This window comes from Cyclopterus lumpus, chromosome 6 (assembly GCF_009769545.1).
Source record: "Cyclopterus lumpus isolate fCycLum1 chromosome 6, fCycLum1.pri, whole genome shotgun sequence".
NCBI classification, from domain to species: Eukaryota; Metazoa; Chordata; class Actinopteri; order Perciformes; family Cyclopteridae; genus Cyclopterus; species Cyclopterus lumpus.
This window is the reverse complement of record NC_046971.1, coordinates 16,741,200-16,868,785: the sequence shown is the minus strand read 5'-3', so window position 1 is coordinate 16,868,785 and position 127,586 is coordinate 16,741,200. Positions and strand designations below refer to the sequence as shown.

The following is a 127,586-nucleotide window of genomic DNA, read 5'->3' as shown; positions in this document are numbered from 1 at the left end:
CAGAACGAGAAGTAACGAGTTTAATTTCACCTGGTGCTCTCTGTTGGAGTGGGGAATTGGGAACAAGAGGCTGATTGAAGCTGGTCTTATAGTCCTAGTATTTATTAAAAAAACTCAAATACATTTTATCAGCCAACATTAATCCAAAAACGAAAAAGAATATCAGAACAGCGTGCATTTATAACGGGGTGTAATAGGATATATGGGATGTTTTTTTTTGCACCTAAAAGTGTGCCACAGGCATTATTACACGCTCCACCTCTCTCTCGCTCGCTCTCTCTCTCTCTCGCGCGCGCGCAAGGACACACATCCACACCCACACCCACGCACACGCACACACACATACACACACACACACACACACGCACACAATGCGGCTTGCAGGTGTAAGCCACGTGCCTGCGCTCGGTGACAAAGGCTCTGCGCTCCTATTGGTTAATGGCTCGCGTATGATGTGAGCCCCGTCGGTGAAGTGACAAAATCCAACAAGTGATAAATGACATTAATTACGCTCTGCTTTATAACCTCCAACGTCACCGGGATTCAAAAAGACAAATCAATGGCACAGAATACCCCGCTGCTCTATTATTACACGGTTGAAATGATGTTTCTGATGTCCTTCAGTGTCAAGCAGAGGCCAGAGCACAAAGTAAAAATAACGGCATGTCTCTTGTCCTCTAAGATGGATATGCAATTTTCTCTTCAGCCATTTAGGGAGAGTAGGGGTGAAAATAGATTTATTCATGTCAACTTGTCATTTTCACTATGACAATACATAAGGGCGATGTTAATTTTGGCTTAATCCAATGGTGAATAATCAATCACATGCAGCTGATTTATGCATGCGATTTTCTTCGCAAAGCCATGATGTATGCATACACCACGGAAACGCCAAATGCGCACATCCCTAGATTATAATAGGGCTAAACTGGGCAAGAGTGGGGTGTCGAGGGGTCATCTGTTGCTCTGCATGCAGTCATCAGAGTGCTCTGTGGACCTTTAAGCATTGTGTATGAACGCGAGGCCATCCAGTCGCGTGGGGCGTCGCGCACTGCTGAACTAGTTTTGGTGCACAAACTTCGTTGTTTTTATGTTTTGACGCCGTCGGCAACAAACGTTTTCCAGTGTATGTTCCACAACATGAATACTTTTAATGGTTGCCAATATTTACACTATAACAGTCTAACTGCCACTAATAACACAACAATTTTTTTCTTTCACTTTCTCGTGATTAATTTAGAAATGAAATGCTAAGCCTTACCATTTAGCAAAATAACAACAACTATATTACAAAACATTCATTTATTTCAGCTCCACTAAAGATGTGAGATACCAGAATATATTCTAACTGTTTTGTTTGTCCTTCAGTTGTTCCAATGTTAGTTGAGTCTAATGAAAAAACCTTGATATATATAGGGTGTAACATTTATTTTCAAAAATCAGGAGTTTCAAGTGTAGTTTATTTTGCACAACACATCTGAGTATCACATTTACAGCTGTGATGACTTGCACCGCTGTCTAGGTGAGGGCTGAAGTGGATGTGCTTTGCACTTTTCACTCAGTAGGAGATTCATTTGACTCATTTTAAGTCTCAAGAGCTGAACTCTTTATCATAAGTTATGACATTTATCTCATTATAGACATCAGGACAGCAGAACTCGCAAACTAAAAACACATCTTTTTCGACTATACCTTGAATAGGGAAGGTAGAGCCGTAGTAGCACTCTAGTAACACTTAAATGTCCCTTACCGATAGCACTTTGTAGTTTAGCACTTTAGTAGCACTTAAATGGCACTTACGGATAGTACTCTGTAGTTTAACGTTATTGAAGAAATTGTACTTGCTTGATTCTTGTTGTTCTGAGTTTGGACTCATGGTTTAATGCACTTATTGTAAGTCGCTTTGGATAAAAGCGTCAGCTAAATGACATGTAATGTAATGTAATTATGACGCATATCTTAAGTTGACTTGAAACTAAGAATATAGATATAAGAATATGTCATAGACAACCCACCAATCACAGCTCAGAGCCACATCTGCCAGCAAAGCAACAGGTGCATCAGGAACTTTTTCTGATGCATTACTTAAAAAAACAATCACACTTGCCCATGTCTCTGATGCTTTATTTATACACAATAATTAATTATTTAATTGGAGAATCAATAAACGCATACACTCCAGATCAAATTTGCGGATAAAACAACTTGATTCCTCTAAGTTCATTTAATTTGACCATAGAGAATCAATAAACGCATACACTCCAGAACCAATTAGCAGATAAAACAACTTGATTCCTCTAAGTTTACCATGGCAGTGAACACAAATAAAATTTCTCGATGAAACCATCAATTTATTTTCTCACAGAAAGTAATGCAAATAATATAAACAACACATAAAGCAATAGTTTGAGCCACATCTGGATGCTAATACGATAAATACGGTTCAGACAGAAGAGGGATGACCGTACAGAGCAATGATGTAGATGAAAGGAGAGATGGTGCACGACCTTGAGCAATGCTTACAGAGGTGTTAATGTTTAAGCAGAGGCACAGACACGTTTATACTCAGTCAAATCTGCTGACCCCGTGGCTATTGATTTAGTAAGGTCCTGGGTGGGTAGTAAGGCAAGGGACACACACGCACTTTGCACTAATCACTGTTAATGCTCCGTTTTTGCCCTGATAGAAGTTATGGTCAGATACTGCAGGTCACATTGACTCTGAGCCATTATAATAACAGCCTTTTAGATACTTAAAGAGTTTTGGGTGTTGTGGATGTTGCCTAAGCTTTTCTTTTCTCAGTTGGAGATGTAAGGAGTTTTCCATTGCACTGAATATCTGCTAAAGATGTTCGACAGTTAGAATCAGAGTCATGCACCGAGTCGTAATGTTCATCACTGTGTTGAAGGACTGGATATGTGGATCAATATAAGTCTTTTCTCTTGGGCAAAATGGGCCTATCACGCATGTTTCATTTAATAATTACTCTCAATTCAAACACATATCAGGGTCACTCCAGTGTGTGTCACTCTCCACATCAAAAGTCTGACTAAATAGGAGCCTTGCCCATAGCCGCCAAGTCATTCTTACTTTTTGACAAAAAAGTCAGTCATTCGACTCGTGTTTTTCTTTTCTGAAAAAAAACGTTCTCTTTTCAAATGAACGTTTGAATGCGTTCAGCTCAGCACTTTTAACTGACACCTCTATATGTGTGTGAATAGGCCCTAAACTTCAGACGACCCAGCAGAGGAGGAACCGAGCTCAGGCCTGAAGGGTGGAGGGATGGAGTAGCTGGGGATGTGTGGTAGGGTGGAGGTGGCGGGGGCTGTGATTTGCATGGGCCATTGTGCAGCACAAGTTTGGGTGCTTTTTTTTTGGCCTGGGCCCTTTTGGCCATTTACTTCCACTCTGGCTGGCTGTGGCGGGCTGTGAATAGTCTCTGCTTGGAGGAGACACAAAGGCGCTTTTGTGCTGCGGCCGCACCATATTCATCATGTAATGCCTGTAAGACAAATCTGATTGGACGTCTCTGTCACTTTGATGTGGGTCCAGTGTGCGAGTGGCCCTGAGATTGCTAACTTCACTCTCTATTGCCTATTCTGCATCATTGATATGGGGGTGCAGGCAAAGGGGAGAGAGGAGAGGTGGCTTGGGGGGGAAAGGAGGGGGGAAAGGGAGTGCAGGCAGGGGGTAGTCCTCATTATTTGCAAGAGCAAATTCATAATAAATTTCTCCATTCTACAAAACCGGGTCGAGATGATTGACACTACTTTACGCCAGGCCAAACAAAAGCCCTGATTTGAGCAGAATACCAAATGAATGGGGCGAGCGTGGACCCAATTCAAACAATTTTAATCTCTCCCTTACTTCTTCTCTCCTCCTCTCTCTCCGTTTCCCTCACACTTACCCTCTTTTTTCCAACTCCAACTCTTCTGCCTCTTTTGTCCAGAGCATTCTCATTTTACAGGGTAATTCTACTCCAACGGATGTACTAATTGTGCTGGGTTAAACTGGATGCGAGTGGACTCCTGTGATACAGAGCTTATTCTTGCCTAATGACTGTAATGATGGTTCAAAAACACTGCAGCCTGCAGCCTGGAGTGGGCTGCTTGTCCTTGAGAGGGAGATGGTTTTCTTTACTTGTGTGGGCTTACTAAGGAAGAACAGAGCTGGAGCTGATGCCTGAAGTTAGGTGTAGGAAAGAGGATGGTGGACAAAATAATGCGGACCATGAACTGGAGCTTCTACCAAAACTGAATGATTTTAAGTGCAGGATAGATCTACATTATAAATTAATGAGAACCAAGTTAGTGATGGAGACAATGGTTAAAAGAATGCCAGATTAGTATATGTTTTAGTGTGCTAGTGAGTGTAATGATAATCTATCATTTAGAGCAGTGGTTCTCAACCTTTTTTCAGTGATGTACCCCCTGTGAAATATTTTTTTCAGCCGAGTACCCCCTGACCAGTGCAAAGCATTTTGGGTTGAAAAAAATATGTAATACGCAGCATTTTTGCCATAAGTGTCATATTTCATATATAATATATACAATTCAGTTTGTGAACTTACACTTATATTTTATTGAATATTTATTAAAAAACTATTTTCCAAGCTTTTTTAATGGATGCTCATTTTAAATATATTTAAAACAAATCTCACGTACCCCCTAGAGGGCCTTCACGTACCCCCAGGGGTACACGTACCCACATTTGAGAACCACTGATTTAGAGTATGTACTTATGATTTAAACATTAATAGTGTCTATTATTAGAGGTCTCTTAGCAAAGAAAGAATATATGTATACCTCTGTGATGTCACTCACAGGTTTCTGAGGGGATATTTTTCAGCCTGAGGTTCAGTTTCACTTTCTCTTATGAGCCATAAAATCTAGGACACCTGTCACATAGCCCCAAAACAAGCACATTTTTACACATTTTTTTATTATAAATGCAAATCTGGGAGACCCTTCAAAAGCAATGTACAAATGAGGTACAATCCAAATCAAGTACATTTACTCAAGTACCTATGTACACTTTTGGGAAATGTATACTTTATTTGAGTTCTTCAGTTCTATGCTACTTCATAATGCAATGCAATTCAGAGGAACATATTGTACTATGTAGGCTACTCCACTTTATTTGACAGCTAGTTACTTTTCAAATCAAAATGTTGCAAACAAAATCGTATAAATCAGTTTATAAAATACAATGTAGTTCTAGATATACATATAAATATACAGTTATAGATGTAAATAATCTAGTAAAGTTATAACATTCTCAGGGGCCCTTCTGGAAAACAAGTATTTTGTACTAAAGGGAAATTTGGATGCAGGACTTTTACTTGTAATTGAATATTTCTATAGCCACTGCTTACTAACTTGGAACAGTGATAATTAATGACACCAGAACATTAAAAACATTAAGCATTCATCTTGATGCCATCCACGTTTTTTCTTGCATCTTGTGGCCATTATAGGAACTTTATCTTCAGACACTTTTACATTGGCCTCAGAACTCAGCATGAGTCAAACTTTACAACGAGAGACCTGTCTTTAATCTATAATAATCAGTCAGCTAAGTACCTTCTACTAGAAAAGTCATGATCAGTATGACTATCTTTATGTGTGCTGCTCCACAGACCTCCTGACACCTCGTTAAAACCTCACCCATACTGTCCTGCTCTGGCCTCACTTGGTATGCGTGTGTGTGTGTGTGGTGTGTGTGTGGTGTGTGTGTGTGTGTGTGTGTGTGTGAGGACATGATATGTAAAGTCATCAAAGAAAAAAAAGGTAACTCCCTTTAACTGTCTTTCTAAAAACATGTTATGTGTTGGCTTGTTGTCTGTGTGTGTGTGTGTGTGTGTTTAAAGTGTTCCTCCATGCGCAGGTGCATTCCTTCACTCAGCAATATGTTGTAATGTCTTCAAGTGTGTGTGCGTGGGTGTTTACAAATAGTATGTTTGTCTTCACTTTAACCTTGAAAACCAAGTTTCTTTTACTTGAATAAAGAAGTCCCCCCCACCCCCACACACACACACACACAGACACACACGCACACACACACACACACACACACACACACACACACACACACACATACACACACACACACACACACACACACACACACACACACACACACACACACACACACACACACAGTCATGTCCTAAGGTCCTCAGCAGGTTGCAGCCTGCCCCTGAAGAACCTGTTCACAGTGACACACCACGGCTTCATCAGCCTCTGACACGCATTGCCCTCAGCATCGGATCCCATTCATTCTTCCATTGTTCAATGCAGGCAGACAGTAGGACACTTCGATATTTTCTTTTATAAGTCTTGTGAATATCTCTGCATGACACAATAGAAGGACCTTCTTTATTGCATCAAAGCTTAGTGTACACTTGATTTTGGTCATGAAAGGTTTGTGTGTAAGTACTCTGAATGGAAACATCAGAGCACAGGCAGGATTAGGATACAACAAAAATCAAGTTAAGGTGGTTCAGTAATGTTAAACCACAGTTATGTTTTGTCCATTTGTCTGCTTTTACAGCCTTGATGTTGGCCACATATTCGTAGACCTGGTTCCTGGTTACTTTACAGATTCATTTTTCAAATACAAACAATGTGATCAACTTACAAACTATACCTTTTTATCTATTGAATTACTCAACAATAACGTGTTAAAACTAGTTCCACCTTGACCAGCTACAGCAGTAACGTAATATACCAGAAGTAACCATCCAATATTATAATATAGAGTATAATGTTGCGGCATAATGACTAACTTTATTTTGACACTAATTACATTTAGCTGATAATAGTCCAGTACTTTTCCTTCACTAAATGTAAAATGTGGTATTGCTTAACTTATTCTTCTCTTCTTATTGAACCTCTGCTCTTTTCAGCATTTTAAAGAAACAAAGAGGGAGATCGGCTCACTGCACTCCTAAATGACGCATGATTACGTAAAACTGATTTGCATTAGAGCAACTGAAGAGAAAATATATATTTTTTGTGACAAATTAGATGATGGCATTGATGTTATCTGCAGCTCTCTCTTTCTCTCTCTCTCTCGCTCTGTCTCTCTCAAACACACACACACACACACACACACACACACACACACACACACACATACACAAATCCATAGTCCCAGGTCCCCCGGCACCCCACAACCTATTATCAGCAGAGATGCCCTGGTTTACCGATGCAGAGTCCTGCCCCCTCCCTAAAACAAGGTAAAGGGAGGATTAGTGAGCACCATTTAGGGGTTCCTTTCAGGCCCCCATTTCATTTCATTAGCTTGTGACCTCTCCAGTTAATTATTTTGATCTGGCCAAAAGCTCGGCCTGCTTTTAATGATCCTGACTGACTCACCGCCCCCGTCAGAACGCACAATACTTAACACACCCATTGAGGGCAAGGAATAGGAGTGAAAAGGAAAGAGGAGAGAAAGGAGAGAGAGATTGAAAGTGGCATTTACCAGTCACCGGCGGAGGCTGTATGGAAGGGAACCTGGTGATGGCAGGGTGGCGTAACGCCCTCAGACTTTTTGTCAGAATATACTATTGTTCCTCATTGATGGAGTGGCTCTCCTTTTTGAAGGGCAAAGTCGTTGCAGAGCTTTAAGCTGATTTCAGTGGAAAAAAAGGAGGGGATAAAGGAAAGGGAATCCACTGCACCTCCTTGTTAAAAATAACAGTGATGGAAAAAAAACTGCTCTTTAGAAATCATTCATCTGAAGTGTCACGGCACTGAGGAATTGTTCAGTTGCTACAGGGCCATTCAGAGGTTAGGGGTACAGTTCTGTGAGGAGAAGTGTTGCGTTCCATCCAGAGAGCATACACACAACATATAATAGAAGACATGCATCTGTGTAGACTTTCTGGTTAATCTATATTATGAGAGTGAAACCTCACTGTATGGTACAATTGCATTTTCTATTAATGTAGCAGGTTTTTATGAATCACATTGCTCCTCTCCTCTCTCCTCTCCTCTGCTGTGCCGCACTAATTGCCTGTATTTGTTAATCATGTGGGTGTTTGCGAAGGGTTAGCTTCTGTTTTCCCCCATGGCCACGCAGCTCCATACTGAATGCAAACACCATAAAATATCAGCAGCTTGCGCAATTTAATGCCCTATAAGCACGCCACCCAATACATTTCTCAAACACGAAAGGTGGAGCAAGTGGATGGTTGGGTTATTCTGATATTCTGTCCTCCCCCCCTTCTTTCCGATCTCTCTAAGTCTGTTTTTGAGCCTTGTATTTGCTGGCAGCGCTGATGGCCAGTTTACTCTGTCTGGCTATGCATGTAAAGAGTGTCCCCTCTTTGTTCCAGCCTTGGCCGGCAGCCAAGCTCCACCTTCAAAACTTAAGCCCCACACACACACACACACACACACACACACACACACACACACACACACACACGCACGCACACACACGTACCCCACTCACCCCTTTTTTATTCTCTCAAAAACTCCCTCCCTGTACCCTGTGTTGCCCTCAAATTTGCAAATAACAAAAAAGGAGGATAGCACTGCGGAGACAAGCATCACTTTAAAAAGCAGGTGTCCAGAACTTTTCAGTGCTTGTCGATTTCAAATGGAGACCCTTTAACCTCCATCCTTTTCTAGCTGGTGGCTGAGGTAGCCAGTCAGAAGCCTAATCAGTCGTGTCTGACAATACAGGGAGGTTGAGGGCTGTCAGTTCTTCTTTCAGACGGGGCTCCAATGAAGCCGTGGCAGGGGAACCCCTGATTGATTAGTGCCTCTTTATTGAAGTGTGTGTGTGTGTGAGCGAGAGAGATTGTGTCTATAGGGGCCCAGCCAGGAAGCTTTATTTAAATCCAGCCTGAGAGAGTACTATAATTATGACTTTTTCTTTCTGCTGGTCGGTTAAAGCTGACAGAGAGGGTTCTTATGGCTCACTTCACCCTCTCAGCCTCCTAAAGAGAGATTATTACTGGCCCCAAGAGCTCGGACCAGTCAGGCTCATCAGAGTAGCTTTAAAGACCTGAGCGAAGGGCCGGGTCCAGAGTAGGACTCGAAAAAAGACACACAAAAAAAGGGTGAAGGACTGAGCTGAAGACAAGTCACTGTGTAATCCCATTTCAGCCTTATTCACTGATGCCAGTATGTCAAATAAATAAATAAATAAATGAAACCAGACAAAGCTCTAACAGAGAGCAGTGTGCCAGTTCACCGCTATCGCTGGCATTTACATGCGTTACCCCCCCAACAAACAAACAAACACAAACGGAAGCCGACTGGGGGTCAGCTGAATTAGTCAAATGTGGATGATCTTGTGTGGCCTTGCTGGTAGGAGGTCTTCCTTTTCTCCCTCTCTCACTCCGTGTCTCTTTTTACCAGGTCATCTATTATCAGTATGTGTCTGCAGCGCTGGCTGCTCCTCAGCCTGTTTCTATTGTTCAATGACGCCTCCTATCTGCTGACCATTTGGAAATGTGTGTGTGCTCACCTGCACTGTAGGTGGGCTGCCTCATGATGTATGCATGTTCCCTCACTTTATTTCATCTTAATCCAAAATATGGAAGATCACCGCTTCGCTCTCTTTGGTGGCACTTTTGGATCTATCTTCCCAGAGATATGAACAGCGTCATAGGGTCATAGGCTCAATCACCTCTGTATTATCTCATTCGGTTATAGATGGCGACTTAACATACATTTATTTAAATGAAGAATCTTTGAGGCTATTACTTTAAGTACAAATAACAATGACGCAATGTAAATAACAGAGTGTCCTTGAGCAAGACACTGAACCCTGAGTTGCTCCCCGGGCGTTTCACTGCAGCCCACTGCTCCTCAATAACTAAGGATGGGTCAAATGCACAGAAGAATTTCCCCACTGTGTGATCAATAAAGTGTACATTATCATTATTATTATTATTATTATTATTATTGAATTAATGTACAATGAATTAATGTACTTAGAATGTTAAAATACTGCATTACAAGTAATGTCCCTCCGAGGGTTCTATTAGTGTACTATATATTCCATTGGACATACTTTATATACTAAGGGTTAATTTAATCTAATAATGCATTTCATTTTATATGGTCATTATATATTTGTATGTAAAGACTTAATTCACAAAGTAAGCACTAAGTACAAAGTAGCTGTCAAATACATGTTGCAATGTAAAAAATACAATATCTGTCTCTTAATGATGTAAGAACTAAATATGGAAACACTCAACTACAAGTCTCAACATTGTACTGTTGATTTGATTTGTTACATTTTACACTGGACAAGGACATTGCAGTTCAGTGAGAGAGAGTGTCTGTTCACATTGTATTTGGACCATTACAACATGCACCTCTGGATGTGGTGAGACTTTAGGTTTAGTGACAGTCGTCACATTTTTACTTGTGCGGACTTATGACACGCACACGCACACGCACACACACACACACACACACACACACACACACACACACACACACACACACACACACACACACACACACACACTTGCATACCAAACCTTCAGGTTATCCTGGAGTCCTTGAATCACATTGCGATGCCGCGGTCCTGTGGTATCGACACAACGCATCACAATTACTGTCACTCCTCAAATTTAACCAATTTATTGTCCGCACCTAAGGAGGTTCACCTCTGAGAGGAGTTTGTTCTCGTGGCGCTGTGCTTTAAACTGTGCAAAAAGAATATCATTGTTATTGATCTAAAGAAACTGTCAACCTGCTTTTGGCTTTGAACATTGTTCAAAGAACATTCTCCTGTTTTAGACATTGAGTGGAATGTCAGAGGCATTTCTAGGGGAATTACAAAGAAAGAAAGAAAGAAAGAAAGACACAATATGAAAGCAGTGACTCACCACATTCATTGAATTCAATTATCCACCTCATAATAAGCATTAACAACCCATCTCTCTTTGAATTTCACTTGGTTTTCGTTTAGTTTTGATGGCGTGTGGCAGCAGGTCTGCTCTGCTCACCATTAATTCTTTAGATAACAGTTCTTTAGATAACGACCCCATTCTCTCTTTCCTCTTCATGTCCTGTCCAGGTTCACCGCCTCTTCGAGGATCCACAGGCATCAACACACCTACACCTGTTTAAGCATTAACCACGTCAAAGTGAATAAATGCACAGTTCCTTACATATCCTCCCTCTATGTCAAACACACACACACACACACACACACACACACACACACACACACACACACACACACACACACATACACGTACTCACACCTGTGTTAAGCATGTCTTTTAGTTAGAGGGAGAAAATTCCGACATAAGCTCATTTATCAGTGGGGGAAGGCGAGCGATTAGATATTGGTGATAAAGATTTTGAGTCAACATCCTGGCAGGTGTTCAACGCTTTTTACTGCACACGAGTGACTCCATTCCTGGGTCTTTATGAGCAATAAAGGATGAGACTCCAAGCTGGGGATTTACCACCCTGCAGACGGGCAGAGAACACACTGTAACTCGAAGGTATCCCACGAAATAATGTTTTATGTTATCCACGTAATCATCAACAAGGAAGTATAAAGACCACAAGACCAGGAGACCGCTGTTAGTTCCCCGGCACTTCCGTATTCATTATTATAACCCAAATTACAAAGTTTCTACGGAAACTAATTACTTTAGTAAGTATTTTACGATTTATTCTTAAACTTAACTAAATGGGTTTGTTGCCTAAACCTAACTAAGTATTTCACAATATTTTACTCAACCTAACCAAGTAGTTTTTTTTGTTTCCTGTGAAGAAGGAAGACACGAGTTGCTGGCTTTTGTAGGAACGCTGAACAAATGAGGAGTAACTTTTCATAAGATATCAAGGTATCTTTTCTTGACACAGTGAAAAGACATATGGGCTAAACCTAAAGTTGTAAAATGTAAAAGATCATTTAGAAAATACCTACAGCACAATTTATTTCTAGATCCCACCTTCACTTAAATGTCTTACCTCCTTATTCCCTTGTTGGCCTACCTACTGGTATTTCACTGTTACCCCATATGTATAAGACATTTACTTTATAACACCAGAATTATGAGAGCATTTGTTAAGAAAGCCACCTTTTAATGTCTGCAATATATTTGAGAACAATCTTTACAAATAATAACTAATCAAGTCTATTTGTAGGCTGGTTAGCTCACAACACTTTTGGAGGCATCCGTGCTGAGAGAGTTTGACAGCCCAGAGGAGCCCAGAAGCACACACTGTTTGTCATGCTGTGACAAGTTCCAACTCATAAACTATAGATCACCCAGCTACGATGACATGACAAACGCAATGATTTAAACCACTGAATGTTAAGATGGGACATTGCCCTGTTCTGATTGCTGCATCCGGACATTTAATGAGAAAGGTGCACTACTCCAGGGGTTGATGTGAAGGTGTGTCTGTTTGACCCAAAGGCATCCAGAGTCCCTGCAGCGATAAGTAATCTCCTTGTAGACAAAGGAATGTGTGATGTGCTTTCACCTCTACTGGGGGGTCCACATTCACTCACCTCAGAGACAGCAGCGAAGACCTTCAGCAGCAGCAGTAGCATGTATGAACCCCGAGTCATTACGAGCCACCGACTGAAACCAGCTACTCCATCAGACTTTGACAGGGATGAATCCACAGGCTGTGGAAATTAACTAAGTTAGCCATTTAAACTGTATGGCATGCAGGGGAAAATCTGGTCCATTTGTTCCCTGATCAATCAAAGTCCATTCTTGGCCTTCTTTTTGGTTTGGGATCAGAGAATTAGGTTGGATTGTCTTCCTAGTGATCCATTCCTGTGATAGTTTCATCACAATAGACAACAGAAGAATGCCAGTTGGTTTTCATGCAGGGATTCTTTACTGTATTGGACAAATACAGATGGATGGACAGGACTGGGAGCTATTGTTCCACGGTGAGGAGGTTGTCCTGCATCTGCTGCCTACTGGGACCAGTTACTCCACTCATAGTCCAAAAAAAAGTCAATTTATCCAGCCATTGTTGTATATTATGATACACTGGTGTGATAACAGATGCACATGTTGTTATGTGTCCTCAAAAGTATTAGAATTATATTATTTAAATTCTTGTCATATCTCATATTTGACCTTATATACTAATTGTTATTTTTAGATAATATTTATGTGGGAAAGTAAGGACGTTTGATTTTTTTGAATTTACAATATCATCACTCCTATGGGGTAAACATGCCAAAGGTGAGATAAAAGACAATTCCACTTATTCTTGACCTTTTCTCAATCTCTTCAATTACTTCTTCTCTAACTGTAAAAGGACCCGAAACACGCATGGACACACGTACATACCCTGTCTTGGTTTGCTTGTAAAGAAGAAAGATGCACCTTTAATAGCCTCTTGCAAGATAGCAGAAGGAAAGGAGAGTAAACAGAAATATGATAAAGCAAAGAGGAACCAATAGCTGGTGGTCTGGTGTGCTGCCACAGTTTGCTTAATGTTAAACCAATAAGATAATACTGGTACCATGCAGTCTGGAGTCGCTCCACGCAGAGATAGAGCTTGGACTGGGGACTGTTTGGCGTGTGGTCTCGGTCCCTGTATCAGTGGCTCTGATTTTCAGTTAGATAGTGGGGCCAAAACGTGTGTGTGCTAAGTAAAAAGATAGTGTTTACAGCACCCACTTATTGGCAGGTGTAACTTTAAAGCAGAGTGTGTAGCCCTGTGAACTTTGCCCCTCACACTGCGAGTGTTGGTCAAATAACCTTTAAACGGAACATGTTAATAAAGGGTATAGGTGTTTAAAGCTTTAAGAGAAGCAGAGAAAGATAAGATGCCTGTTCCACATAAAAGAAGCTGCATTTGACCTAAACACCCACTACCCTGTTTCCTCACAGCTCTCCACCCCACAGCTCAGGCCCCTTGGCGTGTGCCCCATTAACCCTGCACATGTGTGAGCTCCAGAGCTGCTCCTGTGCGACTGAGTGAACGGGCACTTGTTAATTTGTGACCCATGTGGAAGGGAAGGGATAATAGTCGGGCTTTGGTGGGGACATTTGGCTTAAGGCACAGCAGAAAGTTGTCCAAGCAGTGGGCCCTCACAAATGTGACACACACCCACCGGCTCAGGGCTTTGGGGTCTGAACAAAGGAGAACAGTAGAAAGACAAGTGGGCAAGAAGTAGGTGAGATTTGTACTCTTGGTCGATCTCAATGCTCTTGCAATGTTGAATGTGATTTTTGGCTCATGTTTGATTTAGTAAGCGCGTTTGCATGCATAATAAAGAAAAGTGCAAGCCCAAATTTTGCACTTTGTGTGTGTTTGTCATACACTGCACCAGTTGAGGTACACAATGAAAAGAAGACTGTGTAACCTGCGGCCCCGGAGGCTTCAATGCAAACACACACACAAACACATTGTTGTTTTTCCTCAAACATCTCGGGATTTTGTGTTGCTGTGCTGGCAAATGAAGTACCAATACAATTTTGCATTTGGAAGATGGAACACAGGTCTTTGTTTATTCCTTGCTTCATTCAATTACCCCCTGTTTGGTTTGTTTAACATTTCATACTCATGATCTCATTTTTGTTTGGTTGCTCTTCAGATCTGTAAATTAATGCCTCAGCTGAGCACAGAAGCTGCATGTGGTGTAGAATTCATTAAGCCTCCTTGTCCCCTGCGTGTGTGTGTGTGCACATCACAGGACGACGGCATCCCCGGAAAGAAAGTGTGAGTGTGTGTGTGTACATGTGATGCTACGGTGAAAGGCACCATCTGTTCCATGTGACAGTAATGAAGTGAGGGGCATTGTGGTACAAAGCCTCAGACCCATTCATCACAGCTGTAGGCGGGCCAAGCATATTCCCCCTGTCTTATAGGGATACCTCTACACACACACACACACACACACACACTGCAACCCCACACATACTGTGCTATTGCCTAAATGTGTGCGAATGCAAACAATTATAGAACAGTTATTCTTAGGGACAAGTGTTGACTCTATGAAATACCGATGCTTTATCAGTGACATTTGCATGTTGTATGTCATATCTGACTGGAGGAAGAACGGTACTGCCAGGTTATGTGGGGTCATTTCAAATGTGCAGTTACAACCTCCGGCTGTCCTCGAGAGATATATAAATCATCTGGATCAAAACAAGCAATTGAAAAATCTCGCCAGAAAAACAAGAAGGCCTTTTTGTTTGACCAGAGGAGGTGTTTTTTGTTTACATGTTGTTACGCCTGTTATGTTTGACTTCACTTCTGTTTTATCGGAGCGGCTCTTTGCCACTGTAATTACACAGTCAGTCATTTTAGATAGTTCTGCATACATTTGAACATCAATTGAAATAGAAATTAGGCAATCATAATCTTTACATCATGGTGACACATGTCCACCTGCTCACTTATTTTGCCTGGTCAGACTCGTTCTCAGGACCGTGTTATGGGCCATTTTCAAAAAAGACATTTTGACGAAAGCACAGATGTACATTTTAAAAAGAATAATGGCTGAATACCGTTTGGCTGCTTCATTTTTAGGGTCATGCATCCATAATCATGTTTACATCATGTGCAAAAGGAAGCATGGCTGGGACGAAGAGATAGAAAGTGGACAGACTAAAGTGGCACACACTACAGAGGAACTTGGTGCCAGGAGATATTGTCTCGATAATGGATGAAACTCTTGGATCATGTGTAGTAAATACATGACCAGACTCCAGTGGAACGGTCAGGCGAGTCCGGTTTGTAACAAACGCTCCCTTCAGAACACACCACTGCATCACTAAACTGGCCATCTTTGTGTACGCGTCAAAAAATTCACTGGTTCTTGTTAATCTATAAAACTCTCCTTGGTTTATCTCCGCCCTACCTGTGTCAGCTGCTGCACATCTCATCCCCAGCTTACAACACTCGCTCTGCTAAGCGTATTTCGTTGGATGTCCCTAGAAATTTCTCTGCACTTGGTTTGTCTTCATTTAATGTTGCTGCAGCTACAACCTGGAATGAACTACAGAAATCCTTGCAACTACAGTCCTACGTCTCCAAGTCGGCCTTTAAAGCCAAGATCACGGACTTGCTGAAAGACGAATGCAGCTGTTTCTCAGGCTGTTAGCATGTTGGTTTCTCCGCTCCTTGGCACTTTTTAACCACGTTTATTTATTTATTTTCCTCTCCTTTCCCTCAAGAGGTTTCGCCTCTTGTCAGGCCACAGTTGTAAATAAGAATTTGTTCTTAATCTGTTTCGCCTGGCTAAATAAAGGTTAACAAAAATAAATAAATAGAGTTTGTGTGAAAACCAAAACCAACACACAAGACAGACCCATAAACAAACTCTGTGGATAAAAGACTTTGTATGAAGTTTATCTACATTTGCACATGATGTAAACATGATCATGGATGCATCTTGAATATGTTATGTTTCATTGTAAATAATGTTTGGTAATTGTTTTGCAGCCAGCATAAGCAATTAGCGGCTGGAAATGTAAGAGCCATATTAGACTTAATAAGATGTGTTTAGTGAATTTTGAAATGCTCCTTTAGTTATGCTACTGACTACATCATTGCCAATATCCCTCAGTTGAGCTTAATCAGTCAAATGTCGTGGCGATCTTTTCTCGGTACGAGAATCCATATCACCACTACTGTTACAGTCTGTGTATCTGCAATAAGCTTGACACAAAATGAGTCTTTAGAGACAGTAGATTCAACTGTGCTCAACTTGGCACAACGGTCAAAGTACTGCCTTGCTTCGCAGACTAATTAAAACAAGTAATTAGTTTGCATATCATACCAATGTATGCTATACCTATTACATTTCCCACTGACAAACGGACTCAGCCACTGTTGAGGTGACCGTGCTTTCAAGCAGTGATCAGTTGCTGCTGCCCAGCATTGTTGGTGTTCCAGATTTGGACTCTGCAGGAGATAAATCTGTTGCTGTGGCAACTGGCTGAATCTGAGTCCACCCATAGTTTCCCCAAATAATACAGGTTGCTGCTGACCACCTACTGTATCATCATCTTATCACAAATACATATTAACGGGTTGTGGCTTAAATAAGATTGAAGGGATGGTTAACAATATGATTGGAGACCTTCTACATTTGATTTATATAAAGATAACCAGACAATAAGGGGGATATTAAATATGCTATATAGCATCAAATTATTACACCTTTAAAGAGAAATACAATAACTGGAAATGATATCCCGCTAAATCGGGATCTGATTGTTTTCAACACTAACCCCATCTGTCCATTCAGAAAACTATTCTACCTCCTCTTACTATGCAGGACTCTCTGTCAACCCCACACCAACGTCTGATCTATTAGATAAACCAAGGCAGACCTCATCTCTGTGCAAATGATTAGAATCTTTGTTCAAACATTGACATCAGCTGGAAACGCTTTATTCCCTACTGTGTTTAACCAGACAGGGCTTTCCTATTGCCACCAGCACTAATATTGACCCTTACGACCTAATCCCTCAATGTTGTGCCTTGTCTCAAAACTATGAATGCAGACATTAAACAGCCCATTTATCATATTTTCAGGGACTGACTGGAGGTGACTTCTATAACCTGCCCTCTATAACCTGCCCTCCCTCCTTTCTCTGCCCGCTGATTGTTTTGGCAGTGCACAGTTCAATGCCAGTACGCACTTTCAGTTTTGTTGTTTAGTTTTAGACCCCCCCCTTCCACCAAAACTACCACCACCCCTGCATGCTCGGCATCTCCCTAACGCACATACAATGAGGTTCATTCTCTCCACTTGTTGCCCTCTCCCTGCATGAGTTGGTTGTGTGTCCTCCATCTTTACACTATATAAACACAAGCTTTGTACATAACTGCCCTCCGTGACCCCAGAAACAAACACACACACACACACACACACACAAACACACACACACACACACACAAACACACACGCACACACACACACACGCATGCACACACACACACACACACACACACACACACACACACACACACACACACACGTGCATGTTTATATGACCACACATGATTGTGCTTCTATTAGTATTTGAAAGTACACTTTATGTTTGTTTGTTTGCGTGTTTGTTTGTGTGTTTGTGTGTGTGTTTGTAATTGTGATGTCTGACGTTTCCTGTTTGACTCTTTCTCTCCAAACTCCTCCCATACTTTTGAACCTCCTCTGCTCAAGCGACTTTCCCTGCTTCCTTTCCTCGCTGTGCGTGAAAAAGTCGAAACCTCCATGACTTTCTGACCATCTCAAACTACACTTTTAGGACATTTATTAGGGGATTCTTGCCCTAGTACCATTCATCTGTTTGCTGATCATTACAAATTGGAGCAGAGTAGAACATTCGCAGCTTTAACAGAGTGACTGCTGATGGTATAAACTCCCTCTTCATGATTGGAAAGCATTGTTGTCACTCTCAGTTTTACAAATTGCTCCTTACATCTTTTAATGGTTCACCTCTTCTTGGTCTGTTGTGTGCAAGTTTAATTCTCCTCTCTCTTCATCGCCGTCCTTCAGTCCCGACCCGCCCTCTCTCCTCCCCGCCTCCTCCTCCTTCTTATTTACTGGGTCGCTGGTGTGCCTCATGCGCTGTATAGGGCCCCACTTTGCATTTCCCTGCCTATCAGAGAGCTTGTGTGTGTGTGTTTATGTATAGGAACCCCCCTTCTCCTGCTAGCTGAAAGCGTAGAGACAGCGTCCCTCTCCTTCAGCCCAGAGGCTAAGTCTACTATCATGCTAATGCCCATGTCCTGAGACTAATAGGTCCTTTTACACTGGAGGTTTTCATTCCCCTTGCCTCACTAAAGGGTTTAGTGCCAAGGCCCTTTCTCTCCTTCCTAAACTTTTAAACAGGATAAATATTTCTGTGATTCCTCTGCCTGGACGATGGGTTTGGAGACCGTTCTTTGTGTAATTGGCTCCAATGCCCTTGTTACGCTTTCTGTAAATACACCACGCAAGATGCAAGAACGCACAATTAAAAAGGCTGGGTTCTGTGTGTATATATGAATTATGTGTGTGAAACTGTGTGTGTGTTTGTGTGTGTGTGTGTGTGTGTGTGTGTGTGTGTGTGTGTGTGTGTGTGTCTATATTTTGGAGCATGTAGGTGTGGCTGTGTTTATGTTGGAATGATTTAGATGAAACTCTTGGTTTCTCCTCGCTGCTCCCTATAGATTTAGATGTGGCAGTAAATCAAAAGCTTCTTCATTTATGACCTCCGGGCAATTATCTTCATAGCCGCTAATGTAAATAAAAAATGTTTTTTCATTCATGTCATGAAGGCCTTATTTACTCTTAAGACCTTATCTCCATGAAATTCTCTCAAAAGTTTTAACCAAGATTGCATAGTTTCTAATGATATCAAATCAGATAAATTGTGTATGAAATTATAACAAACCACATGTAGATTTTTCCATTTGATGGGCGCTTCAATGACATCACCTTGAAAAATGGCAGTTGGATCAAACAATTGCTGTATTAACAACTCTTCCTTGATTCAGAGACGATTGCCTTTACTCTGTTTTGTTTTTTCTTATCTCCATGTACAGTAAACAAACAGGCAAGGCGTTGGCAGTAGACAATCAAAATGTCATCCTATACCGCTCCATCCCTCCAAATGTGAAGCTCCAAACACACACACAACACTGGAGCTGTATAGGCTGGCCCTGCCAGTGTTTATATTTACATCAAGCACGAAGAAGGAGTCAGATACCTGTGCGTTGCTGTTGTGACACTCCGGCGATCGCCATTCCAGACTGGACACTAAATAAGATTTCAGCAATGACTTTGCATTTCCAATTTATTGTTGCGTAACAACCTAAGGAGAACTGGGGGAGACAGTTCTTTTTAACTTGGTCAAATATTTTTCTCGTCATGCATCGTCTCACATTTCTGCAATTGACATTTAATCAAATGTATTCACAGTGTGAGTTATGAGTTTTATATGTCACAGTTATGGAAAAGGCCTGAACTTGAAAGAACATATCATGATTGTTGGGAGGCATGATTTATGAACTCGACCCCTGGCAATATGCTCACTTGCAGTTATATAATGTATGAGAGGGAAATTCATAAACTAATATGACTCTCTATCTCTCTCTCTCTTTATATACAAGGGTATGTGTTTTTTAATATATATATATATACATACTGATGAATAATATTGGTTACTGTAGACACAGACAAAAACACGTCACCTATCAGAAGTCAGTTGGCGGTTAAGGGCTTTCTCTTGCTATAACTTGGCGTGGGATGTGACAGGCAGGTCTGCTCACGTCTCAGCACACAGCAGAGAATGAAAGTAACCTGGAGCGAGGAGGGATTTGACTCTGTAAGCCTGTGTGTCAGTGGCAGCAGGAAGTTGAGGGAAAAACATGAAGCATGAACAATATTTTTACTGTCGAGTAGAATAAGTTCCGAAGTTAAAACTTTCAGTCTGCTTATGTTTGCTGGGTGGAGTAAAATGCCACGTCGTGTCCACCAGGTCTGACCTGGCTCACGGGGCCTCAGACCATGTCCCACTCCACTTACTTGCACTGTCAGATTCTGTATGTTTACAAGCCTGTCGTACCTTTCTTTGTGTGGATCTGTCTGCCCTCATGAATCAAGACACCTCCCAGGTCTCATCCTTCTATTCTCTGATGGAGGAATGTATGCCCTGCAATCCCGATAGCAAGAGGACAAGCCAATGCATTCTGACAGCTCTGTCAAGCACAAGAAATGGCTGCTGGCTGTCCCTGATGCTGCTGGGTACCGCCAGCCGTACACACATGTATTCATGCACATACCTATGTAAGTGCAAGCACACAAAGCATAAATATCATTTTAATCGAGCTTTTCTTTCCTGCAAAGCTATGAACACTCATTTTAATAACTGATTCCTTTCCTTTCCTTTTCTCTGTCTTTCTCTTTCCTCACATATGGAAACAAGTCAGTGGGCAGATTAAGACAGTTTCATACCAAGCCAAAAGAAGAAGATAGCCGAAAGCATGCGTCATTGTTTCAAAATGATACTGTCAGTTTACACTCACCAATTGCAATATGTGCACAATATTGTGTGCATGTATTTCCTTTAGTAAGTGCCCTTTAATGTATTGTCCATGAGAAGATGCCATGTCTGATAAGAGGTAAGGAGTTGCTCTCTCTCCCTCTACCTACACACACACACACACACACAGATGATGCAATATTCAATTCAATTCAATTCAGTTTATTTTGTATAGCCCAATATCACAAATTACAAATTTGCCTCAGAGGGCTTTACAATCTGTACACATACGACATCCCTGTCCCAATATTACTGTAACTACATAATAGGAAAAGAAAACCCCAAGTTCTCATTTGACACATGTTTATTTGTGGTTGCTATCAGCTGTTCTGATGATGATTTGACTTTTTAGTAGAGGATGAAGGCAGCCTGAGCTTGAAAAGTAGTCTAAGAAAGGTGAGAGGAGAGAGGAAAAACAAGAAGGCAGTTGTGGAGGAAATGATGGGACCCTTCAGGCAGTTGTTCCTCGTTTTTCCCACCAAACATCTCTCAAGGTGAAATATGCATCAGTGTGGAAATGACAGATAACAGTGTCGTCTTCTTTACAACTCTGACCTTTGAACTTTCTCTCGCTTGCTGGCTTCCGGCCACGTATGAACTTTAATTTTTGAAAATGAAAAATCAATGCTTGAAACAACAAACAATATTGCTTTCATTTCTCATGCTTTAAATTAGCATATATGCAATGCTGAAAATGATATATTTTCCCCTATATTACTATTGAGGGAAAATATTGAAAGAAACAATATGGATATTTTACAATACGTATTTACTTTTTGTCATATTATATTAATTAAAATAAATGTAGAAAAATTACTAAATTAGCTGAGATCATTTTCAAAATATTCCTCAATCAACACATGCAGAAAAGTGCAGTTCAAGAAAAGTCTTGAAAAACCACATTTTGATTGATGTCATTACGTTATCTTTATTGGCCTTTAAAATATGATTGCAATATAAATTAATAAAAGGATAATAAACAAAAAAATGGAGGCCTACTTTCCCAAATTACAAAAAAATACGTGCGGAGAGGTAAAACAACGAACTTACATTAAATAGAAAGAGATTGTAAAATACTTATTCTTAACCAAAACTAATTGTTTATACAACTGCTGACTGCAGTTACATGTGACTGACTGAGATTATTAGTTGTGAGCACTAATCCTTATGTTTAAGGCAGCCTCTGTGAGCCATGACATGCTGTGATTGACAGGTAACCTGCAGGGGAGAGGTCCAGGTATGCACACGGCTCTTCCATCCATCTCCACATGTGTGAACACCTGATAGCTAGTGACAGGCAAACTGCACAGTCTGAACTTTGTCCTGTGTGTGTGCGTGTGTGTCTTTTTGTTTGTGTGTGTGTACTGCAAATGTTTCAGCAGCAAAGACCTGTCTTTCTTCAGTCCTCTTTACTTTTGCTGACCTCAGTGTTGGAGCCACTGGAAGTGTCATTCCTTGTGTTTTGGCTAATGATTTCTCATCATGAGGAGAATCGCTGTGGGCCTGGTATTACTGACACCCGGTTACAAGCCGTTAGCTGCCAATCTCCAAAACACACACACACACACACACGCACACACACACACACACACACACACACACAAACACACACACACACACACAGTTTTACAGAGGGCGCAAGAACAAAAATGATGTGTATGTATAATTTACCGTTTGCCTCCCCGTGTTGACAGGGTATTTTTCGCGGCAGATGGGTGTCTCTAAGTCTGTTTATGTTAAACACATGTGCATGTGCACACAATACCACACACTACTGTCACCGTTAACAGCTTTAAGTGTGTGGTTACAGGTACTGAAGGAACGGGAGACGGTTATAAAGTAGAACAACCGGAAAAGAGGATGGAAGATGACAGGTATAAAGACAGGTCAAGCCTCGCTCTTTGTGTGTGTGTAAAATGAGAAAGACGTGATGAGATCTAATGCAAATGTATAAGAGAACAGAATGCCCTGTTTTACCCTGCGTCACCTGCAGACGCAAGGAAGAAACGCCAGACCAAACTCTTGTTTACTTTCTGCTTCTGAACTTGGTGTATTTGAGATTACTGTAAACAGTAGCATATGTGTTACCTATGTGCAGACATAGCTAGATGAGATCGGATATGTGGCTGATTTTGATTTCCGTGCTTTTATGCTCAACAATTACTTTATCTGACAACTGGGGTCAGAATATCTGAGGTGTAAAAGTTTGGTGTGTTCAAGAACTGAATTATGCTCTGACGGTGATGATCGCAATGGAATGACAGATAGCAGTCATTTATTATTGTGCACATAGATCAGAGAGCTGTGAGAGTGAGCTCAGTAAAGTTTGTTTAAGATGAATGGTATTTTGGACTTCCTCCCTGAGGGATGAATCGCACAGCTTTCTATTTTAGAGTGTTTTTAAACCCCATGAGAAAATGAGGTTTTAATAGGTTTTTGCCTGCCTTGCATTCTGCAAGGTTGGTTTCTCCGAACAAGTAAAGTAAAGGAGTTTGAAAAACATTTACTCTTTGAAATATTGCTCAGTATATAGTATGAGTAATAGCAGGTATACTGGCTGTTTATGCAGAGCCATTAATACCCTATAATGAAGACAAGATCCACTGTAAAAAAAAAACTCAAAACAATACAATCGTGACATTGGAAAACATCATCTGAAAAAAATATTAAAATTAAAGATTCATTTATGGGAGTCAAGAGAGCATATGAAAAGAAGTTTCACAATGAAAAGTCAAGTTTGTATTATTACCACACAGCTAGGCCGGTGGAATTAATCTCATTACAGATGAAATGGGCTGTGCACCACATACAACATCAGTGCAAAAATAAGGAACTAGGCACAAAAAGAAAAAATACATACAGTACACAACTCCACAAACAATCACATTTAATTCATTTGTTGTATTACACAACAGCACAGCCTTGTGGAGGAAGCTCCGGTTAAGGCGTTCTGACCTGCCACCTATTGTCACCTGTACATTCTGCCGGAGGAAAAAGATGGCGAGCTGGTGTGGAGGGTCAGCCGTGAGATGGTGCGTTGTGTGTATATGGATTCTAGTGTGGGGAGTGTGTAGCCTTTGAAGCTTGTGTCCATTTTCTATTTTGTGTTCTTAGGTCTGTTTCCATAACAGATAACTAATAATCACAGAAATCTCTGGATTACGACTATTTGACCAATAGACCGTGCCTGACTGAAGTTTCGGTTGCTTTCAGGTTACTACTGATGTGTGAGCCAAGAAACGTGATGTTTGTTATTGTAATTGGTTGACTTTCGATGATGATATACCATCAGTCAATGATCCTTTCAGTTGCCTATTTTCCCTTCAGTACCAGGTCATTTACCTGCACCAGTTGACTGACTACCTCCAGCCGGTCAGTGTCTACATTTTATTTTGTGATCAGTCCAACAATTGTGGTGTTGAGTCCTGATGGAAATCATTAGTAAAGAGGGAGAAGAGCAACAGGGGTAGAACGCGTCTTGTTGACATGACGATGCTTTTGGTAAGGTGTTGGGAAGTGATTGTTATGAAGTGGTTAAGTTATTGAATCAGCTCCTGTCCTTCAACAAATCCAGGATCCTGAGGCACAGTGAGGTGTTTGTGTTCATGTCCCGGATTTTTCTGAGCAGCTTGAGAGGGTTGGTCGTATTAAAATCACAGGTTTTGGCGATATGCAAATATTCCCAGCAGACAGTGGGGCATGCCAAAGTACGAAATGCACAGACGGCTGATTTCCAGTTTGCTGCTTCAGTTTGCTGCGTCTTGACGTTAATTCGTAACACCGCTGCTTTTCTTACTACGGCAAGTGTCCTCAGGTGTACCCGCCCTGCTCTTTGGTCACATATGGTTTTCAGCCTGAGATTTGAGATGTTTGTAATCTCTAATAAAATCGCCAGATGTGTGAAGCATTTAAAATGGTACAATGTAGACAATGTTTCCACACAGTGCTAAATCTAGACACTACCTCAGCTATATTTTCAACATGTAAGGCAACACATTATGCAGGGATTATCTCAAGCTTTTAAGATTACAGTACTAGATCCCTGAGGTTTTCATTAATTTGAAATGTGATGTATGGTAAAAGTGCTGGAACTGGAAAAGCTGTACATTGCCTCCGCATGGGAAAGGAGACTTTGACTTTACAAAAGAAGCAATTATGATGCTAGCATTATTGCGTTGGTTATATGTTATACAGTATATGTAAATATATGCTGATTGTTCATCATCCAGCAATGCTGTAAGAGAAAATAAGTAAACATGTTTTCTGTGACAGATATTTCATGGGTTTCCCCTGCATTCTATGAGCACTATAAACCTTCTTATCTCATGTTTCCGTTGACCCTTGTACTGCAACATTATTAAGGCACATACCACAACGGCTAACCTCCATACACACAGTTGTTACCTTTTCACATTGTGTGGGCCATTGTGTCAGCGTAGTTTCCCCCGAATGGTGACTAGGATTCCTGGCCAACTTCAGTTAGTTTGAAACAGATGAAATAAATAAATAATAGCCACTCCTTAGACACACAGACTTTTCTAAGGGGTAGGCAAATGAGATGGCGTGAAGAACACACACCTTTTCATTACTGTGTAGGTGCTCCTCGGCGGTTTGGTCGGTAAATAGATTTGAGCCACTTTGATCCCGTCGTTAAGGAGGATGAATAAGAAAGAAACAGACTGTGACAGATGACTACACACATTAAGAGATGCGTTACATGCTCTTGAACCCGGACATGACCCAAGAAGAATACCATTAGCACAGGTGATATAACAGTGATTCATCATTGACATAATTAAACAGATCACTTGTGTGCTCCTCTCATGCAGTGGTATGCTATTAAGATGACATATCAGGACATGGAGTGAACATGAGGCACATTAGTGTGTCTATTTCCTCTGTCTCCATCTCTCTCACTTGCTCTCTGCGGTTGATGGAGGTGATGTGAAAGTAGACAGATGGGGTTGGCAGCAGGACAACAGGCTGTTGTCCTCTGTGTCTGTTAGTGGGCTCTCTTTCCTTGCTCCCATGTATCCCATGTGCTCTGTTTCCTCCATCGCCTCATGTAGTCCTGTTCTGTCTTTAAGCCTTTCTCTTACCAACATTGCTCACCCTACGTACTCCCCCCCCCACACATTTTTCCCCATTCTATTATCAACATGTTTCCCCGTAATTCTCTCTGTCCCTCCATCTTACCTCTGTCCCCCTGTCTCCATTCTTTTATCCAGAGCCATTATGGTCCCATGCGAACGGAGGCCTTCATTAAATGTCAATTATACACCAGAGACCACACAGTGGAAGGAGAGGACACAATGATTTCTGACCCCAAAGGTCAACATGCTTATGAGCATTCAGCTTTTGTTTAAAACCAGTCTGTCTACTTTGAGGTCTTAGCAGACCCAAATCTATCCAATAAGTAGGAACAAAAAGTGTAATCTTATGCTGTTTGTAAAATACTTAATTCCATTAATATGAAGCTGATAAAAATAGAAACAAAAGTGTCTGGTGTCTTTTTTTGGTGCTAACTCCCCCCAAAGAGATCACAGCGGCTCCATATGTGCACGAGCATGGGAATATTTTGATCACACATCTGTGCAGTCCCTAGCGTGTTGCTGTGCGTGGCTCTCATACCGCAAAAAGGACCAGGCCAGATGGTGAGTGTTGGTAAGGGGGGGCGCCACATGTTGTGAGTCTCCATTCAGACAAGCTGTGCAGTATGGACATGCCCCCAGCTCTAAATAAACCTGTGGCAGCACCTAGGGTGGAGCCTATAGCAGAGACAGCGGTAGATAGGAGGGTGAGACGAAGGATAAAGGGAGTGAGGGGATTTTGCCAGGGAACGCATAAGAAGAGCACTGTTTGTCGTTTTGGCTGCATACTGTGCACTGTCCCATATTTTGTCCTGAGCTCCATGTCGGCCTTTGTATGCTTTTTGCACACTGTACATAGCGGTGCGGCTCTACATTACTGGACTTCTACACCAATGTCTCCATCTTCTGACCCTGTGTGAACCACATTTTCTGTTGTGCATCAAACTACATGAGATTATTTGCACAATACTTTATGTGTGTGTGAGACAAAGACATGGGGGGGAAAAGATGGTGTGCATTTGCAGAAACAGACTGTGAGACAATAAATGTGAAGGGAGCGATAGATAGAGAGCCATCTGGCAATTTTTAGCTATGAAAGGAGGGTATTCAGAAGGATTCAGTGCGACCCCATATGAGTGCAGGGTATTTCTGAAGGAGTATAAATCCCAGACTGAAATTCTCTTAATTTCTGCCAGAGCAGGCTGTATATAGATAAGAGCACCTCTATCACAGGGAAGAAACTTCCTGGGGTACATGCAAACCCACCGGCACAGCAGTTTTATCTTTTTCCCTCCTTTCCAGGGATGTACTCCCAGATTACTAATGCATCTCCCTGACAGCAAGGGCTGAAAATAGGTAAGCGCTGACCCATTTAATCAGACTTGTGCTGACCCCTAACAAAGGTGAGAGCAAGCGTTTGGTCAGGAGCTACAGGAACGACTCAGATCATGTGCGCCCTGCGGTCTTTCAACTGAGGGGAGGTGAAAATTACAGGTAACGACTGAATGGGGCAGGTTGACTTCGGGATAATCTAATGTTTCAACACAGAGGTCATGGTATCCCTTTTGCAACACTATCTCACCCTCCCTGCTCGTTTGAAGGTAGGACACTCGACTTCAGATCACAGATTGTTTGTCCAGCTAACTGGTTTAGCACTTTCTGAAAGGTGGAAAGCAGTGACAGAGGGCAGATTCTCGTGGGAGACTGATGGTTAAGTTCAGCTAGCTCGCTGACCCACGTCCTCCCTCTCTATCTTTCTCTCCGTGCTTCTGTGTGCCCCTTTGTGGCCCCTGGTCACCACCTCTGGTCCTCTGGCCCCTGACATCCACCCCCAGTGTGCTCCTGTCCACCCACTGCATCCCCTCAAAGAGCCCCGGGGTCAAAGCAGCAGCAGTGAAGGTGAAAATGCATCTCATCCTCGGCCCGTTTGTTCAAGGCTGCCATTATACTGGGTGGGATCAAGCAACCAAGTTCAGCTCCAAGATAAACTGAACCCCCTCCCTCACTCTCTCCTCCCTCTGTATCCCTAGGGAGATTCACAGCCAGGCGGAGTGTCTTCTCTCTCTTTCATTGCACCCCATCTCTGGCAGAGGACCTGCTCCCTGTTTATTCTCTTTTCAATACCCCCTCCTTTGTATCCTCCTTCTTTTTGCACTTTCGTTATCACGCCTGCGCTTGACTCTTTCTCATAACCCTTACCCATTTTTTAGTTCTCCATCCTCCACTTTCTCTCCTCTTTCTCCCGACTTTTATTTTGGCATGCCTCTTTTTTCCCCATCTCATGTTTTCTCTATCTCTTCTCTGATCTTCTTTCCTCCTTCCGTCTTTCTTTCAGTGTGGCCTAGACACCCCGTAGTCTGGAAACATGCCCATCCCGGCCCTGCCCCTGAGGCCTACCGCACGGCCCCGTGGGTAATGGGCATTGTGTATTCCCACTGATCCCTGACGGGGCCATATTGTGCCTCGGCGGGATGTCAGGAGCACAAAGCCAACCGGCCTGCCACATTGTCTCACACTCCAAATGAAGAAGTTCCTCCTCTGGCTCCCAACACAGCCTTGAAATGTCAGAAGAGAGGGAGGAGGTGTAGGGAGGAGGTGGTGGTGGTGGTGTGAGGGTTGTGTGATGCTCATTAATGCACCAACACTCCACTCATTTGGATCCAAATCTCACAGCAACTCCAAGAGACACACACACACTTGTGGGTGCTTACTCTCATTCTTAGAAGGCTTTCATACATGGAGATGAGCGCGCACACACTCACACACACACACACAGACACACACACACACACACACATGCACACACACAGACACACACACACACACAGACACACACACACATGTTGGGCTTGGATTTCGGCTGTGAAAAGAAGTGTAGATTTAAAGTTACGAGCTTTGTAAATTGTCCGGTTTCCACCAGCTACAGCTAAAGCAACATTAATTTCAGAGCCAGACGTTACTTGGAACGGGTTAATACGATACAGCATTTCTTTGAACTTGAACAGAAGTTCACTGGCTGGCAATCTATCTGCTCTGTCTTGTCACACTTACACACCGTGACATTCAAGGGTATGATTCAGATGGTGCCGATGTGCAGCTAGATAAATAAAGATAAGGGGCTTCACAGGCGGGTCTTTACCTTCACAACTATCACAAAGCTGGAGTGATTGGGAAGAGACGTGATGTTCAGACCTCCCTGTCAGCCCATGTCTGTCTAATAGAAGTCAATATTAACTGTCTGGAGATAAACTTCAACACGGCCCCAGCCTCTAATTTCCTGTTTTTTTTTTTGTCTGTCGGTTTGACCTTGCATTTATTGATTTCAAATAGCTTATTGCTTTACTTCTATCACTAAGTGTGACAGAAATATTACTTCACTTACATAGACTTACATGGACTTTATGGTGAACAATATTGCTTTTGATCACTAAAATGCTGGCGATGTGCTTCTCTTTCAGGTTATCAAATAGTTTTAGTACCTTAACCAGGAGTGATACATCACAAAACTTCCATATGAGTAGTTCTTGAAGTGCACAGAAGAGTCATGTGGACTTGGGTTAGGTTATTCATAAGAAGGATGCTCATTTCCACGGTATCAACATCTTTTAAAGGGTCAGTTCACCCCCAAAATATAATAATAGTCTTTATCTGCTCTATGGAGTTTTAGTTTTATCAGAAATGTCAGAGGTGAACCCAGATGACAAAAACCAACAAACAATGTTCATGACTTGATTCTACAAAAGGGTAAAGTATGTGATTTCTGTAAGAGGCAAATGTATTTCTCTGCCATTTAAATGTCATGCGTTATTAGAGGATGATAATTAACCTGTGAATGGAGTTTCATTTGGTTCACAGCAAAGCAGCCGTTTAATCAAATGATCCCAGCCTGTTGACATTGTACTCTGCTCTGCACAGGAATGTTGATCTCACTCAAACATACTTTCACCTATTGCTGCCATTACATTCCAACAATTACATTTGTGATTTAACAAGGATGGTATTTGTGTAACACTTATCAATGTGTACATACGCTCCCTGAGTAAGTTTACCAAAGCCTTACAGAACTCCCAGTAGTAGTTGAATGATCCAGAGGTACATGTGTGTTTTTATTTACGTTGTACTTCCTCAACAAACCCGCTTCCAGCAGAGTGTTTCCAGAAGCTTAATGAAGTGGTGTTTGCGGGTGAGAGAGTGTAAATGTGTGTATTTGCCTGCCAGCTGGAGCAGCCTGGTCAACAGGACGTCTGAGGCCACTGCCTGCAGGTTGAGCAAACTGCCCCTTGTGAAGCCAGTGTGTGAGCTGTTGACTCTGAGCACAGTTAGATTGGCTGTGGCTCTAATACCAACATGGCCGGGGCTCCAGGGGCTTGGCTTGGGGTTGAACCCTGCTCTGCCCAGTTGTTCAGGCGCCCTGGAGAGAGCCCGTCTGCATGTCTGAGCTGAAGAGCACTAATCCTAACAGCACCAGCCATGCCAGGGTCCACTCTCAAAAATGCCCATATTGTGAAATGATGGTGACATTTTCAGTCTTTTCTTCCTTCTGTTCTCTGCTCATTTCTTAGATTTCATCTGGTTCTTCAATCATCTAAATGCCACCTCTGTCTCCTTTCTATTCAGAGCCTGTCCTCTGTGAAAGTTGTTACTTATTGGTTGGAAATAAAAGGTCCCTTTAGATCAAATACACAGATGGTATTGAGGCATACATCCTTTTATAACTTGAATCATATATACTTTGTAGTTTTCAACATCATTTATATTGGTATTGCTAATGTTGTACACACCAAAGTGTTTACGGAGAACTGGAAGGATGATGATCAGATCTATCTTTTTGGGATGTAAAGCCTGAAATGTCAGTAGAAATCCCCATTGCCCTGCTTGAAATTACATTTTTACACATCTAATTTGCAAATGCCAAATTATTTAGAAAGAAACATATTGCCGCCTGGGTTATATTTTCTATTAATGTTGTGATTGAACGTTGTAAATGAATGAATCTGCTAATTCTCAAAATGTTGATGCCGAACATGTTTGATGAGAACCATGGACTGTATATAAGAAGTGGACAGAGTCACTGTGAAGTCACACATTGGTTTCATCAGAAATCAATTTGTAAGAAAGAAAGAAGTTTAAGGTACTTCTGCATTGGTTGCCACCTGATGATAACGCAGGGCATCTGTTTTCCAATCAATGAAATAAAGCAAATAAAGCAAATAAAGCTAATGAAGCACGATAAAACTTGTTCCATGTGTCAGTACTCACAGCACTTGCTTAAGGTTCAGAATAAATGTGGTCTTGGTTGACTACTGCAAAAGTTAATAGTGACTTGGACCATGAGACATGATGTGTCTATATTTCTTTCAAGATTTCTTTTTGCAGTTCTGTCTTTTATTGAATAGATGACAGTAGTGAGACTGGCAGTAAACAAGGGAACAAAAGAGAATGACATGCAACAAGGTCGCTTGCTGAAATTGAACGGGGGACGTCGCAGTATCTGCTAAGCTACTGCGACGCCTTTGGCTTTGAAACAAAACCACATACTTTCCCTAACCTAACCGTAACCAAAATGCCATGTAACCACATGCAGGAGTCAGAGAGCAAATGCTGGCCTTCTTTGTCAAAGTCTGCATATTGTCCACACCCAACCACCTTTTTACAACTACACAATACAAAAATGTAGCAAAAACCAAACTAGAAAAATCTTTTCCAAGGTACATGATTCAGGCAGCAATGACCTTTTCCTTCAAAACGTGACAAAGTCATCATTCCACCGCACAACTGACATTGCACTTGAAGAAGTGTGAGAGCTTGAATCTGTCGTCTTGTGAGTGTCATATGAGTGGTATGCATTTATTTTTGTGGGATATTTCACAATGTGCTGTGAGAATCTACTCCTCGCTAGAGTCACTGACCGTTGGTACCCACCCTCTTCTCTTGTAGTCGTGCAGTCTGTACATGTACACCACTTTAGTCAAATTCACTCAATCTCTCTGCTTTACATATAACTGTCCCTCCACTCTCTGTCTCTCTCGCCTTCTGTCTCTCACTCCCTCTCTCACCCTTCTCCTTTCTTTGACTTATCTTTCCATTCTGCAGTAATGAGTGTGCTGTAGCTGCAGGCCTGTCCGTGCTCTGTGTTAATCCTTCCTTTCAGCTGGAGGGCCATTTAGAGCACAAGCACCCAAAGCCTGTTCCAGAATTTAATTAAACATTCTTGGTGTCGCTGTGTTACCTTGCACTCGCTCTCTTTCTCTCTTTCAGACATGCACACGCCCGCATATACACACACATAACTCCACCTAAAAAAAAATTCCAGACGATCCCCACTCTACAACTTCTATGTGTTTGTGATATGGGTCTTTCCAATGTCAGTGTGTACTCTTTACCCCCCAGGGTCCAACTGGTGGAATTAATGCACAATAGATTGACCCTCTAATTTGGCAGTGGTTGTGCCTCATACCTGTCTGCATGGTGGATCCATGCATTCATCTATCACACTCATTGATATGACTGATTACTTGTTATAACATACAAAATATCAATACAACATCAAGTAACTGACAAATGTAATGGGCAACAGCAGTCAGTTCAGGTCCTCAGAATATATGAGAGTCATTCCGTTGCTTGCTTAAATCTGACACCTTACAGGTGCAATTGAAAGGGAAGTATTGAAAAATAACGGTGTTATTCTTCAACTTAGCAATTAGAGAAGGGCATTTTAGAATGTATTTGACTGCGAGAAATTTGCTCCATGCATCTCTGCAACCTCATATGGCTGGTAAAGTCAGAGCTCCAGAAATCAAAATCAGCCAATCAAATCACCGCAATCCAATGGCTCATGCAGTGAGCACTACAAACACCCAATGCGTGCACACACTTTTGAGACGACCCCAAAACATCTTTCTCCAGTGATGGAAATTGCTCCGCGTGACGTTTTGGTTGTTGCCGTTCATCTTTGGCTGTATGTGTTGTTTGTGGCTTGGCTGTGGCTTCTCTGTCTTTCTGCAAGTCTGGTACAAGTCTGGCAGGTTGTCATGGCTTAATGACCAAACTCTCTGAGCTCTAAACCTAATCAGGAGGTAGCAGAAGGCTTTTCATTTCTGTCCCATACATATACTTACAGGGAGGCATACATGTCTGTATGCAGGCTCTCTGCACACATAAACACACACCATGAAAGCATCCACCAGGGCACCATGAAACAGTTGGACAGGTGTAAAACATTCCGTGGCCAGTTATGCTTATCAGCCAATCGGGACAGAGAATCGGTGAAGATAAATAATTTCTCGGCAATCAGATGTTGAGGAGGTCCAGAATAAACAGCGCTAGTTCCCCCTCACTGTGAGTGAGTGTGTGTTATCTTCCCTGGACTAACAGAGGCCCTCATTCATACTCAGGTCTTTATAACTGGCCAAAGAAAGACTAATTTGGGTGGAGGTTTTTTTTTTGGCGGAGGGGGCAGTATGGGGGAGCTGTATTGTTTGCCTAATCCGCAGTGACTGGGAAGTTGTACGCTGTGCAAATAGCGCATATTTGAGCAGCTCCGCTCCAAAGTAAAGCCCCTTCTGCCCCAAACGTTGAGATAAGCATTGGGCTTGGTTTTATTCAGGGAGCAATGTCTTAACGGTCAATTCTTTTGGCTCTCACTTATGCCATTTTGTTTACCATCAGAGCTGCATAACACGGGATATACTGGCATCAGACATTATGTGGGACAATTGTAGAATCAGTGCCTGTATCTGCACAGAAAGGTGGAGAGAGTTATACCAATGTTCTTTCATTAGAAATACATTTGCAGACAGTAGAGAGTGACAGAAGAGATACATTTAGAATGATGGAAAGACTCACATTTTGCAGAGATGAATCCCTTTTCAGTTCCTGTAATCATGTCTTCCCCTCTCTTCTTTGTGCCATTTCCTCTTGCCTCTTCTCCTCCTTCTCTTTACACAATACCTGAGCTTCATGTTTGAGAGAAGCTTTTAGATGAAAGTTTAGAAGAAGCACTCAATTCATTTAGTGTCCCCAAAGGTTTCCTGTGTGGTAAGATGTGGGGTGCTTTGATTTATAACTAAGATGTGGAGAAGCAAGTCATCCATCCACTGTTGCATTACAACTAACTGGCTTCGCAGGAGATATTATGAGGGTCACCTCATAATATAATGTGCAGACTTTTCTCCAGTCATTTATTTACATTTACGTCTGCAGTACACCTTTGAGCCACATGGTAAAACCTGAATGTTTGTATGGTTCTGATAATCATAACATATTGGATCTATTTTTAAAGGCTTGAGTACATTCTGTTTGTTGTACTGATGAAAGGAAATGAAAATAATGAGATAGCTTGTTAACTCCCCTAAATATATATTAATTGATCTTATTTATGAATTATTTAACATGTTTATAATTTCAATAACAAATGCACAAAAAAAAGTTGTGATATGTCCTAAAAATGGGTGGTTTGCCTATTTGAGATGATACATTGTGATGCATAAATGGCAGGGAAATTAGTTGTTCATTATTGGTCTTTGTATGCTTTATAGATAAGGCCTATTGTGAATTGGGTCACAATAGTTTTTCATTTTTTAAAAGTGGGTTCTCTGAAAAAAGAAGTTTGAGAAACATGGAGCTAAACAAATATGCAAATATGTCAAATAATCAACCAACCAGTCAATTAGGTGGGGAGCGTGTCACACGTTAGTTACCGGTGAGACAGGAATTACTTACCAGAAAGGACTCTTTGAAGCAAAGATCCATGATGATTACTTGTCAGATGCCAAAACAAATATAGCATCATACTCTGAACTTGGATTTTACTATGCTGGAAAGTTATCTTGGCTGCGATCACTTTATCGTTCATTGTGACCATCACAAAGTAATTACAGCGCGTTAGTATCATTCTGCATGATGCAACCTTAGTCTTTCAGTCAGTCAATCTGCTGGTTGGATAACATCCAGGTCTATTAGTCTCCCCCTGGGCAGAGGGGGAAAGGTGAGACACCACTGCGGCGTGGTAATGATGCAATTTTATTTTTTATGACGATGGGCCATGCGAGAGTGGTTTATCTCTCTTACAGTAAACTGTGTGTATGAGTGCCCGTCATGTGTTTGTGTGTGACAGTTAGTTGGCATGGTCGGGCCTCAGCGACATGTTTCACCTTATTTGACGTGGAGCAGACTCGTACCACCGCCCCGGGCTGAATACGGAGTGTTTTCACGATGCGTCAGTGTATATTTAAACGATCTGACGGACTCCTTTCTTAGAAACTTCAAGTTTCTTTTCGCATGGCCCAAGGCTGACTTTACTATCTTGCCCACTATTTGACTTTCACATCAGTCGAACTATTACATTACCGGAGCGCTGGTTTGCAAACAGTGCAGACGTTCTGTCTTGGAGCGCATAAGTCAAACAGAGTGCACGGGAAGGTATGGACCCAACAGCTAAATCCACTGTTTATTCTATAGCTTTTTAAGGCTCAATAAATTCAGACAGCTGCAGCAGTTAGTGCCATTGTGTTACCTTTTGAATTATTGTGATAGATCTCTGTATCAGAACTTTAAAGGCCGTGTGTAGTCCAGGCCTTTCCTAATCTCCTGTCATCTGCATAGAACTGCATAAAACTACCGCTCACAATGGCTGCGTAGATCAACACCAACAAGGCTAACTTGTCCAACAAAGTGCTGCTTTATTTCATCTACCCTTTAAAACACACAAGCTATAATCTATGGGGGGAGTGTTTGGATTTGAGGTCTGAATCTCTCAAAAGCAGTGCTCCCCTTTCTTCTCTTTTTGCTGTATTGAGGAATTCCCTTATCTTGCCCCACCAGTGGCGTAGCACAGAAAAGAGCAGGCCGCTCTATTGTCAGCCCCTTAGAGTTCCAGTCTTGTTTGATAGTTTTTTCTGCGGGTCACTTGACACCCCCTCCTTCTTTTTTTCAACACCCTCCTTATGCCCCCACATTGTTTGCCTCTTCTATTATTCCCCTAACCAGATTCAGTGTGGGGATGGGGTGGGTGGCGGGGGGGATATTGAGAGGTGGATGAAGGGAGGATAGGGAAGTTTGTCATCGGTTTTGAAACAGTGAAAGGCCTCAGTCTGCTAGCAGCCAGCCAGGGTGAACCAAAAAGCCATGAAACCATATGGAGACAATCAAATTACTTTTTTTCTCTTCTCTTCGCCTTTCTTTCATTTTCTTAAAGAAATTATCGCGGACCTTTGCATTTGCCACCCCAAGGCAGGGAGGGCATAAGTGGAAGATGTGACCAAATTCCACCGCTCCTAATAAGTTAATGAAATAATCAAATCATCGCTTGTCAATCAGGGGAAATGCCTTGCTCTATAGGCGAAGACCCTTAGGGGGTCACATATCCCAGACCGGCATGGAAGAACATGCCCTTTTTAGAAAATGGGTGTGCAGCACAATATAATAAATACATTTATTTGACATAATATATTTATATTTATACATACATTAGATATGGATAAATATATAGTACATGTAGAAACACATGGCTCTCTACTTCTTAAGTGAAGCACTTAGTTGCACTGACACAGGCAAGTGAAAACTGTATTTTCAGTTACGACTGATGACAGAAAAAAAATATTTTACAATATAATTAGTTTGCCATGGTAACACGCTTCCCCATTTAAATGGCAAGGTAAGTGGAGAATAGCCAGGGGGTGGTTCATGGGACGGAGGGACATGCACGTGTTTTGGGGTAAGAACTCACGCCAGAGTCAATGCCTGGGTGGCCAATTAGCAAAAAACGGAAGAAAAGACCCTGTGCTATCAACCAATGACGGCTGGGGGAGCCAGAGAAAGGGGACGTTTTTTTGTCTGTTTTCCTCTCCCTTTCCTCCCACCCTCTGTTCTTCTTTTACTCTCTAACTCTGTCTGTCAACTTGGTGTCCACAGCAAAACTCCAACAGAATACGCAATGAGGATTACTAGACTGGAAGCAGTGGGATTCCTAGAGTTGTGTGCGTCTGTGTGCGGTGATGTATGTATGCGTGGCCATGTGTATGTGTGTGTCTCACTTGTTTGTGGAACAAAAATGTCCTAGTGTGTCCCTAGACAGACATTTGGCTGTGTCCCATTGGCCATAGAGGATTACAAACCCTCTCTTTGCCTCTTCACACTGGCCCACAGTGCTCCACTCCCCCTGGCTAATGACCCAGTGAGACACATTCATTCCTTCAAACAGAACACAGCTCTGGGCTCATCTCTGATATCTCCTAAACAAAACATTTGAACACCAGAGGGTGATTACCAAAAAATCACACCGTTGACTTTTTGTGCTCTTCCTTCTACGTTGCTTATGGTGAACATTGACAAGTTCAAGCTGCAGAAAGTGCACACGGTTTTGTTAGCTTTGCTGAGCTACGACCATTTATTCTGAGCTATCCTATATGGGATTTCTAAAACATCACAGGCATGAGACTTTTTCTGTTTTCTCAAAAGTTATTGGCTGGCAGACTAATGCTGATGCTGAAGGCCCGTACACAGACCACCGAGCTCCAGTTGTTGTACAGCACCTTGCTTCAAGAGATCAACAAGGTGGTGTTTAACTCCAGGCCTGCTCATTAATGACCTGAGAGGAGATGGAGTGTAAGAGAGACCTGTGGGAGCCTGTCTCCCTCTCTCCTTTGCCTCAGCCTTATGGTCTCGCTCAGCCCCTCCAGATATTCCACTGAGCTGATCCTCCCTGACGCCACGCCGAGCCCTGAGCATGTTACTCCCCTTTCAGCAATACGGCCTTTTTATATCATCCGGGTTATAGAGAGTGGAGCGTTGCCAATATGCTCACATAATACTATAAAGACATATCTGCTTATATTTACAGCAAATGCACACACAACGAGTGCGTCTGTGCTTTTGCGCCACAAGCAGCTCGTTTTAATGACTCCAGGGCTCGCTGTTGAATTTGAGAATAACTAATGAGTGTGTGCCGGTGGGTGTGCGCGTATTTCTGTGCAAGCATGCATTTTTGTGTGTGTGTCTGCGTGTTGAGGAGCGCAGGCCTGGAGTGGGGTGCTGCTACTGTGTTTGGGTCTTTGTGGCTCTCTGTGAAGCGGGGTCGACCTTGTGGGGCTCTCCTCTGGGGCCCAGACAATGCCAGTGCAGGATTATCCACCCCGGGACAAAGTGTGTGATTACCATGAGAAAACAGCCAGCTCCAGCCTCATAGCCAAGGACTGCCAGGCCTGCTGGAGAGGTGGGCCGCCACTCATTAGCTGCAGGGAAATGCTGAATGCAGGCGCACACTCACCGCCTTACACGCACACACAGGGAAACACACGCACATAGTGACACACATGCTCATACTGATACACATGTGCACATATTCACAAATGTAATTTTGCGCAGGTATACATACATACGCACACAATTATGAAGTTTTGATCATTTATGCAAATTTAAGCCCGTTCTCAAATGGGAATTTTGACTTATTTGTTATTTGTATGATGAATGCGAAGAAATGCAGCCAGTTTAGACTAAAGCAGCACTTTCGATGCAAAGCTCAATATGCAAAAACAAAAATACAGACAACATTATGTAGCGTAAAAAGTGTGAGCCAGAAATCAACCAAATAGATGCATTTTCCTTGTTTTAATAGTATGAAGAACTATGTCCCTTATCAATATTAGGATAATTTGTGGTTATGGCCAAAATGTGTATGCCAATTAGGGCTGTTGTCCAAATGAATGATTCAGAGTAAATTGTAATTAAAAACAAACAACATGATGCATGATGTTGCAAGATATCGTCAGTGTTGCTATATTTATGTTTGTATTTGCATAATGTGCATCATCACTTTGATGACTCAAGTATGCTGTGCGGTGTTCTCCACAATGCACTCACAGGGATTGGTATCCCATCCTGCTGCGATGACCTCAAAGAGAGCCACAGGTCCATTGAGGAGTTTGCATCTTAAGCCCCTGATCAGTGGATTTCCCACCTCTTCACTGAAGAGTCTACCCTGGATTAAAGGGATGAGCTGATACCCCTCTATCTCCTCATCCATCCCTCTGTTTCCTCGGTGGAGGATGAGAAGAAGATGTCTTTTGTTGGCGGGAGGTAAACCCACTTGAGTAGAGCTGAAGAGGGTCTTCGATGGAGGAGGTTTGGGGGAGGAGAGGAGCAGACGGTAGAGGGAGGATGGGAAACATGATTATTGATGAAGACGATGTTTCTAAAAGAAGCCTACCAGGAGGCATCTCAATCCATTGGCACTAGAAGACAAGCAGACACACACACACTGTGAGAGAGGGAGAGATTATGAATGGGTTGTCTTAACTGGGTGGCACCTCTCGGTCACAGGGGAGGTCAAGAGTTCGGGCCGTTGCTACTTCGACCCCGTCAGATACAGCATTTTTTTTAGTGAAAGCACTTTTTTTTATATTTCTTTGTGTTTTACAACTCTGTGCTATTTTACGATCTCTTTGTTTCCCCATTGTTGGGAGGGGTAGAAGTAGCAGTGGGCAGGACGGATTGAGCTGGTGGGGAAATGTATTACCGCAGATATTTGTGTTACTTCTCCTGCTTTGCTTGACGTTTTCTTTTTATTTCTTTCACTATTATCAGATCTAGTCTTTTTTCTCTCTCATATACTTATGGGGCACTTCTCCTCTACACCTCTTTCAATGCATCTCCTCTCCCTTCCTGTTTTTCTTTCCCTCTCCAGGGTGGGAGACAGGTCACAGCTGAGGGGACGGCGAGCCTGTCACGTGTTGCTTTGTATGGCCTTCACCAAAACATACCGACACAAGTAACCCGGGCAACTGCCTTTCCTTCTAACAGCCCGACTGTAGTTTGGAGGAAATGGCAGCTTTCCTCCTCCGGACAGTATTCTCCAGCAACTCCCCGAAAGGTCACTTTGACTTTTAATTTCTCTCCTCTGGGTATGATTCATGATCTCTCTTATATGGGCCGGTTGATGTTTATATTTGACTTCTTGGAGAGCTAAAATAAATTCAGTTCTGATTGGCTATTTATCTAGATGACTGCCAAAACACGATTCGCTGAAGCAGGAGTTAGTGAATGTCACGAGAGAGAAATGAATATATATATATATATATATATATATATATATATATATATATATATATATATATATATAAATATGTGACTCTCCTTCCCGAGCCCTCACGTGAGAAGAGGCTCTGCCTGTTCCTGCTCTCCTTACCAGGGGGAACAGGGTGGCAAGTTGTCTGATTAATTGACTTAAAGAGAAGATAGATCATGTTTTTTGGAAGACCTAGAAAAAAGTTTGGGCCTGTCCTCTGTATCCCACAGAACATCTTATTCAGCATTAAATGTGTTATCAGTGAAACATTACACCACTAAAGCCTGCCCCACTTCTTCCCACCTTCCTTTGCAGCCTCCGCATTGAACTGAGCCATGTCTGTTGAAACCCTTTCTTGCTCAGTGCATTCCCATCTCTGTGTGTCTTTTCTATTTATAGCTACTAGTTAAAGGGCAATGTGGGTATTTTTCAACTTGGGTCATATTTCAAACACTGTCATCACTTTGGTTTCGGAAAACGCATGTTTGTGGTCAGTTTGGTTCGGTAAAAGAGATATCCACACACTTAAATATATGTAGTGAACAAAGTGCAGTGTAGAAACAAACAAATCACATCCCAACCACTGGATGCAGAACATAAATCATTTCCCCCTCAATCATATATATATATGTACACTATATATATATATATATATATATATATATATATATATATATATATATATATATATATATATATATATATATATATATAGCAAATGTGGGTTATGTACATGTATATATACACATGTATGTATGTATATATATATATATGTATATATATATATATATATATATATATATATATATATATATATATACATACATATTTCCTCTGAGGTAAAACCTATTAAAGACACAACTTAGAAAATAGGTTGTCAGATTCCTTAAAGTTTTAGCACCACGGTCACAGACATTCGGGAAATTCTTTTATATATTGCTCTTCTTTGCAGTATGGTGTCCCAAGGGTATAGCTTTCACTTGAGTGCGAATGCGTGTGTGTGTGTGTGTGTGTGTGTGTGTGTGTGTGTTTCATCTGTGAGATCATCTGTGATACTCACAGATGGCCTGGGGTCCCTTTGCTGACATGACTCTCATTTATAACCATCAGGGTTGGATGCTGCACCCTTGCCCTTCTACCGAGCTCATTCTCCTTCTCTCTCTCTCTCTCTCTCGCTCTCTCTCTCTGTTTGACACACACATACACACATATACACACAAAAACTATGGACTAGTGCACTCTACCTAGCAACGCTCGGTCCTGAATGGCATCACACTACTCCCTAGTCCAACTCTATGGTCAGCGGAATCAATGGATGCCTGATGTTTGAGGATCTGGCTGCTGTCCACAAGGGGGACTGTTTGTCTGCTGATCTATCATCACAATCCTCACAGCATTATATCATCTTCCCTTCATTCAGATGTCTAGATTCAGCTGAAAATTAAGAAGCCGTGTGAATAATAATCTTTTTTTCTTTTGGCAATAGATGTATAAAATTAGACCAAATGTAATAACGTTTTGGAAACTCACACTTCTCGCTATTCAACAGTTGCTATGATTTTTTTTTATTTCAAGGGAACTCAACAAGCTGTTACACACAACCCCCCCTTGCCTTCCTATCAATCCACAGCAACCAGTGCTCATTGAAGAAAAGGATCAGCTCCTTCTGGTGTGTTCCCTCGGCCCGCTTAGCATAGGTCCCCACCCTGGGGCCTTCGGGCATGGCTCTGTGCCCTGACACCGGAGTCTGGGGGAATGCACACCCTGCTGAATGCTTTCTAATGGCTCAGAATGGTCTTTAATGAGCTTGAAGACGCAGTGCTCCGTATGGTGTTGTTCACCTGGGAAAATCACAATCTGTGCACCCGAGGACTGACACAGGCCGACGTATACACACACACACACACACACACACACACACACTGAACATTCAACTGGCTTTTTGCAGCCTCAGCGCACTATTGTCCTTTAAGTGAATAGAGCTGGAACGTGGTCAGTCACGGTTCCATTATGGTGCTGTGTGTTTGTGGACTGATGTCTGCTTATGTGTGTGTATGTGTGTTGTTGTTTTGTTTGTGCTACTATGTCTACTGTTGTGCCTGTCTTCTCTAGTCATGCAGGTTTTCTATATTACACCCCTTCTGTATAATGTATTAAAAGAAAAAATATCGAATTGATTTATTTACTAATATCGCTTATAGTATACATATGATGTATAAAACACATTGGCCCCCACTTTTCTTCATGCTGATGCGAGACACTAATTAACAATAGCGGTGCCACATATAACCCCATTCGTTCCCTCTCTCCACCCCTCCAGCCCCCTCTAATTCCACCAGTCTACTATCTGCCTCACAGGTCTCTGGGGTCTCATAAAGTAGCACACAGAATTTGGACAATCCAACATGTGCTTTGTTTCCCCGACCACAGCTTTCTCTTCATTTATAATTTCCTATATCTTCTAACCTTTTCTGTATATAATCTTTTCCAGTTTTCCTGGCTTGCTTCAGTTGTTCTCTGTATAACTTTTTTTTCTTCAACTACTTTACTGTATTCCTTTGTATGAGTATCGGTTAGAAATCATGGATGCTTGGTTAGTTTTTTACTTGTCTTCTTTTGACTTCTACATCCCCTTCTTACATTAATCTTGTATGCGCCACTCTGTTTTTCTGTCTGCTGCTGTTCAGTCTCTCTCAATCTCACTGTCTGTCTTTCTCCTGTCACCTCTGTTCGTGGCCACGCAGCTGCAGGCCTTTCTACATCCATGACCAGCAGTGAGAGGTGCTCTATCAGCAGAGGGTGTGAACGTGACCAAGCGGGGACTTCCCTCTCTTCCTTGGGCCACAAAGGCAGGATGGTCTGCAACAGAATATCAGCACCAACAGAAAGGCACCCGCTTTTGTTTGACTTCATGGATGCTGCCCATTCACTTATTCGCTCCCCTCCTCAATCTTAGCTCTTTTTATTTTTGGTTTCAGTCTTCTTCTCACACAAGCAGTGCTATTCAAGGTTTCTTTCTTTCTTTCTTTCTTTCTTTCTTTCAGTGCTCCAGTCGTATTACAGTTGAGTGCACATATCACACACAAGTCAAAGGTGTCTTTGATGTAAATCTCCTACTTTATCCATCTTCTTTTAATAGTTCCTTGCAGATGTGCACTCAGCCCCTCTCCACACCTGAGTTGTACTGTTCCACTTCACAGAGCACCAGTGGTCAGGTCAGTAGAGCACAGTAAGTCTCTTGTGGGCCCCTGAGTCAGGAGTTCGGGGCCCCTACTGCCCCCCAGAGGGAGTGCCGTGGACGCAAGGGGAGGGCCTGGGCGGCCCTGTTTGACAGCTCAACACACAGGGTCTGCTGGTGACCAGGGGGCCATGGAGGGGGACAAACTATACTACTTTAGATCCACCACACCCCGGTTCCATCCCCCAAGCCTCTGGGCTGTTGTTCCCTCGGAGAAGAGGGTGTGTTTGCTGGAGAGACCAGGCGAGGAGAGGCAGGGCCCAGGACAAAAGACGGTCCTCCGGCCAGCACTGTTCTGCTTGGTAGCGGCCATATTCTTCTCCCCTCTTTTTTTCCTTTTCTTTTCTTTGGGTTAGCTGCCATTGTGAGGACGTGATGGAGACTGGGGGGCAGATATGATGGATGGAACTGGGGGGCGTAGACAAGTTGGGGGGGCTGAAGGGATGGAGAGGCCCAGTGTCGTGCTCCCTGTCTGAGAGGAACGTGCGTGGCATGGGGTGGCCCTGGGTGGTAGGCGGACTCTGGCTGGGGGGGGGGGGGTTACGGTTTCTCTGTTGTGTGTTTCATTTTGAAAGAGGGACTATGGAAATGGGGGGAGGATGCAAGCCTTGGTGAGAAGGAGTGTGTCGGGGTCCATGAAGAATCTATGGCTTAGGAAATACAAGTGAAGAAGGATGTTACTGCGGGTGGGGAATTGTTGGAGTTGAGGCTACATACAAATACTTACTTTTTAGAAATGTGGTGGATCCAGCTTCTCTGATCAAAAGTCATCCACAAGCAGATCGGTTTTCAAGTTAATAAATAATGGCCACAATTCCAAAAATGTTGTAAATGATGCACTTAATTATCAAATATTTTCATGATATATATTTTAATACAAATTAACATACATCTGCAAGTTGAAAATACAGTCAATCATTGGTATTTTAATAGAAATAGAGTAGAGACTAGTGTGTTGTACTGCTGACTGCCTTTATATGTGTGTGTGTGTGTGTGTGTGTGTGTGTGTGTGTGTGTGAGTGCGTGCGTGCGTGCGTGCGTGCGTGCGTGCGTGCGTGCGCATGCGTGCGTGTGTGTGTGTGTGTTTGCGTGTCTGTGTGTGTGTGTGTGTGTGTGTTTGTGTTTTTCCCATAGTGTATGTGTGCATTCTTGGGTGCTGCTGAAATATGTGGAGCTCAGTTCTCTGGGGGTGAAAAGACAGATGAGGGTACAGAGTTAGGATGAGAACACAATATTTCATCGTGGACACTACAGAACCAGGCCTGGATAAATTGTTTAAAATAATCATCATATGGCTATCCATTGAACCACAACATATAATACCACACACGGTATATGATATTATCATCAATTTGGAAGCTTCACTCGACTCCTCTGGGCTCTTGTTCCTTGCGTGATCTACAGAACATCTTCCTCTTTATTTCATCACACCATAAGGATGGAATACTAGTTTTCCCAAGGGAGCACCCTCCTCCTATGACCACCTTACTGCACCTTGCACTGTGGAATGTCCTCTCAGCAAATCAATGTCAGTCTGCTTCTCCACTCACTTCCATCTCCCACTGTCCACCTTGCAATGTGGAATGCTGTAATCCATAGATAATCCTGAACTGTTTATAACCACAGGAACACCTTTCAATAATTTGCATAAAATCTAAACCCCATTCAACTGCCTTGACACCATTCAAATTCCAAATTTCTTGTCATTTGACCGGTAACTGCAAAAATACATTTAATATCAAAGACCTGTTTTTATCAACAGCAGAATCCACTGTTGAGGATCCTTCATCTTGTGAACTAATTATTTGTTTTCAAAGCTTGTTTTAAACGCTTCAGATTGCTGTCTAGGTTCCTGAATGGGGCTTTAAGACATTACGTATGAGGTTGTTGCCTTTAAGATAAAAGCAACCTCATACCACTCCCACTGTACCCTGTCAGATTAGCTGGAGGTCTTTGTTGACACATACAGACCACCTGCTGCATGACAAAATGCCCTTACGCCACACTTTCACTCTCCTCTCATCAGGAAAGATAGCAAACCTCCTCCCGGTGCACCACAGACCGGAAACAAACGGAAAGGAAACCAGGACAGACGCCAATCTTCCGCCCATCAGATACCAATCAGGGCCTGGCAACCTGCTGGCATCCCTCTGGAGGACTGAGATCAGTATCTGGCAACATGCTGGTTGTCCAGTAGCCGGCAGCCTGGTGGCTGTCACCCAGTGCCCAGAAAAAGACATCCTCTTAGGGCTGGGACAAAGGTGGTCGGTCCTCAGGGATTAACCATTAGCATGCTAGTCAGTGTGTTTAACTCTGGCCTGAATGGAAAGGACAAGAGCCAGCACCCTGGTCTATTCTTAAGCAGGGAAGTGTTACTGTTTTTCAGCTGCTAATGCTGGTCTGACTTATGCATATACGTATACGCACACATGCATATCAGAGGAATGTGTGTATCTACCAGTATGTTTACTGAGGTAATGACAGCAAAGGGTTTTTTCAATTTTTTCATTAACCTTTCCTTGACTTCCCACCAACAATGTGCTCAGCTGGCCTTTTTGAATTCATGTGTTGGTCCTTAGTTGGTTACCAGACTGTGATATCCGCTGATTTCGTAAAAAAATTACATATTGTTTGTTGTTATATTTGCAGAATCGGTGTGATTTTATGGCATGAATCACATAGAATGGCCAGATGAAGGCATCTGTCCCATTATGGGATTCATGCCACAAGGTATAGGAAGTTTCAACCAGGTGGTAGCTGAAATTATTGCTCATGTATTCATTCTGTGAAATTAGCCAACTTGTCAATGGTGATTTAGCTATCTGTGTTTTGGGGTGACCATAGTCTTTCCTTTTCTCTTTCTGTGTGTGTTGCCTAATGATGCGTTAAGACGCCTGTATTGAAATGTGTATTTGTGAACCTCTGTGATTGTCCTCAATGATTGTTTCTATGTGTGTCCGTGATTGTGTGAAATGCTCCTTTTTTTCGTGCTGGTGTGTCTGTGATTATGTGCTCAGACTTGCTGGCTGGTGGCTGATAATGACACAAGAGGCAGTGTGTTTGTGGATCTCTTAGCGGAGGAGATTCCCACCGTGCTCAGCGTGTCTGGGCTCTGTGTGTTTTTGAGGTTGCACGCGTGACTCCGCCAGCTGTTCTATTCTCCTGTCGGCCCCCTCAACCCTACCCGGCCCTCGTCCCTCACCGACCCCTCCTTCCCTCGGAGGCCTGCTCTTCATCTGATAAGGGCCACGCTGGCCAAACCCTCGGCAGAGCTCCTCAGAGCTTCTGCATGCTAACAATACACCCTCCTTTCCCCCATGCTCACACCATTTACATGTGAAAACACTGGGTCTTATCTCCAGTTCACTGGAGCTATGGCACACCGGCCAAGAGAGTGTGCATGTTCCCATGTGTGTGAGCTAAAGTGCATGAGTGTAAGCAGGTGAACACTTCTGTGGCTATATTTTTATATACATCCCTTTATGTTGCTTCCTTCTTCCAGTAGAGAAACATTATCGGAAAAAAATACATGAGCATATTTAATATACAGTAACCGTAAGATTCTCATTCAGCAATCAGAACTGTGTTGAAAGAAGTACGGTCTTTATTGTCAGTGGGATATAATCCAGCTTTATCACACTTGCACTGTATCTAATAGCTGAAGGCCAGTAATGCCAAATGAAAGACCCCCAAGAGAGGAAATGTAGTCTATCTTGTCTGTCACCTTGGAATATTGCCATGATGTCTGTTAACAATAGTCCCCCTCTACAAGAACACAGACATCACCACTTTCCTCACTACTCACATAACAGCCAATTCAACTATTCCTCCTTTTCCTTATTGTCCTTGCTTTCTCCCTTCAGCATCATTGTCCACTGAGTGTCCACTGACTTGAGAGTATTGGGGCTTTGTCTCGTGTCATGTGGGGGTCCTAACTCAAGGGACAGCGTCATCTGGTCCAGCAACACACTATTTTACAGCAGATAAATTAGAAATATTCTTCCATCTGCCAATTTACCAGCTGTCAGGCAAAAATAGACACGACAGACAGCCAAAGAGAAGTGTGCATGCTTTTAATTAAACTCTGTGTAGTTAAGGACTCGGGCTAAGCAAACATGGGCCTCCGCCATCAGAGTTTACGATAAGGTGAGCGGGGCGATGAGAGAAAAGCTCCTAACCCCGGGAGAGGAAGAAGGGGTGAAGGGAGTGAAAATGTGAGCACATAACAGATGAGGGGGCAGGTAGGAGGATGGGTGTGTGCTGTCAGAGATGGTATTGCATGTTATCTGATATGTCCAAATGGGATGCGGATATTGGAGTGAGAGGGGCAAGATGAGAGGCCGGGTACAATGAAAATAGGGGGTGACTTGTGAGATAGTATTCATAATATTCATGTATTCAGTGAACTAGTTATCATAAGAGATGTAGATAGTTGCCATGAATCTAAGATGTATGAAAATCTTGAACATTGTTCAAAGCTTGATAATTTTGACCAAACAAAGGTTTGAGAGAACGTACATTTGACTTTTTAGATTACACCAAAGCAGGACAGAAATGAAGAACTTTGGATTTGAAAATTGGACGATTCTGAGCTAGGTTTTGTCCATCGTGGTGACACGGGGACCTCTAGTGGAGGGAATATAGAGCTGCAGGACTTCTTTTCAGCTCAAGCAAGAGCACATTTCTCTCTCCTATGTTTTCATTCAAACCAGCAGCTGCAATCACTTTTTGGTATGTGGTAAACTGCATTTTAACGGTTGTAAGCTTTAACAATATTTAAACTGTTAAAAAGTACTGGGATGGTTATATTATAGGGCACAGAACCAATAAAGTCATAATGCAAGACTTCATTTTTGACAACCCAGACATGGTGACCACGGATATGCAGTTATGTGTATTTGCACGTCATGGCCGTTTGAGCCAGGGAAAAGCAGACTACAAACTGGCCTATTGTGATTACATGACACCATTGTCAATACACACCTGTGTTGTGTATTGTAGGCTGCAAAAATACAGACATAACCCAACATGTTCAAACAGTAAAAGACGTTGGACGACGTAGACAAAGTGAAGAAAGAAGGACGACATAAGATTTTGCATTAGATTCACATTAATATGTGCATCAAATACAACAACTACTACTAAGTAGCGTCTTTTAAGTGTCTTTGAGTGTCTAGAAAAGTGCTATATAAATTCAAAGTATTATTATTATTATTACTACAACTACTACAACAGAGGTTCTCAGTTTAGAGGACTAATTGCCAATTTAAGGAGCCAGCAGATGATTGAGGGCCACTCAGGAAAAGTCTAATATATTTTTGTCTTTTTTGTATGACTATAATATGATACAAATTATTTCATTTTTAATTACATATTATATCATGACTTGTTTTATAATATTTACTATAATATATATAAAAAAAAATATTTATCTATTATTACTTTACAAAACAATTCAAACCTGTGCAATATTAATACACTTTTCAAAATAGTTTAGTATTTAATTTATTCTATATATATATATATATATGCTATTACATTTATATGTCTTTGACCTTTTTTGCATTTTATAACATCGTTACGGCATACTACACATAGTATAATTCCTTTCTGCCATACTATTTATTTTATTGTTCTATACTATGCCATTGATATTTACATTTGTTATAGCATACTTTGTTAAGACATAACCTATGGCATATTCTTTCTTGTTTTGACATGTTTTATACACTATACGTACTGAAACCAGAATCAAAGCAGGCAATATTTTTCTTTCCAAACAATGACTTCCTCCAGCCTCTTCTGCTCGTCTTGAAGGATCGAGAGAGACGGAGGAGGCGGAGCTGCTTCTGATGAACCTCCCTGTGGTTCTTCAGCTGCTCCTCCAAAAATGTCAGGACGACAGAGACGCAAGAAAAAACACACGACCATGTGATCCAGACTTTTTGATTCAGATACAAGTTTTCAGTTTTGTCAGACATCGCTTGTTGGCACTACACCCCAACAGGTGACTGCAGGTAGCAGAGACAGTATGTAACATGACAAAGTGGAGCGATGAGGGAATTAAATGTACGTAATAATGTACCGAGAGGCCCGGGTACAGTGACACATTGTGTCATTACAAACTCACTTCATCGTGCTCCATCACTGTTGTAGCTTTCCAACAATGCTGCTCCTTCAGAAGCTTTTTAATCGAGCATGAACTACTGTGCGTATTTTTAGAATCATTGTCTTCTGTGATTGGTTTCTTTCTTTCGTAAGAGATCTGAACGCTTGTATTTCCTCCACATTGTTGAGTCAGATGGCATTCCTGCTACTAAATCTGTATTATTTGGGGATCTGTGAGTACAGACCGGCGGAAAAGCTTCAGACTTTGCAATAAACATATGAAATTGTTTGGAAAAAATGTAATACTAGCTCTCCAGGGAGACTAAAACACAGACGTTTCAGAATTTTATATTATTTTCAATATACAGAATATAAGGAATAAAAATAAAAAACATGATGGGCAATTAAGTATGTAGAAAGCCAACTCAATATCAAATCAGAAAAAAAGGGAATTTGATCTTCAACATTCCCTAAAACAAAACCAAGATACAAACAACAGAACAGACAGACTGGCAAACATTGGGTCCTGAGAAATGCTTTCCAGTTCTACAGCAAATAATATGAATTATTTTTTTACTCAATACAACGTTGTACATTTTATTATAATAAAGGCACAAACAGTTGTTGACACAATCATTCCCTTGTAGTGTAATATCCTTGGGCTAAGGTTAAAAATGATTATCTTTGGTTTTATTGTTTTCTTGTGCATTATTACTTCTGGCTGTGGAGCAACACAAAGATCCAAAGCACAACTACATTACACACGTCTCACTTTATACTCTACTTTTAAATAGATTTCTTTACTTGCCCTAACTCCTATTTACAGTGTTGAACACTTTGAAATGAATGAGAAAAAAGGTTAAAAGACAAATATCAAATATATAAACACAGATCCTTCAGATATGGATTTGATGGTCATTGTCTAATACTACTGAAGATGATTTTACAAAATGACCGTTATGAGTTATATACATAAAACTAAATCTCAAACAAAATGTGAACAATCTGATCTAAGAGATGATATTCTTACATGGCTGTTGTCTTTAGAGGTTCTCTTTGTGCCCAAAAACAAATCACATACAAAGTGACCAAACTGGCCCACAATAAGGCATCAAGAAAATAACTTGCATAACTTACATTTCTTTTTTGTGTCTCCATACACACTTGATTGGTTTTTAAACAGAAATGTAATAGTTAGTACTAGAAAAGAGGGGGTTTTCTGCTCAGAGGAATGATGTTGGTCTTGGTATATCTTTTCTACTCCACTACATAATTTGAATACATTTGAATGGTCCTTTTCACATTTTTTGCTTGAATTTATATATAATTTCAAGAAATCTCAATGGTCCTTTTCACATTTTAGCTTGAATTTAACCAAATGAAAACAAGACATACAGTATTGTTGAAAATATTTACTAAAGAATACTCCACTGCTTGACTAGAAATATTTCTTGCATTTAAAAAAGAAAAAAAAAAAGTTACAACATGTTATTGTTTTACTATAACAAGTCAACTGTCGCCATATTATCAAGTCACTGTTCACATCAACACTGAAAAAAAACAGATTAAAATGGTTGAGTACCCGCTATTGAGCTGCTCTTGTTTAAACAGCTGCATGTTTTCTTTGAAACTATTAGAAATTACACAACCCTACTGTATCGTCTTCATTTGGACTTACTCTTACAAGTGAATCAACTAGAGTAAGAATAAGGCTTCAACATGTCATTGCTACATTTTCTATGTACAGCACATCATCAAATTTAGCCGTGCTCCTCAACAGTACAGAATTTATCTATAATTTAGATATTTATTATTGAACACAACAAAAATCCATTATAAATCCCACTGTGGAAAACACTGTCGGTGTGAAATGTGAAGTACCGAATGGATGCTTAACTGATTTAGATGTAGTGCCTCCATGCGCCCAGCAGGCGGAGCCAACATACAAGATCAGTCTAGTAGGAGGAGCTGGTCTCAGTCCAGTGCATCAGGAAGCCCATGTGTGGGCAGCGAGTAAGGACACCTTTAGGATACAGTTGCTTAATCCTTGTTGATTCCTCAGCAGGTCTGGCTGGGGGCTACCCTGGCCTTGTGGCCTTGTGGCCCTGCAGCCTGGTCCTTCAGTCCTGCAGGCTCTGATTTCTAGCTAGTTCTACCAAGAGAGGCTACAGCTGGTCCGACTCCTCTCTGGAGCTCAAACTCAGCTGCGTGCCTAAGGCTACAGTTCTGGGTGTGGAGGGTGCAGAGGGATGTGCTCTGGGGTAGCTCAAAGGGTTTTGTGGGCCCTCATATTGAGGCAGCTCGCCCTCTGATGGAAGCTCCCCATCTGAGAGGTATGGAGGAGGAGGAAGATCAAACCAGGGAGGCCGACTAGGGGAAGAAACAGGAGAAAAATGTCACGTCAAAAGACTGTACAATTAATACTTTTGACCAGCATCTAGCTAAGATTCTGGATGAAACACCCATTTCTTAATTTATTTTATTAGAATGTTATTCTCTACATTAATGTTCACTACATTTCTGTGTTTGAGTAATTTATCAACATTTTAAATAGCAACAATCCTCTATATAATCATTTATAATGGGTAAATGAGCAATCAGCTGCGTAAAGGGTTAATGTATTGAGAATCCCATAAAAGCCCCACTGAGACAGATGCTGACAGATATTTCAGAGAGCATCCTTTACAACTGTATTGTGTATATGACAATTACACAAGTGTATCTAGTAAATCCAATTAGTTGTATTATATTGTATTAAAGTTATACACTTACTTAGAAAATGCTTTGCATGTAATGCCACTAACACTGCTTTAATGCTTTAATGCTATATTAGTTGTGGCTTAAAGTGAAAAGCTAGCTTTATGGATACAGTCAAAGATTATAAACTTTCATACAGCTGTTAGAATCATCTTTTATTTCACCTGACATCCAGAACAGCTTGTGAGTATGATGGAGGTGAGTCCATGGAGAGTCCAGGGGGATAAAGGGTCCCAGACAGCAGCTGCAGTGTTTGAGGAGTTGAGCTGTACTGGCCCCCTGCGGTGGGCGAGCCGGGGGAAAGACCAGGACCTCCAGGATGGACGTGGCCCCGGTCCAAAATGACCAGACGGGAGAGCAGCAGTGGCTGGTGGTGGTGATGATGATGCGAGCTTCCTCTTACGCCTCTGGGCAGCAGGACGCTCCGCTTCCTCTGGTGGTGGAGTACCAGGGCCAGCAACGCCACCACCAGGACAAAGATGACTGCGCTGCCAATGACAGCATAGGTGATGCTGGGGTAGTAGCGCAGACGATAGTCCAGCGTCACAAAGTCCTGACCCGGAGCTTCTGTGGGAGAAAGGGAAGCGGATTAAGAGCAAATTGAGGATGCATGATGTAGGAGGATGGGGGAAGAGGGAAGATGAGAGGTGCCAGGAGAGACAAAGAGAGGAATGGAGGCAATAAGGATGGAGAGGGAAACAATTTGAGGGACTAGGTGGTTGAGGATACAGGAGGATGAGTGGTGGAGTTGAAAAGCTTAAGGAATGGAGAAGGGAGTGAGGAAGACTGGCATGAATATAAAGCAGTGAATTCAGGTTCATTCTGAAATGTGTTCTGTGTGATTCAATAGAGGCCTCTTCTGTAGATGAGAGTGCTACATAATAAGCACAACAGCAGTCGGACTCTCTCAGAGAGCTTTCAGAGACCAAGGGAACAAACGGCGGTTCTGTGCGGATCGAGGCTCGTGTTGAACCCACAGTTCACACGTAGGGACCTCACTCTTTATCTTGAAGAAAGAGAAAGAAAAGAGAGGCTGAATAATTCTTTGTGAGGACAAAACTGCCTCGAGCCATTTTGGATAAAACACGACATGAGTTGCTCAGCATTGAAGATGAGCGAAGGCATCAGGCGCCGTCACACATTAGCGTGTTTGTCGGAGGGGGAATGGGGAATCTGCAAGCTACCGAGGAAACCGGGCAACTTTATGTCCGCGATGAGAGCCGTGGCCAGAGGCAAGAAACGCAGAGCAGTCTACCCGCTGCCTGGAATGAGGAAAGGGAGTACTACAATGCCATTGAGCACTGCAGCTTATTATTATTTCAGATGGGTTGAGGGAATAGCACTTAAACATTTCCGCTGACTGATATTACAGAGTGAGAATTTAAATCAGAAACTCGGGGTGAGGCTCATGTAAATGGCATTTACGCTGCTGACCGGCAGACAGTACTGTTGAACTAAGGGCGAGTGGACGGAATCCTATTCATTACGGAGCTGCAGGAAGGCTGTGCAAATGAGGAATGAGCGACATAAAAGGATTTTACAGTTGCTGTTCCAGTTCAAATTACACTGTTGCCTCAAGGCTATGTAAACATCAAACCGCCAAGTGCCTCCTAAAAAGTTCAAACCACCCTTTGGGGCACTTTATATGCTCTGTCTTCCAGGTTTCTGTGTTGCTGCTTCACAGACTGTGAGCATTAATGCTTAATATACAAGTCTTACATCTCTGTTCATCATGCAGACTGGTGAGGATATTGCGCAGAAGGCTTGCCAGGAAATGACCACTGCAAGTTATCTCAAGGTTGAATCAATAGTCAGGAAATGCTGCCATCTGTAAGGATGAAATCCCCTGAAACTGCAACAAGGCAAACCCACTTGGAGCTTTTTTGAAGTGCTCCAGGTTTATACAGACTTACAGGCGCTTGGAGGATATTGCATTTAGCACAAGGTGCTACAAGGTGAGATTGTCCCCACATGTACAAGCTAGAGCTACAAGGAGAAGTACATGAAACGTTCAAAGCTACAAAAAAAGTCAAGCAATATGACACCTGTAATGGTGGGTCATAGGTCTGGGTCACAAAGCCATACTGACTAAAGGGAACTCGACTGACCGATTCCAAGTAGATTATGTAAGATCTCGTTATATGTACTGGAATTCAAATCATGCATTGATAAAGGTCACAATGTGCACGATGTGGAAATACGCTGGGACGATGTGGAAATACGCTGGGAAATGACCTCTGTACAGTATATATGAAGCTACAACCAGCAGCCAGATGGCTGAGCTTAGCATACAGACTGTAAACAAAACACATGGAAACATATAGGCTGCGTTTGTTTAATCTGTACAAAAATACCTCAAAAGAACTGGTTACGTTTTCAGCTTCATCTGAGTTACGTACCAGACTATTTCTTTGCCGGGCCTTTCCAAGAAATAGTCAGGCATACTGTATATACCCTGTTAGTTTTTTTTTTACACTTGCGCATGGCACCGTGGCACGAGCATCCGCAGATGGCAGGCCAGCTATGAACAAGGTCGTAGCTGTGGTCGTAGCAGCATTCTCCCAAAGACCAGAGACTGTACAACCTAAATGTACTGTGAAGAAGCCAGAAGACGAGTGTTACCGGCAAAGCGCCCTTTACCAACCTCCAGAATGCTTAGAAGGAATTGGGATCAACTAAACTCATTTCTCATATGCATGGACTACTTTAATTGCCTTCTATACAAGCACTAAAAGGAAAGAATATTTGTCAGAGCTGTTTCTGGACAAAGCAGCGAGCCATCATTAGAGGATGAGTTTTTCTAAAACTTCCAGACACCATGCTGCATGTTTCCTCTGTCTAGCTAATCTTGAAGGCCTGAAGGTCTGAGTCTTCAGCAGTGTGTGTGTATGTGTGTGTGTGTGTGTGTGTGTGTGTGTGTGTTTGTGTGCACAAATGCTGTTGAATTCCCATCAACAACCAGCCTGGCATACAGCCTATGTATGTACCAGTCAGGGGTCCCATGCCTTAATTAAATCTAATCTAATTCAGAAGCTCCACCCGCCCGCTGCCCCAACCAAGCCCAATAAAACAAGCCCCCTCGACCTCTCCCTTGTGATTTAAAATTGGCTACTCGTTCGCGCTACCAATTAATTATGAACTGGACACTCAGCAGAGAAAGGCCAAAACAAAGACAATTTATTTCCATAATTACTTTGTAAAAAAAGCACAAATAAAGAGATCACATCGCTGCCACCCTATGCTGCCTGTCAGGTTTCGGTGCAGTCCTCTGGGAGCAGAGAGAAACACACACAAAGGGAACTCATAATGCTGCAACATTAACAATGGCAGCCTATTCGGAACATTAGCAATATAGCGTGAAAGGCTGTTTCAAATCACACAGGAGATGAAAAGACTGAAAGAGACTGGAGCGAGCTTCTTTTCTGTGAGAAGACGGAGGTCTTGTGTGTGTGTGTGTGCGTGTCTGTGCGTGTGTGTGTCCCGGTGTGAGTGTGATTGAGCTCCACGTTCTGTGTTTCAGACCATTTTGAGCTGTTAGTTGCAGTTACGGGACAAAGAAAGGTGTGATCACCACATTCAAAGATACGTGAGGGTGGTCTCACAATAGCAATGCTAATTCTGATTCAAAAGAAAAAATCTGTCACACACACACACCGTTACCTTACTGACACATGCACACTTTGTGTCCTTTGATGGCAGAAATGTAATTTCTCTGAAGTATGGATTCACACATCAAAGCAGATATGTTGTTTTTAAGGTATATCAAAAAGAAAAAATGGAAACCCCACACACTCTCACCTGTGATTCAATATTTGTATTTAATAAACATGTGTATACTTTCCCTTTTTTAAGATGAAAATTAATAACCATTTGACTGACATTATGTTTAAAACAGGTAGATTTGAATCAATGAACTTTGCATTGTACTGGCTCTCAAACCTGTGCTGTGCTCACACTGCTTGTACTCATACTGCCTGGTCCTGCTAGCATCTCTGACAGTGTTGCTTTGTACCTCATTCATTTGATGGAGGTGTCATGATCAAAGTGAAACATCAAAGTTCAATGAAGGCTTTCCTGCCTTGTCTTGTCAAATCTGACATGAAAGGCTGAGGTAAGCTACATTTGTGCTGTCGATTAATAGCAAAGCTGCTTGTATACTGTTGAACACATGTAGAGGAGTTCATTCTAAAGTGAAGGAAGTCAGCTGCCCCCCTCTTAGTCCACTAATATTTATCAGGTTGATTAGTCATTTTGAAAGCTTTTTTCATACTGAATTACTTATTTCCAGAAAGTTTAGGAGCAGAACTCTAGTTTCCAAGATTTTAAATGGTACTTTGGTGTGGTTCTTTATGGGTGATCTTTGTACAGATCTGTCAATTAGATTGATTAATCGATTAGTTGATAAAATAGTGTCTTAGTCAACAAAGAATGTATTTTGTCCAGGACAATCCTAGATGGGAGCTGTCCTTTTAGCTTATTCAATTTCATACAAGTCTTGTATGAAGAACAGGCAATACACATTCTTAAGACCTTACTGTCAGGATACAAGTTGATGTACATCAGGGACTTCCCAGCCGGGGTTCTTGGTAACCAATAGGGTCGTTTTGCAGTTGTCATGGGGTAGCTAGCGGGCAAGCTAGTGGTTAGCTAAACCTAATGGATAACTGGTTGCTACATAGCTAAAGGTAAGTTAGCTATGGCATAGTAAGATTCGGTATGGGTAAAGTAAAAAAAAAAAGTAGGCCTTCTGTGACATGGGGTAAATGCCAAGGCAATAAGTCAAAAATCACGGTCCATGATACATATGTATGGTTGATCCGCAACCTCGATAAGCTATAACTCGAGACATTATAGACAAATTATGCTAAATAATCCTCACTTAAAAAGCTGAAACCAGCCAACTGTGAAAACATCCTTAAATGTAGCATCCTGCTAAATTGGCAACTGGAACATATTGTCAATTTAGCAAAGTCAATTTATTTCAGTCAAATGTGTCTGTATGCTAAATTGCTTAATTCTGTTTGGAGGTTTACGATGCTCTTTTGATGACATGGATTCTTCAGATGGCACATGCTGTTATAGCTGCATGAATTTTCTAAATCAACATTAGTCTGGTAATATCTGTAATTTAGTTAATTGTTGGAACAGCAACAATAATGATTTTATTTCACATGGCAATGCTGATTTTTTTTAACGTGTGGTTATGGCATTAATGGTAGAATAAAGGTCTGTTTGTCGGGACAGTTAGTAGGACTATACTGAAGGCCTTTCCTTGACTCTGGTTTACAACCGCATGAAGGCAGCGGGTATCCATTCCATCTGCAGTCTGGAAATGGAGAGATATTATCACTATCAGGCCACAATTACTCACGGCAGTTTTGCTGGTTACATTTTGTGCAACCAGCATCAGAGTGTTGTAATATAACCACAGAACCCCCTTGTGCTTATGTGCACATCAAACGTGCCATTTCGATTCATTATTCTAGTTTCTTGGCACTTGGCAGGGAGCACTGCTGGGCTCATGAAAATAGAGCCTGCAGTGTCCTCTTGTGAGCAACGAGCAGCAACTAACCACCAACTTGTGAAGAAAGAGATAGAAAACAAACACTGTGCAGAGAAAGTAGAGTGACAGCTGCTGATTCTGAGGCCATCTGAAACGTGATGCATCGATCATAACATCTTGAATTAAACAGCACACAGTTAGTGGTTGAAATAGTTCGCTATAAGCAATGAATATAAGGTTAATAAAGCTTGAATAGTGGTAATGGTTTGTATTGGGTTAGGGTTAATGTATGTAATGTATTAGCTAATGGGTAAACAGTCCAAATGGTTAGCTAAAAGTAATAGAGAAATGGTTAAATATTCAGCTTCTTTCATCTTTAATCATCAGGGATGGAGGGAGTGGAGCTTCATATAGTAGATGTACTGATGTTGCACATAAATAACCTTTCTCTGCAGCTCCCCCAGTGACATTGGCACCTCTAACAGTGCTTCTAGACTCTATTCATAAACTCATAAACCTTCCATATGTGGAGGCTTGGGGAGGGTGGCAAAGTGCAGCCTCTCAACTCAGCCACTTTAATTACATCAGAGTGCTTCCTCCCCACATCTCTCCCCTCCCCTCTCGCCTCCTCCTCACCACTCCTGTGCCGTTGGTTTCCCCCTCTTGCTCTCCTCGAATGCCTCCCTCTTCCACCCCCTCAGCTTTGTGCCTTCCATTGCTCGCTCCTCTCCTCTGCACCTGCTATTCTGCTCTACTCCCCTGTTGTTGATAATTGACTGTCATGGCAATGACATTTATCTTACTTTTAGGAGATACAACAACTAAAGTAAGCTTGGATTATGCACTCAATGGAATGCCTCCTTCTTCGCTGCCTTTTCTCTCTATAGTCTACTACCACTCTCTCTTTTTAGCGTTTCTCCCACCTCCATCAATCTTATTTTCCCTGTATAGCTGGAGAGAATTACAGGGACAGGGAGGGGTCACAGACACAGCACAGCAGTGGACAGAGGAGAGGAGTTTAAAGAGGACAGATCTAAAAACAGATGTAGATATATCCAAAGGGAAGAGGTGCAGAAATGGGTATATAATGTCTTTTTGAGTATCATGTGCACACATCTCATCTCCTCTACAACAGACTAAGAACATTGAACTGCACACACGCTGCTCCAAGCTGCTTTAAATCTATTATAAGAACCCCTGCTGTATCCCTTCAGTACCAGGAACATACACTTTTTGCCTGGATCCCTTTTAGTGGTGCTCTCTTGTACTGTACATCTTTGTACTATCCTTTCTAAACCTGGATAACAAGCCTCATGTTTCTCATATGGTTTCCTTTTTTTCTCCTTCTTTTGTGTGAAAACTAGCACTGGGTTTTTCAGGGATGCAAGGCCGTGTGTGTGTGTGTGTGTATACATATATATATAATATATATATATATATATATATATATATATATATATATATATATATATATATATACACACACACACACACAGTCAGTGCTATAAGTATTTGCACTGTGACACAATTTTTCTAATTTTGCATATTTACACGACAATGCAATGGATTTTAAATGTGGTTGAACTTTTAGCTTTATATCAATGGACATAACACAAATATGGCATTAACTGTTTAGGAACTACAGCTATTTACACAGTCCCCCACATTTTCAGAGGTTCTTTACTGCAGCCTCCTTCAATTGCTGCTTGTTTGTGGGTCTTTCTGCCTTCACTTGTATCTAAAGTAAACAAAAAGCATGCTCACTTGGGTTGAGATCAGGTGACTGAGAATATTCAATGTATTTGCCTTGAGAAGCTCTTGGGCTGTTTTCACAGCATTCTTTTGGGTCATTATGCATCTGTACTGAGAAGCGCCGTCCAATCAGTTTTGCAGCATTTGGCTGAATCTGAGCATTGAATCTAGTAAAACCCTAAACACCTCAAACTCATCCTGCTGTTTCTATCATCGGTGACATCATCAATGAACACCAGTGACCAGTTCCATTGGCAGCCTACAAGCCCCTCCCACAGCACTGCCTCCACCGCGTTAACCAGGTGATGTGGTTTGCTTCGGATCAGGAGCCGTTCCTTTCCTTCTCTTTACTTTTCTCTTCCCATCATTCTGGTACAAGTTCATCTTGGTTTCAACTTCCAAAGAACCTTCATCTAAAACTCATCAGGCTCATTCAGAGGTTTTCTGGCTAAATGTAATCTGGCCTTCCTGTTCTTCCGTGTTACCAGTGGTTTGCACCTTGTTGTAAACCTTCTGTATTCAGACTCATGGAGGCATCTTTGATTGTAGACTGTGACATGCCTCCCTCCTCCAGAGTACTATTGACCTCAGTATTCAAAATATGAAGGGTTTTCTTCACCAAGGAAATAATTCTGCTGCATCTAATTTACATGTCTTCCCGGCCTTTTGCCAGTTTTTTCCTTACTTTTAGGAATGTTCCAAACTGTTGAATTTATCAATCCTAATGTTTCTGCTATCTGCCTGATAGGCTTGTGTAGTTTGTCAGCTCCTTCACTTGCATTGACACCTCTTTGGTCCTCATGCTGACAGTTACCTGGACCAGCTGACATTTTTAATCATCTCCAGATCTTTCTATCTACTTAATTTGTCATAAAATAACGAGGGAACAGGCCACTCCTGGCCATCAATCCATGTGTTAGACAATTGACCAATTACTTTTGAGCCTCTGAAAATGTGGGGGACTGTGAAAAAATGGTTGTAATTCCTAAACGATAAATGTGATAGTTTTTGTTATATCCATTGGATAAAAGCTGAAAGTCTACCACATATTGACTGCGTCATATCAAATATGTATAAAGTCGTGTAAAGAGGAAAGTAAGAAAACTTGTGTCACAGTCCAAATACTAATCTATATAAAATATTATTTTTATATTAATAGATTATGTATAGGAGTATATCATGGTATACTGTAATTAACAGCCATTATATAATCCAGCAAGTTGTTTTTGTTAAACTCCTAAATCCAGTTTCTTTCGGCTCCAGTAAATACTCCAGCCTTGGTGATGAGCCTCACAATTTAAGTAACATCTAATTCTTATATATCACAACTGTGTGCAACCATACATGTGTTTATCTGTGAGTTTTACCAGTAGATGCTACTGTGGAGCACCACCTTCTAAAAAGAAAGAGATTTCCATTAAACTGTAGCACAGCCCATGAGCAATAAGCTTTTACATCAACATATGTCTTACTTGAAATGAAATAAAAACAGAAATCCATTGAGAAGTACTACAGACCAAGATGAGACAGAATATTGGGACACACCCACACATTGTGAGCTTGTATGCAGCTACTGAAGCAAATAGAAGTGCACCTATTGAGCGTGCAGTGATTAAAACAAGCTCTGACGCACTCCTTTGTCTGTCTTTAATCAAACTATGCTGCAGATCAACAGCAGACATGTCGTTGGGTTGCTGAGATGCAAGTTTTTTTTTATTAGAGCAGATTATTTTATCCTGATTGGCTACTTGCCACTGGAAATGCTCATCCAAGATGAATGAGTAGAGTAACATGAAAAGAATTGAGGCTAATAAAAAAACTCCACATATCTTAATTGCCACACTTAAAGCATCTCTGGCTCATTCCTGTGGGAGAATAGATAGGGCTGAACTTTCCCGATGCACTGAAGACTCATTTCACATTCACAAAGTGCCATTTTTAAAAAGAGTCCAAAGTGGGGGGGAATCATCCTTTAAGCATTACAGGATTTGCATACGTGTGGAGTACACCGTTTCCAGCCGATTGAGGTTGGTCACAGAGGTGCTTTCCGTTATTGCAGTCACTTTGTCTGACGCCAATTACAGATGTGGGGCTTCGGGCTCATTTGGCAGCTCGGTTGCCACAGTTACGCCCAAAACGACAGCGTGATAAAATGAGGTGCGGAACCGGTGACTTGTCATTACATTAAGTCCAGTATGAGATGAGAAGAGAATGATGAAACCACTAGGGGGCAGACAGCTCTCATGTTTACTTGGCAACATGCACACATACACTCACACAGTTCACACTTAGTAGTGGGCAGTTATCCAGAATAGTGGGAGGGCGTGCATTGGGTTAAGGGGTGTGTTGGGGGGGCATGCCATCTGGCTTCAAACACCCTCAAACAGATGCATCCATGTGCAATTAACATAGAGTCCCCACATGCAGTGTGAGTATCAACCAGGCATACCATCAGAAAAATAAAAAAAGAGTTCAAACGCATAAACAGGCTGCATTCAGATGATCATATGAGGAAAAACGGCAATACAAACAAAATCCCAGAAATCCTTTCATCCTGGTCCAGAAAGAGCTAGCTAACTATACCCATGCCACATGGTGGAGACATCTGGGGAGAACACATGGGAGTGAAACTACAAACAGCAACTTGTGGGTTGTTTGGTGCACTTACTCACTTGACAACAAGCAAAGAGGAATCTAGAGGGTGAAAAACAAACTCTTAAAAGTGACTGTGGTGGATATGGTGGCAATAAACTTTGCTGAAAAGGAGTATACAACTGAAATTATCCAGCTTACACCTGCTATTAAATTTAAGTCTGCATCTGGAATACAACCCAAACACTCCATTGCATTTCCTCCCAATAATTGGGAACATTGTGATTTGGTCACATTTGTCATGCTAAGCAGGTTACTATATATTTTCTTTCTCTACAGGAGGCATCTGAAAACCACAAATTTGTCTGCATCAATTACATTTTGCAGCAACTGTGAATGTTTCAATGTTTTCTTGTTGACTTTCAGGATGAGAAATTTTTTTTGTGGCATTTTGGTGTTATTTCTAACTAATGAGCAGACACTGTTCACTACAATCCAATTGCTCTGCAAGCCAGCTCAACTCCAGAGGTGGTCTGGCTGTTCCAGCCACATGCTGATCGTGTTTGTGTGCATTATCACCCTCCATTAACATTTTACCTTCTTTATCTAGATAAGACATCCAGATACAGATCAAACTTTAATTCCAGTTAATACAAGTTGACCATGCCTCACCTCATCCCAGCTCACATGTTTCACTATTGCAGTTGAGATTCATGATGTTTGTTTGTGTGCTGTACCTTACAGATGAGACATATCCACTCAGGCAACACTGATAAATGGCTTTGGATACAGGCATCCTTGCTAAGAAACTGTGAAATACAAGGGGTATATTTCAACTAGCAGAAACCTGGAAACACTTGGCGTTCTCACTGCACGTGAGACCAAAGTCTATAAAGGTCCAGTGTCCTCAACGAAAGAATGTTGGATGTTTCATTCGGTTGCTACAATGTATTTGAAGCACATGTAACACTTTACCACATTCCATCATTTCATGCTGCCTGCAATTTAAACAAGAGCGAGAGTTTCAACACAATTGGAATTTAGAAAATGAGACACTGGTTGTATAACTTTAAAGACTTGTTCTCTAAATAAGCCTCTCTCTCTCTCTCTTGAGATCTTAGGGTTCGTACCCTTTACTTTAGCGTGTGATTACCCTCGTTGTCCTCTGTTCTGTGTTACAAACCCTCCCTGCCAACACACTTTCCCCTAGTGGGACATAAAAGATTGATTGATTGAAAGCTGCCCTGCCAAGCCACATTGGGAAGCAAAGCATGTTAACTGAAGGACTGTTCCAGATCCCTTTGGCATCCCAGTATTAATATTCATGTCCCAGGCTGTCACCCTGTTCCTGCTGCTGTGCCCCATCATGTACTATATGTCTGTTCTCGTTAGTATGCACAGAGATAGAAGGAAGCATTGGACAGGCTGTGTATGTGGCATAAGCTTGTCTGTCTTTTTATTTCATTAAAGACTTGTTTATGTCTTCATGGTTTCATGGAGGACAGCCTGTGTAGTTGTGTGAGACTCTATCCGTCTCAAACTCTGTCCTTCTGTCTAGCTGTATATCTCTGTGTGTTTGAGTGGCGCTTTGGGGAAGGGAGGTTTTCATGCTTCATCGGGACTCTATTTGCCTGTCCTGTAATAACTTGTCCGCTCCATTGCTTGGCACTATCAGACCCCCCATAACACTCAGTCACAGTTACTGTGGGCCGCTAGAATAGTGAAGGGGAGATGGGCTAGAGTTAATGAATGATTTTAGCATCTGGAGAACATCCACAGAGGAGGAGGAGGAGGAGGAGGAGGAGGAGGAAGGGGAAGAGTGGAGGAGAGAGTGGGGGGATAGATGGGAAGGACAGGACGTTGAAGGGCAGGTGAAAGGAAGACAACTACCTGATACATTCAAGGAGCAGCTATTGCAAATACGTTAGACATTGACTATAAAATAAGAGAGCAAGGATGGGGTTACAAAGGTAGTGCAGTGCAGCTGATAAATGCAGCGAGTAGTACAACAGTAGGTGCTTGTAATAACCAGATGTTAGACTGGGCCACCTGTTAGCCGAGTGGTGAGTGTGAATATCACATGGCAGCAAAACGTCTTCAGCAGCGAGTTCACGGTTTGATTCCAGGCTGGCTGGAGCATTTGCTACTTTCTTTCCCTTAACATTAAATACAGATTACTGCTTTACTATAATGATGATATCCTTCAGCCTGGGACAGACATAAGAGTGTTTACAGATAATTCCTGATATTTAGGACTGCTGAAACAATATTTAATTCCCATCTTTTATGTATGGTGCAGCATTTGGAAGACCTTAAATAGAGTTGACATACTGTATGTGTATCTGTGAACTTATGCATATACAGTTCAGTATGTATGTGCTTATAGATACATTTCTGTTGTATCTACTTTCTTATAACTCTAAAAGGGGTGGGTTTTGACACGGAAGTCAAATTCAATAATGAAATAGTTTTGACATTATGGGACGTAGGCTCATTCGCTTTATTGCCAAGAGTTAGATGACAAGATCGATACCATCTCATGTCTGCATGCCATGTTGTGGGTTTTATGTGACTTTGCCGTGTGTTGTCATCACTGTGAGTTTGCCAGGCAACCACCTGAGACACACTGAGGTCACTGCACCAAGATGGGCTATCACGTTTGCTTGTGTATCACAGAGAATCAGACTACATAGGAACTGCAAAGACAAAGACGCGTCATTCATTGTTCAAAGACGTGTCATTCATTGTTCTATTTGTAACAACTTGCATGCTTCAACTGAGGCACAGAAGTGGAAGTATCAATTCTTTTTTTAAACCCTTTTGGTGCTTGTGAAGGGTATATTTTCATGGAGGAAAAGGAAGAATGGGGAGGGTTCAGGATCGCTGAGAGGCTTTGACTAAGATCCCCTCCGACCAAATGACGGGTAACTCCATCACCATGGCAACTGTTCTTTGGGGCCAAAAGGTGAGTTAGAAAGGGGAGGAGGCTGGCTTGAGAGTGGACATAGACTCGTATACGCCTGACGCATGCGCACAGACAGATAACACACAAAAGATGTGATGGAGCTGAGTGATAAGACTACAGAGATTAGAGTCCTATTCAGGCCAGTGTGCATTAGCAGGTTTCCACCAGCCTCTTCAGGATGGGACCATTATAAACTGTAACGAGCAGCTAGATGGACAAAACAGCAGGCAGGCTGACATGCAGGAGTCATAGAGACACAGACTCATCTGACAGCCTCTGTGACAGGGGCCTGATATGGGACGAATGAGTGTTGAGGGAAAATTGGATTTAGTGACTTATTAAAATTTCATACAATACAGAAGTATCACCAGTTGGGATTGAACGTGTAAGAAAAGCTCAGGCTGACTTTCACAAAGAATTAGGATGTTCATTAGGCTCAAATGTGAAAATAAGGAATGTGAAAATAAAGAATTTGAATGTCATATCAAATTAATGGATTTTTCCTTCTTCTCTGAAATATAATATTCCTGTCATGTCATAAGGAGGATTTAAGTATACGATGTAACGTTAAAATCCGTGAGAACAGAATGATGTAAGCACAGTGGCGTGTTGAAATACCCTGCTTTAACATGTATCTACTGTGTGTCCTATAGGGGACAATATTATGTCAGGACTGTGGATGAGCACCCTTAAGCATTAAACCCCTGAATTCTAAGTAAAATAGTACATTTTCTTTCCGTCACAGCTGGCCTCTAAAATAAGCTGCATTCATTAGAAGTCGGGTACAAGGTCAGCTGAAAAAGTAAATGGTACCAGAGGCAACCTGACCAAAGAAACATGATGAAAGACTGTTTGATGAAGAGGAGGATATGGCTGAGTGGATCAGCAAATGATGCTTTCACTTTTTACACTGTAAATTGGGCATAACACCAAACACTTTCCAAAACATGCAAGCTTCTTTTCATTCGTTTCATTCTTTCTAACGCTGTGAGATAATCAACTTGTAGAGAATGGAGGCGTCTTTGAAATCGGTAATGCATCACAATGAACATTTCTTGCTATTGTTACATGGTGTTGACATTCTGCATAGAAATGCTTTGAAAACGTCTTCTCTGGAGATGCATTCATGACGACTCCAACATTTGAGAGTCAAGAAAACCTTGGAAGACGCCCATAGAGGTAGCGTGAAAATAATAACGTGTTGTAAATCCTTTCATTATACATTTGCATTCTTGACTACACTGATAAGGAAGTGTCTGTTGTTTTACTGAGTAATCCATCTTAAAAAATGTGTTATGCTTACAAATGATGACTGGGGTGCAGCAAAGGACTATTAATTGAAAAACCTAATTATATAGTCCTCTAATATAGACTTGCAGTCGCTGTCACAAATACATGTGTAAAGGCCTGTAGTTAGACTGCTAGTGCTTATCCAACTCTCCGAAGGGAGTTGGACACACATCCACACGGCAGTGCTCAGATTAGTGCACGGTTATTGCTGCTTGCTTTAAGTTGAGTGTGCGAGCTGCCTGTGCAGATGTCAGATGTATCGATCGCATGAGTAGCAGTTAAGCCATCAGTCTTCCTCAGGCTGCCACTCACAGGTTCACCTGCTGAGCTTGACCCAAAGAGCACAGGTGGCTGGCATCTTTAGAGATGAGATTCAAGCAGCTTTTTGCATTAGTGCTGACATTATAACAGACACGTTTACAGTAATCCCTTATCTAGAAAGTGAAACAAAAATTGTTAAAATCACTCACACACACACACACACACACGCTTGCAAGAACATGCATGAGCAAACAAAGAATGCATTCCTCTTGGCATTATCTCCTGAGAAGAGGTAGCAACAGGAGACAGTGTTTCAGTGAGTGAAGTTCCAGTTGAGAGTCTTTGATTTAGTTCTCAGAGCAGATCCTAGTCATAATTCAGACCTCTTTCTTAATTACGATGATGAAAACGGAAAAGTTGTAGAATAAATCCAGGTATGTTCTACCTAGATTTATTTTCCAGCTGATTGTGCATACAATTGTATCACTTAGATCACTGAAGAGTAGCATACATCAAACCTGCCAACAACTAACTGTTAGATCACTTTTAAACAATATATTGTTGCATGAAGGAATATGGTGAGAAAATAAAGGATAGGCCAGCGTGGACAGCCTACTCGAGGCTTATCTTTTAAAAGGTACAGTGAACAGCAGCTAACCCGCCCCCACATGACAGGCCCACTTTATCCTGGCAGGCCACGCTACGATAAGAATGAGCTTAGAGAAGAGAAGGGCACAGGGAAGTCAGTGGGATAAACCCTGGAAGGACCCACACAGACGCATACTGTACAGTATACATACACACAATGATGGATATACCGACACGCAAACACGGACACGCCAAAAACGTTGCCTGGAAAGAAAAAGAAAAGGCCATGGAGACACACACAGGATATCAATGCCAGTCCTCCCATGGCTTTAGTTCTGCCCTGTTCTTCTCCTGGTTAAGAAGCAGAGCAAGACCCTTGATTCCCATTCCACCTTCTAATACCGTGTCCTTCAACAATGGGCCTGGTCAGGCTGGTGGAAGCGCGAGGAGCCCTTGCGTCTTTTATCAAAGTCAAACAACAGAACAACACAGCCTGTTGCTGGTCTACAGCTGCTGCTCATATCTCTGTGTTCAGGCGGAGTAGAATCAATTGCCTGTCTCAGTGATTACAAGTGGAGCACGATGGTCAGTTGTGCAGCTTGTACATATTTGCTCCGATTGTCACAGTTTGGGTTGAGGAAGCATGGAAAGATTGGGGATCAGTGCCGATGGGGAGGCTGGTACCTGGAGGTCAGAGATAAGGCTGATCCCAGAGCGTTCCCTGAGATAAGAGTTTGAGGTCATGACCTTTTGCATAAGAGAAGACAAGGAGGTCATGCATGCGGTGCGGTCTGAACAAAAAATGGGGACTGTGCTGACAAAAATGAGGAGGGGATAGCAAATAAATCCTAGCGGGAATCTTGGTGTGTCACCTTCTCTGTACGGTCTTTTGCATTCTCCTCAGCTATTATTGCAGACCAATCATTATCTCGTCTCGCATTCTCTCTCCCTTCACGTACATTACATCTTCCCACACATCAAGTGAAGCCCCCAGCTGGAAAGAGCTGACTGATGTCTTCTTGAAGACCAAAAAGACTGAACAGTAATGTTCGATAAATTGCGGAGAGGTGACAAACAACATCCTTTGTCACCTCTTCCCCTGGCTATTTACAAGGCCGAAGCTTCATTAACCAGAAGAAAATAAAACTCTTCCTATTGCTGATGGGTTAACATTATTAACATTATTAAAATACAGCCAATTAGGATCGATGCTTCTTAAATCAATTATGTATGTACTATACTGTTTATGTTAGACATGCACAAGAGTTGCTTATTGGCAGAGATGAAGAAATGGGTCTCACTGTGTGTTTAACCTTTACAAATGGGAAAGGAAGATTATTTGTTCATACCCTTAGTGTACAGCTTACTTGCTCAATATCATTTTCTCATTTCTATCCGTGCACTCTCGTTCCCGCACTGTTTTTGTTAATCTTTATCGACGGCATTCTTTCCTCCGTTTGATCACTAAATCTCAATGAATGTTTGCTTTTCTTTCTCCCTCCCAGATGCCTTTGTTTCCCAGCTTGTATCAGCCGATTCAGTTTGTCTCTGCCTGTTGATCCTTTATACGCCTTATTCTCAGCAGGAGCCTCTTTTAATGGGTTCCTCCAAATCAATAACAGCCAGTATATGTTAACGTACACTTACGCTGCATCATTTGCAACATAATTGATCCTCGTCCGTGCACTCGCACGCACACGCTCGTTTGTCTCTGTAATGAATGCTTTTGAGAATATGCACATTTATTTTGGTTCCCATGCATCAGTGCCAGGCTCAGGCATGCATGCGCATATTCTATAACACAGAAACACAATCTCCATTCCACACAACCACAGATGAGGCAGACCACACATCAAGCTATGGCACAGAGTGCAAGTGTGTCAACTCGATGCCCATCTAATTAATAATGCAGCTTCCAGCTATTCATCATCAGTAGTCTGAGGGAGTCATCTGATACTGTGTGAGGGACAATGATCATGTCGCACTGCAATTACAGGATCAAAAAGCAGAAATTCTATACCACACGCTTAAACTATAAATGTTTTCATAGTAATATGTTTTGCAGTCAATGTACTGTAAGGTCTGTTTTTTACAAACAGAATAATGCTATTTAAAAAAGCCAAAGTGTTTTTACAAATTTAATTTCTGCCATTCACAACGCCCCTGGAGCTGCATGTGCAGTTTACTTTATTGTCACCTTAAAAATCACAACTCTAAAAGTCAGTATGTATGGAACTGAGTCCGACTTGGGTTAACTTTGAACAGTTACAATTAAGTTAGTCTAACAGATTGCATAGTGTTATTGGTAACACATGGGGGTGATCGTTTCAAGACATTCTTATAACGAAAATGTAACTTGAGGAGGAAAAAAAGAGCTTTGATGATATTTCTGTCAATACAAACGCTTCCCAGTAGACTGACAGAGCTGGAGGATGCTGCTTTGAGAAACTAGGCTAGCAACTATAAAAGACCACTCAAAAGCTGCCCAGTTGGTCGAAAAATCCACATATATTGTGCTTGGTCTCCAAAGAAATCACCTATAGCTTAACACATTCAAAGCAAAGTCTCAGAATGCTTTTTTAACAATTAAAAAGAGTAAACAAATGCACATTATAGCCACTGTGATGTGCCTTTACAGGCAATACGAGTCAAACGTTTGCAACATGGCAGATAACCCTGGTGAAAAAAAGCTCTCTAAAGAACTATGGAGCTACGCTGTGTGTTGTTTTCTGTCTTATTTAAACATCTGAAATATAAGAGATTTTTCCAAAACCAATAATCACACAGAAAAAAGGGACCTGTCAACGCCTTCAACTTTCATACACTTTCATTTGAGATTCTTGTTGGCAATGAGGCCGGTTTCAGCGAAGTCAGAATTTCTCATAGAGGGCAGAAATATCTCTCTATTTTGGTTTCCCCCTGCAGAGGTACAGTAGCTACTTGTGCTGTGACTCCTGTACTCCTTTATTGTATGAAACCGTTTCGATATGCTCTCCTGCACTGTTACTCACTCAACTGACGAACAAACAACTGGCCAAAGTCTGGCGCACCAATTGCTCAAATGTACATTAAAATTCCTGATAATGTCGACAAGAGCTGCAGCACACACTCATACGCCATCACATAAAACAGAAACACAGCACTGATTGATCAAAGGGCAAATATTTGTATGCGAGTAAGTCGAATTAAAAATATATAGAAAAAAAGAGGAATGAATTGGAGAAAAAGAAAGAAAGGTGCTATAAAACATGTGAGAAGCAGGTCCACCAGTTGTGTCTTTGTATTAAAACGGTGTATTCAGCTCCTCAAACACCAAGCATTACCACCAAGGAATCATCATTTATTGTACTGCTCTAAATGCTTTATGACTGTGGTTCTAATGTCGCTGATGATGGTTCTGCTACACTGTCAATTAAAATAAAAACATCCAAAACAGATCGGAGATTATCTAAGAGCATGCAATTTATTTTTCAGATAAGAAATTGAAGCAGTGTGAAAGATCATTAATACTGCAACCAAAAGGTAACAGTCATGCCATACTGATCACTGATAAGTAACCAGTACTTTTAACCATTGCTTCAGGTATATGTTCAGCTTTTTGTAAACATCTGTCAATGATGGTGCCCATGTATAGTACCCCGGTGAAAACTCAAATACTAATTCAAACGGGGACAAATATACATTGATGGACGATACTGTCAATATCATTTTCTTAAGGGCTCATGTTGTTTAGTCATTTTATATCAATCAACAAAATATTTGTATTTTATAAAGAATTTTCTAAGATAAGAATCAGCTTTTATTTTTAATGTGACAATAATTAAGGCCTTTTCTAGGGTTGTGAGAGCAATGCATTTTCTGCACACCATATTTGTTTCCTCTCTGCATCTTTGCTGCACCCATATACTGTAACTGGCATATGTATACCGCAGATCTGTACTGTGCACGTTGGTCCTGGAGGCACACTTGTCCTTGCTTTTTGTGCATTCTCTCAACCACACAAAGCAGCTTAAGAGAAGGAGCAAAGGTGAACTCCACCACACAAATCTCTTTTTAGTGTTCACTGTATTGTGCTATCCCTTGCCGCTTTCTTCTCTCTACCCCTTAGCTTTCACCAGCATGGTTGTTAACATGCCTCTAGCATGTGGGTGTCCATATGACAGTATCAAACAATAAGAATAACATAAAGAGGAAGAATGGGCGAGGCAGAGAGAAAAAAAAAACGTATGAGGGGGATGTTGAAAAGAGAAAAACCCGCTAGAGCAGGAACAGAGTGTTATTATCATCTCAAGCATTGTATTTAAGCTCTGCCCATCTGAACATAACGACCACAGACTGCCAGAGGAAGCAAGAGCAAAAGAACAGAGGCGAGAGGAGAACGCTCATGATGAGAGGAGACAAGACAATGGGGCATGAGGAGGTGAAATAGTAAAGAGAAGTGATGAGCAAAGGGTGGATATGGAAACCAAATGCCAAAACTGAGAAAAGTAGATGGGAGGTTAATGGCACATGAGTCCGAGAGACGGATGAGAGAGAGCAATAAGAAAAAGAAAGACAAAGCTGCAATTGAGAAAGATGGTGCAGAATCCAGTAATTACCATGAATGAGAGCACTGTTGCATGCGGGGACTAATCTAAGCCCCCTCTTCAATCTCTGAGCTTCAAGTAAGACCTCCTTCAAAATCTCATTCCCTGTAGTTTTCCTCACCTCCCTCCAATCGCTCACAATCCTGTTCTCCATTTTGTTTGCCGTTTTCATCCCTACCTTCTCTCTTCTTTTATCTGCCCTGCTTTGTTTCATTCCCACCTCACCACTGTGGCTCGCCTTCAACCAACTCGTCCTGATCACTCACGTTATTGTTTCCTGTTCCACGTGCAGGGCTCCTCTGTTTTGCTCTTACCTTCGCTTCCTTCACTTCCTGTTTCAAAGGTTTCTGCGTGATCACTCCCATCTCTGCAGATACCATATTTCCTGCTTACCTTCTTATCTTTTCCTCCACTCAGTACCTGTCTTTAGTCTTTTTTTCTCCCTCTAACGGCATCCATGACCCCTTCCTCAGCTACTGTTTCAATCTCCCGGTTTCCCTCCACTTCTTTGTGCTCCCCCTTGATTCCCTGTCTTTTTACACAATGAATCCAGATTGTTTTATCTTTTTTTTTTTCCTCAATGGCTTTGCCACTCTCCCTAATCCCTCATCTCCATCAGTTTGCCTCTCGCTTTCTATCACTCTCTCCCTTGTGCTTTCCATCCATACTTCCGCTTCATCGTCTTCACAGACACATTTTACTTTTTTTTTTTCATCCCTTATTAAACCCCTTCGCCCTCTCACCATCCTCTAGCATTTCTACCTCTCACACTCTCTGACATGCAATCCCTCTTTCCTCTCTCCAGGGTACTCTTCTTTTTCCTCCGTTCTACTAAAGCCTCCTTCTTTTTGCATTTCCCTGATAGATACATGTACACCTCCAAAACACACACACACACACACACACACACACACACACACACACACACACACACACACACACACACACACACACACACACACACACACACCTCTATCACCACCTAAACGAATATCTGCAGTCCATCACACCATATATAAATGGCCCGGCTCTTTGTCTGTCGAGCAACACCTTGGGCTCAACCATACATATCATGGGTGAATGAACACAGTATTGGCAGAAAAAGCATTTGCAGAAAATAACCCGACCCATTATAGCGAGAGCTGACTGGCACCTAATGCATCACTCAAGGGTGTCCAGCAGGTTTACTCATAATAGCTGCGCACCATTTTGGTGTATTGCTACTTTTGTAGATGCATGTGGGGATCAAGCTGCCTCTTTGTAATATGTAATACTGAATTAGTTACTGTCAGGTTATCATGAAGAAATCACGCATGAAAAGATAAAGCAACGTGTCAGCCATTAAGTGGGAGCCTAAGAGAGTGGAATTTATGGAGCCACTTATTTTGATAAGATGCACCTGATGCCACCTGATGACCTGTGTTGATTACTCACATTTTATATTCATATTTCAGCTTCTGTTATTTGCTTTATTACACCAGTCTTTCTGCAAAATCTAATGCAGCCATGCAGCTTTTAAGTGACTCTGATACTTAAAAGCTGCATGGCTGCATTCGACATGCCCAAAGAAAAAGATAATATGGTCAGAATAATTGTGAGGGGGGAAATGAAATTGTGCTCTAGGCACATAACCGTCTCTTTAAAGTAATGCATCTAAGTTTCTCCAAAATTCATCAAAGCCATACAAGAAAATGAAATCATATCCAGTGCACCGCTTTGCTGATAATGTTCTCCATTTTTAACTTAATGCATTTTAAAAATGCAATAACAGCATTCTTTCTCTTGGGCCAACAGAGATAAAACAATAAAAAAAACATTCTCTTGTGCAAACCTTTGGAAACATTTCTAAGAGATACCAAAAAAACAAGAAGTGATTACATTCTCCTTTTCAGTTATTTTTACTGCACGCTGAACCGTTTCAAGGCTTCTTTATTAATCTCTAAACTTGTTCAAAGAAGTAGTCCGATTATACGTCACAGCTATTGAGTACTTTAGCAGGGTGACTAATGAGCAGTCAATAGCAGGATGGGTGCAGCCCCAACACAAGCTGGTCCTTCTTTAATAGGATATTGTAAAGATAACGGCCTTGTGAGCCTCACTGGAGTTTGCACAATTCAGAGTAGGCAGGCACAATTTTCTAAAATAGCGAGTGTATTGTAAAAAGAGTGGAGGTGCAGTTAATGACAGATGATTTAGATGCAGAGAACCAAAAGGCCTAGACAGAGGCAGCCCCATTCACACACACACACACACACACACACACACACACACACACACACACACACACACACACACACACACACACACACACACACACACACACACACACACACACACACACACACACATACTTAGAGATCTCACTTCCTTTCTGCTGTCAGCCAACCACTGAGCGTGTACTGAGGGGCCAGAGAGGGCCACATCTCTGAAGCCAAGTGTCGATGGACCAGGGAAATGTTGCAAATGAGGCCAGGCATAAAAAACGTTGATGCAAATGTGATGCTTGTAGAAGCACAAATCAGTGAGCTGATGAGCTTATTTATGTCGTTTTGGGGGTTTTACGTTTTACAATGCTACTTAGGTAATCTAATGTTTTCAAATCAGATTATTTATCATGATTCAATGTTTTTGGCTGGTGCGTAGCAATCATGGACTAAGCTAGCACAAACAAGAGATTGACACTTGTGTTATATTATTATTTAATGATAGAGCACCTGTACTTTGGATTCATCTGTCAAGGAAGCTATTAAAGTGGAAGTGGGGTACGAATGTCGGCAAGAAGTGATGGAAAACAATCACCTGTACACCCATGCAACCATAATACATACATAAAAACACACCAGCAAACAGTACAACTCTCCCCAATAGCAACAGTAGAGCTATTGTTCGGAGTGAAATTCCACCGAAAGTCTGTGGTGCAGGTCGTCACTTGACCACCATCACCATGGCGACTGAATGACGATAGGTTTAGGAGGGAAAGGCTTTTCATTTACAGGAGCCTGAACGGCTGTCTGGTCCCGATTCAAGGACGGGGATGATTCACGCAGACTGGTCCCCTCCCCCACCCCCCGCCTCCCCGTGTGGCCATAGCTAATGGCAACAAGGTCCTTAAACAACAGCAGCTCTGAAAAAACAATGACACTTAGCCTTGGTGAGTGAGTGGGAGGGAGGGAACGGATGACTAGAAATGAAACATGAAACAAGTGAGTATTTATTCTCAAAGAAAATATATATATATATATATATATATATATATATATATATATATATATATATATATATTATGCTAAATGCTACTGCCAGACCTCCAAACTTAAAATGCACTCTGCCAATAATGGAAAACAATTAAATCTAAAATACAGGCATAGGAAGCAGCACCCCCTCAGTTTAACGTCGTCAGCAGCAGCTAACACCATCTTGCCAACGGCTTGGCCTTTCTCTCCTGTGCACCAACACAGAGCCCCCTCAACGCTGCTTTGTGAACATGCTTCAGGCTCACAAAAGCAAAAACCTGAAACTGTCCCAGAGTTCAAATCCATGGGCGGCGACATGTGCAACCTCCCCTAATTGTGCCTGACAAGTGTGCGTTGGCTTTGATAAACTGGCACTATTACGTTCCACTCCCACACCTCCGTCTACTGCCATTATATTCCCTTACGCCATTTCACGCTCCCTCCCACAGCTTTCTCTCTCTGCCAGCATTCCGAGTGCTACTGACGAAGGCCATGAACAGACCACCATCTCAGCGTCACACACGTCTCTACCACAAAAATTGAAAATGGATTAACTTGTCATTTTAATCTAAAACACCTGAATTATTCGGGCACAAAGTCTGGCAGCAATCATCGGGGGAGGACGTGGCCGTGTGAGAAACTATTAGCAATCTAAAAGGATATCAAGAGTGAATGAGTTCTTGGAGACTTTTAATCACTATGACGTTCATTATTTGTTCTATATCAGACTGACACTATATATTGTTGTCTAGTTTGCTGGTGACGCTAATGGAGAGGCAAGAGTTACTGCTGGGTGTCAGCATACAGTTACTGAATATTGTCTGAATTACTGGTGTTTATTGGCCCTGTAAATGGCAGGGCTGTGAAGTGAGGTTGTTGAATACATAGTGCTTATGCAAAACCGCAGATGCAGTGCTAGTGGATCTATGGAGTAGTTCTTACACAGCCTTAGGAGGATATAGCAAATAGAAGGCTGCAGATTACTCTCTGTGGGAAGGGAGCATCCCTGGAGTTTAAAATGAAGGATTGGACTTATCGGAGAGTGGCGCTCCATACATAAACCAGAAGGTTAAAAGTATTTGTTGTACTGTCGGTGAGCAGAGAGTTTGCGGCTGTGTGGTGATAGTGGACAAGATTCAGCTTATGGTTATATTAATGTTTTAGTTGGACAGAAATTGTTACAATGAGCCGAATTCCCTTGATAATCGCTGTGAAACAAGTACTTCTCGCTGACAGGCTCATCAGAATGTACAAAAGAACCTGGCAAGTCGCATTACCCAAAATGACACTTCATTTTGCAGATCTTAGACGTTGTATAGCGCGTGGTGTAATTTTCATCAAACCAATCAGGGTCAAGAGTGGTGTTGTCTGGCAATTTTTTGACAGTTTACTCATGTTGCAGACTAATGTTAATTGTCAGCTCGCTGCCCAACATCTCGCTCTGACTGACAGTTCTCTGAGGACCTCGAGGCCAATGATTACTCTGATGTGGTCACTGACAAAAAGAAAGTTGAACAAAATGTGTGGTGGCAGTTATACTTCCAAAATCTGCACACTACCCAGTGCACATTGAAGCAGTGTGTAAACAAATGCCTTCCCCTTGGAGCGCTTCTGTTGTTGTAAGAGTGACGCAAGATACCATTCAGACAGACTATACATCATTTTGTTTATAATGCATTGTAATTTCAATCATATGTAAATGAAAGTATCCAGCAAACAATGTAAATGCATTCCAAGATGTGTCCTGAATGTAAAAATTGTGAAACCATTGTGGTCTGCAGAATCTGTTGCCCCTTTCTTTCAAAGAAGAAGCCTAATTGATGCTTTGATGGTTTCAAAGTACTTGTGAGCCGTGCAGTCTTCCCGAGTTTAGGATTTGTTTGCCTTTCATTTCTTCAATTATTGCACTAATGTTAAAGTAAATATCTAGAGTCACGCAGCAGTGAAAGCGCAAGTCTTCCTCATATGATGTTGAAAAGCTACAGCACATTGTGAAACTTAGAGCAGGATTGGAGAGCCTTATCGTCACAGCTTCACACAGTTTTTATGCACAGGAACATAACATCATTTAGACCTTTGTGTGTGTTGTCTCCTAAAAGAACAGGTGCACGTTGAACCAAATGCACAAACACACGACCAAAATAAACGATCCCTCTGTTCCTACCTTCACACCGCCTACACCTCCCCTCACTCTGGTACTTTTCCTCTCTCAAAACAACTTCAGTTAAGGAAGAGGCCCAGGTGAAGCTTCTTTAAGATAGAAGAGATTCAAAGTTAATCACTATCACCCTCTCCCACAGTCACCACACGCCACCATTCTTTTGTCTACTTGTGTTAATTAATGCGTAATGAGAGACGCTGATGTGTGCATTTTAAATCAATTCATTTTCTTAAATGACTCTAGGGGATGCTCAGACTCTTTGACAGAAGCTTCAACTTCTGTGCTCGTCACATTTATACTGAGTCTTTAAACTCGTCAGTCCCGTGACCTTCAGGAAGTTTCTTCTGGAAGTTGCAGTTATTTTTTGGAATTAAATATGCAGAACAATCACTCTCACATCGCACTGTGCCTCCGTTTGTGTGTGTGCGCTCATGCACATGCTTCTTTGGCTATGCAGAGTGGCTCTCTTGTTCTCAGCGAGGGCTCCCCCAGCATCTGGATGAGTCCTGTGAGCCCTGCGGTGATGTTTCAACAACAATTCGTTGCAGGGGCAAACATGCGCTCCATCACTACACTCTCTATCCCCTGCTATGAGGAGCCCGGCAGAGCAGGGAGAGCAATGAGAAGCTCAGCTTTGCAAACTTGCTTTCATGTCATTTCTGTCTCCAGAGTTACATTATTCGGCCTTGGGGCTCGTCTTGAGACGGATGCTCTCATCCTTCTCGGCTAATCGCTACCCCTCGCTCAGTTCTATTAAAATCCCGCCTTTCTCTACCAGATCACCTGACTCTTTGCTTGCCTCCATCTTCCTGCCCATTGCTATTTATTGCTCCTCACGACTCCTTTTCTGGTTCACTGTATTATGTCGATGCGGTGTGCCTTCCATTTCTTTATCTCTGTTATCGGTTACAGGCTCCCCATCCCAACTCTTCTATCTTACTGTGTGATGATTGCACCAATGAATTCGTAGAAGATGGTGTATTGTTACATGTGCCACCTCTCTGCTAAAAAAATCAATTACCCATCAAATAAATTGATAAACGATAAAAGCGGCTCTGTGCTGCTGTTTGTGTCTAACTGTGCCAAATTGTTTGAAATCACTCTGATGCGAAATAAAAGCATTTGAGGCATAAAGAAGCTAAGAGGATGGTGCTGCTTCTTTAGATCTAATTATCCGACACCTCGAAGGCAGGCTAACCAAATGCTACGTGTTATGTATGCCGTGATGATCTGTCCGCTGACAGGCTGTGCACTGATCTCTCACTAGACTATTCAAATCAAGGAGCCAAATGTGGAGACACCAAAACACGTAATTATGGGTAAGGATGAGGAAGAGGAAGTACAGAGGAGGAGGTACAGAGGAGGAGGTACAGAGCTGGGAAAAAAGTGAGGAAGGAGATGCTGTGCTCAGGTGGCTTGGAACGGATATTATATGCTTATCTGTCACCTGCAGGTCTCTGCTTGCTTTTTATAAAGAGAGGCAAAGTCAGAGCAGGATAGGTCAGAGAGAGTGTGTATGTATGTATGTATGTGTGGACGTGTATGTATGTGTGTGTGTGTGTGTGTGTGTGTGTGTGTTTGTGTGTGTGTGTGTGTGTGTGTGTGTGTGTGTGTGAGTGAGAGAGAGTTCATAAAGGAAATAACTGCAGAGAGTCAAACCCCAGTGATGCCAGCTGATGATACAAAATAAAGGAACAAAACACAAAGAAGAGAAAGCTGCTCTTCCTCTGTGTTTTCTGAAGGTCACGACAACACGGAGCTCTCAACTTCCCAACACTCGTAATTTATGCAGCGCTACACAAGTTGCAAATAAGCGGGAGAATATTTGGGTCATTCGCTAGTTCATTTCTATGGAAGCCCATGAGAACATGCACTTTACTTTGCTGGGTAGGTGAACAATACCGCAATATTTTGAGTCTTCTATCATTAGACACCTTAAAACATTTTAGAAATGGCAGTCTGAGAAACCTCTCAGTCAACCATAGAAGGCATTTTTTTAAATAGAATTGCACAACACTTTCTGTCTGTCGAAAGTGAGTATATTAATTGTTCTGGGGTCTGGCATCATTATATATCATAAAGCACTCCTTATATCTTCACTGAGCCCCAACCTTTTATGATATTATTTATCTGAGTGTAACTGATTCAAACTGTTATCTGCCAGATAATTAATGTTTTGTTTACCCTGATATTTTATTCTGTATAACAGAAGCAAACATTCCTTAAATGAATCCTATATTAGGATTTCTGCAAACAGCGAGCTGTTCATACAGCATCCAACACAAGACCTCATGCCTCAGATGCCATAACAACACACACACAGATACATTCTGCCAGCACTAGAGTTGAAATTGTTCACTTTTCAACAAGGAAATGGAGTTCAGTGGACACAGCAATCAATATTTCTGCATCACTATACAGCTCTATTCAGCATTCTGTGGCTCTGCATTGAGCCTGAGAAGGATGACCTAGTGATGATGGAGGGAATCCTTCTTTCATTCTCTCTTTGCAAACTAACACAAGTAAAACAATAAATAAAGAAATCAGCTTCACTAATCAGGTAACAAAAACAGAAGATTCATTAAGGTTAGCTTATCAAATTTAGATTGGTGGGGTAATAATACATTAGCGGGCTAAATTATAATGAGTAGAATAATTATCTGCTGGGACCATTAACCGATCTGTAGCTTGTCAATAGTGTCGGATCAGAGCAATTTTTCACAGCCGAGGAAAGCGATAAACTGTTTTATTTCATTTCAGAGGAATAAATGATGTTGAAGGATTTACTGTGTTCATATTCTGAAGTTTAATGTGGGACTGCCACGCTCCTCTGCTGTTTATTAGGCACGTTTTTTTTTTTTGCCTCTTGAGTTTCGATCAACTTTCTGCTGACTTGGCCTATCTCAGCATTGGTAATAACATTACTGCCTTGTGGGCTTACAGACACTGACAGCTTTTTTTGTACCCCGTACTTATCCTGTTTTGTTATTTCTGAAAGAGCAAATCAGTGTGACAGTAAGACCTACACAGAAGGATAGGAATGCACATGACAAGAACGCTGACAGCGTGGTCCACATCAGGATTGCTGGCAGAAATCATGTCGCCGTGCCAGTGGAAGTACAGCTGAAGCGTTGACAGGAGCTGACTGGTGTCCCATAGTGGCAGCAAGAAGTGAGGCTGCCAGTGAAATCACAATGGCAGGCCAGATGTAATCTAAGTGGATCTTGCCAGTGAATAATACACTCTGTACCAGCAGTCAGACTCACTGTCAGGGAGGACAACACTGTTGTTTGTGTTACAATGCAAAGTCAGCACAGTGTCATCTATAGCATTCAATTTCACAACATTACACTGATGATGCAATGGTGTGTTCAAAGTGTGTCAAAAAGGCCAAGAGAGGAATGTTCACAGCAGCATACAAGTTTTGTGGAAAGTCAAATCAGTGGCGTTGCTGTATCTTTATGAATAGACTGCATAAACCATTACCTAAGAGATGTTTTCAGAAACATCCCATGATATCAAGTGAAATAATCTTCCAACTCTATCACAATTGTATCCAGTTTAATAAATAAAGCTGTAAATACTGGATCTACAAGCTTCCACTTATTCTGAAATCTTTTGCAAAGCTCCCGCCAATATTTCTAACAATTATGGCCTGGTTATATGTAAATGCAACAAACTCTGGTTTGTCAAAATAGATGATCGGTGGTTACAACCCAGTCTGATCTTTTAATTATTCATGCTTGTGTTGTGGATGCACTGTGAATGAAACAAATGAAATGATCATTTTAAGACTTCCCCTTTTAACTTGGAGAGAGAACATATCTAACTTCTCCATAATTGGTGTCTCTGCAGCTACTTCTGACACATTGAATCTAGTCTGTGTTTTTTACACTATATTTTAAAATCATCCATACAATATATATAAATCACCATTCGTGTGTAATAACAGTACGGTGACAGATGATTGTTTGCATGTGTCACTCATTAAATTCACAATTATTTACCCTTTTTATACTCAAAAGGTGTAGTTTATCACAGAGATAATAAACACAGGCATCAATACACATATTTTCAATGTTGTTATAACATATGGTCCCTCCATGTGGAATGATGAAGTAAACAAACTTCTAATTAAAATCTAAATCCTAACACAAATTATGAATCTATATTCAACTTATTGTTACCACATGCCTTTAAACTCTCTAGTGATACATAGTGTCATAGCATATATCTTTTCATATCATATATATGTGATATAACTGTTTCATATTATTAAATCTCATTTGCTACTTATTGCAATTTTTGCATGACGTTTGTCATTCTATACTTTAGTCCTGCTGAACTTTTACATCTAATAAGAAAAACCTGCTAATTAAAATCCTACTTTACATTTTCTGCTTTCACAATTTGCTGCTGCAGCAATTCAATGTGCTTATAGGAGTTATTAAAGTTTCTTAGTATTCTATCGCCTCTCGCTGGCTTCTGTCTTGTGAAGTTTGGTGTCAGTTAACCAATGAAACCCTCAATAACTTGAAATGTGGAAGTTAAAGGCTTATCAGAGAGATCAGGAACATCTCTGCTCTGCTACAATTCCCTGTCCTTTGTCGCTAATTCCTCCTCATCCTCAGTCTGCACGTACTTAACTAGATGTTCGATTCCCTGTTTCTTCCCAGCACACATGACCGTTTCATGCATTGAGTTAATGACTAACCTGCTGTAGTTAGGCAGAGCTCTTCGTCGCTGTTGTCCTGGCAGTTGTCCTGGCCGTTACACAGGAAGCTGCGGTCTACACAGTGGCCATTTCGACACTTGAAGCGAGCCTCCGAGCACACCAATGGGTTGCCTGCTGTGGTTGAGACAGGGCAGAGGTCAGGGGTCAAGTGTGAGTTCAAACAGGGTTACAGTAAGAGCTGATTTGACGATTTGATTAAATGTAAGAGAAGAACATGGGTATTACATGTTCATGGGGAATTTTGGAGCAGAAGTAAAACATTAAACACAGTGTGAGTTACAGTAGAAAATAATTTGATCTGGTGAGGCCGATAAAAATCTAACTGAAAAATACAACAAAATCCTGCCCAGCACTATCACTTCCTTTTATGTTCTGGTCTTTAGCTTCTGCGAAATGAGGCAAATTTATCTTGTGAGATGATCCAGACAATTACGTAGCGGTGACGCACTATATGCTGGGAGCGTGGAGCAAAAGCTCCTTTTAAATGACCAGATTAGATTTGTGAGCATGGTGCCCTGCAGGCGAGGAACACTGCCTCTGACAATGGTGAGTGATCAGCGTGATGCACGCTCCCCAATGGGAAAGCAGGGATGGGGTCATACCTGAAAACACACACACTATACCTGGACCCCGGTGTTCCTATTGTCCATCATTTCAATTCAAAATGTGTAATAACCTGTCTGGAAGGCAAAGCTAGGCCCAAGGGTGCAGACTCGGAAATTACAAGAGATGCAAACAAATAAAGACTCAAACTTCATTGCTAATGTAATATAATTTGCTACATTTCCCACTCATAATTCATCATCATTATTATCCGTTCTAAATGTAGGATTTGATAGTGAGTGGAGGGGACAGCAACAAGGTATTCTTTATAGAATGATATTCTTCTGAAGAGAAGGACATAAAGAACACTTTAAAAAGGTATTACAAAAACTAAAGCCATACAAACGTAACAAGGTTTTAAAAATGAATTAGCGTGACGATGCCTGACCACACCTGCCCCCACCATCATGCGTGTGTGCTGTCCCTCTGGAAAAACCAAAAAGACATTTGCTTTTAAAACTAAATCATCCACCAAAGATGGAGGCTGGGATGTCAGTTGAGTTTTGTAAGCAAGGTCTTTATATAAATGTTGTTCATAGTGAAACAGAATGAACCGTGTCCTTGCTCAGATATTACAGGAATAGTTACACATGAAATACTCCACTCATCAGTAAACAGCTGCAGTTTAAACCATTATGACTGGAGCAGATCATGACTCATGGCATGATTAGACAGATTGCTATTATTGGAATGAGTTGTTGTGCGAGACTCACTGCAGTTTTCCTCGTCACTTCCGTCAGGACAGTCACTGAAGCCGTTGCAGTGGAAGCGTCCGATGATGCAATGGACACCATTAATGCAGGCGAAGAATGTAGGGGCACACTTTGACTTGACCTTAGCTAAAGACAGATGGAGGTTTGGGGGAAGAAAAGCAATGGATTAGTCTCTGTGATGATGCAGCAATTCTTAATGCACTACATTATGTTTTATGACAGAATTAAGCTTGGCCTTGATGTACAAAGGAACGGAGGCTAAGTTGTCCTAATGTTTTAAATGACAATTAAATAACAGACACAAGTGCATGTTCTAAAATTAAAACAGCAAACCATTAAACCATTACCCATTGTGCATAGTTCAAACAGCTGCTTTGTTATAGAGACTGATTAATTACTCAGCTCTTTTTTTTGTTCTGTAATGATTATCTTCATGGTCTCTGAAGTCTGCAAAGTAAAGGGTAAAATCCTGAGCACAAAGTACTGATAAGAGAAGAAAAACAAATTGATGACAAAGACAAAGAGAGCAAGCCGTGTGGGAGAGTGTTTGAATGGATTACGCCATTGATCAGCCTAAGCAGGCCACTGGTGTTATCTCACAGGACGGGCCTGACTGAGACTGAGTGACGAGCCTGCAGAACATCAATGCCTGGCATCCTCCGTTTAGCACTAGCCCCTAGTTTTAAGTCAAGCACATTGATCTTCCCTGGCAGAAGGAGAAAAACAACATTGCAGGTAGATTCTGAAAAAGACATCAAGAAATAAAAGAGCTGGCTTCATCTCAATCTCTGAGACATTAGAATTGTAAAGCCCAAAACAAGATATTCAAAAGACATTGCACTAACCAACGATATTCACAGTTTATAATAATGACCCACATATGTGTGAAATACAGGATCATCTCTCAGAGCTCGGTTTCTTGTACTTATGGGAGACTGGATGCACCAATATGGATACTGATATTAGAAATCGGTGACAAATGGGGCCAATTTATTAAATTAAATTCTGTTTATACACTATGTACATAATATGCTGGAATTTAAATTGCACCAATTTCTTGCTGCATTGTAATTGCCGTGGACTTATAAGATTGTTTTCCAAGTTGCTGGTATACGATTTATTATTTTGACAACAAACGACAATAAAGCATATTCATATCTATGTATTTATCTGTTGCATTTTGTTTGACAAAGTTAGGAAATAATTGATTAGGTCAAGCTTGATGTTGCCTTACACATACAAGAATACACAGTGAGTATTGGATCAGTACGTGGTATCATCCGATACCCAAAGCTCTATCGTATCGAGATTAAAAAAGTGGGATCGGTGCATTCCTTTTGGAGAAAGACAAAGCAAAAGCAGTCAATTACTATATCCATAATAATACAATTGAATGCCAATGAGGGAAGAGCATTTGGAACATTTTAAACATTACAGAACAACAAAAGGACGGAGCAGCCCACACACTCAAACACACAGGGAGTGGGAGAGTGAGTGGGCTCGCTAGACATCTCAAGCAAGCCACCAAACAGTCTCTGTTTTTCTCTCTCTACTGAATACAAAGGGTGGAATTGGCCTGCTCGTAGGTTGGCTTTGTGCCATCTCAAACGCCAGGAGCACACATCTTTCCCTCTATAATGTATTGTAAGGGGCTGATTTATGAGCTCTTTCAAGCTGCGGCGATTATGTGTAGCGAGGGGGAGGGGGGCGGGGGCTCAGCATAACAACCACGAGGGTTTGGAGCGCCCGTCTCCAGGATGATATGTAATCCGCTGAACGCAGGAGGAAGCTGGGATAGTGCCCGATCTGTGTTTGTAGTCTGGGAAGCCTTTGTTTACCTGGACAGCAGACGCCCAAACCACCCTAAGCTCATATTGCATGGTATATCACGTTCATTAGACTCCAGAGAGAAAAGCAGTCATGGCTTTGAGCTGCTGAAACACATGAAAGAAAAGATACACAAACATGCAACGCATTGAAATGTGTCTGGATACAGACAACGGCAATGTAATAATAATGGCAACAACAACAACAACACTATTTCCATTCATCATTCATCTTTTTTATATTTTTTATATTTTCTTTTGTTTTTGAAAGAAAACATGTGCTGGTCTGGAAATATGTGTCCTTATACGTATATCCTCTCTGCTATTTGTATTTTATTGGCAGGCGTGGCTAGAGGGACAGCTCTGTTATTGCTCTGAGATTCCACATTCACTCCCTCCCTCATCCGAATCCTCATTACCACTTGTCCTGCTGGTAGGATCCATCTGACCCAGTGATTGTGTTCCAAATGAGCTCAAAAGTCACACGAAGGGCTTATGAAGGGAAAGTCGTGGGTGGGAGAGACAGCACTGGTTGGAAGCATAGCGATAATGTGCCGAGCTGTATTCTGGGGATGTGTGGCCCTTTATAGCCTGAGCTGAGCAGTTGTCAGAGCAAGAAGAGGAAATATTAATTAGAAAGAGCAAGTTGAGAGTGGAAGAAACCAAGATGATCTTGTGAAGGGGTCCTGTTCGACTCCAGGTCTGGGACTTCATATTCAGGTAATGCTGATTGATTTGAGCAACTCTGCCGTACTCTGCAACCTATTAAGATGCAGTGTACCCAGTCTTGATCCCTTCTGTCAACACTCTGTTCTTAGGTTTGAACCGCATTCGTCCCATGCCACGTTTTCTTTCTCTTCTTTCTTTAGTTGTTTATGAAAAGCAGGCAGAGTTTTGGGCGACTTCCAAACTTAGTTCCAGTGTTCAGCCGAGCAGCACAAACGAAACCGAACGGTTAGCAGTCAAGCTCGATTACTTGAGGTTTGCACTGTAACTAGCAGAAACACATGGTTGGAGCACACAGAAACGCACAGTTGGAGGACACACAAACAAAGGCACAAAAGCATACACATAAATATGCCCCCTCTCTCTCTCTTTTCCGGTCTCCTGCACAATTACAGGCAACCACACACACACACACACACACTACACCGAGGTGCCCTTTTTCACATCTGCCTAAAATTTGTACTTTCTACAGAAATCCATTCCTCCTTTGTTTTATTTTCAAAGATTTAAAATGCAGACGTGTCCATCTTAAGCAAAAAAACTAACTTCAAAACCAGACTATCATTTGATAATCAATGATGAAATTTGAAACCGAATGCTATACCGTTCACAGTCTCCATCTCCCCAGTGACTTTGGCATTCATGTCAGGCTGAATCTGACAGCAATACTCCTGTTGCAGACAGAGTGCTTTGCTCTTCACCAAATATGCACCTCTATGCCCTTCCCCACACTTCTCCGCCTTTCTCCCTCTCCTTAATTCCCCAGAGACCAGAATAACTTGTTCGGCACAAGTCGGCTTGGTCGTGATGGGCATGGGTGATTGACAACGTGAGGCGAAAGACGGGAGGAAGAGACTAACACGAAAGAAAACAGCACGAGTAGAGTGAGTGGGGGAGAACCGAGGCTGCGTAAGAGTGGAGACAGCTGACGGCTTGAAAGGTTTCTCTGACCTTGTTGAGGTTTCTTCGGGGAGGAAATCAATAGGTAATGGAGTCAAGGTGTAAGCAAGAAGGGCAAGGGTAGTTTCAGTCTAGAGGGCTTGGGGATCAAAATAATCATTCGGTACGTTTCACTGTCTAAGCCCCACGCGTTAGTTGTACAATACAATAACCTCCTGTGTGCAGGAAGAGGCATTGCAACATTGTGGAGCTGCCTTCAACTCAAGGGCCAAGTGTTTACAGGCCAATGGCGTTGCGCAAAGCCGTTAAACTACATGCTAGACGAGGAAGCAAGTGTGGCTCATGAACAACACCGTGGGCGCCTGATCAAAATATCAGTAATGTTTCAGCAACTCTGTAAAAGAGGCGGAGGGAAAGGCAAAGCGAGGGAGGAAGCAGCGAGTGAGATCTGCCAGATAATGGCCCTGCTGCAATATTCATCATAGAAAGCATCATACGGCAACAATTGCCTTGTTTTAACTGGTAGTGCCCAAAACAATACTGTAACGTGACAAGGCCGCATTTCTTATTCCTTTGAACATTTCAAAGCAATCATTTTGCCTAATTTGTGAAAAAAAAATCTGACAAGGATAGCATTCAATCTAAAAGAGCAATCGGGAGACATAATCAGACTAAGAGGCTGCATGTAAGACCCTTATCAATATTTCATTCCTGTTCCTTGGTATTAATTACAGCAGCTCATTGATCAGTCAGCCATTAAGCACACGGGGATGCACTAGACTCCGTCCCATTAACCCTTCCTCCGCTGTCCTAACCTTTCCTGAAAAAGGTTAGGACAGCACCACGTTCTTTTAATTTTCCTCTTTTCATTTTTTTCCCGGGCTGGGCTCGAACAACACATGCAAACCCAGATATGCTCCAGTCTTCCAATCCCACCTGCTTGTTCTCATCCTTGTGTCCTCTCAAATGTAAACACCCAAAGACACACATGCAAACACACTCTCAGAGCAAAGATTACCTATATACAACGAAGCAGAGCGCCAACAGAAGAACAAACACCTCTGGTGTATTGGTCATTGTTCTTATCAAATAAACACACACTCAGAATCTTAGCAAACCCTTACACAGGGTGGGTTTGAGCATGAGTCTCAATATCTAAATCATAACCAATCTGTTTTTTAGCTATTTCCACCCCTGCTGTGTAGGAAAACGTTGTTTTTGATCAGCATTTAGCAGCTCTTTTGAGCTTGATATCTCCTGGGCATGTTGTGGAGGTCAGTACACAGAAAAACAAAAAGCACCATTGATGCTGCTCCAGGCTTTGGCTGTCTTATGACTACAGAAAGCAATATGATAATATTCCAGTAATCCACTGAAATTAATTCCCCTTTCTCCTAAATAATAATAACATTATAAACTCCACATGGTTATATCCCCTCATTGTTATGAAGTATTAATAGACTTCTAAACTAACTGAGCCACCTTGAGTATGGGCCTCCAATTTGCTGTTGATCCTGTGTGTCGCCCAGTGAGTGGCCAGGAGTGAGAGTCCCTACTACTGTGCAATTGATACATAGGTCATGTTGCAGCAAATGTTTATGAATAACGAAGGTTTGCTTAGTGACACAGGTCACAGGTTCAATATGTCTATGATTGGTAACTTTCCCTTCAGAAATGGTTTTGTTTAAAGCCAGATTGCATCACTTTTGCTGACCAGCACCACTGTGGCCCAAAGTGACAATTAAAGAATTATAGTACAGCTAAAAATGTGTAGCTCAAGTAAAGAGAAGTCATCAAATCCGCCAACTTACAGTTACGCAGCAATAGTCATCTAAAGTGTGACAACATTGGATACCATTAGCTGCTGGTTATACCAGAGAGTGCTTTGAATTGAGCAACGGTTCACTTTATTGGTTATGAATTCAACGAGTCATTTGAGGAGGAAGATTGTGTTATTTCTTCTTGAAAAGTTATCCAGCCTTGCTTTGAAGCCTGGATGGCTTAAATGATCATCCTCTATTTCACAAAAACATGGGAATTATTTAAAAGAAGTCGGAAAAACAAACATATTTGTGTAGAAGAAAACTGTTCTGGAATCTCACTCCGCCTATTTACCATCATGTGACCCATCAGATGTCTCTTGCGACCCCTTTGGCGTTTTCAAACACTTGGTAGGGGACCATTCCTCTAAAGAAGAGGATGGCCCGACAAAGCAACATCCGGTTTGTGACTGGAAACCCAAGATTATGTGGAATGTCATTTAGATATTGTAGAAAAATGAGCACATTAGCCTTGATTAAAAGCATGCAAACTTTCTTTTAAATTTTGAGCTGAATGTGGTTGATGTGCTCTGATCTGTGATCTTTTAGAGTCACTGCCGCTGCTGCTGATGAAAGCATGGAGAAAGTAGAACTGGCACAGTCCTACTTTCCTCCACACAGAAAGGCCACGGCCTCAGTCTGCAGGACCAGTTTAGAGCACAACATTTCTTTGAAATGTCTTTCTCTGTCTTTTCTCTCACCAAACTGCATTTCTGCCCTCGCCCCCAGTCCCCCCGGGCTTTGATTCCCCACTTCTTGCTTCATACATCATGTACAGTCACCCTTTCAGCCCCACTACACATCTGTCCTTGCTCGCCTGCCCATGCCCTGCCCAGACAAGGGCAAAGAGGCTAATCCTGGCTCTGAGGCCCAGTAAGCTCAGTCAGCTCTCCTCCTCCTCTCCTCTGTCAGGATCCATTTGGTCTAACACTCTCCCAGGCTGTCGTTATGGACACCGGCGAGCAGGGTGGTACTTTTGACCTCTTTGTGTGAGGAATTACTCAGCAGCCTGTATCTGAATCATAGCTTGAAAACCCCTCAGATCTGCCAACACATATACATACAAGCACACCCACGTGAAGCAGATGTTCAGTATTGGAGATACTGGAAAAACTTCTGATATCTTATATTCAGTTATGTGGTATAAAAAAAGAGGTTAAAAAAAACTAAAAAAACATTTCTTTTGACTTGATTAAAATTATTTGTAGGGGGGTCCTGGCCTTGCGTCGCATGAGAGTAATACAATGAGCGGCATCTTAAATGCAATAAACTCAGAGGCTGGAGATATTGCATCTTCTCTCAGCCCAGACTGTCATTTAAGAGCAAGCAAAATATATTTACATGACTCAAGTTGACCTTTGTGCTAGAGGGGACCGGAAGAACAAACAAACAAGAGAGGAGCAGCAGGGCTCGGGAGGAAGGGAGAAGCCTGTCTTTTCTAAGTGAATAAACATTCCCCTGACCATTAGAGAGACAATTCCTGGCCTATGAGGCGTAGCAGACTGTGACACACACATCGACAACAAGTAAATAAATAAAGGACAGAGACGAGCAAGCGCAGCGCAGGTTTGCATGATTATATTCTGAACTTCCTCACCCGCTGACGGCACTGGAATAAAACATAGTCATATCAACAAAACAGCCAGAAAAAAAGTTTATTTCTGCTAGTGAAAAATGAAACTCTGCCAGACAGTGTCATCGTCAGTTCATGTGTGGGTTGCTCGGTCTTGCGAAGCACTTTTGTACTGATTGGACCGATACAATCACAGTATATGCAAGTGGGTGTGCTTTGCAAAACTGTGTTCAAGTTTACTAATTTCATATAGATTCAAAGGAAAATTGATCTTTCCATGCAAGTCCAAATGGATTTGTTCTCCTTTGTGTTTCCCCTTTAGCTACATAGTTTCCACAATTCTCATTAATGAGACACCAGGGATATGTCACCATATATGACCTTTACCTCAGGCTCAGCATAAGTATTCATCGGATCAGAGATACCCACACCAGCACAATCTGCTGGCTAGACAGTGTGGGCTCACAGAGCATGTACTGTCTCACTACGACTGTCTTCTGGTGCCAAAGTGGTCAAAATAGAGATCGGTCCGGGAGCTAAATATGTACCAAAGAATTCTATAGGTTCACACATAAAGTTATTGTAATTATGTATGTATGTATGTATAAATAAGACTAATTAAGGGAGAAAAGTGGTCAAAAAAGTTACACCCGGTCATGTTACAGATGGGAGAACATTCCCTCTTGTGGTGGAATGCAAAGGACAATGGCCAGACATTATCAGATACATTGTTTTTAGCATTTCGTGAGGAATATGCATTTAAAAAAAACTTTTCATGTAGCTCAATGACAGAAAGAAAATAAGTTTAGACAACACAAATGTACCATCTCCAATACATGTTCTTAGAGGGGGGTGTCTAATTAAGATTGCTCTTGTGGAGAATCCAGAACTGCAGTCTCAAAGCTTGCAGGCATCGTGTTCCCCTCAGATAATAGACAGCCAGACAGAGCTCCTCCTGTAGCCACCATAATGAGTCCTCCTCTCTACTTCCTTTCCTTCGCTTGCTCCCTTGTCTGTCTGACCCTGCAGAGCCCCTAATGGAGCTAGAGGTTTGTCTGAGGAGTTTTTGTGACGCAGTCGCCAGAGACATCGACTGACAAGTAGCCATCTATTTGAGGATAATAAGGCCTACTTATGTCAGAGCAGATAATGTAGATGTCGTCAACAAGCAGAAATAGTCTTCTGACAACCGGGATAGGCAGGCTGAGTGTGATGCTTTATGATAACGTGCTTTTATTATAACAGGATAGCATGTAGTGTCAGCAACAGACAGAAAAGTCTTGCTTGTCTGAGGGTTCAAAGTGAAAGTTCTGGAAGTGAAGTTGAGTGTTACAAACTGAAACACAAATTGCGTAACTAGATAAACCAGGAGCACTTAATGCATCTTATTCTGATGCAATTAGCTTCAGTACATCGGAATATAGTTCTGACAGTTGCTGACAGTTTAAGGCCATTGAATGATGAGAATCATGGGCACAGGACCCATCTAAGCAGTGTATGACGTATTCTAAGTTACAGGGATGTCCCCATGTATTTAAAGTAAATGACTACGGTAATACAAACTAAAAGGTTTATTACTGCAATCTTTAACTATGTGGGCTGAGTGTGTGTGTCTGTATGTGTGCTGGCATAACACGGAACACAGCTTTGTCAAGAGTAGTCTGTCTGTTCCCTCAGCAAAAAGAGAGAAAATATGGAAATTAAATGTCAGAATGGAGGACAAACAACATGTTTTGTTTTTTTTGGGCAGGGCAAAAAGCTGGGAAAGAAAAAAAACTCTAAGAAGATGATTATGCTTTTCTAATTGGAAACAAGCCTCTGTGAAGCAAATTATTAAAATTAAAAGCCAAAAATGAGAGCACGAGACAGTTAGAGAGATGAATATATGAGGAGATGGAGGTTTCCATTCAGTGTGGCGGGGCCTCTAAGTCAATCTCCATCAGCAGTCTCATCTTTGTGTGGAGCTCTGGCTCGGACGGGAGGGGGTAGAGGAGGAGCAGCAGACCAGAGAGATCAAAGTCAACTAAAAGTGAGGATCAAAACGGAACTATTACTGTGGCCTTACAGTGGAATTATGCATGCGCTACTATTCCTGCGCACAGACGTAATCGGCCTTTGCTTTGATGGCGTTAAGTTGGTGCGCTGGTGCTAAACTGGGGCCGTGGGTCTAACAGGAAGGACGGGTGCACACTGTGTGGGAGAGGCAAGGATGGAGGAGGAAAGTTCATTTAAATTGGCAGAGAATTTATATGGGTAGAGATGGGAGAATGTTGGATAGCAAGAGGAGTTCAGGAATTGAGATTTGGTGTGACTCTAAATAGGCGATCAGGCTTTATCGCTTTAAAAGGCACAGCTAAGGGTTGTAAAAAAAAAAAAAAAAGAGTCTAAACTGGACTTACGACAGCCTGTCTCGTCGCTGTTGTCAAAGCAGTCGGGCAATCCGTCGCACTGCCACCCACCTGGGACACACTTCCCATCGCCACACATGAAGTTTCCGGGGATGTTGCACTCCGTAGTGAAGTTATTCCCAGGGAGAAGCTGGCTCTCTGGTTGAGGAACACATAGAATGACACAGGAAAAGAAAGAAAGATAACTGATTATTACGATCTCACACCATGAAGAAGGTAAACATGTGGAGGGATATTGCATTCCAGCAATATGCATCGACACAGGCGAAACGGGAGGCCGTTATTATCTCCATTCTCTAAAGATGGACAAACAATAAAGGCGGAGTCTCTCTTTAAAAAGCTATATCAATCCGCTTGCAAATAAACGGAGGGCGATCTCATGAATACAAAAGCAGAGGGGGGTCATTCAGTGTTAACAGTATTGTGCGCATAAGAGTCAAGTTTAGAGCGAGGCAGTATCATAATCAGGCAGATAAGGAAACACCCAAAGAACAATCGCAAACAAACAAACAAATAAACATGAAGCTTGTGTCTTGGACACAGACGCACATATACGCACACACAGCAGTATGTGCCCTGAGCTCGTTCCGGGCATTTATCGTTGGCGCAGTGCAGCTGTGGTATAATAGGATGGAATGTGAAACATGGTCTTTTGGCTGAGGGTTGACACTATGCGGTGAACAGTTTAGCTCGTAAACAATACTACAGGGCGGTAATGAGGCGCTCCGGACAGACCGGGGAACACTTTCATGCTGCAGTGCTGGAAGCGGTGTCCAGCTGCTAGAGGCCACTTCATTACAGTGGGGTTAACCAGGAAAGTGACTGATTGGGACCCACAATGTATCTCTCTTTCCCCATATTTCATAGTGTTCAAAGAGATTAAATACGATAGTGCTGTTTAAGGAAAAGACGCAGCCTCCGTTCTTTCTTTATTTCAAAATAAATCAGATAAATGAATTCACTTTGAGCACGGTTTGTTTTCTCTATTTAATCATTACAGGGACACATCCTCGACGAGGCAGTGCACATTACTGAGGGATCCATTGTACGAATAACAAGGTTTGACATTTCAGTGTTTGTGAATTCATAACCACAGCTCACAGGTTCAAAGCTAGTTGATATTCACTTAAGTCGCTACTTCTCAGAGTGCAGCTGAGTAACTGACACATAGAAACCATCCGCGCTTACATCATCGCTCTCCTGGTGCTCTTTTACCGCAGCAGATTGTGGAAACCATAGATAGATCCTCTCATGAGACAGCACGACCCTTCTAATCCTCTGACGGGATGATGCAAACCCATCTTTTGCCTCTTGCAATATACAGAAGGGGAAGGGATGGATAAAGAGCAAGGGCTCTTGTGATGAAAGGCATTCCAATTACCATTTATGATTCAAATGTAACTGTTGGTGAATATATATTCAATATTAGAGCTACCTTTACAAAATTAGAACAAATAGCAGACTGTTTGCGCATGCTTCTTAGTGTCACCTGTGTGGTGTAATATTTCAGTACATATAGGATAACACACATCCCAGTGGTGTGCAGACACCATTTCTTGGAGACAGCAACTTACCACGAGGAGCCTTAGAAACAGGCATCCGTTAGGTGTGAAAACAACCCAATGTCATGGCACCATATTCAAACAGTCTATCCTGGCTCATCCCCTCCTGTCCTTGTTGGTTCGGCTCTTCTCTGACAAAGAGACCTACACAGAGATGCACTCTTTGGAGAGCAACAACACAGTCATGTTGGACACCCTTAATTAGCTCTATCTGACTGGTTCTTCATATCGTAGCCATAATGTTATTTTTCGTACACTTTGCATGCTATGGATTCCTCAGCAGCCGGCAGCCTTCATGAGCGTTTACAGGCCCACAACCTGACAAGCAGATACACATGACATCTATTGCTTCTGAATTTGAATGTGATTGGGGCCACTCAATGTCCACATATAAACTAAACTAAATGCTCTGTAAATGTCCATTTAAACCCACGCAATACACGAGTAGGAGGGAGCCATGCAAAAACACTTCAAGGAGCTTCGAGAGGTTCGAGAGGCGTCAGGTTAATTAAAGAGTTGCTTTGAGAGCACGAGCGTGAAAGAGAGAGAGCACAGAGAAAGAGAGTACGTGTTGTGCGTGTTTGAGAGACGGACAAAAAGAGTGCCGGTTTTGAGTGTGTGGCTCTTTTGGTAGCCTCAGCACATCTTATTGCTGTACCCCTGTCTTTCGACCGTGGAAGTAGCATGCTCCTCTCATTACGACTTTAGAGACTGCTCTGTGTGCTTGTTGACAGAATAATAACACGCTGCTGTTCTTTGTGGGCACTGCAACGCTGGAGAACCCGGATGGACGTGGCAATGTATAGGAACTCCCTCATTCCTCCTATATGCTTTGAACTACTATGTCTTGGATATCTTGGGACTTTATGCACAGTTGCGCAACTCTGCTGTGTGGAACTGTGGCCACGCAGCGGGTGTGTGGGAAAACTGGAGGAGATAAGGCCGGCATGACGCTGGACGTCTATGTATCTTGCTAGGGGAAGTGAAGACCAATTACTCTGGGTAAATATTGACTATACTATCCTTGCCTCTGCACACGCATCCTCTGCCTCCCACCCTCCACTATGTTTGTGTCCACTAAGGCCCTATTTAGACCTTTAAATCATAGGGCGTAGAATCTTTCCTGCTTTAGCTGGATACTTTTTCTAATTAGCATTTACATTTGCACTACTTTTAGGAAGTTTCACTGCTTCACACAGGCGGAAATGCTTCCCTCACCATCTTTTTGCATAGCTGCTGTTGCTGGTAGAGTATATACAGTGCACCTCTCTTGCCTCAATTATAATTTGAAACAAAAGGAACTCCAAGCATAAACATGAGTCTAATTTCCCAGTGGTTCTGGATAATGAAATTATGAAATCCCATTTGGTATATTTTTGAATATTTTCTAAAGGCAATATCATCCCTAATGCAATCTCTCCTTATCCCCTGTTTAAGATATAAGTGACATGCATTATGAGCACGGCTGCTGGTCTGTTAAGGATTATATTCAGAACACAAGGGCACTAACAAAAGCAAACATCTCTCATTTTTCCATACAATTTCAAAATCCCCTTCAGATATTATTTAATACTCATAAAAATACATGCTTTAAACCCAAAATGTTCAATTACATGGTTCAAAATTCTTAAAAGTTACTCCTAGATCTATAAATAAGAAAATGTGTCACAGAGCACACACTCTTTCGTGAAACATCCGTTATCAATGCGGTATGCTATGTGCACTCATACCATCCCACTTGTGTAAATTGCATATGATTGTCTTCCAAGCTATCACAAAATCCTGCTTGTGTGTTATTAGATTTAAGGTGAGCACAGAGAAACACCCCTCCCTCAGAAGAACGTGTTAATCGTCTTCTAGTGTCAAACTCTGCTCATACCGGGCAGCACCGAGTGAGCCCATGGCAGAAGTGGCTTAAAACGTGCATTCTCTCCGCTGATGGTGCTCATGTCTACAGTCTATGGCTCATACATTATTCTGCATAGTGAAGGTCAAACACCCGAAAGAAGAAATAAAAAGTACAACGCATTGTTAAAAGGTACCCAGAGCAGTTGTTGACCACTTGTGGTGCAATGTTCTAACCAGAGGGATTTGTTTGAGTGGCGTAATGTTGTGTAGTTTAATGGCTGCAAAGTCAAGGAAGAAGATTGCATGCTAGCAAACATGTAAACAATCCCAACAATCCAAAAATAATAATATTTTAAGTTTTATGAGAAAGAAGTTCAACATGTTTGTCAGGTGAGTAACACTGAAAACATGTTTCCAATAATATTCCTCAGGGCGCTTTTAATCAAAACTGGGTTGGGTTAAAGCGAGGAATACATAATAAATAATAAAGAACATTTTGGTGAAATGTTGGGGATAATTCAGTTTTTTTTATGTCTCAGTATCTCCTAAGTATATGATTTTGACATTTGAAAAGGTGATTACTTTTTGCATAATTGGAATTGTAAAGTTCTGCGCACCCACACTCTCTTGAAATGTTTTAAATTATTCAATACCTTGGACCACTGTTGCCCATTTGAACAAGCAAAAATCAAGTCAGTGCATAAACGGCAAGCTTCCAACAGTTATTCCACAATTTTCCATGGGAGCACTTCACCCTTAGCAATTATTTGAATATGTAAACACGGACCGCGCCAGGCAGCCTACAGTCTAGCCACCCACATGAATATGTTCACACCAAATGTCAGCATGCCACCCAACATTAGATACCTAATTTGGTAGCGATATTGTTAATAAAGACTATTAATAATTTAATAAACCTTTAAGCCGGTTGCCTGGTTCCCCGCTAACAGAGTGGTGGGGAGAACCAAAAAAGAAAAGATGGAGTAGATGAAGGGGAACAAATGGGAGGGAAACATGGAACAAATGTTGAAGAAAGAGTAGTAAAAAGGAAAAGAAACCGAGAGGTGGACAGTAACATCATTTTCTCCCTTCAGATTCTTCGTAATATCCTTCCCGAAGAAAGTTCTATTCCCTGTGCTCTACGCATGAAAGGTCAGTGATATAAATCTATATCTGAGAAGACTATTGGCTTAGCTGTTACTTCTTTAACCCCATCTTTCTCCACAGGCTGAGATGTCTAACCTGCATTGATTAGCCCTGGGTCAAAGGTTGAGCCTCGAATTGAAAACAGCACCAGAAAATTGATTAAGTTGCCTTTGTAAGCCACTGTAGAATTGAAAGTAATGGCAAGTATCACATAAACATATATTGGTGGGAGTTGCTCTCCAAAGGACACAAAACAGTTTTTGTCATCATAAAAATAATCCCACATTCTCATCACCATCATTTCACCTCACATTTTTTGCCCTCAATAATACACCATACGGCTAGAAAAGAGTAAGTGGAGCTACATCACAGCGTGACAATGTCAATGCAAACATGAATGGTAATGTCTGAGGATAAGGAGAAATAATAAATATAGCCTAGCTCTGAACAAAAAAAAAAGCCTTTTCAGGTTGAAGGATAGAAACTTATTTTTCAATTACACACCACTTGAATGGGCTGGCTACACAAGCAGGCTCTGAGGCGTAGCGGGGGTGGAGGTGATTTGGTTTTCATTGTGTGTTTGTGGAAGAGAGAGTGAAAGTGTCTCCATCCTGTTCTTTCAGCTCACTGAAGCGTCCAGTATAAATAAGCGCAAGTGTAAAGAATCTGGTCTGCATCAATTAAAGATTACAGACAGACAGACACAGGCAGCGCAGCATAAGCACAGAGCAAGCAAGGCATAAGTGGGGATAGAGGGACAAAAGGGCAGTCGTGCAGAAAAAAAAGACAGTAAAGCCCGAATAATATTGTCTACATATAAGCCTGCACCCCTTTCAGCTGTTGTTCAGACTTTTTCAACCTCTTAAGGCTACATGTTTTCACTGTGAATCAGCCACAGGCTGCATCATCTGCTACGCCGTTACTGTAGTTGTGGTGTAAAAAGTTATGGCCATGACAATACTAAGCCAAATACCCATAGTTTTAATCTTGAACTTGATTCTGAAGTGAGGAGAATACAGCTCTTAAAATAGGCTAAATTTCACAACCACAAATGTGTGCCGTGCACACTCATATCAGTCAATAACCAAATCCTCACGAAATCCACAACAGAGTGTAAATACCCAATGAGGAAAATACAACGCGGCAGCAGATTATGGATGCAATTAGGCTTTAAAAAAAGAGCAAAATCAAAAGTCATTAAGCAGATCTCAAGCCTGAGATAATAACATTTGAGAACTCAAATTAATAAGATGGGATGCATCCTCGTGAAAACCTCCTCATTAAACAAAAAATCTAAGATGTATTTCTAATTTCTCCCTAAACATACACACATGATGGTGTGCAGTGGGATAATGTGTTCGGTGCACATACACAGCAGAAATTTGACCAGGGTCCTTCGTTTGAGTAATTCAGTAAACTACAATATGTAGGCCGTATCTTTTACTGCGGCGTGTAATGTGTAGCACGCTCCAAAAATAAGGCTTCCCCACAAGAGACAAATAGACAAGGGGTTGATGCGAGTCAGTGCCAGAGCCTCTGTTGTTCCCAGAGTAGAGGAGTGTAAATATGAGAGGCCAGACAGCTGACATCTTGCCTGCACTTCTGACATCAACATGAGTACGCGAACCGAGCACTAACCACAACTTCAGCCTTGAAGCATTTTAATTACATTTTTCGTAGTTTTAATTTATACATTTATTTCCCAGGAACAATCCTCCATTCTACACTTCACTGACCTGTGTCATGGATACAGCTGTTATAGGAACACAGTAGCACTGGCGGCACTGTTTTACAACAATGCCCAACAAGGCGACCAACACGAGTAATCCAGACTGGCTTTAAACAAATCCCAGATTTAGCCAGTTGTATGAAGCACACATTTGGAGGTGTAAACAAAAAAGCACATACTTTGTAAAACAATGGTAAAACGACTCTCAGTGCAGTGGGTCAAGTTAAATAAAGAACATTTACAGCAGTCTATTTGCAAAACAACCTTTCACTTTGATTTCCACTTCTAAATTAAGCGCATTATATAATATTGTTGAACTGTTGACTTATTGAAAACCAGAACAAGTCATCTGTTCTCTGCTACATTAGATTTATTAGCAGTGACACACAGTTTGTTATGTAAACAGATATCTTGACGTCTCATCTGGGCCCTATTCCTCGTGGCTCAACTAAGTCAATCAAATGTCTTATTAGCCAGCTTAAATTAACCAGATGATTGAAATCATCTCGGTTTCTCAAAGGCTGATCCGCGCTCCAACCATCTCGATAATTCGAACCAGACCTCAGTACTCAGCATAATTGCGCGTGCCGGTCGATCAACAAAACCATGATTTTCTAACAGCACAAAGGCAAATAAACTCAAAGGAAGAGCCTTTTTGATCATGAGATGATCATGAACATATATGAGGAATTCCAGACCATAATCATGTTAACATCCAACACCGCCACCGCTGTGAGGGCTAGACAAGAAGCATGGCAACATATCAGACAAGTTAAATGCGTAATGCTGCATTCACATGGATATTCACAACGCTTTACTCACGTGAGTTTACTCGCCAGACTATTTGTGGTTTATTCATTCGCTTCATTTGAAGCTGGAGAGGGGGCGTGGCTTATCTCCGTGGAAACAGTTATAACTTCCGCCATCCACCATGGAAGAAAGAACCACTATTTATGCTTTATACTTGTTGTGGAAATCCCACAAAAGTCGGAACATCAAACGCCCTCGTGTTTGGGTTCATAACATTAAAATCATATATATATTTATACTTAACATCACCCGTAGGCTCACACAGCTCGGTAACTTTCACCGACTACATCTAGATAAGTGGATGAAAATCTGCTTCATTCGCATCCATTCCTCTGTGCATTGACTTTCATGGAATCTACTCGCAACGCTTTTTGTGTGAACGCAGCACAAGTGTTGGGAAAATGTATCGGCTAATTTTAAGTGCCTCATCACCCCAATCAATCCGATTAAATTTCTTTAAATGTGCCTGCTGGAATGCAGATCTAAAATAATTATCTCAACTCTTTCAGAATAAGTAGATAAAAACAAGCCCAAAGAGTATCTAATTGATCCGAATGAATAGATACTTATGAGGATATATGTACTGTATGCGCTTATGTATCATGTACTATATTTGTGTATATAGATGTATGCGGAGATAACCAGAACTAGGAGTTTGAATATGTGTGTGCAAATCTGTGTATGGGAGGATCAGTATGTATGTATGTATTATTCATAATCAGAAATTCAATCAATTAAAGCAGTGAAAAGAAATTGTGTGTGATTCTCTCTATTCTTCTATAATATTCTGGAGTCGTGGACGGAGCCCGGCCATTTGGCCTCAACATTTGTTATGAGGCAGGTGGAGTCACAGATCATCTAAGATGTCATGGGTATTGTACACTACATGGGTATCGTACACTACATGGGTATCGTACACTACATGGGTATCGTACAGTACATGGTATCGTACACTACATGGGTATCGTACACTACATGGTATTGTACACTACATGGGTATCGTACACTACATGGGTATCGTACACTACATGGGTATCGTACAGTACATGGTATCGTACACTACATGGGTATCGTACACTACATGGGTATCGTACAGTACATGGTATCGTACACTACATGGGTATCGTACACTACATGGGTATCGTACACTACATGGTATCGTACACTACATGGGTATCGTACACTACATGGGTATCGTAGACTACATGGGTATCGTACACTACATGGTATCGTACACTACATGGGTATTGTACACTACATGGGTATCGTACACTACATGGGTATCGTACATTACATGGTATTGTACACTACATGGGTATCGTACAGTACATGGGTATCGTACACTACATGGAATCGTACACTACATGGTATTGTACACTACATGGGTATCGTACAGTACATGGGTATCGTACACTACATGGAATCGTACACTACATGGTATTGTACACTACATGGGTATCGTACACTACATGGAATCGTACACTACATGGGTATTGTACACTACATGGGTATCGTACACTACATGGAATCGTACACTACATGGTATTGTACACTACATGGGTATCGTACACTACATGGAATCGTACACTACATGGAATCGTACACTACATGGGTATTGTACACTACATGGGTATCGTACACTACATGATTAGCCTACAGCAGGCAATTGCAAGGTCCATGACCCCTGTTGTCAAAGACATATGATTGTTTTTATAGCAATGTAATTTGAGGAAAACTATGTCATAAGTACCTGCACATTAATGCTGTGAAATCCTTTTTGATTGAAAACATCTGTTTCATTTGGGCCAGAGGGCGATTTGATGGCTCGAGAAGGTCTTGTAAATAAATGATTCCTTGTGGGCAGAATCGATAGCGCATGTATAGGAAGTCAGGAACTCTCTCCCTAAAAAACACTAATCTAACTAATATCACTCCTTCATCAATAGGATCTCTGAAGAAGGGAGCTGCAAGCTTATCCAGCTAACTTAACTTAGCCTGCGCTGGAGCTGGTCAAATTTTTGGATATGTTGCTATGGTGATTTTGCCAAACTTGCTTTGTGGAACCGAAAAGCCTGACTTATCTTATCCTGAAAACTATCCAGCTATCTACGTTAGCCAGGTACGAGGAATAGGGCCCTGGTCCTCATCCTCATGGTAATTAAGGAAGTAAAGAGAAGTCAGTCAGTCAGACAGACTGACAGCTGAAGACAAAGATGCAAAATGTTGTATGGTGTTTGATATGATTTAGTAATAGAAATAAATGCTCCCAATCGTATACACAGCACATGATGGGCTCTTAATTTGTAGAGCGTTTCTCTACTGATGAGGATTCAGAGCTTGTTTGTGAAGTATGGCTGGGCAATATATCAATATTATATTGATATTGTGATCCTGTCTTGTGGCATAAATGTAGTTTCGTCATGGTGTTAAAGGTGTTAGTCCAGGTATGTCATTTCCTGAACTTACCAGACTGTTCTAGCTGTTCTATTATTGGCCTTTACCCACTTAGTTATTCTAACCAAATTACCGATGATTATTTATCAAAAATCTCATTGAGTGACTAGTTTGTGCATCAATGGTAAACCCTACAATATTGTTGCACGATCAATATCGAGGTATTTGGTTAATATATATTGTGATGTTTTGATCTTTACTTTACAGCCCAGCCCATCTTCCAATGCACTGATACAATGCTATATTTATATTGGTAAACCATGCATATGAATTTCACCAAAGAGAGATATGGACAGAGTGGAGGAGGCATACTGAGCATACTGGTAGCTGCTGAAGAGATTAAAAAAAAAGACTGCCTATGAATCCTCTTCCGTCACTTAAGTCAGTAGTGTGGCAATATTGTATTGTTCCCCATTGCACATAACATTTGAATATTCATATCACAAAACAGCCCTGTGCTTTCTAAGCCACGGACACATTTGTCTGTGCAACTAATGACATGAAAATGTCAGTACACGTGTGCCAATATCCTGAGGAAACAGACGTTAATAACGAGCGACTTTCTAAACCCACCAGCCTGTCTGGCTGAATGTAACGCAATCACAGACCTCATGCAACACACCTGCTTAGAATTAAAAGTTAAACATGGAGCACCACTGCGCCTAAAAGCATCTCCATATTTGCATATGCAATGATTTGGGCAAAGAAGTTGATGTACTTTTAATCCTTTACAGTAGTATATTGAACACAATATTTTGTATTAAAATGACTTTGGGGGGATCCTAACCAAGTAGATAGGTTGGTCCCTTCTCTGTGTTAAGTCCAAGTTTGACTGCAAAAAGAAAATAAATTGACTTGAGCTGACTTCACCATCCTGGTAAATGGAATTACAGTCCAAGGACATCCCAAAAACGGTCAAATTGAATTTAAAAAAGTCTTTGCACCAACCCCACAAGGAGAGAACTCTCAACAGGATTGTCTGGAGCACTGGTCAGTTCTCACAGGTGGGGCATAAGCCCAATCCCCCCGGGTGCATCTGGAGAGCAACAAACAATGGACCACAAGCTTGTCCTCTCAGCTAAAGCAGGATTAGTCACCATCCATGCGGCACGATAACGAGGCAATTGTTTGTCTTTGGGACTTAGATTTTGCTGTATAATGAAATAAGGATACTGGCTCTCAAGGCAGAAAGTCAGAGTCAATTCCTCAAGGAAGGAAGACACAATATAAGCCTAGTGATGTGCACAATATTCTCTTCTACAGCATCTCACTATATGTTGTTGTATTGTAATCAAAAGAAGGCAGAAATAGATATGTAAAATGTTATATTAACTAGTGTGAGGTTGTATAATGGTACCTTTGTATGCAACATTAATGACACATGTACAATATTAAACAGCAAGCACCTCACCTTACAATACGATACGTATTGTAAGGTGCTTGCCGATACACAAATATAATGTGCTTGCCAATAGACAAATATATATATATATATATATATATATATATATATATATATATATATATATATATATATATATATATATATATATATAGTATATATACAGCCCTGTACAGTAATTTAACAGCAACAGTATGAGAACTAAAATGACAAAACTTGTAGTGAGGTTTGGCAGCAGTCATATTCCTTTAATGGACAAAGAATTGCCATTGGCTTTTCATTCTTCCTCATGTTGTGTTTTTCTGAAAATAAGGATAATATGGCAACATCCCAATACAATCATTATCTCAGTAGTTATTTTTGTTTTTCTGCATTGGATCTACTCTCATTGACTCACTTCAAACATGGTGCTGTTTACAGTCAACATGCCAGAATAAATGGATGTTTTCTAACCTCCTATAGCTTATGGCATTATCTCAGACATTGATGGATAACACTGATTTTAGAGAACATTACTCAGAAAACAAACAGCCTTTATTTCTTTAAAAAACCCTTGTAAATATTCCAAACACACACACACACACACACATGCACACACACACAACTCAAAATCAAGCATGCTGCACCACATGAAGATAGTTTGCTTGAAGTGCAGCATGAGGCTGTGTGAGGTTTGCAATGGCCTTCCAAACCATCTGTGGTCTGTACTGTGTTATTTATTATTTATTTATTTAAATTTATTTAACCAGGAAAAGCCTCATTGAGATTAAAAATCTCCTTTACAAGAGTGTCCTGGCCAAGACATCAGTAGCACATTTAACAACGTTTCAGACATACAACATAAAACAGTGACAGACAATAAAAAAAAAAAGAGTAAAACCAAAACTAAGACTCAAGTCATCACATCCCAGTTCACACAGGTGCACATACCTCAGTCAGAAAAACATCTACAACCAGATGAACCTTCCTCCAACTCTTTCAATCTCTTTTTAAAACCACCTAAAGAGACCGGCATATTGTGTTAACACAATATGTACCAATATGAACGTTATGGTGTGATCCTGTGGCTGTTTCCTTCTTGCTTTAGCTAACATTTCCTTTTTGCCTACAGCTATGCAGTTCCCTAGCGAGACAGCGACCTCTTGCCCTGCCAGCATTAAGTGCTTTTCAGCATTTGCAAGCTTCAGACGAAAAAGCCTTGATAACAAGATAGATGAAGTATAAAATGTCTGTTTATTCCTGTTTTTTAGAGCAAAAGCAACGATTTCCCGCTAGGATGTGACCACCCAGCAACGAGCAGGCATTTAGAAGGGAGGGGCACAGACAAGCCCTCCTGAAAGCCTCAGCCTTGTTTAAGAGGCTGCATTATTGATAGTGCATCTGTGGTCTGAAATAGTACCAGAGCTAGAGATAGAGAGAGAGTAAGTTTGAAGACACAAAATGTAGAGAGAGAAACCGTGATTTTGACCAACACAAACGTAATTTATAGACGTGCATATTCCACAGAAACAATAGAAACATATTATTTAAAATGCAAAGTAAATGAATAGGACATACACATTGCCTTCCAGTCAGTTCTATCCAACCTGGAAATATTATTACTAGTATAAATAATAATAATAATGTTATATTAGTATTATTATTATTATTATTATTATTATTATTAAGCAACAATGTACACATTATTTGGAAAGTGTAAATATCAACTACATTTGTATGTTTATATAATGTTTATTAAATTCAAAACGTATTCAAAAATGTTAAATAAACAACACCCATGCATACAATTTGAGGTAAAGGTTGTAAACTCATGCAGGGAGGGTCAGTGGAGAAAATAATGCCGTGAATCTCTGAATGGAGCTGCAGAAAGTAGTGTCTGTGTGTTATTAATATAATAAGAAAATTACAGAAGTCTGTTCAAGTAATTCCCTGCAACTGATTCCCTGAAGCTATATCTGTGTTCTTACGTATGGATACATAAAGGTAAATGGAAACCAAAAATGCTTACTTTGCAAAACAAACAAGCTCTTTGTCAACATGAGCACAACACTGATTGCTTCATTGACCTCTGTCTTGCTATTATGTATTCATTAGCAGCCCCTCTTCTATGAAATAGACCTTGCAATGACTGCCTTATTGACTGCCTTTGGATTTTTGGAGCAGTGGCAGGACAAATTAGCCTGGTTTTGCTCAACAAGGCCCTATTAATCACACACTGGTCTCTCATTAATCTGTATTCACAGCTCACACTGAGCCTATAATCCCATAGCGTTGGTTTATTTTAACTGTTTATGAGTCCAATTTGTGGTTGAATTAAAATAGAGATCAGAACATAAATGCATTACAATGAAAGCTCAAAATAGAGGTCATACAATCCAGTGTTGGTTAAGTTACGGTGCAAGAAATGTTATTTTCCCACGTAGGCAGTATATTGCATTCGAGAAAAGTTGTTTTGTTGCAGTTTTTTAACCTCTTGGTTTGGGTTTCAGAGAAGCAATTGTCCATCTAATCCTCTAAGAGATGACAGTGGCATTTTTTTTCCCAACAGTCTCCCAGCCTATTAACATCACCTTGGGATTACCTTCACACCGAGGAGGAGCTGATGGAGATAGGGGGAGGAAGGATGAGGGGGAGAACGATGACAAAAATGACATTTGCGGGCAAGCTGCTTACCACTCAGACAAAAAACAGTGTTGTCTGACACAGAGACAAACAAAAATAGACATAACAATGCACACAAAGTACAACGACCGAGATGCACACAGTGCACACAAGGACAGTCAGACAAATATCTTCTTTTGGGCTCAAGTTCCTCATCAATCCCAAGGAGAGAACTCCTGTCAAACAAACACATCTATTCCATTAATTCTGATTCCCCACCTTGGCCCATCAGCGGCACAAAACCAAATGTCAACACTCCCCTGCGTCTCTTTCATCATGCAGTCGACTGTCGCAGAACACAACGGTAAACAGCACACTCTTCATCGGCCGCCGCGATGCGAGACCCCTTACCGAGCAAACTGGCATTTCCACAGAGCCAGCCAGATAGTGAGAAATGATGCAGACAGGGGCACAGAGGGAAGCCGCCGGTGCTGACCTTATGTTACACCTGCGAGACTCATATTTGCTTCTCGTCATACTGAGCTCTAAATATGACAGGAGGGAAACATCTGCAAACTAGTTCTTAAAGGGCATTCACTGATGTTATAGATGCTAAATGATCCAGAAAATGAGATGCATTAACTCAAAAGTCATAGGTATATGAGATGAAAGTACATTTAATTTCATAGAAACAATGCTAAAAAGGATTGACATTTAACCATTAATTCTTCTTAGCACACACAGGCTCATTATGCAGCGTGGAGAAGATGTACTGTATACAGCGAGGGAAAAGGGCAAAACTGCCCCTAAGAAATATCATTTTGCCCCTGATATCACTAGGAGAGGGGCAACAATTGCCCCCATAATATCCTCTAATAATTAAATGAACTTGTCATGCTGACATTTCTGTTTTCTGTTTTTTGTTAAAAAAATCTAAGAAAACACTTTGAATTTGAAGACTACTGCCTAATACTCTTATTATTGTCATTTGATGACAATTGATCATATACTGTAAGCCTAAATAAGTATATTTATTATTTTGAACAAAGGTTAAATGTTATTTCACAAGTTTCAAAAGGTGCCCCCAATATTTTTATAAATGCCCCTGGATTTCATTCAGTGGGGGCAAAAATTGCCCCGGAAAGAAATATGTAAATGTCCTACCCTGAGCAGAGGGTATGATGAGAGGAGTGAGAAGTTGCATCCTTTTACTTAAAAAGTGCCTAGGGGTAGGGCGAGGGAGGGAGAGAGAGAGAGAAAATGATGCAGGGAGAGCTCAACAAAAAGGCAAGCAATTAGCAAGTAATGAGCTCCTAATTGTGTAGCCAGGTCATGGAGTCACTGCAGGGGTTGAAAAGCAGTGTTAATCAACTATATCTGCCAAAGAGAGCATTAGAAGAACAGAAAGAGAGAGAGCGAGGTTAGTGGGAGACGACATAAAGGGATGTGAGATAGAGACTCTACATTAAGGAATAGGGGTAAAGGGGAAATGACGGGAGCATTACTGGGCAAATGTTTATTTCAACAGAATGCAGATGAGGGAAAAGAGTGCCAGTGGTCATTGTCTCCTCTATATCTTGCCTTCTCTCTCTCTTTCTATAATGAAATATCTACTCAACTGAATAGTAATGAGTCAAAATGGAGGGTTTCAGTTTAAAAGGTAACGGGTGTGTGAATAGTTCTCACCGCGGCCGATGATATTGTAACTAAAAGGTCATTCCAATACGATTTCAGTCTATGTGCTGTCTTTAAAAGGCTAACTTGGACATAGAAGCAACGTGACAGGAAATGACATGGACGATGATGAGAAAGGTTCCGAGAGTACTTGGTGACCAATTTCTTTTTCCAACTGGTAATTACAGTCAGGGCAACGAGTTCACAGCATGGGGATGTCTCATTTCCTCCTAGTCTGTGATAAGCCATTCTCTCTCCGCTGGGTGAAAGAAAGTGGATGCTTGGGAGATGTTCATTTGCTGTTGCGCACACTATTTTGTTCATCTAAATCCATGTCAACTCCCCCCGTTGCCACTTAATTCATCTTTGCTGGTGAGCCTGCTTCATCTGATTTCCCTTCCCTTCCGAGAGACCGGCTGCATTACTTAGACCCTTAATTATGTTACACTCACTCACAGACAGAGCCCTAGACCTCTATGTGGTAATGGCTAAAAAGTACTCTCACACTGCATTGAGAACAAACTTCAGATGCCCTTAGGGTTATAAACGGCAACCATTTCCATCCCACTGCGTAACAGATCTGTGCTCCTGCTGCGCACATCACATGCAGACTCACGCTCAGAGCTGCAGCGCCCTGAAACCTCTGTAGCTTCCGCGGGGTCATTGTCCCCGTCTACTCTGACATATTTCACTTGCTGTTGTCTGTTGTCCTTTGCTCCACGCCGAAACCGAAGAAAACGCAAACAGCATCGCTTTAGCGGCTTGTTGACCAGGAGACTGAACGCGCATCATTGATTAGCGCCACACAGCCCATTTCTCTTCCCTGCAGCCACACCGGTGCTATCTGTGGTAATGGAACGAGAGGTGGTGGCTGTGGGTGGGGCTGACGGCATCGGTAAATACACCAAACCAAATGAAAACAAATGGCCTCCCCCACTCTTTTGGCTTGTTTTAGGAAGTATTATTTTCTAAGGGTTTATTTGCTTTCATGTGAGTTTGTGAAAAGTTAATTGGGGTTGGTTTAAGACTCACTAGTGCTGATCTGAGCCAAAGGGTCAATTTCATATGTGGTAACGTTTGTGTATATGCTTCCATAGGTGACTGAATTACCTGTTAGTCTGACCTTAGATGAGTGTACCTTCCTTCACCAACTGTCACACTTTTGAGTATCACCAGTTATGCAAGTGTTTACTCTTGTCTATGTGTGTGTGTGTGTGTGTGTGTGTGTGTGTGTGCGCTTGGGCTGTGAAAGATGTGTGGCTGGCTGCAGAGGTCAGTCAAGGAGGAATCTATCATAATCCATCATAATCAACTGCTGTGCTGTTCCTTCAGGACAGATGAGCTCCTGACCCATGGCAGGACACGGTGGAGATGAGATTCACACAAGGGTGAAATGTGATGTTTACCAGCTTGACTGGTTTCTGTAGAAACCATCTACAAAAGCATGCAGTTATTGAGAAGAAGAAAAAAAGCGGTCGCACGTTTATCGTTATGGAAATGTCACTTAGGAGATTTAGCAGCACCAGAAAGGTCAGATCACCCGTTTGATTTTGTACTGATGGAATGATGAACATGCCTTTGTCTGGGCATAACATATTAGCATTTTGGTAATTTCATTGTAGTTTAATCTCCTCAAATTAACACCCATAGGAATTAGGATAATACATTTGCTCAACATAATTATAATTTAGTTTAAAAAAGCATTTCATACCTCAAGTTTGTTTTGATGTGGATAAAGATTATATTATTTTTCTAGTGTTTAACGGTATAAAAGAAGACTGCCCAAATATATATATATATATATATATATATATATATATAAATACACACTGTATACACACACCCCTTTTGATCCACTGCATAGTGCACTGTCAAGACATCAAAAGCCTATGAAAGTCATTAGAGAAGGCTCCAGAGTGCACTAACTTTTGAAGTACATTAATACAAAGCTCCATCAGAGTCTTTGGAAATCCCACCAATCCTTCATTAAGTATCTGGAGTCATTAGGCACAGGAAGGCCGGGCTGACATATCGTCCAAGGCATAAAAGAAATTAGTCAAATCTCAGGCCTGCAGCTTCTCATTAGAGAAGGCTGCACGGAGACGGACTCAATTACCATCTCTGACACAGTAGACCCGGGCAAGACTAATGGCGTTGGTCCTATAATGACCGAAGCCAGGCCTGAACTTCCTGCCCTCCCCAAAAAAACAACCTACACTTTCATTTGCCCTCCCTTACCTCTCTTCTGCTCTCCCCCGTTGAAAATAGCAGAGGGTAAACATGGGTTAAAAATATTCATTCCTGAGGAGCAGGAGCCCCCTTTCGTCTTTGGAAAGTGAAAATAATTCACTTTGTAGCCTATAGCTTCTGCCAAGCCATAGTTGACAGAGAAGCAGAATCAAGGCAATTAACATGGGTTTTGCATTTGATTTGGGCTGGCGACACTGCCTCTGTAAACAGCAGGCGGGACCAGGTGATTACTTCCTGTGAAGATAAGCCTCCCCTGGGCCCTGGCCAAGAGAGGATTACTATATATATATATATATATAGTGCATTCACAGCACCTTATTCAGGCACAAACGCACACATACACACTGACTAGACCGAATAGAGAAGGAGGAGAAAACGCATGGGGAATCAGACAGAGTGCACACTTGAAGCAAAGGGCTGAAAGCTCAAGGGGTGAAGCCGTGTTTGTGACATGACAGAGGTGGAGTCATGTCTCCTCGAGACATTAACTTCCTGCTTCTGCATCACTTTGCCTCTCCTCCTTAAAACAGTCTTCAAATTACCCCTGCCTGGCTTGACCCTTTTATCATCCATTTAACACAGAGACTCATTCTTTGGATTCAGTTCCATTAAATGAGCGGCTTTTCAGCTATGCAATAATGGAAAATTCAATATCAATATCAAGGGGTGCTGGGTCAAAGCTTTGAAATTAATTGTCACAAATAGGCAATTACTTCAAGTCCGCCGAATTGAGATTGTTTATTTGTTAATTTATGCACTCGCCTGGAAGAGAAGCCTCAAGTGCATGATAGCTTGTACATCACCTTCACTTTCATCTGAGAAGATGCTAAATCAGACTTGTGTCCATGTGAGCGAGCACGCAATATTAGGTGAAGGGAATTCTGTTGGCACTGTCACTTAAATGTCTGGTGCGAAGAGAAGGGCGGGTCACATCAGTCCCTTGCCCGTTTCCTCCGTGGATAGGGCTGGATATCAGTGTAACTGAGGGTTTATTGGTCTGCTAGTATTGCTCCGACATGCCTGTCCAAATTAGTTTGCTCTGAGAATAAGGTTACTGGAAAGTAAGACACGTCGTGGCATGCAGAAATCTCCATGGCACAACTATGGCATGGAATCTCTCTAATTACTATCAATAACACACACAACAATATTACATTCAGACTGGGAAAGAAAATTCAGTGCACTCTGCAGCACCTCAATTACAATTGGGAGTTTCACTTGGCTCGTTACATGAGCCAGCACCTCTGACATGTGAGCCTCGGACTCGGAGTTCACCCCTGGACTATTGAGCAATGCTAAAGCCTTGTGTAAGGAGAAAAAAAGTTCCACAAAAGGTCCCTGTAATCCTAAAGATTTATCTAATCCTAATGATGAATGCATAAGCAGCAACGTTGTGCTTCTAAAACAAACTTTACCTACAATGCCATTAAGACAATTTGCATATTCATCACACAGGACACCGAACGCTTACATAATCACGCTTGGCACCCAAAAGAAACAAGGAAAAAGAAATGTCTGTGTGATTGCAATCTAAAAGGGTGTCTAGTCGAAATAACCATTTTACTTATGATTAGATGTTTAGAAAATTGCATCCAATTACAGCATCAAAAGCTGTTGGCTAGAGTTGGGCCACTCAGTGGAATGATGAAACCGCCAGAACTGTATCAGAATAACAAAACAATTGTGCATGAAGCTAAAGGTATGGCCTGCACCAAACTTTACTGCTGTATAATCGTCACCGCAGGCATTTGGCAGCTGATACGTACAATTCTCCTATGCAGATGATTAAACAACATCAAGAGAAAGCTTCATTTTATATCTACATAATTAGAAAATGAATAATTATTCGAAAAAGATCTAATTAAATATTTGACAAAATAATTCTATTTTTTGTATTTTATTTCATCGCCGTTTTGCTGTCCAGCCATTACGTCAGACTGTTTGTTTGTTTTTGTTTTTCCCGTTCCGTCCAGAAGGTTTTTATCAGTCTTCTGACTACAATCGGCCTGATTCCTCTGTGGCTGATACTGCCTGTAAACAGCTAAACAGTGAGAGATCATTTATTTTCCCAGACTTCCCCTAATGACAAAAGGAGCAATTCTTTGAGTTGAGTGTAACATTGAATCAATTCTCAGTGCCATTGGTCATCTCAGTGTCTCAAATCAAAGTCATATGAAGAACCAAATATGTAAAAACACACTCACACCACGTACACTTTCCCCCCGGGTACAAAAGACACACAGAGGATAGGTGGCCCTAATGTTATCTGTGTTTCTCTACGGGTGTTTGTTGACCTTTGAGGAGGAGTTTGTTTGGTTGGTTTGACAGCAGGATTCTGGAATTCCAGTCCAAAATAGCCTGTCATTGTCCACACTGGCTGCCACAGAGTCCAGCAAATGACGGCTGATCACGGGGGACAGCAGGGGAGCCAGCTGTCAGCCTGCCAGTGCCCGTTCCCTGTCTGACAGCGGGCAAAGCAACACAGGGGACACATGCAGCAGGTCAGTCTCCTCTCTGAGGGGACGCCGTAGATGAAGATAAAAGTGGGGGATCCAAGGTGACACGATAGAAATGAGCAAATGTGCTTCGTAAGCTCCAAACTAAATGATCCACAACTGAGTCGCCATGCAAAGTTCAAATCCTCCAAAGTCTGCATTCCACGACTGAATACATCACCATACAGTACATCCACAACTTCAGGGTCAAGCATAGAGGCTCAAAACTTCCAACTCAAAGAGGCCCGCTGCTGACAGCTCGGATTCGGCAAGACTTTTCATTTCAAAAGTTCAACATCAAACATGTAAAATCAAAGTAATTACAGTCTACTGTGAGAGCCTTGCACTCTGATCTGCAAACCAACCAGGGATAGGTTACTTCCAGCTATAAAATAGAATCGACATGAAGTGTTAAATTGCCTCGATATTGTATTGGCAGAATCTGGGTGTATCCAAAGACTTAACTGCCCTCAAATCACCCAAATAAAAGCTTCCATTGTGGTAGAATAAAAACGTTAGTAGCAGAACATCCTCTGCAGTTGTCAGGACATTTTAACCAATAAAAGTAAACAACAACACAAAGTGAGTGTGGCAAGTAACAACCCCGTTCATCCCAGACTTTCTTTCTGTGGATACAGTTGGCACACATGGTATATGCTTGTGAAGTAGCCTATTTAAACTATTTGAAAGTACTTAAAGTTTGTTATTGTTATTTAATTTGTGCTGAAACAAGATGTTGGTGTTGCACAATACATAGTGAGGAGATACACAATGAGGACAAAACAAAAGTGGCCAGACTGTTAGACTGCTGACACAGCCCACAAACAGATACTGCTAGCTCCAATGGATCAGATCTTCAGCATCTGAAACTTTCAGTAAAATGTCTTGATTCCGATAAAATATACAAATGTCAGATGTGATTGGTTACCGTGTTGCAATTCCTCATCTCTTTCAGTCACAGTTCATTTACGTTGACTTTTCCTTCCAATCTTCCCAAATGGGATGCTGCAGCTTCACTATCTTGGCATGTACAGTGAGTGAGTGTCTATTATTATTATTATTATAACTGTAAAACAATGGGACCAGTTAAGGAGGGGGAAGCTGTTTGAATTTATAAGAGGGCCAGAGGGGTGGGATGTCCTAAAAAAAAAAAAGAATGGAGTTTTTAAGTTCCATCTCTTCTCCAGTAAAACTGAAGTAAGTTTTCAATGTTTCTGCTTTAAAGTCCACCGTACAACTTGACAGTGATAACATCTCCTGTCCTCTCTCAGGCACTCTTCCTCTCTCTCTCACACTAGAAAACAAACTTGTCAGCACATCTTAAGTTACCCTTGCCTTTAGCTAAGGCACTGTAGACAGTTATAATCAATGTGTTGCACAAAATGTCCTCATGGTTACCTCCACTGGGAATAACTATAGATAGCATATGTGCTGAGCAAACACTGTACAGTACTTGGTGAAAAGCAAGAGTGTATTCACAAGTGGACAAAATGCCAAAACCTAATGGCTACTCCATACAACTCTCTTCAGTAAAAAGGCAGATTCTTCCAAGACTGCTGTTTGATCTTGGCATCCAAGAACGTGGTGGATCAATACAAGGCAACCATGTGCATCACTGCATGGCAAATTAGTTAAGATCAATCTAAAATCAATATGTAATGAGCTGTCTCCAAACTTTTTCCAGTAAATTGTACTCCTCTCTGTCTCCTTCGATCCATATATCCCAGGCTTCATGAAACATTTAGCGTCATGACTTATAGATCACAGATGCTCAAAGAGAATGAACAGAGAACTGACATCCCACACAGAGAGAAACTCAATGTGACTTACACCTGGTGGTGAAAAGCCCTACACTGTGCACATATGCTTGACTGGTAGAAAGCATGCGTAATGTGTTGTTACATTTGACTGACTAATGTATGCTTACAGTATATATTGTTGGTAATTAACTGTGCCCAAATTAAATGATTGGAGGGGAGTTATACAGTCCCGCGACAGCCACAGTTTCAGGGTTTTTTTTCGTTCTTGTCAGGATATGTAGTTTGTGTTGTGTTTCCTGTTTTATTTTGAAGTCCTTGTCTCTCGTGTCCTCTTTTTCCCTGCACTTCCTGTCCCTGTGATTGTCTGCCATGTCCCTAATTGTTTCCTCCTGCGTCCAATCACCTGCACCAGCCCTGTGTATTTAATCCCTGTTTGTGTCTTTCCCCTTTGTCAGTTCGTCCTGTTAGGATCACCATAGATCACGGGGTGAGGTAGTTCTCTGGATTTTTCCTGCAAGCATTAAAGTTGCCTTTGTTCACTATTTGTCGGCGTTTGGGTCCTCTTCTTGCCGTTCTCCCGTGACAGTTCTTTTTGTCAGAGCATTTGTTTTATTGATTGTTGTTGGGATGCAGAGAGAATTTCAACAAATATAACAAAAAGGTTTGAATCACATTACCAACCCTTGCTTTAACGCCGCTCTGTTACCATAGTCTGAAACTTGACTCCAGTCATGTGGCTTTGTTTAACAGCTATGGGAAACAAAGCCACGCTGGCCCTCCTTAATCCCTGGCCTTCTCTGTGCGACTGTGGCTGGAAGCATATCAACCATGTCAGCCAGCACAAACACACAACATCTCTTTCTCTTTTTTCTGTTTCAAAGACACGCAAATATAAGCACGGACACAGAGGTTTAGTGGGCTGTCGCTAGGAAGCCACGGTGCAGAAATACAAAGAATAATAAGCGGAAGACAATGTGGTTCTGTCTCCCTGTTAAAATGGGGAAATGACCCGAATAGTCAGCCTTTGGTTCTGAATAAAAAGATCCGACCACCTGGCCAGTGTGGCTTGGTAACACAGAGCAGGCAACAGAGTGCACATTTATGTTGATTGAGGAGATACTTAAGTGGCTGTGTCAGTTGGCTAACTGAGCCATATTGGTGTCAGTACAGTGAGTATGGTCTTACATACAAGACTCTGGGAAAGCAAAGAGTAGCTTTGATGGTCGTATTGCAGATTGTACTGTACATAACGGTAACATGTAAAGCATCAAGGTTTCTTACAGAGTTCCTCACACACGCAAGACACTGGCTTTCAGAGCTCAGTGAGGTTATGTATTGAAGATAAATGGTAGAAAAATGTCAAGAGGATGCCAATCCAAATGCACAAACAATGTTAGAGCTTAAGCGCATGAAAACAAGCTTAAACGCAGATTTTATTGGGGCATATATCAAAGGGAAGTGGTCCCATTTACACTATGTATTCACAAGTACAGAGTGACAGACAAAAACATGCATTTTGAACATTTGTGTAATATTTTATATCAATGCTTATTAAACTGTGGGATTGCAGCAAGTAAGTATTTCAATATATATTTTTAAGAGTTTTTTAATCTGTCCAAGTACAGTATAAACATACATGTGTAAAATGTACCTCTACATTAAAGGAAATTTGGCCAGGGCCGCCCTCTGTTAGAGCAAGCAATATATATATATATATATATATATATATATATATGCTGATCTTTGCGGATCTTTAACAATCAATAAGCATCCTTGGGAAATAACTGATGCAAAGCTAATTCATCTTTCTGACATTGTACCTCGATTCATATCAATATCGCCTCTGGTGCATGGCCTGGCAGACCAGCTGAACATCTTAAATGTAATTTCAGGCTGCACAGCGCAATACCATAAATGTGCCTTTTTTGTAACTGCATTGCAACTTTACATCATCAGTGGGTCGTGTGGCTGAATCTCATAACACATAATAGCACTGATTATGTCTTGCAGCTTTGAGTGCGAATGCAAGGCTGCAGAGCGCAAAACAAAGTCTGGAAGCATCCTCTGAAAGGGAGTTGGCCCACAAAATGTCTTTACTACATTCAATATCTCATTATTACCATGGGACAGATGCTGTACGTATACTGGAACACAGGAGTTTAGCACTTTTTAACTGCTTTGAGCCAAAAACTACCATTTTATCAACCAAAAGCACACAGCTAGCCCAGATATTTCTGGTCAATTTACAAAATGTAGTATAGGCTGTGAATGTCTTTTTAGCCTCGAAATTGCTGTCCAGCTCATTAAGTGTAATAACAATAATATCTACATCTTGAGTATTAAAGCCATAGTCATTGGTAGAGTGAACCCGCTGATCTGCAAGACTCACATATCCCATTTGAGGGTTTCATAATCCAAATTGTGAATTGTAGTCATTTTGGACACTGTTGTGGAAATGTATGAAATTAATGATTCTGTTGTTGAGTGTTAATGTGAGTTAATTGCTTACAGCCTGCATAACAATGTTTACCATGTTGTGATTCCTAGGTTCTACATGACACTGTGAAGGGAATGAACTGCACTCACATCTGCAACATATCAATATATCAATATATATATATATATATATATATAGACAGAATATTAACAAATAGCAATGTACTATTAAAGGACAAATGTGGCTGGTAATAGCAATGATATATAACTTGCATATGGTCCAGGGCACCAATACAGCACACACAAACACAGAGAGTCCAGTTGACATTATTTTTTAACCTGGTCAGGCTAAGAGCTAAAAAGAAGCTCGGAGCTAATAAAAGGCGGAAGCACAATTAGTTTATTTAAAGCTGACAACACATAAGCAATATTGAAGAAACTACTGCAGGTAAATGTCTGACATCATGTGTACATGCTCAAAAGAGCAAACGGGGCGGGGTTCGGTGGCCAACACTAAATCTCAATTCCACACCTAATATAATATTTACACTTCACTTGTACACACAAAAACATATATCCATGAACAGGTGTTACTAATAACCTCAAATGGTTCTCTGTCTATCAAAGTGTCCCAGTAAGCCATGACCGCGTGACAGTGAGCCAGCATCCACAATAACACAGCCCTGAAACCCAAAGCAGCTAAATGGAAATAACCATCAGTATTTTTGTATTCCTGTGCCTTTCCTCTGGTGCCATGTCAAAACATCTCCCAGAAAGGACCAAGATGTTACCTGAAGCATCTTAGAGCTGTTTCAGCTATGCACATTCAATGCACATGCAATAACAGTGTAGCTCATTAGTATGCGCTCACTATACTGTAGATGTGATTACAAAATGTGATCAAAAATAAGTGGAATCTATTTTAAGAAAAGGTCTCATAAGAGAAAATACAAAAGTACCTTTAACATGTCGCCTTCCACATTGCAGGTGAGTGACATGTACGAAGAGTTACTGTGTTGAACATCGGCACAGTAACACAGACATACATGTTTAACAGTTCACACATGTGGAGCCCTTTCTATATGCAAGTGCAGATGATTATTCTAAGGGAAAAAATGTCCCCAACAATCTCACCTAATTTAAGGCTGCTTACCTCTGAATCACTGATTGTCACGCACGTGTTTCACATCAACGTGATTATTCACGGCAACAATTCGGTTATATGACCAGATGTGTGTCACCGATTGGGATACCAGCTCGAAACTACAGCCACATAGTTCAAAGGAGTCACACGTTTGTCTGTCCTCTCCCGTACAAGTGTCTTCCACCAGGGACCCCAAGCGGCCATGGCGGGGCCGCAGGAACAGATTGACTTGTCAACACTGCCCTGTCAACAAGCTCTCCGTCATAACCCTAACCCGGAGGAGACTGTAACCCCGTCTCAGCGGGTGGATGTGGCGATGGAAGGGGTGTCTGGAGCGAAGCTCGTGAAGGGGGACATGCATCCATTCGACGTGCACGAAGCAACATAGCGCGTGCAGCTTCAAATCCACATCTCCAGACATGAAACACCGTTCAGTCGATGGGAATGAAAAGTCGGATAACTTATTTTCATAGAAGTTGCTCCAGTAAGTTTGAGCTTAGGCCACTCGCCGACGTAAAAACAACAACAACAACCTCCTAACAGCATAGCTTTAACCGGCCATACAGAGAGCATTAAAAAAGATTGTACACCCCCCCTCTCTCTAACCCACCCGTATACTGAATATAGTGTCGGCGAAGTAGTTTCCGTGTGCTTAAAAAAAAACTTACCAACAGTTCTTGAGCCTGACCACGAACCAAACAGAAGGTACCAGATCCACATCCTACGGTCTACTCCCCCCCCCACGGCCTGCCCTTGCTGTCCTGCCCCGCCACGGGGCCGAAAACTGGGGGCAAAGAAGAAGCAAAACTTATCCGACACAGCCCCGCTGGTCCTGCCTGTCGTCGTTACTTCTTAATTGTTCTTCTCTCTCTCTTTCGCTCTCGCGCTCTCTTTTTGTTTTTTTTTATCTTCCGGCAATAGGAGGAGCGCGTTTGGCGTGAGAGTGGCCGGTTCGCGTCGGGACATAAGTAGTCCGGTTCGGGGAGGGGGAGGGCGCACAGGCTGGAGCTGGGAAGGGGCTCCGGGGTGGCTGAAGGCAGGCAGGCAGGGGAGACGGTCGCTCCGTGCGTTGGTGCTGAGGGAGGCGGAGTCGGAGGCAGAGAGCCGGAGAGCAGAGGTCGCCCAGCCCGGGACAGTGGTTCTCAAACTGCGGGCGAGGGACCGCTAACGGACCCCGCAGGCGGAAACCAGGAGCTGTTTGATTGCACCGTTACTCGCCGTCACAGCTACGTTCTGTTAGCTCACGTGCAGAGACGGCAGTGTCATAGGATACATGGGGACAGTTAGCGAGGAGAGAACCTCCACCTATGAGGGCCACATTGCTTACTGATATGGTTTCCTTAATATGAGGGTGGGTCAGTGGTTAGCAGGTCTGTCTTTCAATCAGGGGGTTGGTGGTTCAATCCCCGCTCTAGTCATTTTGTCCTTGAGCAAGACACTTAACCCTGAATTGTTCCCTGTAGCTGTGTCTACAGTGTAAGAATGTAACATGATTGTAAGTCGCTTTGGATAAAAGCGTCAGCTAAATGTAATGTAGTGTAAAAATAAAGATATGAGCAGGCCTAGGCAAGGAGGGTTATTGTTTCTAAAATCTAAAACACTAGTAGAAAGAGTGAAATATAACCACAACGAGGCAGTGATAACATCATTACGATAGTGTATTAGATTAGTGTATTAGATTAATGTTAAATCCCATTTGGCTGATGTCCAATCGTTCTTATACATAATTAAGTATGCTAGGCCTACAAAGGGTCTCTGTAACACAAACTTGCTTAAGAAATATTATATTAAATACTATATTATATTAAATACTATAAGAAATATATATTACAAACCAATATAATTATAAGTACACACATATATGTGTGTACTTATATAGTGTCCCATAATCATATTGGTTTGCATGTATATATTGTGGTCTTACATTGTATGTATCAAATGTGGCTGATGTGTCTCTTGTTCTGTTTCGAATGCACAACGATATGCATGAAATGATAATACAATTACATATCAATACATGTAACAATATATATATATATATTATACAATCCTCCTCAGTCATCAGCTGCAATCCAGTGTGTTCCTCTTTGGTTCCTTCAAAGACAATTAAGCAATCATTTTATTATGTATCCAACAATTAGACATTGATGACAGATGCTGTGTATTTTTATATCAAAGAGTACTTACTGTGTTTTTTAGCTCCAACAAAAAGGTATTTGGTGAAGCCAAGACTAACAGTCAACTGTAACAAAAAAATGACGCCATCTAACAGTTAAGAAAGGTAAAACGCAACAGCTTACCATCATTTTTTATTTGAAGACTCCTTCTGATGAATGCTGCTGAGACAAAGTAACCTTTGGAAAACACTGAAAATTAAATACAACGTTGGGATTTTTAAATTGCACAGGCCTTTTTTTTGGCCCCACAACAAACATTATTTGGTAATTGGATAAACATCCTGTTTACTTTATTATATCCAGGCAGGAAGGATTAAAAGTGCCCCCTTCATTCTGTGTTGTTATATATGTGAGATAATAACTTATTATATTCAATCTTGGCAACACGAGGATGGGAGGATGGGGCCAAGCAGCTCTCTCATTTACATTTTATATTTTCTGCATCACCATTCATCCCCCCTCCTTTATGGCTTGTATACAGGAACATATTTTTATATTACAGAAATATTTATGCTTCACCAGTATGTGCCACACCAAACAAAATGATCAACCAGACCAATATTGCTTAGTTATTTTCAATAGGAATGACAATATTTTTGAAATAACTAGATATGGATGGCACAAGGGAAAACTATTTGGAGCATTCTTTTAACACATGGTTTGTCTTGATGTAAGTTAAAAAAGGCAAAACAATGTACAACATCAAAGCATAGAAGAGTGTTTGGTGGTGGCACAGAAAGCAAGAGACAGTTGCAGAGAGTGAGACAGCTTCTCTCTAGCTGTACTCCTATACAAACTAGTATAGTAACTTCCACACATAAGGAATTCAATATTTAACAACCCAGATGGACCACTGTTAAGCCACTGATACAGACTTACAAAACAGCTGCGAGGCAGAAAAGACAGAAGAATGTATCGTCACGTTTTATATTGGCATTTTTACACCAGTTTAAGTTGAATTGAATTAGAGGGAGAGGGTAGACAGGTAGAGGGACACAGTGACAGGAGGCTTCACCTATCAAACCTCTCTCCTCTTTATCACAGAAGTGCAGCTGTGTGCAAACAGACAACTGTGCTTCAAACAAGCCCCCCTTCTGATAGCATGCTAACCTGGAGGCCTACGATTGGGATGAGTCCCAATATCAGACTCCTCCAGCTCGCTTTATATTCATCCACACACTGCCTCATCAAGCTAAAGCCTTGTGCAGACTCAAGCTCCAGTGGAGGGTCTTAGCATGTCGCTCGAATCTGTGAAAACATTGTGAAAGATTCCCGCTTGATAGATGCTGCAAGGGCCTGTCGTCCTCATATCCCTCCAATGCTGCATGCAGTGTCTTATTGCCTTATGTATTTCATTGGTGAGACGGCTGTGCACTGCGTAACCACTCTTAAAGTGGCCACAGTTGGCAGATATGCATATCTTAATGAGCCAACAAAAGCATACACAAGCCTCCTCAGCACAAACCCTGAATACAATCAACACTAATAAAACTAAATGCTTGCTGAGGAGGAAGATGATTTGTCAGTCAATGGTAAATGGATTTCATTTTGCTCCCCTGGAGTTATCATTAATGTTAATGCCGAGCTGTTTCAAATTATACAGCCTGATGCATGAACCACAACGGTATAATCTGTTTTTGAGAGGGGGGGCTGCAAGCCAAAAGCAGAAATGGGCTCAACTATGTTCCTGATTGACGCATTGTTTCAGTTATGACCATCAATTAGTTTAGGCTATCTTTAAACAGCTCAGACCTAATTAGCCGCTGGCCAACAAATGGACTCATTAAGGGACATTAAACTCTAATATGAAGGTTGTTATTGACTTAATCGCAGGAGAACCCAATTAGTAGTGAAATTTGGAAAATGACTCTGAGGTAGTGAGACAATCTGATTGGCGAACGGGGGGAGGGGGGGCGAGCGTCGCAACCTGGGATGACTTTGCCTGTGGGTGAGTGGTGGCATTGAGAGAAAGAGAGAGAGAGAGAGATTCAGCCAGAGATGTAGCGAGAGGTAAGGGAATGCGTAACAGGAGCAGCACAAAGGGAGTCTGTGTGAGAAAACAGCGCTTACAGACCAGTAGGGAAGCAGAATGAGGAAGGAAGCCGGCAGGCAAGAAAAAGTATCAGGGGATGAATGAGGGAAGTGAGAGATGAAGAAGGTCTTAGTATAAAGAGACGAGAAGAAAAAAATCAGGGAAGATATTGTAATAAAGAGAGAGATGGCAAACGAGAGGAGATATGAATTTGAATAAAAATCTTATTTTACAGAACCTTTAATGCAATGTGTAGGGTAATGCTAAATGTAAACATACTGTAACTCCGCCAGCAAGGGTTGCTGAGTTCACTGTCACTGAGAACTCTGCTAATATATCACAAGATCTGATGAGAGCGTCAAATGTGGGCGAGCGAGCCTTAATACCACTCACAGAGCTTCAGCATGACGTGTCCTTGTCATGTCGGAATGCCATCGAGGTAGCTGCGATATGCCACGGCCCTTAAAGGACTGGCTCATTCTCTGGCGCGAGTCTCTTGACATTCATTTTACATTTAATAACCAGCGCACCGATGTGAAGGACATCTCTGTTTGTGAGTGAGTGTGTGAGTCAGAAAGCAGCAGAGAGAGAAACAAACAGGGGAAGGACACCGAGGGACAACACGCTTATGATTTCGGCAAATGTTTCTGCTGGTCCATGAAGGAGTTGATTTTAGTGGAGAATATACAGAAGAAGAAGAGAGAAAAACACACACACACACACACACATACACTTATGTGACCAATTGAATTGAAACACATGCACAAACACACTTAGTTATACGTTCTTGCATAATTGCATAATTTTGCCAACACTCAGTCTCCTTCATGCTCCTTTAAAGGCATTAATTGAATAATCATTCAATTATGTGACCATTGGCTGGTTCCACTGACATTAGTTAGCAAAGCTGACGTCCAGCCTGGCGGCACAGCAGGGACATCAGATAGGCATCAACAATTGAATCAGAGGGAGGCAGAAAGGGTAATTTGTGTGTGTGTGTGTGTGTGTGTGTGTGTGTGTGTGTGTGTGTGTGTCAATCTATAAGGCCCAGGCAGAGAATCAAACGAGGAACAGATATTGATTTGGGATTTCAGAGGCGAGGGCCGATAACAATTTGAGGGAGAAGCGCCTGCAGCATCGACAATTACTTTCTTAATTAAGCTCGACAAAATGATGTACAGATTAGAATAGGGTGACACCCCAAATTACAAAATACAAGTGTGAAAATAAGTATGTTAAATATAGCATTAGCATAACATTATTGGACTGGAAAAAGCAGGCATGTGAATATTAAAGAATAAGATCCCTCCTTGGGCTATTTCACTAAATGTAAATAGCCGGTATGTTAATGTTAACATTTATTAAAACTCACAGAGTAAAGGTAATAATGGACCCTCACTGTACAACAATGTGAACAATAATAATTCACGATTTAAAATGTAATTTAATTATTTACATTTAACATTAAAATATAGACAGGAAACCAGACTATGTACAGTCATTTAAGTTGACACCAGTCAGCAGTTGTTTCTGATGGATAAAGATCCAAATGAGCCCAACAAATAAAGGTGGAAGAGTCCTGACTTACTCTGTGTGGCTAACTGTCTCTCAAGGCAGCAGTAGTCCATTACCACGTCTGCTCTCCAAACAACAGGCGGTGGCATTTTTAAATAACAGCCTCAAACAAGGTCAAGTCCAGGTGAGCAATGGGCAATCTTCTCTCACTTACACGGAATTAGTAGACAACTGCAACCACCCATCAGGGTTTCAACCCTCAGATTGTGTGCCCTCTTTAGGCAAAATATAAACTTATGTTTGTACAATGTTAGGTGTCAAACGATATGATGAAAGTATGGCCAACGAAGTCCAAACGATGGTTTATTATATACAGAAACACCAGGGGCCGTATGTCAGAATGAGGCTCTGTTGAGGTGCACTGAGCTCCATGCAGCTGGGGCTGGTGAGAATGACATTAGTTTTTGCAGGTAAACCATATTATTGGATTGAAATGCTGACCTGATGATGGCATTCAATGACTAGTCAGGGGGGTACAAACGTGTCACATGTCATCATAAGGGGTGACCGCGGTAAACTGTGTGATAGTTGATATAGGTATATATGTTGTGAAGATAGTTTATAAAGATTTTTTTTTTAAATCGGATAAAGGAAAACTTTGACCTGCTGGTGGCGCTGAATGCTGAAAAGTTAGAGGTCAGGTGAACCTGAGTATATGGAGCAATGCAACATCACATTCAACCATATTCGACAGCTGTTGGGCCAATTCACACAAAACCATGATTGCCAACCTCAAGGTGGCACTAAAGGAAAAGCCAGGGGATAACCAAAGTCCTCAGTATTCATCACATGAGGACCACTAATGTCTGTATTGCATGTTAATCCATGTGGATCAAAGAGGTGCACCAGCTGTTCAACACTGCCAAACGTGGTGTTTGTCCTCACTCGGAGGTAAAGGTGGAAGCGACATGACGTAGTGCTGCAAAACCCCTGGAGGAGGAGAGGCCACATCCTTTAACGTCAACACGGTAATTTGCCCTTAAACATAACCAAATACTAACCATAAAGGTGACACATCAGAAAATGTTCAACTGTTCTTTTGGAAGACGCAGAAAACAATGTGTCCCTGCAAGCTTGTTTTCTTGTGATGCTTTTGAAGGCACTGTGAGGACTTTCTGGACAGCTCACAAGCACCAGAATTGAATTAAACTCAACAAAGCATTAAGAGAATTGTCTCAGGAAGTATTCTCGTTCATCCTTTTTCAAGACATTGAGTGCTTCCTTGCTGCATAATGTCCACCTCTTCAATTATATGTTCTTTCCTCTGCCAGGTGTTGCAAGTGTCGTCTCGATAAACGGGTGTTCACATTCAAGTCAAAAACTCTGGTTATCAAAGGCAACATTACGGTACAATGGGATTAAACAGAATAAAATAACTGAACCTATCACATTTTTGCTTCACTCCCCATTCTACATGAGTCTGGACACACGTGACCAACTTACCAGACAAAATATAATACATTATTAAAGAATAGAAGGAGAGGGGGTATCACAGAGAGTGAGCCAGAGAGAGGAGGAAAACGAAGGACAGAAGCATCAGGGCCAGAAGGTCATGTGATGGAGTGAGGCCAGGATGAAAAGAGGCACCAGTGCTCCCAGCAGGCTTGCCCTGTTTCATAGCAATCATTCTGCTTGGCCCACTGGTCACACCCGCAGGCTGTCTTCGTTTAGTGAACCACCAACTGTCGTAGGTGGTTTTTTTAAGGGCTAAAGTTGGCCACCCACATGCCCTGGTCCTATTCTGCATTCTCCATCAGATTGCATGGTGCCCCAGGCCATATTTGTGTTTGATTTGCCAGATTTGCAGGAGGGTAACATTGAGAGCAACCTTGAGAATATTACAGAGGGGCTATATGTCTACGTGATGAACAAATATGCACAGCATCGGTGAGTGAGTGACGTGTTTGAGCAATTTGAAGTGTGAATTAGAATATAAAAAGGAGCAGCGGACAGCTATTGAGAACAAAAGAAAGTTGGAGCAAACAGGGAAGAAATAATTGGTTCATACATAAGATTCAGCAGTCACGTACATGAATATAGATGGTGTGTGTGAAAATGGGGTTAGGAGGAAAGGGAGCATGAAATATCTTAACTAAACAGAAAGTTATGGGCGTTAGGATTAGGTTTCATCGAGGATGTGATAGAGTGGATCATGTGTGGAGCTCAACACTGTTCTAGAGACTGAACACAGGGGAGGTAAGAGGTAGCAGCACGGCCTAAAGGTTTCTAGACCGAAATAGATTGTTTAGGTCTGGGTGCAGCTCGAACAGGGAGGAAGACTGGACGCTCGGCACAGCCAGAGCTTACTTGTCAGGCGGGACCAGTATGATCTGCTAGACTCCGGTCTATTAAGCAACACCACCACTGGATTCTAACTCACTCCTGGTTGCTCTGGGCTCTGATTGGAGCAGCAAGAAGAGAGGACGGAGAAATAAGGGGAAGGGCAAGAAGGTGGCAGGGGAGCTGAGAACCGGGCCTTTGATCACACGGTGGAAGAAGCTAAATGCCCACTGCTGCAGGGCCCCGGCCACAAAGCACCATGGGAAATATTTATATCACCCGCTCAGCCCAGACCTTCTCTCTCAACATTGATGGCTCCATCGTCACCCGCTCCACCCAGGTACCTCTGAATCATCCTCAACCCCAACCTCTCTTTTCTACCCCACGCCAACCACATCACAAAACTGCCACCTCAGGAACATTGCACACCTCCGGCCCTCCCTTTCCTCTGCCACCACTGAAATTCTCATCCATGCCGTCATAACCTCCAGACTTGACTACTGCAACAGCATACTTTAATCCTTAATAAACTTCAATATGTTCAGAACTCTGCCGCTCGACTGCTCACCTCCACCCGTCGCTATGAACACATCACCCCGGTCCTACGCAACCTTCACTGGCTCCCGGTCAAATTCAGGATAGACTGTGGTGAGAAAATATTACTCACCACCTACAAAGTCCTAAACAACATGGCCCCTTCCTACCTTTCAAACCTCCTCCCCCTCCACGCCCCAACCCGTTGTCTCAGGTCCGCCAGTGCAAACACTCTGAAGACCATCAGGACCAAGCGACGGATCTGGGGTGACAGGGCCTTCTCAGCTGCTGCACCCCTCCTCTGAAACGGCTCCCACCCTATCTTTATTCAAGCAAGGCCTCAAAACCCACCTCTTCAAAAACTTGCCTTCACCTGCTAACCCCTGCACCCTACCCTCCACTACATGACTCACTCCGTATAGCTTCTCCAGTTCTTTCCTTTTTACCAACAATTGTTTTGTTTGTTCTGTCCTTGTCTTTCTTTTTAGTTTTGTTCTGTTTGTCTAAGTCCTATGTTAAGTATTATTAAGAAATGTTTTTGTTATGTTGCCTTTCCTTGGGCAAACTCTTTGTTAGAGTCGCCGGTGAGGAGCTATGGGGCCATGACACACAGTGACATGGGGGGATACCAGTCTGCACACACACACACACACACACACACACACACACACACACACATACGCACGCACGCACACACACATCAGTCAGCACTGACTCACTGACAAAGGGAGGTCGGTCATCAGAAGCATCTCAACAATAGACATCCTTTGAGGCGTGAAGGGGACATGTTTCGGAGTCTAAACATGTCTCCGACTGGACGACATGGAGCCGGACATTCCAATTCAAAGTGGAAATGTTGCGAGGCAACGTGATTCACCAATAAATGAGTCCACCGACACACAGGACATGGACTCAAAACACACTGCAACGTCATGAGAATGGAAGTACAGGTAACGGAACGTTTCTCAGCAGTATTGTTAAAGTTTCTAGCGTATCTCCCAATTCTCTCAAGCAAGCCCGAAGCTTACCCTGCTGGCTGAGTGTATGTGTGTGTGTGTGTGTGTGTGTGGGCCGATGGGGGTTTCCCACCTGCTATTTGGAGGGAGGAAATGTGAGCGTGGAATGAGCTTTGATCGTGTCTAATCCTCAGAGGAGGGGGGCCACCTCAGCATAT

The 127,586-nt window shown here is 41.7% G+C and overlaps 1 protein-coding gene across 2 annotated transcripts; it reads right to left on the bottom strand.

The window, feature by feature from the left end:
• Positions 1–49,843: 49,843 nt before the first annotated feature.
• ldlrad3 (low density lipoprotein receptor class A domain containing 3) lies at positions 49,844–119,162 on the bottom strand. 2 transcript variants are annotated; one of them, XM_034535222.1, is made up of 6 exons: positions 118,483–119,162; positions 92,495–92,641; positions 83,251–83,376; positions 81,914–82,048; positions 52,433–52,835; positions 49,844–51,881 (listed from the first exon to the last, which is right to left on the bottom strand). In XM_034535222.1, the coding sequence occupies exons 1-6, from the start codon at positions 118,532–118,534 to the stop codon at positions 51,677–51,679; spliced, it is 1,068 nt and encodes a 355-aa protein (XP_034391113.1). In that variant the 5' UTR covers positions 118,535–119,162; the 3' UTR covers positions 49,844–51,676. The 2 variants fall into 2 exon arrangements, with proteins under 2 accessions (XP_034391113.1, XP_034391114.1); XM_034535223.1 differs by having other exon boundaries at positions 50,136–51,881; positions 83,251–83,371.
• Positions 119,163–127,586: the final 8,424 nt, after the last annotated feature.

Excerpts from the sequence above, each read along its gene's own strand:
- ldlrad3 (XM_034535222.1), bottom strand. The coding sequence starts at position 118,534 with ATGTGGATCTGGTACCTTCTGTTTGGTTCGTGGTCAGGCTCAAGAACT. Across the intron at positions 82,049-83,250 it reads AAGTGACGAGGAAAACTGCA|CAGGCAACCCATTGGTGTGC; the intron begins GTGAGTCTCGCA and ends TCTCAACCACAG. Across the intron at positions 52,836-81,913 it reads GCTCTGCCTAACTACAGCAG|AAGCTCCGGGTCAGGACTTT; the intron begins GTTAGTCATTAA and ends TTTCTCCCACAG.